General features: G+C 43.2%; 5 protein-coding genes and 1 pseudogene across 5 annotated transcripts; 3 read left to right on the forward strand and 3 right to left on the reverse strand.

The window, feature by feature from the left end:
• Nucleotides 1-23,450: 23,450 nt before the first annotated feature.
• Nucleotides 23,451-48,859, reverse strand: LOC112676207 (olfactory receptor 4F3/4F16/4F29-like). The gene is made up of 4 exons (XM_025473365.3): nucleotides 48,833-48,859; nucleotides 42,092-42,194; nucleotides 35,344-35,503; nucleotides 23,451-25,731 (listed from the first exon to the last, which is right to left on the reverse strand). The coding sequence occupies exons 3-4, from the start codon at nucleotides 35,446-35,448 to the stop codon at nucleotides 24,727-24,729; spliced, it is 1,110 nt and encodes a 369-aa protein (XP_025329150.3). The 5' UTR covers nucleotides 35,449-35,503; nucleotides 42,092-42,194; nucleotides 48,833-48,859; the 3' UTR covers nucleotides 23,451-24,726.
• A 3,192-nt stretch (nucleotides 48,860-52,051) lies between these two features.
• LOC112676205 (olfactory receptor 4F3/4F16/4F29-like) lies at nucleotides 52,052-53,550 on the reverse strand. The gene has a single exon (XM_025473363.3). It carries the CDS (start codon nucleotides 52,991-52,993, stop codon nucleotides 52,052-52,054), a length of 942 nt encoding a protein of 313 aa, XP_025329148.1. The 5' UTR covers nucleotides 52,994-53,550.
• A 43,965-nt stretch (nucleotides 53,551-97,515) lies between these two features.
• On the forward strand, nucleotides 97,516-98,925 carry LOC112675424 (elongation factor 1-gamma-like; annotated as a pseudogene).
• A 2,298-nt stretch (nucleotides 98,926-101,223) lies between these two features.
• Nucleotides 101,224-108,658, forward strand: LPCAT4 (lysophosphatidylcholine acyltransferase 4). Its single transcript, XM_049104343.1, has 14 exons — nucleotides 101,224-101,406; nucleotides 102,520-102,662; nucleotides 102,984-103,204; nucleotides 103,564-103,676; nucleotides 103,785-103,845; nucleotides 104,126-104,184; nucleotides 104,373-104,407; nucleotides 104,992-105,046; nucleotides 105,163-105,245; nucleotides 105,506-105,631; nucleotides 105,948-106,080; nucleotides 107,207-107,305; nucleotides 107,687-107,843; nucleotides 108,078-108,658. The coding sequence occupies exons 1-14, from the start codon at nucleotides 101,302-101,304 to the stop codon at nucleotides 108,230-108,232; spliced, it is 1,545 nt and encodes a 514-aa protein (XP_048960300.1). The 5' UTR covers nucleotides 101,224-101,301; the 3' UTR covers nucleotides 108,233-108,658.
• Nucleotides 108,659-109,229: 571 nt separating this feature from the next.
• On the reverse strand, nucleotides 109,230-120,590 carry NUTM1 (NUT midline carcinoma family member 1). Its single transcript, XM_025473357.3, has 8 exons — nucleotides 120,208-120,590; nucleotides 118,609-118,704; nucleotides 116,289-116,979; nucleotides 114,135-114,263; nucleotides 112,950-113,089; nucleotides 112,183-112,454; nucleotides 111,797-111,913; nucleotides 109,230-111,444 (listed from the first exon to the last, which is right to left on the reverse strand). The coding sequence occupies exons 1-8, from the start codon at nucleotides 120,293-120,295 to the stop codon at nucleotides 109,426-109,428; spliced, it is 3,552 nt and encodes a 1,183-aa protein (XP_025329142.3). The 5' UTR covers nucleotides 120,296-120,590; the 3' UTR covers nucleotides 109,230-109,425.
• Nucleotides 120,591-120,759: 169 nt separating this feature from the next.
• NOP10 (NOP10 ribonucleoprotein) lies at nucleotides 120,760-121,569 on the forward strand. The gene is made up of 2 exons (XM_025473362.3): nucleotides 120,760-120,915; nucleotides 121,194-121,569. The coding sequence occupies exons 1-2, from the start codon at nucleotides 120,862-120,864 to the stop codon at nucleotides 121,332-121,334; spliced, it is 195 nt and encodes a 64-aa protein (XP_025329147.1). The 5' UTR covers nucleotides 120,760-120,861; the 3' UTR covers nucleotides 121,335-121,569.
• The last annotated feature ends 3,715 nt before the right edge of the window (nucleotides 121,570-125,284 follow it).

The raw sequence follows: 125,284 nt of genomic DNA on the forward strand, positions 1-125,284 counted from the left end.
CCCCACCTCCAGGCACTCCAATAATTTTGATGTTGGTTCTTTCATGGCATCGTTAATTTCTTCAAGCCACTCCTCATGGGTTATTAGTTGTTTTTCTCTCTTTTCCTCAGCTTCCTTCCTTTCCATTAACTTGTCTTCTATCTCACTTATTTTTTCTTCTGCCTCATTTACCCTATCTGTAAAGCATCCAATTTATTTTTTTAAAGCATCCAATTTAGACTGCACCCCAATTAGAGTATTTTTAATTTCTGACTGATTAGATCTCATTTCTTTGCTAAGAGATTCTCTACTGTCTTTTATGCATTTTTCAAGCCTAGCTAGTAATGTAATTGTTATCCTGAATTTCATTTCTGACATTTTAATTAAATCTACATCCATTAGATCTGTGGCAGAGAGTACTACCTTTGATTCTCTCTTTTGTTGTGAACTCCTCCTAGTAATTTTATACAGAGAAGAATGGATGGTCAAGTGAACAGAATAAAAAATATCAACCAGAGGGATGCCTGGATGGTTCAGGTGTTGAAATCTGCCTTCAGCTCAGAGCATTATCCTGGAGTCCAGGGATCGAGTACCACATCAGGCTTCCAGCATGGAGCCTGCTTCACCCTCTGCCTGTGTCTCTGCCTCTGTGTGTGTGTGTGTGTCTCTCATGAATAAATAAAAATCTCAAAAAAAAAAAAAAAAACAACTACAACCCAAGCAAACACACACTAGACTAATCTGATTAGGTCATAAAGAGAACAAAAAAGCAATAAATAAATAAATAAATGAATAAATAAATAACAAAAGAAAAAACAAGGGGTGAGAGAGAATATAATCTCATGGGGAGGACAAAATAGGGTAATCCACTTGTTCCTGAGTTTTGGTCTGTGTGTTAAAAGACACTAAATCCCAAAATTGTAAAGAAAGCAGAATATGTATATATAGAGAGAGAGAGAACAGTGAAAGGAAGCCAAAAGTGTAGTATACTTCTAAAAAATGTAAATTGCACCCAAAAAGCATAAGATACCTAAGAATAAACTTAACCAAAGAGGGAAAGGATCTATACCCTAAAAACTACAGAACACTTCTGAAAGAAATTGAGGAAGACACAAAGAGATGGAAAAGTATTCCATGCTCATGGATTGGAAGAATTAATGTGAAAATGTCAACGTCACCCAGGGCAACTTATACATTTAATGCAATCCCTATCAAAATACCATGGACTTTCTTCAGAGAGTTGAAACAAATCATCTTAAGTTTTGTGTGGAATCAGAAAAGACCCCAAATAGCCAGGGGAATATTTAAAAAGAAAACAATAGCTGGGGGCATCATAATGCCAGATTTCAGGTTATACTACAAAGCTGTGGTCATCAAGACACTTTGGTACTGGCACAAAAACAGACACATAGATCAATGGAACAGAATAGAGAATCCAGAAGGGGACCCTCAACATTATGGTCAACTAATATTCGACAAAGCAGGAAAGACTAACCACTGGAAAAAGACACTCTCTTCAATAAATGGTGCTGGGAAAATTGGATATCCACATGCAGAAGATTGAAACTAGACCATTTTCTTACACCATACTCAAAGATAAACTCAAAATGGATGAAAGATCTAAATGTGAGACAAGATTCCATCAAAATCCTAGAGGAGAACACAGGCAAACCCTTTGTGAACTTGGCCACAGTAAATTCTTGCAAGATACATCCATGAAGGCAAGAGAAACAAAACCAAAAATGAGTGGGAAATATCAGAAAGGGAGACAGAACATGAAAGACTCCTAACTCTGGGAAACAAACTAGGGGTGGTGGAAGGGGAGGTCGGTGGGGGGTGGGGGTGACTGAGTGACGGGCACTGAGGTGGACACTTGATGGGATGAGCACTGGGTGTTATGCTATATGTTGGCAAATTGAACACCAATAAAAAATAAATTTATAAAAATAAAAAAATGAACTATTGAGTCTTCATCAAGATAAGAAGCTTTTGGGATCTCTGGGTGGCGCAGCGGTTTGGCGCCTGCCTTTGGCCCGGGGCGCGATCCCGGACACCCGGGATAGAATCCCACATCGGGCTCCCGGTGCATGGAGCCTGCATCTCCCTCTGCCTGTGTCTCTGCCTCTCTCTCTCTCTGTAACTATCATAAATAAATAAATAAAAAAATTTAAAAAAAAGAAGCTTTTGCACAGCAAAAGAAACAGTCAACAAAACTAAAAGACAACCTACAGAATGGGAGAAGATATTTGCAAATGACATATCAGATAAAGGACTAGTATCCAAGATCTAAAAAGAACTTATTAAACTCAACACCCAAGAAACAAACAATCCAGGGATCCCTGGGTGGCGCAGTGGTTTGGCGCCTGCCTTTGGCCCAGGGCGCAATCCTGGAGACCCGGGATCGAATCCCACATCAGGCTCCCGGTGCATGGAGCCTGCTTCTCCCTCTGCCTGTTGTGTCTCTGCCTCTCTCTCTCTCTCTGTATGACTATCATAAATAAATTAAAAAAATGTAAAAAAAAAAAAAGAAACAAACAAACAATCCAATCAAGAAATGGGCAAAAGACATGAACAGAAATCTCTCAGGGAAAGACATAGACATGGCCAACAAGCACATGAGAAAATGTTCCGCATCACTGGCCATCAGGGAAATACAAATAAAAACCACAATGAGTTACCCCCTGCACCAGTGAGAATGAGGAAAATTAACAAGGCAGAAAAGAACAAATGTTGGAGAGGATGTGGAGAAAGGGGAACACTCTTGCACTGTTGGTGGGAATGTGAACTGGTACAGCCACTCTGAAAAACTGTGTGGAGGTTCCTCAAAGAGTTAAAAATAGATTTGCCCTACCACCCAGCAATTGAACTACTGAGGATTTACCCCAAAGATACAGATGCAGTGAATGCTAGGACATCTGCAACTCGATGTTTATAGCAGCAATGTCCACAATAGCCAAACTGGAAGGAGCTTCAGTGTCCATCGAAAGATGAATGGATAAAGAAGATGTGGTTTATGTATACAATGGAATATTACTCAGCCATTAGAAACGAGAAAACCCACCATTCACTTCGACATGGATGGTACTGGAGGGTATTATGCTGAGTGAAATAAGTCAATCGGAGAAGGACAAACATTATATGGTCTCATTCATTTGGGGAATATAAAAAATAGTGAAAGGGAATAAAGGGGAAAGGAGAAAAATGAGTGAGAAATATCAGAAAGGGAGACAGAACATAAGAGACTCCTAACTCTGGGAAATGAACAAGGGGTGGTAGAAAGGGAGGTGGGCAGGGGATGGCGGTGGACTGGGTGACAGGCATTTAGGGGGCACTTGATGGGATGAACACTGGGTGTTATTCTATATGTTGACAAATTGAACACCAATAAAAAATAAAGAAAAAACAAGCAAACAAACAAAAAATATAAAATAAATAAAAAATATAAGATATAAATGTAAAAAATGAAAATTACAATCTAAAAACAAAGAGTTGATAAAATAAGATACTAGTTGAAAAGAGAAAGAAGAAAAAAGAAATGGAAAATTTTAAATTGAAAGATACATGTATCATGAGAAAGAACCTCCACTTCTGTATGCTATTTTCCCTTATCCTGGATTTTTATGGTCTTGTAGGGTCTGTAATTTGTTGTGCACCTGGTCTTCCAGTTTATCTTCTAGGAGAGGGGTCTTCTGTGCTGCTTCTCAAGTATCTTTGCCTTGGTAGAGTCACACTGCCCCTTGCCAGGGGACCAGGCTCACTGTAAGCTGGTCTTGAGTGTGGCTTTTATTTCCTGAAGGCTTTCTGCACTGAATCCAAACAAAAATGACAGAGCTCACATCCCCATCCCCAGAGCTAAAAGATCGCAGTCCCCTGTCTTCAGCAAACTCTCAGGGATACATGGTTCTTACTTTTGCATGTGCCACAGTCCACAGACTCCTGCAGTGCATGCCCACACCAGTCCTCTCTGTGGGAAGTCAGAATGTCCCACCCCATTGCTCTCTGCACGACGCTGACACTGAGAGTGGCCACTGGAATGCCCCCATACCTGCTCCATCCCTCCTAAGGGAAGGTGGAGGGCCTCCTGGTATTGTCTTTTACATGGTCCCTTGCCATGAGAGCTATTGGTCAGTTGCTCCTGGACCTGCTCTGCCCCTCCCATGGGATGGCCAAGGGTCTTTGCATTCCAGTCCTATGCAGATTCCCCAGGTGGAGGGTGGTTACTGAATCCAGTAGGTCTCCAGCTCAGTGTCAATGGTACCAAGTTGAGAGCTCCCTCTTGGGCTCACCAATCCCAACCAGTTTCTCCTTTCCAGTGCCTGGGAATTCCACCAGCTCAGGCACTCCCTTTAATTCTGAGACCCCACTGAGACGCCACTGTCCCACCTAGAATTCTCCCATTTCACCACCTGAGCACCTTTTAGGCAGGGATGTCTCTCGTTGGAGAGATTTCTAAGGGTTCTTCTTTTTGTCCTACAGGGGAATACCACTTTCCAGTAGTCAGTTTACAGAGGCTCCCTGCCCCTGCCATTTATCTTCTGATATCTCCCCTCAGATTCACTTCTCCACACTTCCTACCTTGCAAAAAGTGGTCACTTTTTTATTTGTAGAGTTTGTAGAGCCGAAGGCACCGGGGGACAGAGCCCAAGATCCAGCACTCCCCCCGGGACAGTCTGAGGCCAGGAGAACACAGGGTAGCAAGACACTCCTGCCAGCCGGTGCCCCCGAGCTGTGCAGATCAGCGTCCCCCACCCGCAGAGCATCCAGGTCCCTGCAGACTGGGAGCTGCGGTAGTTACTGCTGGAGCTAACTCCAGGGCTGGAGAGCTGGCCACCTCCACTGTTGTTGTTCCTCCTGGTGTCACCTTGTACCAGGGTTTGAGCCGGCCGCCAGGGAGCAGGCGCCTCACAGGATAAATGGCTCCCACTGAAAGGTGCTCTTGGCATGGGACAGAGCAGCTCCACCAGGTGCAAACACATGAGAATCAAAAGCAGGCCCCTCACCCAGAAGACCAGCTGGAAGGGCAGGGGAAGAGCAAGTTCTTGACCAAGCAGTGCTGGAAAGTTCCCAGGGAAGTCTAGGGACTTACAGTATATAGAATCAGAGGATACCCCTCCGTGTTTATTTGTTTTTTATTTGTTTCACCCCCTTTTTTCTTTTTCTATTTTCTCATTTTTCCAGTACAACTTATTTTCATCCACTCTGCACTGAACAAAATGACTAGAAGGAAGAACTCACCACAAAAGAAATAATCAGAAACAGTCCTCTCACCCATAGAGTGACAGAATTTGGATTACAATTTAGCGTCAGAAAGCTAGTTCAGAAGTACAATTATAAAGCTACTGGTGGCTCTGGAAAAAAAGCATAAAGGATTCAAGAGATTTCATGATTGCAGAATTTAGATCTAATCAGGCCGAAATTAAAAATCAATTAAATGAGATGCAATCCAAACTGGAGGTCCTAACAACATGGGTTAACGAGGTAAAAGAACAAGTGAGTGACATAGAAGACAAGCTGATGGCAAGGAAGGAAGCTGAGGAAAAAAGAGAAAAGCAAAAGATCATGAGGAAAGGTTAAGGGAAATAAATTACAGCCTCAGAATGAAAATTCTACATTTAATTGGGGTTCCCGAGGGCGCCGAAAGGGACAAACGACCAGAAAGTGTATTTGAACAAATCATAGCTGAGAACTTCCCTAACTTGGGAAGAGAAACAGGCATTCAGATCCAGGAGATACAGAAATCCCCCCCTAAAATCAATAAAAACCGCTCAACACCTCAACATTTAATAGTGAAACTTGCAAACACCAAAGATGAAGAGAAGATCCTTAAGCAGCAAGAGACAAGAGATCCTTAAGTTTTATGGGGAGAAGTATTAGGTTAACAGCAGACCTCTCCACAGAGACCTGGCAGGCCAGAAAGGGCTGGCAGGATATATTCATGTTCCTAAATGAGAAGAACATGCAACCAAGAATACTTTATCCAGCAAGGCTCTCATTCAGAACAGAAGGAGCAATAAAGAGCTTCCAAGATAGGCAGGAACTGAAAGGATATGTGACCACCAAACCAGCTCTTCAAGAAATGTTAAGGGGGACTCTGTAAAAGAAAGAGGAAGTCCAAGGAAACAATCCACAAAAACAGGGACTGAAAGGTATTATGATGACACAAATTCGTATCTTTCAATAATAACTCTGAACGTGAATGAGTTTAATGATCCTATCAAAATGTGCAGGGTTTCATACTGGATAAAAAAGCAAGGCCCATCTATTTGCTGTCTATAAGAGACTCATTTAGACAGAAGGACACTTACAGCCTGAAAATAAAATGGAAAAAAATTACCATTCAAATGGTCCTCAAAAGAAAGCAGGGGTAGCCATTCTTATATCAGATAAATTAAAGTTTATCCCAAAGACTGTAGTAAGAGATGAAGAGAGACACTACATCATACTTAAAGGATCTACCCAACAAAAGGACCTAACAATTATGAATATTTATGCCCTGAATGCTGGAGCTGCCAAGTATATCAATCAATTAATAACCAAAGCTAAGATATACTTAGATAATAATAAGCTTACACTTGGAGACTTGAACACGGTGCTTTCTACAATCGATAGATCTTCTAAGCACAACATCTCCAAAGAAACAAGAGCTTTAAATGGTAAACTGGACCAAACATTATATGTTCTCATTCATTTGGGGATATAAATAATAGTGAAAGGGAATATAAGGGAAGAGAGAGGAAATGTGTGGGAAATATCAGAAAGGGAGAGAGAACATAAAGACTCCTAACTCTGGGAAATGAACTAGGGGTGGTGGAAGGGGAGGAGGGCGGGGGTGGGGATGAATGGGTGACAGGCACTGAGGGGGGCACTTGACGGGATGAGCACTGGTTGTTATTCTGTATGTTGGCAAATTGAACACCAATAAAAAATAAATTTATTATAAAAAAAAGAAAAAGAAAAGAAAAAAATAAACTGGACCAGATGGATTTCACAGATATTTACAGAACTTTAGATCCAAGCCCAACTGAAAATACATTCTTCTCAAATGCCCATGGAACTTTCTCCAGAATAGACCACATATTGGGTTACAAATCAGGTCTTAACTGATACCAAAAGATTGGGATTATCCCCTGCATATTTTCAGTCCATAATGCTTTGAAACTAGAACTAAAACACAAGAAGTTACGAAGGATTTCAAACATGTGGAGGTTAAAGACCATCCTGCTGAAAGATGAAAGGGTCAACCAGGAAATTAGAGAAGAATTAAAAAGTTTCATGGAAAATAATGAGAATGAAGATACAATGTTAAAAATCTTTGGGATACAGCAAAAGCAGCCCTGAGGGGGAAATACATCGCATACAAGCATCAATCCAAAAACTAGAAAGAACTCAAATACAAAAGCTAAATTTACAGTTAAAGGAGCTGGGGAAGGAATAGCAAATAAAACCTTCACCCAGCAGAAGAAGAGAATTAATAAATATTTGAGCAGAACTCAATGAAATAGAGACCAGAACTGTGGAACAGATCAACAAAACAAGGAGTTGGTTCTTTGAAAGAATTAATAAGATAGATAAATCATTAGCTAGCCTTATTATAAAGAAGATAAAAAAGACTCATATTAATAAAATCATGAATGTGAAAGGAGAGATCACCACCAATACCAAGGAAATACAAACGATTTTAAAAACTTATTATGAGCAACAATATGCCAATAAATTAGGCAATCTAGAAGAAATGGACACATTTCTGGAAAACCACAAACTACCAAAACTGCAACAAGAAGAAATAGAAAACCTGAACAGGCCAATAACCAGGGAGGAAATTGAAGCAGTCATCAAAAACCTCCCAAGAAACAAAAGTCCAGGGCCAAATGGCTTCCCAGGAGAATTTTATCAAACGTTTAAGGAAGAAACAATACCTATTCTACTAAAGCTGTTTGGAAATATAGAAAGAGATGGATACTTCCAAGCTTGTTCTATGAGGCCAGCATCACCTTAATTCCAAAACTAGACAAAGACCCCACGAAAAAGAAGAATTATAGACCAATATCTCTGTTGAACAGAGATGCAAAAATTCTCAACAAGATACTAGCCAATAGGATCGATCACTACATTAAGAAGATTATTCACCATGACCAAGTAGGATTTATTCCCGGGACACAAGGCTGGTTCAACACTCATAAAGCAATCAACATGGTAGATCATATCAGCAAGAGAAAAAATAAGAACAATATGATCTTCTCAAGAGATGCAGAGAAAGCATTTGATGAAATACAGCATCCATTCCTGATCAAAACTCTTCAGAGTGTTGGAATAGAGGGAACACTCCTCAGCATCTTAAAAGCCATGTATGAAAAGCCCACAGCAAATATCATTCTCAATGAGGAAACACTGGGAGCCTTTCCCCTAAGATCAGGAACATGACAGGGATGTCCACTCTCACCACTGCTATTCAACATAGTACAAGATGTCCTCGCCTTGGCACTCAGGCAACAAAAAGAAATAAAAGGCATTCAAGTTGGCAAAGAAGAACCAAACTCTCCCTCATCGCAGATGACATGATACTGTATGTAGAAAATGCAAGACTCCACCCCAAGATGGCTAGAACTCATACAGCAATTTGGCAGTGCTGTAGGATGCAAAATCAATGCCCAGAAGTCAGTGGCATTTCTATACACTAACAATGAGACTGAAGAAAGAGAAATTAAGGAATCAATCCCACTTACAATTGCACCCAAAAGCATAAGGTACCTAGGAATAAACCTCACCAAAGAGGCAAAGGACCTATACCCTAAAAACTACAGAACACTTCTGAAAGAAATTGAGGAAGACACAAAGAGATGGAAAAATATTCCATGCTCATGGATTGGCAGAATTAATATTGTGAAAATGTCAATGTTACCCAGGGCAATTTGCACATTTAATGTAATCCCTATCAAAATACCATGGACTTTCTTCAAAGTTGAAACAAATCATCTTAAGATTTGTGCGAAATCAGAAAAGACCCCGAATAGCCAGGGGAATATTAAAAAAGAAAACCATAGCCGGGGGCATCACAATGCCAGATTTCAGGTTTTACTACAAAGCTGTGATCATCAAGACGGTGTGGTACTGGCACAAAACAGACACATAGATCAATGGAACAGAATAGAGAATCCAGAAGTGGATCCTCAACTTTTGGTCAACTAATAGTATTCAACAAAGCAGGAAAGATTATCCCCTGGAAAAAGGACAGTCTCTTCATTAAATGGTGCTGGGAAAATTGGACATCCACATGCAGAAGAATGAAACTAGACCACTCTCTTGCACCAGACACAAAGAAAACTCAAAATGGATGAAAGATCTAAATGTGAGACAAGAATCCATCAAAATCCTAGAGGAGAACACAGGCAACACCCTTTTTGAACTTGGCCACAAGTTTCAAGATACATCCATGAAGGCAAGAGAAACAAAGCAAAAAAGAATTATTGGGACTTCATCAAGATAAAAAGCTTCTGCACAGCAAAAGAAAGAGTCAACAAAACTAAAAGACAACCTACAGAATGGGAGAAGATACTTCCAAATGACCTATCAGATAAAGGGCTAGTATCCAAGACCTATAAAGAAATTATTAAACTCAACACCCAAGAAACAAACAATCCAATCATGAAATGGGCAAAAGACATGAAGAGAAATCTCACAGAGGAAGACATAGACATGGCCAACATGCACATGACACAATGCTCTGCATCACTTGCCATCAGGGAAATACAAATCAAAACCACAATGAGATACCACCTCACACCAGTGAGAATGGGGAAAATTAACAAGGCAGGAAACCACAAATGTTGGAGAGGATGCGGAGAAAAGGGAACCCTCTTACACTGTTGGTGGGAATGTGAACTGGTGCAGCCACTCTGGAAAACTCTGTGGAGGTTCCTTGAAGAGTTAAAAATAGACCTGCCCTATGACCCAGCAATTGCACTGCTGGGGATTTACCCCAAAGATTCAGATGCAATGAAACGCCGGGACACCTGCACCCCGATGATTATAGCAGCAATGTCCACAATAGCCAAACTGTGGAAGGAGCCTTGGTGTCCATCGACAGACGAATGGATAAAGAAGATGTGGTTTATGGGAAGAGTAGGGTCTCCAAATCACCTGTCTCCACCAAACCACCTAGAAAACCTTCAAATTATCCTGAAAATCTATGAATTCGGCCTGAGATTTAAAGAGAGACCAGCTGGAATGCTACAGTGAGAAGAGTTCGCGCATCTATCAAGGTAGGAAGACGGGGAAAAAGAAATAAAGGAACAAAGGCCTCCAAGGGGGAGGGGCCCCGCGAGGAGCCGGGCTGAGGCCGGGGCGAGTGTCCCCAGGACAGGAGAGCCCCGTCCCGGAGACGCAGGAGCTGCACCGACCTTCCCGGGCGGAAAGGGGCTCCCAGGGAGGTGGAGCAGGACCCAGGAGGGCGGGGATGCCCTCGGGCTCCCGGGGACAGTAACAGCAACTGCGCGCCCAGGAGAGTGCGCCGAGCTCCCTAAGGGCTGCAGCGCGCACGGCGGGACCCAGAGCAGCTGAAGGGGCTCGGGCGGCGGCTCCGCGGAGGGGGCTGCGCGGCCCCGGGAGCAGCTCGGAGGGGCTGGGGCAGAGGAAGAGGCTCCGTGCGGAGGGGGCTGCGCGGTTCCAGGAGCAGCTCGGAGGGACTTGGGCGGCGGCTCCGCGGAGGGGGCTGCGCGGCCCGGGAGCGCGAATCCAACAGCGCAGGCTCCGGAGCACAGGGCGCCGGGACTCAGCCCAGGATCCGGCCTCCCCCGGGACAGGCAGAGGCCGGGAGGGCCCAGGACAGCAAGGACGCTCCTGCCCCAGCTGAGCACATCAGCGGCCCCGCCCCGGAGCCTCCAGGCCCTGCAGACGGAGTTCCTGCCGGAGCTGAATCCAGGTTTCCAGAGCTGCCCCGCCACTGGGGCTGTTCCTCCTGCGGCCTCACGGGGTAAACAACCCCCACCGAGTCCTGCACCAGGCAGGGGCACAGCAGCTCCCCCAACTGCTAACACCTGAAAATCAGCACAGCAGGCCCCTCCCCCAGAACACCAGCTAGACGGACAACTTCCAGGAGAAGCCAAGGGACTTAAAGTACACAGAATCAGAAGATACTCCCCGGTGGTTCTTTTTTTTGTTTGTTTTTGTTTTTGTTTTTGTTTTGTTTTGCTTTTTGATTTGTTTCCTTCCCCCACCCCCTTTTTTTTCTCCTTTCTTTTTCTTCCTCTTTTTCTTCTTTTTTTTTTTTCGTTTTTTTTTTCTTTTTCTTCCCTTTTTTTTCTCTTTCTCTTTTCTTTCCTTCTTTCTCTCCTCTCTTTTTCTCTTTTTCCCAATACAACTTGCTTTTGGCCACTCTGCACTGAGCAAAATGACTAGAAGGAAAACCTCACCTCAAAAGAAAGAATCAGAAACAGTCCTCTCTCCCACAGAGTTACAAAATCTGGATTACAATTCAATGTCAGAAAGCCAATTCAGAAGCACTATTATACAGCTACTGGTGGCTCTAGAAAAAAGTATAAAGGACTCAAGAGACTTCATGACTGCAGAATTTAGAGCTAATCAGGCAGAAATTAAAAATCAATTGAATGAGATGCAATCCAAACTAGAAGTCCTAACGACGAGGGTTAACGAGGTGGAAGAACGAGTGAGTGACCTAGAAGACAAGTTGATAGCAAAGAGGGAAACTGAGGAAAAAAGAGACAAACAATTAAAAGACCATGAAGATAGATTAAGGGAAATAAACGACAGCCTGAGGAAGAAAAACCTACGTTTAATTGGGGTTCCCGAGGGCGCCGAAAGGGACAGAGGGCCAGAATATGTATTTGAACAAATTCTAGCTGAAAACTTTCCTAATCTGGGAAGGGAAACAGGCATTCAGATCCAGGAAATAGAGAGATCCCCCCCTAAAATCAATAAAAACCGTTCAACACCTCGACATTTAATTGTGAAGCTTGCAAATTCCAAAGATAAGGAGAAGATCCTTAAAGCAGCAAGAGACAAGAAATCCCTGACTTTTATGGGGAGGAGTATTAGGGTAACAGCAGACCTCTCCACAGAGACCTGGCAGGCCAGAAAGGGCTGGCAGGATATATTCAGGGTCCTAAATGAGAAGAACATGCAACCAAGAATACTTTATCCAGCAAGGCTCTCATTCAAAATGGAAGGAGAGATAAAGAGCTTCCAAGACAGGCAGCAACTGAAAGAATATGTGACCTCCAAACCAGCTCTGCAAGAAATTTTAAGGGGGCCTCTTAAAATTCCCCTTTAAGAAGAAGTTCAGTGGAACAGTCCACAAAAACAAAGACTGAATAGATATCATGATGACACTAAACTCATATCTCTCAATAGTAACTCTGAATGTGAACGGGCTTAATGACCCCATCAAAAGGCGCAGGGTTTCAGACTGGATAAAAAAGCAGGACCCATCTATTTGCTGTCTACAAGAGACTCATTTTAGACAGAAGGACACCTACAGCCTGAAAATAAAAGGTTGGAGAACCATTTACCATTCGAATGGTCCTCAAAAGAAAGCAGGGGTAGCCATCCTTATATCAGATAAACTAAAATTTACCCCAAAGACTGTAGTGAGAGATGAAGAGGGACACTATATCATACTTAAAGGATCTATTCAACAAGAGGACTTAACAATCCTCAATATATATGCTCCGAATGTGGGAGCTGCCAAATATATAAATCAATTATTAACCAAAGTGAAGAAATACTTAGATAATAATACACTTATACTTGGTGACTTCAATCTAGCTCTTTCTATACTCGATAGGTCTTCTAAGCAAAACATCTCCAAAGAAACGAGAGCTTTAAATGATACACTGGACCAGATGGATTTCACAGATATCTACAGAACTTTACATCCAAACTCAACTGAATACACATTCTTCTCAAGCGCACATGGAACTTTCTCCAGAATAGACCACATATTGGGTCACAAATCGGGTCTGAACCGATACCAAAAGATTGGGATTGTCCCCTGCATATTCTCGGACCATAATGCCTTGAAATTAGAACTAAATCACAACAAGAAGTTTGGAAGGACCTCAAACACGTGGAGGTTAAGGACCATCCTGCTAAAAGATAAAAGGGTCAACCAGGAAATTAAGGAAGAATTAAAAAGATTCATGGAAACTAATGAGAATGAAGATACAACCGTTCAAAATCTTTGGGATGCAGCAAAAGCAGTCCTAAGGGGGAAATACATCGCAATACAAGCATCCATTCAAAAACTGGAAAGAACTCAAATACAAAAGCTAACCTTACACATAAAGGAGCTAGAGAAAAAACAGCAAATAGATCCTACACCCAAGAGAAGAAGGGAGTTAATAAAGATTCGAGCAGAACTCAACGAAATCGAGACCAGAAGAACTGTGGAACAGATCAACAGAACCAGGAGTTGGTTCTTTGAAAGAATTAATAAGATAGATAAACCATTAGCCAGCCTTATTAAAAAGAAGAGAGAGAAGACTCAAATTAATAAAATCATGAATGAGAAAGGAGAGTTCACTACCAACACCAAGGAAATACAAACGATTTTAAAAACATATTATGAACAGCTATACGCCAATAAATTAGGCAATCTAGAAGAAATGGACGCATTCCTGGAAAGCCACAAACTACCAAAACTGGAACAGGAAGAAATAGAAAACCTGAACAGGCCAATAACCAGGGAGGAAATTGAAGCAGTCATCAAAAACCTCCCAAGACACAAGAGTCCAGGGCCAGATGGCTTCCCAGGAGAATTTTATCAAACGTTTAAAGAAGAAATCATACCTATTCTCCTAAAGCTGTTTGGAAAGATAGAAAGAGATGGAGTACTTCCAAATTCATTCTATGAAGCCAGCATCACCTTAATTCCAAAGCCAGACAAAGACCCCGCCAAAAAGGAGAATTACAGACCAATATCCCTGATGAACATGGATGCAAAAATTCTCAACAAGATACTGGCCAATAGGATCCAACAGTACATTAAGAAAATTATTCACCATGACCAAGTAGGATTTATCCCTGGGACACAAGGCTGGTTCAACACCCGTAAAACAATCAATGTGATTCATCATATCAGCAAGAGAAAAACCAAGAACCATATGATCCTCTCATTGGATGCAGAGAAAGCATTTGACAAAATACAGCATCCATTCCTGATCAAAACTCTTCAGAGTGTAGGGATAGAGGGAACATTCCTCGACATCTTAAAAGCCATCTATGAAAAGCCCACAGCAAATATCATTCTCAATGGGGAAGCACTGGGAGCGTTTCCCCTAAGATCAGGAACAAGACAGGGATGTCCACTCTCACCACTGCTATTCAACATAGTACTGGAAGTCCTAGCCTCAGCAATCAGACAACAAAAAGACATTAAAGGCATTCAAATTGGCAAAGAAGAAGTCAAACTCTCCCTCTTCGCCGATGACATGATACTCTACATAGAAAACCCAAAAGTCTCCACCCCAAGATTGCTAGAACTCATACAGCAATTCGGTAGCGTGGCAGGATACAAAATCAATGCCCAGAAGTCAGTGGCATTTCTATACACTAACAATGAGACTGAAGAAAGAGAAATTAAGGAGTCAATCCCATTTACAATTGCACCCAAAAGCATAAGATACCTAGGAATAAACCTCACCAAAGATGTAAAGGATCTATACCCTCAAAACTATAGAACACTTCTGAAAGAAATTGAGGAAGACACAAAGAGATGGAAAAATATTCCATGCTCATGGATTGGCAGAATTAATATTGTGAAAATGTCAATGTTACCCAGGGCAATATACACGTTTAATGCAATCCCTATCAAAATACCATGGACTTTCTTCAGAGAGTTAGAACAAATTATTTTAAGATTTGTGTGGAATCAGAAAAGACCCCGAATAGCCAGGGGAATTTTAAAAAAGAAAACCATATCTGGGGGCATCACAATGCCAGATTTCAGGTTGTACTACAAAGCTGTGGTCATCAAGACAGTGTGGTACTGGCACAAAAACAGACACATAGATCAGTGGAACAGAATAGAGAATCCAGAAGTGGACCCTGAACTTTATGGGCAACTAATATTCGATAAAGGAGGAAAGACTATCCATTGGAAGAAAGACAGTCTCTTCAATAAATGGTGCTGGGAAAATTGGACATCCACATGCAGAAGAATGAAACTAGACCACTCTCTTTCACCATACACAAAGATAAACTCAAAATGGATGAAAGATCTAAATGTGAGACAAGATTCCATCAAAATCCTAGAGAAGAACACAGGCAACACCCTTTTTGAACTCGGCCATAGTAACTTCTTGCAAGATACATCCACGAAGGCAAAAGAAACAAAAGCAAAAATGAACTATTGGGACTTCATCAAGATAAGAAGCTTTTGCACAGCAAAGGATACAGTCAACAAAACTCAAAGACAACCTACAGAATGGGAGAAGATATTTGCAAATGACATATCAGATAAAGGGCTAGTTTCCAAGATCTATAAAGAACTTATTAAACTCAACACCAAAGAAACAAACAATCCAATCATGAAATGGGCAAAAGACATGAACAGAAATCTCACAGAGGAAGACATAGACATGGCCAACATGCATATGAGAAAATGCTCTGCATCACTTGCCATCAGGGAAATACAAATCAAAACTACAATGAGATACCACCTCACACCAGTGAGAATGGGGAAAATTAACAAGGCAGGAAACAACAAATGTTGGAGAGGATGCGGAGAAAAGGGAACCCTCTTACACTGTTGGTGGGAATGTGAACTGGTGCAGCCACTCTGGAAAACTGTGTGGAGGTTCCTCAAACAGTTAAAAATATACCTGCCCTACGACCCAGCAATTGCACTGTTGGGGATTTACCCCAAAGATACAAATGCAATGAAACGCCGGGACACCTGCACCCCGATGTTTCTAGCAGCAATGGCCACTATAGCCAAACTGTGGAAGGAGCCTCGGTGTCCAACGAAAGATGAATGGATAAAGAAGATGTGGTTTATGTATACAATGGAATATTACTCAGCTATTAGAAATGACAAATACCCACCATTTGCTTCAACGTGGATGGAACTGGAGGGTATTATGCTGAGTGAAGTAAGTCAGTCGGAGAAGGACAAACATTATATGTTCTCATTCATTTGGGGAATATAAATAATAGTGAAAGGGAAAATAAGGGAAGGGAGAAGAAATGGGTGGGAGGTATCAGAAAGGGAGACAGAACGTAAAGACTGCTAACTCTGGGAAACGAACTAGGGGTGGTGGAAGGGGAGGAGGGCGGGGGGTGGGAGTGAATGGGTGACGGGCACTGGGTGTTATTCTGTATGTTAGTAAATTGAACACCAATAAAAAAAAAAAATTAAAAAAAAAAAAAAAAAGAAGATGTGGTTTATGTATACAAGGGAATATTACTCAGCCATTAGAAACGACAAATACCCACCATTTGCTTCGACGTGGATGGAACTGGAGGGTATTATGCTGAGTGAAATAAGTCAATCGGAGAAGGACAAAAAATATATGGTCTCATTCATTTGGGGAATATAAAAAATAGTGAAAGGGAATAAAGGGGAATGGAGAAGAAATGTATGGGAAATATCAGAAAGGGAGACAGAACATGAGAGACTCATAACTCTGGGAAACAAACTAGGGGTGGTAGAAAGGGAGGTGGGCGGGGGGGTGGGGGTGACTGGGTGACAGGCACTGAGGGGGGTACTTGATGTGATGAGTACTGGGTGTTATTCTATATGTTGTGAAATTAACACCAATAAAATAAATAAATAAAAATATATAAATAAATAAAAATAAAAAAATTAGGGTATGCCTGGCTAACTTAAAAAAAAAAGAAAAACCATTTTTGTCTTCATAACAGGTGCAGAAAAATCATTTAACAGATTACATGTTTTCTTGATGAAAATTCAGCCATCCAGGTGCCCTAAATTATAAAGAGGTATAACACTATTAAGCTTGAAACTTATTAAATAAGGAAGTTTTGAATATATATTGATTTGAATGAAAATGAAAACATTTAGATCAGTGTCTAAATCTTTTGTCAAAAATCCTCCCAATTCAAGAAGCAATTCATAATATGAACGAAAAGCCCTAAGTATACAGCTACTCTTTGCCCAGTAATTACATATTACTGGGCAAATTACATATTACTGGGCAACTCTCCCAGCACCATTTATTGAAGACACCAGTAATTACATATTACAGGGCAAAGATTTTATTGGAAGAAAATAATCAAAAAAGTGCACAATAATGATTTATAGCATGATTCCTATTAGCAATATTGATGACTATATATACATCAAAGGAAGCTGGTTAAAAAATATGGTATAAACAAATAAGTTCTGGGGATGTAATGCACAGAATGATGACTATAAATAATACTGTTTTGTATATTTGAAAATTTCTAGAAGAATCAATAGATCTTAAAACTTTCCATTATAAGAAGATAAATGTATTAAATATGTGTAGTGATGGATCTTTTTTTTTTTTTTTTGGTATGTTTTATTATTGGAGCTCAATTTGCCAGCATATACCATAACACCCAGTGCTCAACCCATCAAGTGCCCCCCTCAGTGTCCGTCACCCAGTCACTCCAAATCCCCACTCACCTCCCTTTCTGCCACCCCTTGTTCGTTTCCCAGAGTTAGGTGTCTTTCATGTTCTGTCACCCTCACTGATATTTCCCATTCATTTTCTCTCCTTTCCACTTTATTCCCTTTCACTATTTTTCATATTCTCCAAATGAATGAGACCATATACTGTTTGTCCTTCTCCGATTGACTTACTTCACTCAGCATAATACCCTCCAGTTCCATCCATGTCGAAGAAAATGGTGGGTATTTGTCGTTTCTAATGGCTGAGGAATATTCCCTTGTATACATATACCCCATTTTTTTTATCCATTCATCTTTCGATGGACACCGAGGCTCCTTCCACAGTTTGGCTATTGTGGACACTGTTGCTAGAAACATTGGGGTGCAGGTGTCCCGGCGTTTCACTGCATCTGTATCTTTGGGGTAAATCCCCAGTAGTGCAATTGCTGGGTCGTAGGGCAGGTCTATTTTTAACTCTTTGAGGAACCTCCACACAGTTTTCCAGAGTGGCTGCACCAGTTCACATTCCCACCAACAGTGTAAGAGGGTTCCCTTTTCTCCACATCCTCTCCAACATTTGCTGTTTCCTGCCTTATTAATTTTCCCCATTCTCACTGGTGTGAGGTGGTATCTCATTGTGGTTTTGATTTGTATTTCCCTGATGGCAAGTGATGCAGAGCATTGTTTCATGTGCTTGTTGGCCATGTCTATGTCTTCCTCTGTGAAATTTCTGTCCATGTTTTTGCCCATTTCATGACTGGATTGTTTGTTTCTTGGGTGTTGAGTTTCATAAGTTCTTTATAGATCTTGGATACTAACCTTTGTCCAATATATCATTTGCAAATATCTTCTCCCATTCTGTAGGTTGTCTTTACTTCTGTGACTGTTTCTTTTGCTGTGCAGAAGCTTTTTATCTTGATTAAGTCCCAATAGTTCATTTTTGCTTTTGTTTCTCTTGCCTTCATTGATGTATCTTGCAAGAAATTGCTGTGGCCAAGTTCAAAAAGGGTGTTGCTTGTGTTGTTCCCTAGGATTTTGATGCATTCCTGTCTCACATTTAGATCTTTCATAATTTTGAGTTTATCTTTGTGTCTGGTGTAAGAGGATGGTCGTTTCATTCTTCTGCATGTGGCTGTCCAACTCTCCCAGAACCATTCATTGAAGACTGTCCTTTTCCCAGTGGATAGTCTTTCCTGCTTTGTTAAATATTAGTTGACCATAGAGTTGAGGGTCCACTTCTGGATTCTCTGTTCTGTTCCATTGATCTATGTGTCTGTTTTTGTGCCAGTACCACACTGTCTTGATGATCACAGCTTTGTAGTACAACCTGAAATCTGGCATTGTGATGACCTCGCCTCTGGTTTTCTTTTTTAATACTACCCTGGCTATTTGGGGTCTTTTCTGATTCCACACAAAACTTAAAATGATTTTTCCAACTCTCTGAAGAAAGTCCATGGCATTTTGATAGGGATTGCATTAAATGTGTACATTGCCCTGGGTGACCCTGACATTTTCACAATATTAATTCTGCCAATCCATGAGCATGGAATATTTTTCCATCTCTTTGTGTCTTCCTCAATTTCTTTCAGAAGTGTTCTATAGTTTTTAGGGTATAGATCCTTTACCTCTTTGGTGAGGTTTATTCCTAGGTATCTTATGCTTTTGGGTGCAATTGTAAATGGGATTGACTCCTTAATTTCTCTTTCTTCAGTCTCATTCTTCGTGCATAGAAATACCACTGATTTCTGTGCATTGATTTTGTATCCTGCCACATTTTTGAATTGCTGTATGAGTTCTAGCAATCTTGGGGTGGAGTCTTTTGGGTTTTCTATGTACAGTATCTTGTCATCTGCAAAGAGGGAGAATTGGACTTCTTTACCTATTCGAATGCCTTTTATTTCCTTTTGCTGTCTAATTGCTGAGGCTAGGACTTCTAGTACTATGCTGAATAGCAGTGGTTAGAGTGGACATCCCTGTCGTGTTCTTGATCTTAGGGGAAAGACTCCCAGTGTTTCCCCATTGAGAAGGATATTATCCTGTGGGCTTTTTGTAGATGGCTTTTAAGATGCTGAGGAATGTTCCCTCTGCCCCTACTGAAGAGCTTTCATCAGGAACGGATGCTATATTTTGTCAAATGCTTTCTCTACATCTATTGAAAGGATCATATGATTCTTGTTTTTACTCTCGTTGATATGATCTATCATGTTGATTGTTTTACCAATGTTGAACCAGCCTTGCATCCCATGGATAAATCCCACTTGGTCATGGTGAATAATCTTCTTCATGTATTGTTGGATCCTATTGGCTACTATCTTGGTGAGAATTTTTGCATCCGAGTTCATCAGGGATATTGGTCTATAATTCTTTTTGGTGGGGTTTTTGTCTGGTTTTGGAATTAAGGTGATGCTGGCCTCAAAAATGAGTTCGGAAGTATTTTGTCTCTTTCTATTTTTCGGAACAGCTTTAGTAGAATAGGTATTGTTTCTTCTTTAACAGAATTCTCCTGGGAAGCCATCTGGCCCTGAACTTTTGCATCTTGGGAGGTGTTTGATGACTGCTTCAATCTCCTCCCTGGCTTTTGCCTTGCTCTGGTTTTCTATTTCTTCCTGTTCCAGTTTTGGGTATTTGTGGTTTCTCAGAAATGTGTCCATTTCTTCTAGATTGCCTAATTTATTGATGTATAGCTGCTCATAATACGTTTTTAAAGTCGTTTGTATTTCTTTGGTATTGGTTGTGATCTGTCCTTTTTCATTCGTGATTTTAAAGATTTGAGTCTTTTCTCTTTTGTTTTTAATAAGGCTGGCTAATGACTTATCTATGTTATTAATTCTTTCAAAGAACCAACTCCTGGTTTTGTTGATCTGTTCTACAATTCTTCCGATCTCTATTTCATTGAGTTCTGCATGAATCTTTATTAATACTCTTCTGTTTGGTGTAGGTTTTATTTGCTGTTCTTTTTCCAGTTTCTTTAGGTGCAAGGTTAGCTTGTGTATTTGAGTTTTTCCCAATCTTTTGAGGTATGATTGTATTGAGATGTATTTCCCTTTATGACTGCTTTTGCTGTATCCCAAAGACTTTGAACAGTTGTATTTTCATTCTCATTAGTTTCCATGAAAACTTTTAATTCTTCTCTAATTTCCTGGTTGACTCATCTTTTAGCAGGATGCTCTTTAACCTCCACGTGTTTGAGTTTCTTCCAAATTTATTATTGTAATTGAGTTCAAATTTCAAAGCATTATGGTCTGAAAATATACAGGGCATAATCCCAATCTTTTGGTATCAGTTGAGACCTGATTTGTGACCCAGTATGTGGTCTGTTCTGGAGAAAATTCCATGTGCACTTGAGAAGAATGTGTATTCAGTTATGTTTGGATGTAAAGTTCTGTATATATCTGTGAAATCCATCTGGTCCAATGCATCATTTAAAGCTCTTGTTTCTTTGGAGATGTTGTGCTTAGAAGATATGTCATTTGCAGAAAGCGCCGTGTTGAAGTCTCCCAGTATTAGTGTATTATTATCCAAGTATGTCTTTACTTTGGTTATTAATTGATTGATATACTTGGTAGCTCCCACATTAGGGGCATAAATATTCATGATTGTTAGGTCCTCTTGTTGGATAGATCCTTTAAGTATGATATAGTGTCCCTCTTCATCTCTTACTACAGTCTTTGGGATAAACTTTATCTGGTATGAGGATTGCTACCCCAGCTTTCTTTTGAGTAGCATTTGAATGGTAAATGGTTCTCCAACCTTTTATTTTCAGGCTGGAGGTGTCCTTAGGTCTAAAATGAGTCTCTTGTAGACAGCAAATAGATGGGTCTTGCTTAATTATCCAGTCTGAAACCCTGCATCTTTTGATGGGATCATTAAGCCCATTCATGTTCAGAGTTACTATTGAAAGATATGAATTTAGTATCAGTGTAATACCTATTCAATCCCTGTTTTAGTGGATTATTTCTTTGGGCTTCCTCTTTCTTTTACAGGGTCCCCCTTAATATTTCTTTCAGAGCTGGTTTGGTGGTCACATATTCTTTCAGTTAATGCCTATCTTGGGAGCTCTTTATCTTTCCCTCTATTCTGAATAAGAGCCTTGTTGGATTAAGTATTCTTGGCTGCATATTCTTCTCATTTATTATCCTGAATATATCCTGCCAGCACTTTCTGGCCTGCCAGGTCTCTATGGAGAGGTCTGCTGTTAATCTAATATTTCTCCCCATTATAAGTTAGGGATGTCTTGTCTCTTGCTACTTAATGGTTTTCTCTTTATCTTTGGAATTTGCAAGTTTCACTATTAAATGTCAAGGTGTTGTATAGTTTTTATTCATTTTAGGGGGTATCTATCTCCTGTATCTGAATGCCTGTTTCCCTCCCCAAATTAGGGAAGTTCTCAGCTATAATTCTTTAAATATGCTTTCTGGTCTTCTGTCCCTTTCGGCACCCTCTACAACCCCAATTAAATGTAGATTTTTCCTTCTGAGGTTGTCATTTATTTCCCTTAACCATTCCTCATGGTGTTTTTTCTCTTTTTTCCTCAGCTTCCTTCCTTGCCATCAACTTGTCTTCTATGTCACTCACTCTTTCTTCTACCTCAGTAGCCCTCCTCATTAGGACCTCCAGTTTGGATTGCATCTCATTTAATTGATTTTTAATTTCGGCCTGATAAGATCTAAATTCTGCAGTCATGAAGTCTCTTGAATTCTTTGTGCTTTTTTCCAGAGCCACCAGTAGATTTATAATTGTTCTTCTGAATTGGCTTTCTGACATCGAATCGTAATCCTCCAGCCCTTTACTGAGATCAGCCCGGGGGGTGTGTGGCACGCTCTCTCCCATGGCGCACTTCCTGTGTTAGTGACCCCAGGAGACTGAAGCTTTCCCTGCTGAGCGCCTTTCAGTCCGGGAGGAATCCAGTGTGGATTTTTAACGTGCCTGCTTCTCCGAGGCTGGGCTCTCCTGTTCAGGAGGCTTTCGCCATCCAGCTTTAGCCAAGTTCCTCGCAGGGCCCCTCCCCCACTGGATTCTTTTTATCCCCCCCACCCCCGTCATCCTACCTTGTTAGCAGTGCAAACTTCTCTGTGTAGCGTTCCAGCTGTTCTCTTTAAATCTCAGGTCGAATTCACAGGTTTTCAGAATGATTTGAAAGTTATCTAGGTAAGTTGGTGGGGACAGGTGACTTGGGGACTCTACTCTTCTACCGTCTTGCCCCCCCGCCCGTAGTGATGGACCTGCATTAGACTTGTGGTGATCATTTCACAATATATACAAATATTGAATCTTCATGTTGTATACTGAAACTAATAAAAGTATTATATTCCAATTATAACTCAATTTTTAAAGAATGAAAATTTTGAATACATGAAAGTAGGAACTACAAAAGAAGAGTGCCAATATATCTTTCCTAAGTTTGGGGGGACCTGATCTGTCAGCTGAGGTTCACTGACAAATCTGTGCAGAGGAGAGAGTAAAGATTTGTCAGAAACATTTTTAGCCTTGAATATTATTCTTCCCATACTTCACTAATAATCTATTGCTGCTGATGATCTTTTGTGTGTTCATGAATAGTGGGCCAGTTTCATAATAAGTTGCCTAGCCCACACATGAATAATAATGCCTTCACTCAACACCCACTCCTATTTATTTGGTAACTCAGAAAAAAATAGTGATATAGTTTTTGAATAGTTATTTATACCACTTCTGAAAAGTATATTTGGTTTTAAAATAATTATATATAACATACTTTATCACATGAAAAGTTTAATACATTTCTTTTTTTTTAAGATTTTATTTATTTATTCATGAGAGACACAGAGAGATAGGCAGAGGGAGAAGCAGGCTCCATGTAGGATGCCTGATGTAAGACTCAATCCTGGAATCCAGGATCACACCCTGAGCCAAAGGCATGCTCAACCACTGAGCCACCCAGAAGTCCCTAATGCATTTCTTCATTATAGATGGTTTATTAATATATCTCTTCATTTGTAGACATTTTTGCAACAAATTTTCTTTTGTAATGTCTACACTTTATATTTGCTTTTAGTTATAAATCTGATTCATATTATATAGAAATCTTTTGCATTTTATTTATTTATAAACCAGTGCTACCTAGCCTTAGATCCGAAATATTCAATCCACTGATAAGCTTTTAATATTCAAATAGCTTTCTTTTCCATATAAAAATTGTTTAGGAAATAATTGAGGTAAAATATAATTATGATATACACTGAATGGTGTAGCAATTTATATCTTCTGGTCTCAAACCACTTGATTAAATAATAATATTAAACTTTCCTGAGTTGTTGTTCTATGATTTATCCCAAATTTCACCTTCCAATCTAAAGATTTAGTACTGGAGCACCTGGGTGGCTCAGCCAGTTAAGAGTCCAACTTCTGATTTCAGCTCAGGTTTTAATCTCAGGGTTGTGAGTTCAGGCCCCACATTGGGCTCCACATTTGACATGGAGCCTACTTAGAAAAAAAAATTAAAAATGAGAACCTTAGTATTAACTAAATCTGAGCATGTATAGTAAAATCCGGATGTCAAAAGTCTCAAATTCTGAAAGCTAGGCAATTGTCTTCATTTTGTGTATTCCTCCAAGTATATAGACATGAGAAACTAGAGGGCATGAACATTAATATACATATAGATTGGAAGAGATAGGTCTTTAAGAATCACTACCAAAGAGAAGAGTATCCAACATTTTGTTTTAATGGAAAATGTGCCCGGTATGTGAGATTTCATATTCTTTTATAATAAATAACAAAGACACTACATCCCAAGGCTGAATTCACTTTTCCTCAATACTTCCAGGATCCACAGGGTAAGGGCCCCTATGAAAAATTGACCCGATCAGAACAGAGTCCTTAAGGAGAGTTTTCACAGTAGATATTAAAATTACTAACTAAAATGAAAAGTTTAATTGAAGAGATTAATTTCTCTTTTTTTATTTTTATTTATTTATTTATTCATGACAGACACAGAGAGAGAAAGGCAGAGACACAGGCAGAGGAAGAAGCAGGCTCCATGCAGGGAGCCCACGTGGACCTGATCCTGGGTCTCCAGGACCACACTCCAGGCTGAAGCCCAACGCTAAACCGCTGGGCCACCAGGGCTGCCCAAAGAGATTAATTTCTAAGAATAATCAAGATGAATCTGAATGTCTTTGACTGGTCATGAAAGAACTCTTCCTGAAATTTAAAACCTTACCAAACAGTCTCCTCATTGCCACTTTCATATCCTTATTTCTGAAAGTATAGATAACAGGATTCATGAAAGGAGTGATAAGGGCATCAAAGATGGCTAAAAATTTATCTATGGGTAAGGTAGGGAATGGCCACACATAGACAATAATGCAAGGACCAAAGAAAAAGACCACCACGGTGATGTGAGCAGAGAGAGTGGAGAGGGCCTTGGATGGACCACCTGAAGAATGTTTGCAAACTGTGACCAGGATGAAGATATAAGACACAATCAAGATGAAGAAGGTACCCATAGAGATGAACCCACTGTTGGCAGTGACCAGAAACTCCAGTCTGTATGTGTCTGTACATGCAAGTTTGATGAACCGAGGAAAATCACAATAAAAACTATCCATTGTGTTGGGACCACAAAAGGGCAAGTTTACAACAAAAGCCAGTTGGGCCACAGAATGGATGAGTCCAATGGTCCAAGCAACAGCCAGAAGAGAAATGCACATTCTTAGGCTCATAATGCTCAGGTAGTGGAGGGGCTTACAGATAGCAATGTATCGGTCATAGGCCATGACAATGAGCAGCACCATCTCTGTACCCCCAACAGTGTGAATGAAAAACATCTGAGTAATGCACCCTGTCAAGGAGATGACTTTATGTTTTCTGAAAAGGTCATAAATCATCTTTGGGCTTGCAATGCTAGAAACACCTGTGTCGATGATGGAAAGATTTGCCAGCAAAAAATACATAGGTGAATGTAAGTGATGGTCTGAGATGATAGTGACCACAATGAGAAGGTTTCCTAGCATACTTGCTATGTAAAATATAGTAAAAAACAAAAAAAGAAGAATCTGAATCTCCCAAGAACTGGTGAGTCCCAGTAACAAAAATTCAGACACCACAGAGTGATTTCCTCCATCCATCAACTTCGTGTGCCAGGCCAACTCTGAAGTTACCTAAAGAGCATAAAAGGGAGAAAAACATTATATCCAAGTTAAAAGGGAAACCTGGCTATAGGATTACACAAATGTCAAAAACTGAAGACCACTTAGCTAGTGTACACAGTTAATAGAGATGACATAGTACAAATATCACAGAGAGCCAGGACTAAAATTTTTTCCATGCCTAGATCTTTGTTATTTAATTATGTGCCTCCAATTTAGTTTGGTCTTTAGTGCATAGGGAAGAGGGAGAAATGTAGACAAAGTTACCTAAGAAATTAAGGAGAAATATACCAGGAAATAAACATACTTTCTAATTTCTATACTGAACTATGCCACAGAATGGAAACTGCAAAAAGACACATAGAACTCTTTAGAAACGTGCTCTAATTTATTCTTTTAAATGGCTGCCCAATAATCACAGTGTGGATGGATCATAATTTATTTACTAATTTCCCTATTAATAGGCATTTACCTTGTTTCCAGTTTTTTGACCCATGCGGACAATGCTACAGATAACTATCCTTATACATACACACATCCTTGTGCATCGGTGCTTTCCTCGCTGTGTCACAGATTCCCAGAGGTGAGATCACTGGGTCAACATGCACATATTTTTAAAAATATGTTAGTAGTGTTGCCCAACAGCTTTGGGCAAAAAAGCTGGAACAACACATACTTCTATAAGGATAAATGTTAACACTTTCTTTAATTGTTCCCAGAATAGTGGGTATAAAGTGATAGCTCACTGCTGTTCTGGTTTTCATTTCCCTGACAGCCAATAAATTCGAACGTTCTTCTTTGGTGAAATTTCTGTCTTTTGCCCATTTCATGATTGGATTGTTTGTTTCTTGGGTGTTGAGTTTAAGAAGTTCTTTATAGATCTTGGATACTAACCCTTTATCTAATATGTCATTTGCAAATATCTTCTCCCATTCTGTAGGTTGTCTTTACTTCTGTTGACTGTTTCTTTTGCTGTGCAGAAGCTTTTTATCTTGATGAAGTCCCAATAGTTCATTTTTGCTCTTGTTTCCCTTGCCTTCATGGATGTATCTTGCAAGAAGTTACTGTGGCCGAGTTCAAAAAGGGTGTTGCCTGTGTTCTCCTTTAGGATTTTGATGGATTCTTGTCTCACATTTAGATCTTTCACCCATTTTGAGTTTATCTCTGTGTCTGGTGTAAGAGGATGGTCTAGTTTCATTCTGCACGTGGCTGTCCAATTTTTCCAGCATCATTTATTGAAGAGACTGTCCTTTTTCCAGTGGATAGTCTTTCCTACTGTGTCGAATATTATTTGACCATAGAGTTGAGGGCCCATTTCTGGGTTCTCTATTCTGTTCCATTGATCTAAGTGTCTGTTTTTGTGCCAGTACCATACTGTCTTAATGATCACAGCTTTCAGTACATCTTGAAATCCGGCAATGTGATGAAAGACAAACATTATATGGTCTCATTCATTTGGGGAATATAAAAAATAGTGAAAGGGAATAAAGGGGAAAGGAGAGAAAATGAGTGGGAAATATCAGTGAGGGTGACAGAACATGAGAGACTCCTAACTCTGGGAAATGAACAAGGGGTAGTGGAAAGGAAGGTGGGCAGGGGTATGGGGTGACTTGCCGGGATGAGCACTGCGTGTTACACTATATGTTGGCAAATCGAACTCCAATAAAAAAAATATATACAAAAATAAAAATAATTTAAAAATTTGAACGTTCTTACAGTTTGGATCTTCTCTTCCATGAACTGCCTCTTCATGACTGTTCCTGTTTCCTACTGTGCTTTTGTCTTTTTGTTGTTTTTTTAACCAATTTGTAAGAGCTCTTTTTATATTACAGATATTAAGCATTTGTCATTTGTTTTATCTTTTCTAAATCAATTATCTATTAATTTTGTTTCTGGTTTCTTTTGTCAACACCCAAGTTTAAAAAAAAAAAAAAAAACAGAGGGGGGAGGAGCAAGATGGCGGAAGAGTAGGGTCCCCAAATCACCTGTCTCCACCAAACTACCTAGAAAACCTTCAAATTATCCTGAAAATCTATGAATTCGGCCTGAGATTTAAAGAGAGACCAGCTGGAATGCTACAGTGAGAAGAGTTTGCGCTTCTATCAAGGTAGGAAGACGGGGAAAAAGACATAAAGGAACAAAGGCCTCCAAGGGGGAGGGGCCCCGCGAGGAGCCGGGCTGAGGCCGGGGCGAGTGTCCCCAGGACAGGAGAGCCCCGTCCCGGAGGAGCAGGAGCTGCACCGACCTTCCCGGGGGAAAGGGGCTCGCGGGGAGGTGGAGCAGGACCCGGGAGGGCGGGGATGCCCTCGGGCTCCCGGGGACAGTAACAGCAACTGCGCACCCAGGAGAGTGCGCCGAGCTCCCTAAGGGCTGCAGCGCGCACGGCGGGACCCGGCGGGACCCGGAGCAGCTGAAGGGGCTCGGGCGGCGGCTCCGCGGAGGGGGCTGCGCGGCCCCGGGAGCAGCTCGGAGGGGCTGGGGCAGAGGAAGAGGCTCCGTGCGGAGGGGCCTGCGCGGTTCCAGGAGCAGCTCGGAGGGGCTCGGGCGGCAGCTCCGCGGAGGGGGTTGCGCGGCCCCGGGAGCGCGAATCCACCAGCGCAGGCTCCGGAGCACAGGGCGCCGGGACACAGCCCAGGATCCCGCCTCCCCCGGGACAGGCAGAGGCCGGGAGGGCCCAGGACAGCGAGGACGCTCCTGCCCCAGCTGAGCAGATCAGCGGCCCCGCCCCGGAGCCTCCAGGCCCTGCAGACGGAGTTCCTGCCGGAGCTGAATCCAGGGCTCCAGAGCTGCCCCGCCACTGGGGCTGTTCCTCCTGCGGCCTCACGGGGTAAACAACCCCCACCGAGCCCTGCACCAGGCAGGGGCACAGCAGCTCCCCCAACTGCTAACACCTGAAAATCAGCACAGCAGGCCCCTCCCCCAGAACACCAGCTAGACGGACAACTTCCAGGAGAAGCCAAGGGACTTAAAGTACACAGAATCAGAAGATACTCCCCGGTGGTTCTTTTTTTGTTTGTTTGTTTTTGTTTTTGTTTTTGTTTTTGTTTTGTTTTGCTTTTTGATTTGTTTCCTTCCCCCACCCCCTTTTTTTCCTCCTTTCTTTTTCTTTCTCTTTTTCTTCTTTTTTTTTTTTTTTTCGTTTTTTTTTTTTCTTTTTCTTCCCTTTTTTTTTCTCTTTCTCTTTTCTTTCCTTCTTTCTCTCCTCTCTTTTTCTCTTTTTCCCAATACAACTTGCTTTTGGCCACTCTGCACTGAGCAAAATGACTAGAAGGAAAACCTCACCTCAAAAGAAAGAATCAGAAACAGTCCTCTCTCCCACAGAGTTACAAAATCTGGATTACAATTCAATGTCAGAAAGCCAATTCAGAAGCACTATTATACAGCTACTGGTGGCTCTAGAAAAAAGTATAAAGGACTCAAGAGACTTCATGACTGCAGAATTCAGAGCTAATCAGGCAGAAATTAAGAATCAATTGAATGAGATGCAATCCAAACTAGAAGTCCTAACGACGAGGGTTAACGAGGTGGAAGAACGAGTGAGTGACCTAGAAGACAAGTTGATAGCAAAGAGGGAAACTGAGGAAAAAAGAGACAAACAATTAAAAGACCATGAAGATAGATTAAGGGAAATAAACGACAGCCTGAGGAAGAAAAACCTACGTTTAATTGGGGTTCCCGAGGGCGCCGAAACGGACAAAGGGCCAGAATATGTATTTGAACAAATTCTAGCTGAAAACTTTCCTAATCTGGGAAGGGAAACAGGCATTCAGATCCAGGAAATAGAGAGATCCCCCCCTAAAATCAATAAAAACCGTTCAACACCTCGACATTTAATTGTGAAGCTTGCAAATTCCAAAGATAAGGAGAAGATCCTTAAAGCAGCAAGAGACAAGAAATCCCTGACTTTTATGGGGAGGAGTATTAGGGTAACAGCAGACCTCTCCACAGAGACCTGGCAGGCCAGAAAGGGCTGGCAGGATATATTCAGGGTCCTAAATGAGAAGAACATGCAACCAAGAATACTTTATCCAGCAAGGCTCTCATTCAAAATGGAAGGAGAGATAAAGAGCTTCCAAGACAGGCAGCAACTAAAAGAATATGTGACCTCCAAACCAGCTCTGCAAGAAATTTTAAGGGGGCCTCTTAAAATTCCCCTTTAAGAAGAAGTTCAGTGGAACAGTCCACAAAAACAAAGACTGAATAGATATCATGATGACACTAAACTCATATCTCTCAATAGTAACTCTGAATGTGAACGGGCTTAATGACCCCATCAAAAGGCGCAGGGTTTCAGACTGGATAAAAAAGCAGGACCCATCTATTTGCTGTCTACAAGAGACTCATTTTAGACAGAAGGACACCTACAGCCTGAAAATAAAAGGTTGGAGAACCATTTACCATTCGAATGGTCCTCAAAAGAAAGCAGGGGTAGCCATCCTTATATCAGATAAACTAAAATTTACCCCAAAGACTGTAGTGAGAGATGAAGAGGGACACTATATCATACTTAAAGGATCTATTCAACAAGAGGACTTAACAATCCTCAATATATATGCTCCGAATGTGGGAGCTGCCAAATATATAAATCAATTATTAACCAAAGTGAAGAAATACTTAGATAATAATACACTTATACTTGGTGACTTCAATCTAGCTCTTTCTATACTCGATAGGTCTTCTAAGCAAAACATCTCCAAAGAAACGAGAGCTTTAAATGATACACTGGACCAGATGGATTTCACAGATATCTACAGAACTTTACATCCAAACTCAACTGAATACACATTCTTCTCAAGCGCACATGGAACTTTCTCCAGAATAGACCACATATTGGGTCACAAATCGGGTCTGAACCGATACCAAAAGATTGGGATTGTCCCCTGCATATTCTCGGACCATAATGCCTTGAAATTAGAACTAAATCACAACAAGAAGTTTGGAAGGACCTCAAACACATGGAGGTTAAGGACCATCCTGCTAAAAGATAAAAGGGTCAACCAGGAAATTAAGGAAGAATTAAAAAGATTCATGGAAACTAATGAGAATGAAGATACAACCGTTCAAAATCTTTGGGATGCAGCAAAAGCAGTCCTGAGGGGGAAATACATCGCAATACAAGCATCCATTCAAAAACTGGAAAGAACTCAAATACAAAAGCTAACCTTACACATAAAGGAGCTAGAGAAAAAACAGCAAATAGATCCTACACCCAAGAGAAGAAGGGAGTTAATAAAGATTCGAGCAGAACTCAACGAAATCGAGACCAGAAGAACTGTGGAACAGATCAACAGAACCAGGAGTTGGTTCTTTGAAAGAATTAATAAGATAGATAAACCATTAGCCAGCCTTATTAAAAAGAAGAGAGAGAAGACTCAAATTAATAAAATCATGAATGAGAAAGGAGAGATCACTACCAACACCAAGGAAATACAAACGATTTTAAAAACATATTATGAACAGCTATACGCCAATAAATTAGGCAATCTAGAAGAAATGGACGCATTCCTGGAAAGCCACAAACTACCAAAACTGGAACAGGAAGAAATAGAAAACCTGAACAGGCCAATAACCAGGGAGGAAATTGAAGCAGTCATCAAAAACCTCCCAAGACACAAGAGTCCAGGGCCAGATGGCTTCCCAGGAGAATTTTATCAAACGTTTAAAGAAGAAATCATACCTATTCTCCTAAAGCTGTTTGGAAAGATAGAAAGAGATGGAGTACTTCCAAATTCGTTCTATGAAGCCAGCATCACCTTAATTCCAAAGCCAGACAAAGACCCCGCCAAAAAGGAGAATTACAGACCAATATCCCTGATGAACATGGATGCAAAAATTCTCAACAAGATACTGGCCAATAGGATCCAACAGTACATTAAGAAAATTATTCACCGTGACCAAGTAGGATTTATCCCTGGGACACAAGGCTGGTTCAACACCCGTAAAACAATCAATGTGATTCATCATATCAGCAAGAGAAAAACCAAGAACCATATGATCCTCTCATTGGATGCAGAGAAAGCATTTGACAAAATACAGCATCCATTCCTGATTAAAACTCTTCAGAGTGTAGGGATAGAGGGAACATTCCTCGACATCTTAAAAGCCATCTATGAAAAGCCCACAGCAAATATCATTCTCAATGGGGAAGCACTGGGAGCCTTTCCCCTAAGATCAGGAACAAGACAGGGATGTCCACTCTCACCACTGCTATTCAACATAGTACTGGAAGTCCTAGCCTCAGCAATCAGACAACAAAAAGACATTAAAGGCATTCAAATTGGCAAAGAAGAAGTCAAACTCTCCCTCTTCGCCGATGACATGATACTCTACATAGAAAACCCAAAAGTCTCCACCCCAAGATTGCTAGAACTCATACAGCAATTCGGTAGCGTGGCAGGATACAAAATCAATGCCCAGAAGTCAGTGGCATTTCTATACACTAACAATGAGACTGAAGAAAGAGAAATTAAGGAGTCAATCCCATTTACAATTGCACCCAAAAGCATAAGATACCTAGGAATAAACCTCACCAAAGATGTAAAGGATCTATACCCTCAAAACTATAGAACACTTCTGAAAGAAATTGAGGAAGACACAAAGAGATGGAAAAATATTCCATGCTCATGGATTGGCAGAATTAATATTGTGAAAATGTCAATGTTACCCAGGGCAATATACACGTTTAATGCAATCCCTATCAAAATACCATGGACTTTCTTCAGAGAGTTAGAACAAATTATTTTAAGATTTGTGTGGAATCAGAAAAGACCCCGAATAGCCAGGGGAATTTTAAAAAAGAAAACCATATCTGGGGGCATCACAATGCCAGATTTCAGGTTGTACTACAAAGCTGTGGTCATCAAGACAGTGTGGTACTGGCACAAAAACAGACACATAGATCAGTGGAACAGAATAGAGAATCCAGAAGTGGACCCTGAACTTTATGGGCAACTAATATTCGATAAAGGAGGAAAGACTATCCATTGGAAGAAAGACAGTCTCTTCAATAAATGGTGCTGGGAAAATTGGACATCCACATGCAGAAGAATGAAACTAGACCACTCTCTTTCACCATACACAAAGATAAACTCAAAATGGATGAAAGATCTAAATGTGAGACAAGATTCCATCAAAATCCTAGAGAAGAACACAGGCAACACCCTTTTTGAACTCGGCCATAGTAACTTCTTGCAAGATACATCCACAAAGGCAAAAGAAACAAAAGCAAAAATGAACTATTGGGACTTCATCAAGATAAGAAGCTTTTGCACAGCAAAGGATACAGTCAACAAAACTCAAAGACAACCTACAGAATGGGAGAAGATATTTGCAAATGACATATCAGATAAAGGGCTAGTTTCCAAGATCTATAAAGAACTTATTAAACTCAACACCAAAGAAACAAACAATCCAATCATGAAATGGGCAAAAGACATGAACAGAAATCTCACAGAGGAAGACATAGACATGGCCAACATGCATATGAGAAAATGCTCTGCATCACTTGCCATCAGGGAAATACAAATCAAAACTACAATGAGATACCACCTCACACCAGTGAGAATGGGGAAAATTAACAAGGCAGGAAACAACAAATGTTGGAGAGGATGCGGAGAAAAGGGAACCCTCTTACACTGTTGGTGGGAATGTGAACTGGTGCAGCCACTCTGGAAAACTGCGTGGAGGTTCCTCAAACAGTTAAAAATATACCTGCCCTACGACCCAGCAATTGCACTGTTGGGGATTTACCCCAAAGATACAAATGCAATGAAACGCCGGGACACCTGCACCCCGATGTTTCTAGCAGCAATGGCCACGATAGCCAAACTGTGGAAGGAGCCTCGGTGTCCAACGAAAGATGAATGGATAAAGAAGATGTGGTTTATGTATACAATGGAATATTACTCAGCTATTAGAAATGACAAATACCCACCATTTGCTTCAACGTGGATGGAACTGGAGGGTATTATGCTGAGTGAAGTAAGTCAGTCGGAGAAGGACAAACATTATATGTTCTCATTCATTTGGGGAATATAAATAATAGTGAAAGGGAAAATAAGGGAAGGGAGAAGAAATGTGTGGGAAATATCAGAAAGGGAGACAGAACGTAAAGACTGCTAACTCTGGGAAATGAACTAGGGGTGGTAGAAGGGGAGGAGGGCGGGGGGTGGGAGTGAATGGGTGACGGGCACTGGGTATTATTCTGTATGTTAGTAAATTGAACACCAATAAAATAAATAAATAAAAATAAAAAATAAAAAAAAATAAAAAAAACACCCAAGTTTTTAACTGTTAAATGATTAATTATAGCCATCACTTTTTTGTACCTACAGCTTTTAAGATCTCCTTGCCTCCTGAATTATACATGTACACCCTTAGATTTTCTTTCAATATTTTGTTTTGTTTTGCTTTCTGTTTAGGACTATGCTTTATTATTTTTGTCTATGCCTTAAGATATAAGTCCACTTTTAATTTCTTCCAGGTGAATAGAGTAGTAATGGCGCTGTGCATTAAATGACCCATTCTTTCCTCTTTGAATTTAACTACTATTTTTGCATTATGCTAAATTCTCAAGTATTTTGGGATCTGTTTCTGAATCCTTTATTCTGATTTCACTGATACACATGTCTTTTTCTGTAGAAACATCAGGGTAATACTATGTCACTATATCTGATAAAACAAGTCCCTCCCTCACTGTCCTTATTTTTCATACTTCATAAGCATGTATTTATAGCATATAAATTTTAAATTCATTTTATCCAACCCCTCTCAAAATCCCATTGAACTTCTGATCTGAATTGTGGTAAATTCGTATATTAACTTTGAATGAAGTAGCACAGTTATGGTGGTATCCTCCCATTCAAGAAGATAATAGAATTTGTTCAAACCTTGTTTCATGTCTTTCATTATGATTTTGCCATTTTTAATATATATTCTATTTTCTCTCTATTAAAATTATTCCTATGTACATTATAGCTTTTTCTCTTGGCATTATAAATGAAATATCTCTTCTCACTTCCATTTCTAGGTTCTTTTAGCTAGAATGAAGAAAAATAATTTTTATCTGTTTTGTGTACTCACCTTACTACATTAGGTTATTGGGTGAATAGTTTTTACTGAAATATCTTGGGTTTTCTAGATTTACAATAATGTCATCAGCAAAAAGAGACAACGTTTTCATATTTAATTTTTTGCTGGTTTGGTTAAGATAGCATTCATTTTATCAACCCCTTGTTAACATGAAAGTCCTACTATGCTTTCCTATTTTTTTCATGTTTATTGTCCTTTTTCCAGTGATACATTTCTCTATTCTTATTTTAAAATAAGATGCCAATTGGGCGCCTGAATGGCTCAGGTGGGTAGGCAACCAACTCCTAACTTTGACTTGGGTGGTGATCTTGGGGTCGTGAAATAAAACCCCTCATCAGGCTCCACACTGGGCATGGAGCTTACTTGGGATTCTCTCTCTCCCTTTCCCTCTGCCCCTTCTCCTCCCCATCCAAAAAAATAAAAATAAATAATAACAAATAAATTAAATAAGATGACAACTATTTTCCCTACCAATATGTTCTATTTTCTTCCTGCCTTCCCCCAACAGCAATTAAGATAAGACCTTTAAAATACCTTTCTCGGGATCCCTGGGTGGCGCAGCGGTTTGGCGCCTGCCTTTGGCCCAGGGCGTGATCCTGGAGACCCGGGATCGAATCCCACGTCGGGCTCCCGGTGCATGGAGCCTGCTTCTCCCTCTGCCTGTGTCTCTGCCTCTCTCTCTCCCACTGTGTGCCTATCATAAATAAATAAAAAACTTAAAAAAAAATTAAAATACCTTTCTCCCCATCTTCTTATCTCCTCCTTACATTCAAATTAAATCAGTTCTTTTTTATCTTTCTGGATTTTCTAATTATTTTATATATTATGCCTTAGTCTATACCCCTCCCTATTTGGTTTCCTTCATGATTTCTAACCCATTGTCTTTATCCTACATGCTTTAAGATATCATTGCACCTAACATTCTAGCCTCAAATATAAATTTCAAGAATAATCATCCTTTGTTTAAATTCATCACAACTGTTCAGTTCCAAAGGGTCTTGTTTATATTGCTCATGAATCCCTTTACATGCTAGTATTTCTTTTTATTGAAATTAGCTTCTACTTCTTCCAACAGCCTTGTGTCCAATATCAGATTAATATCACATATATTTAGAACATGCTTTATACATATAAATTCCAATATCTGAGATGAAATTTCAGAAGTCATCTATATAATCTGTCTGATTTCAAGATTTATTCAATATATCCAGTCCAGTCTGGTACTGTTTTTGCTTCTCTAAACTCTCAGGGATATAAATACCACCTAATCCAAAGTGTTAGACTCCTTGTTAGGTGTTGTTGGAATAATAATAGAAAATTGCCTAAAAACCTGTGAAGTAAGTAAACATCGTGTCAATAGGGTTTGAAGTAAACTATGACTCTCAATTACAATATTTTTATGTATTGCTTTACGTTAAAGTGATTAAAGCTGACTTGAGGATTTGATTTTGTTTTGAGAGTTTGCTTTTTTTTAAGGCTCCAAACTAAGAATTAATCTCATCCAAATATTTTCTGTCACAGTGGAGGTTGATCTTGAAGACAAGTGAAATTTTTCCTCACGATAACAAAGAACTAGAATTTAAAATAAAAATCCAATCCTGTTATCTTCTATATATACAAATTTGGGTATTGCATAGTTTATTTAAGTTGGTTCATTTATTTTTCTTCCTATGTTTCTTGTTCTGGAGAGACAGATGTAAAATATTGGTTAAAAGTGAAGAATCACAAACCAGACCACTGGGTTTAAACTTGCCTTAACCACTTGCCCTTCCACTAACCCTTGGAAGAGGATTTCAACTCTCTCCATGTTGACCTCAGTCTGTACTTTCTGATTAAGTCCTCTTTCCAGCTTATGTCTTAGTTTAGATAACATACCCCCGCAGGCAAAGCTTCCTCTGATGGGAACCAAAACTACCCCCTTTAAGCAATAGGGCCTGCCCAGACACCAGCATGACCCCATGTGATTGACCTAAAGACAATGAGCCACCTGACCTCTACTGCCCACTTGCAGATACCCTCTGACCTTTGTCCCACATTTTCCTTACATAAACCTAGAAGTTTTTTCAGCACTTTGGAGACAATCTTTGAGATGTTAGTATGCACTCATCCTTCTGCCTTTGGGTTTTGCCAATAGTGAGTGGCCAAACCCGGTCTAAATGGTACCCCCCATATCCAAGTGCTCTTGCTCCCCTGAGGCCCAGTTACACCCTGACCTCAGATAACTTACTTAATCTTATTGTGTCTAAGTTTACTAACCTGTTCAATTGGAGTAATAATAGTCTAATCTCAAAAAATGCTATGAGTAAAGAACTTAGAACAGTATTGGACACATAGCAAAAATTAAGTAACTGTTAACTGTAATAATGTTATTATAAACATCCTCAGTTCACTGAACTCTCAGACTTGTCTTTTTGTCATTCCCTCGTTTTCACCTTTGTTCACTGTATACATTTATCTTGCCTTGTTCTACTCCTAATGGATTTCTTTTATATTCTAATTATGCCCTCCCCAAAAGCTTGACCACTATGTCAAAGGCAGTGGATATGAAAAGGCTTAATACTTTCATTAGCATACCAATGCTAGTTGAATCTAAGTAGGTAGGTGTATCACTCATTCAATTCTATCCTAAACAGTAGTCATATTTCCCATAGTCTACTAAACACTGTCACCTAAATGCTTATATGTCAATCTTGTATATGTGGAATTTCACATGACTACCACAAAGCCAGTAATCATCTCTCCCTTCCCCAGGCAGGCAGCTTTTCTTTCAAATCTAGTATGGTATTATAAGCATCTTATCCACTCGGCTCTTCTCAGATCCTCCACTTACTTTTTTACTAGTAATTACCAAAACTCTCCTATACAGGACAATTGATATCTCCCAATCTAACCTGAATATGGCCATCAGATGACTCTTCCTAAATAGCACTTTGGTATTGTAACTACCACCACCGAAATATGTTCAGTAGTTTTCATTGCTTCTGAAAGTACAAAATCCTAATTTAGAGTGTGCGGCTACAATTTGGCTCTATACCATCTTTCCAGGATGCTTCTATGTTCAAGAAATATTTATTCCTCCTTAATACTATCTACTCTAGGGGTGCCTGGGTGGCTCAGTCCATTTTAAGCATCTGCCTTAGGGTCCTGGAATTGGGTCCAGGGGTGGAGCCCTGCAGTGGCCTCCCTGCTCAGTGGAGAGTCTGCTTCTCTCTCTGCCCCTCCTTCATGCTCTGCTCTCTATCTTGCTCTTTCTCTCTCTCTCTCTCTCTCTCTCTCTCTCAAGTAAATAAGTAAAATATTTTTTAAAAAATACTATCTGCTCTATCACCTCACCTATAGGTGACTTTCTCTTTAGCTCCCTGCATTCTGACAGCTATCCCCTCAACCTTTATACTGGTCTCATTGATGTGGGGCCACTGATTATATACTTTTTAGTTAGTGAGACCTAGGGATAATGTAAGTCTCTAAGGAATCTATATATACTGAAAGCAGGGTCTCCAAGACTTTGGAGGGCTATTTATTGTCAAGATAAGGTTATTCTTTATTGCTTTAGTAAAGCATTAGTCATGAGACCCTTTAGATATGTGTTAGTGGGTCACATGTTGCAAGATGATTGTTATATCTGGAGGTTTGCAGTTATCAGAATGAAATTACATTAAGCAAAGCAAAGCTACATTGGTCGAACATTAAGGTTGTAGGAGTGTTATGCCCTGTATGTGTCAAGCATTTATCAGTGGGCTACACATTGTAAGGAGACTTCATTTTAGCTACAATTCTCTGCTTGCCTTTGTTCCCCTCATCATCATGAAGATCATTAAATATCTTGAGGTAGCTAAATCTTCATCCTTATGATCTCTCTGCATCATTTCATACTGTTCACCATTTCCTACATTCTGGAAAATATGATACATAGTGGGGTGTTCAGAGACTTTGTCATTTTTCTCCCTATTGGTAATGTCTAGTCTATAGGCTGGACCTAATAAAATAATCTCACAAATTAGAATTTTAACTAGAATCATCAACATAAGGAAGGACTTAAATCTTTATGGATTTACATTCTCATTATGTCGTACACCTGAAACCAATATACTATTATATATCAATTAAACTTCAGTTTTTGAAAAGACAAAAAAAAGTTTAGCCAAAAGAGGAATATTTAAAGGGCAGAGAAGAACTAGAAGTAGAAGATGACGGTCAGTGCAAACATTACTGGAAGCTTGAGTTGTCACTCCACAGGGAAAAAAAAATGGGTTAATTTTTTTTTTCTATCTGGTTTACAGTTGAAGAGAAAGATCAAAAGTTATTCCCGGTACAGGGGCCAGAGACATTCTGTTCATTGAACATACAGAAAGATTCATAAGGAAAAAGTAGATAGTAGAATCTCTGATATTAATATAATATTATTTTAAAAGATCCACTTCCAATAGTTAGGAAGATCATTTTACTTAATTTCCCTCTTCCCTGAGAATTCTTATGTGGATACAATTGGGGGAAAAAAATTCTAACTAGAGTCATTAACAAATGAAAGGATTTCAATGTCATAGCTTAAGGCAGAATGTGCCTAAATACACGGTGCATAACTTAACTTTAAGTATATGCAAACGTGTAAATTCTAAAGCCTACTTTGGGCATCCTTTTGGGGTTTTTTCTTGTTGCTTTTGTTGTTTTGTTTTGTTTTTTGTTTTTGTTTTCGTTTTTGTTTTGGGCATCCTTTTGAGTGTTTCCTAAATGATATTCTTCACTCCTCTCCAAACCTCAGATATAATTTACTTAGGATAATTATTTGGGAGTAATTACTTTTGCTGTAACTTCCATATAGATGGAAACTATTATCATCTACCATATAGTGATCCTTTGACACATGTGAAAAATGCTGAAGGGACCATAAAACTACTGATCAATCAACTAAATCTACTGATCAGCCATATAATTTTTTTAAACTCTTACACATCTTCTTCTTAATCTTATGATACCCAGAATAAATACTTCAAATTTTTTAATTTGAGTATAGTTGGCATACATTGTTATATTAGTTTCACAAATACTTTTTACTAATGGTGTCTTTTTTTTCTCAACTCTCTTTAACATATTAGCAGTTCTCTGATTCTCTTCGCTGTCTACACATCATTTCTATTTCCTTAATGTTCTAATGAATCTTGGCTGTAAAACATTGGTATGAGTCTCTCTAATTATAAATATAATACAATTATTTCCTAAATGTTACAAGTCAGACTTCTGTTAATTCTGGCCTCATATTGGTTTTAGGTTATATTTATATTAGTATTATATATAATACCTGTACTACATCCTCTGGAAATAAAGATGCTATATGTTAGAATATCATTAGTCCTTATGATTAGCCATATGAGTTATAAAGTCATCTGAATTAAGAATGTTTCAATTCTCTCACATAATTATAACTAAGACAATTTTCTTCTGTCCTACCATGAACGCTGCTATTTTTTATCTTGTTTCATTAATCATTTTCTACAGGATATGAGTACCAAAATTTATACCATCAGTTGCTTTTTTCTAAAAGTTTATGGCCTCTAAAAACCTTTCACATCTTTTGTTGTACAATACACAGGGGAAAGTACAGGAAAGAAAATATGATCCATATTTTACAAATTAGAAAATAAGAACTCAAAGAGATTAAACGAATTGCATAATTTTGCATAGCTAAGTGTCAAATTTAAGTCCAATTCTTGGAATTGTTGTAAAGATGCAAGTGAATAAAAGAAGTATGTGAAGAAAATGACAAAATTTTAACACTTGCTATCTTCCTATGAAGGGACTGTGGGTGATTTTTTTCCCTTCCTTATACTTTCATAAATTTTCTACTTTGCACATCTATTTCTCTTTTTAAAAAATATTAATTGAAAAAAAAACAAGTTGAGGGCTTCTGGGTGGCTCAGTCAGCTAAGCTTTGGCTCAGGTCACACACGTTCTTAGGGTCCTGGTACCTCAATGGCTCCCTGCTCACCTGCTTAGCAGGGAGTATGCTTCTCCCTTCCCCTCTGCTTCACCATCCTCACCCCAGCTCACGCGCTCACACTCTCTCTCTCTCAAAAATAAATAAAATCTTTAATTAAAAAAAAAAAAAAGCAAGTTGACTCCAGAGTTCAGCCTCTTCACTAAACTGCTCAGTGAGTCGCTGACAACCTACTGTCAAAAATAACTTCAAGGGGGATCACCCTGGGTGGCTCAGTGGTTTAGTGCCTGCCTTCCAACCAGGGCATGATTCTGTAGACTCAGGATTGAGTCCCATGTCAGGCTCCTTGCATGGAGCCTGCTTCTCCCTCTGCCTGTGTCTCTGCCTCTCTCTCTCTCTCTCTCTGGGAGTCTCTCATGAATAAATAAATAAAATCTTTTTTAAAAAAAACCTTCAAGGGCATGAGAAAGTAGCTTCTACTACCAAGGTACTTGAAAGAAGTTCATAGAAGAAGGTCTTAGTGTCTACCTCCTCTTCTCCAGCTCTTCTACCATCTACTATCATACTGCCTTCTATGACTTCTCAGTTATCTACTACCCACATGCTGTTTCTGGCTGTCTAAGACCTTCACTATGTCATTCTCACCCAGATCTAATGTCTTTTTTTTTTTGTAAGATTTTATTTATTCATGAGAGATGCAGACACACACACACACACACACACACACACACACACACACAGGCAGAGGGAGAAGCAAGCTTCCCGCGGGGAGCCTGATGCAGGACTGGATCCCAGGACCCAGGGATCATGACCTGAGCCAAAGCCAGATGCTCAACCACTGAGCCACCCAGGCACCCCCAGATTTAGTTTCTAAGTTCCTAGCCTCCAGTGTTATCCTTTCAAGGACCTTTCAATTAAACTATGTACATGCTAAGCCATATCCAGATAAGGTGTTAAAAAGAAATCAATGGTTACTTGGATTTGTATAAATTTAACTCATAAAATTTTCATTTTAGTTATATATGTCCATAACTGTGCCATGCTTCCTGACTATTCTAGGCTACTCCAACTCTTCCACTCTCAATCTGCCCTCTTTGCACAGAAGGAGACATTAACAACTTGGCACTCAACTTCTGAAATGTTACCTATACCTAATCTTAGCTCCCTATGGTGAAATTTTCACATGAAAATTGTAGTTTACTGCATTCCACTTACTGTTTCATCTATATTGCACCAAAAAACAAAACAGATGAATCTTCTCTGAGCCCTATAAATGGCTTACACTAAATGCTGAAAATGTCATTAATCTTATTTGCAAAGAAAGGCAGTGGGAACCAGACTCTTTCTTACCTGAGTTAGATCAAAGAATCTAATCTTCCAATTGGTAGTAAATCAATTCCTTCCAAATTTTGTGACAAGATAGGGAGCTTCCATTATGTAAAAACTATAATTTCTAAAAGAGAAAAATAAGAATTCGTTTAATGGATACTGAGGGCCATATGACAGAAATTGGGAGTGCATAAAACTTAGAACTGAAAATATCATTAGGCATTTGCCACAAAAACTAAAAGAAAATACAGAATAGGGGAACAGAAAAGAATAAGAAATAGAAAAGATGAAATACGCTGTTTCTTCCTCCTGGAACATCCTCTTCTAGTCAAAATCTCACCTTTGATTCACAATCCAGTTTATTTAATCCTCCAAATACCCTCAGCAATAACTTCACCAGTGACCTTAGCAAGAGCTGGAGTTGGTTCATCTTGATACTCCTGCCCAGAATAAATATAATCACAAATATGTGGAATAACAATTAATAACAAACTGTGTATTCAGTTAGGAGAGGAAATAATTACTGAGCAATCATTGGAGAAAGACCCAAGAGTAGGTTGGATTAATGTTCAGTCTGCTAAACTGAATGTTCAGTCTGCTAAAACATTTGTTTTGCATGCATTTTACATGATAGTATTTGAAGTTGGAGCATTTTTCTAGGTTGAGGGAGGACAATTTCACAATTTTGACTGGGATTGTAACCTTTTCCAAAACAAAGAGCTTAATATTGTTTTCCTCAAGTAAAACAGATTCTAATCAGCAACCTTGAATACTAATGACCAAATGATGGTGTGAGTCTTGGGAATAGCCAACCTTTTCTTGATTATATTTGCTTGGGAATTATTCCTGGGATTCCACATTGATTTTCCCCATGGGGAATTAAAAAGGGTAATAGTGTCTCAGATAGTTGTACAGAAATATTTTTGCTTTAAAATGAATCAGTAAAGGGGTGCCTGACTGGCTCAGTCAAAAGAGTGTGTAACTCTTAATCTCAGGGTCATAAATTACACTGTCACATTGAGTGTAGAGATTATTTACATAAATACATACAAACATAGATACATACATAAACATTTTTTAAAATAATAAGAAACAAAATTAATCCATAGAAGTACCTAAGAAATCCAACACATTAGAATGCTTGAGAAGCAGCTAGAAAGGGAAAGAGTACTACTGTACTTTAGTACTAACTAGAGATTTCATGGCAACAACACTCATCAATGAGAACAAGGAGGTAAAAGCAAATGAAAAATCACAGGACAAAAAGCTATATCTTACTTTAGCAATCTGGGCTTTCTAGATGATTTTCAGTCCCACAAAATTCAAAATCCAAGACCTTAGACTACATAAATCCATCAGGGTGTTATCAAGTGACAAAGTGGTAACTACCGGGGTATAAAAGGAATTATGTCAGAAAATCTTGAAATAAATACACCATTTCCAGAAAAGCCTTCTTGACCACATTTAACAAAAGAGATTCTTATACTTTGCTTTCACTGTCTTCTGCTTCTATTATCAACATCTTTGGGTATTATTGTTCAGATATTATTGCCTCATATTAACTCTTGCAAAGAACTACAACTGATTGGCTCCAACACCACCACCACACTCTGCCATAATCTGACTAGTAAACAAGCAGAGGTACACACAGTGCAAAACACATAGTCAATATTTAATAAATATTAATTTTAAAAATATTTGACTAATTTTTTTCTAATGTAGTTTAGAATAATTTTTACAATTGATCAATAATAGGCTCAAAATATATAAATAAAAAATTCATTAAGAAAATTCTTTTGTGCATAATAGAAAACTTCAATACATCTCTTACACATCTATACGTCAAGTAGACAAAAAAACAGCAATGCTATGGTTTTGAACACTACTAACAATTGAATAATCATGATCTAGTTAAAATATGTGGAACTCGGGGATCCCTGGGTGGCGCAGAAGTCTAGTGCCTGCCTTTGGTCCAGGGCACGATCCTGGAGACCCGGGATTGAATCCCACGTCGGGCTCCCGGTGCATGGAGCCTGCTTCTCCCTCTGCCTGTGTCTCTGCCTCTCTCTCTCTCTCTCTCTCTCTCTGTGACTATCATAAAAAATAAAATAAAATAAAATATGTGGAACTCTGTACCCAACAATTTAAAAATACACTTTTTTTCAAATATACATGGAATAATTACAAAAACTGACCAAGCAAGAGGACGTAAGGTTTTTTTTAAGATTTTATTTATTTATTCATGAAAGATACAGAGAGAGAGGCAGAGACATAGGCAAAGGGAGAAGCATGCTCCCAAGTTAGAAAATGAATAGAATAAACTAAAAAAAAGTAGAATATATAAGAGCAGAAATCAAAGATCATGAAAATAAATATAAAACAAAGAAGAAAAGGCCAGAAGTTGGTTCTTTCAAAAGATTTGTAACTAGACAATACTCTTGTTAACTTGATTGAGCAAGAGAAAATTATATATTTGTATATCTTCTTTGGAGAAATATCTGTTCAAGTTCTTTGCCCATTTTTTTCAGAAGCCCATATGACTTTTATTGTCTATAAATGTAACTTCTTTATTGAACATCATAAAAGAACTTTTACATTAAATGTCATTCATTATTAATTTCCATATATTGGATGCTATATGCATAATGTTACAGAGTATATACTTAAAAATATTTGTATAATTGTTCTAAATTTAAAGTATTATTTGTCATGTAAGTGATATATGAATCTTAATAGGTTGTTTTAAAAGGTATAATTTAACAGTGCCAATGATATGATAATAATATGTCTAAGTTAAATTTAAATAGGTCGGCAGCCCCGGTGGCGCAGCGGTTTAGCACCGCCTGCAGCCCAGGGAGTGATCCTGGAGACCCAGGATCGAGTCCCACGTTGGGCTCCTTGCATGGAGCCTGCTTCTTCCTCTGCCTGTGTCTTTGCCTCTCTCTCCAGCTGAGTCTCTATGAATAAATAAATAAAATCTTTAAAATACATAAATAAATAAAAAATAAATTTAAATAGGTGAAACAGAAAACTATGGGCACAAAGTCTAGCCTTTCCTCTTAGAAATTTGGGACTTCTTAAAACTATTTTATTTATTTATTTGAAAGAGAGAGCAAGTGAGAGACAGAGTACAAGCAGGGTGAGGAATAGAGGGAGAAGCAGACTCCCTGGCGAGCAGGGAGCCCAATGTGGGCTTGATCCCAGGACCCTGGGATCATTACCCAAGCCAAAGGCAGATGTTTTACCAGCTGAGCCAACCAGGTGCCCCAGAAATTTGGAGCTTTTTAAAAAATTGTCTGAATGATTTAATCTTTTTTATGCTCATGAAGAAGGGAAAACTCAAAATCATCTGTGAGAGATCTTCTTGTAGTTGAAATTTTTCTGCATCCCACTATTTACAACAATGGTTTCTTCTACAAAATCTCCCAAGAAATATATTCTCTTAGGTCTTTACCCATTTTTTAATCTAGTATTGGGGTTTTTGCTGTTGAGTTGAGGCCCTTCTTTATTTTATAAATTTACCCCTTATGAGATATGTGGTTTACAAATATTTTCTCCCATTCCACAGGTTGTCTTTTGACTCTGTTGATTACTGCCTTTGCTGTACAGAGACTTTCCAGTTGGAAGTAGTCCCACTTGTTTATTTTTGTTTTTTGTTTCTTGTGTACTATTGATGTTCTAGCCAATAAATTATTGCCAAAACCAATGTCAAGAAGCTTTTCCCCTAATGTCTTTTCCTAGAAGTTTTATAGTTGCAGATAGATGGACATTTAAACTTTTAACTATCATCAATTGATTTTTGTGTGTGGTATAAGTTAGGGATCCATTTTTGTTGTTGTTAACCTTCAAAATAAAGCTGCCAGTTATTTTACCAGCAAAAAGATGGGCTTATTTAGGAATAGCAAAGAAAATTTGGGAGAAGCACTCTATAGCAAAGCCATAGGCAAGTCTAGAGAACAAAGGAGAGGAATAATTTTTTTCTCAGAAGAAAGGGTGGGGAGGGGAAGTTGGGAAGGACTGTTATAAACAAAAAGTCCACTGGACTAAACTGGGACTTCAAAGTATAGTGGCTTCTAAATGGCTGAGTTTTGACAGTCCTTTATAAGCTGGGCTGTGGCTGGAGGAGGGGAAAACCTACCTACCCTCTGCTGGGATAGTAAAGTACCATCCAGTGCAAGGTCCTTCTCTTCCTCTTGTATTTGCAATTGGAAACAAGTGGTAGGACATGAGAGCTCCACCTATTGGCCTTCCCACTCCACTTTAGTGAGGTATCCTTACATTAATTTTCGTGTTTTGCATATGAATATTCAGGTTTCCCAACATCATTTGTTAAAAATATCATCCTTATCTCATTGTGTATTCTTGGCACTCTTAAAGATTGTTTGACATTCACACACATGGGTTTATATCTTGGCTCTATGCTCTGTTCATTGGTCTATATGCCTGTGTTTATATCAATACCATACTGTTATAATTATTGTAGCCTTGTAGTATTTGAAATGATTAATTTGAAATCAAAAAGTGTGATGCCTCCAATTTCTTCTTCTTTCAAGATCATATAAATGGTAAGTAGGCATCTGAAAATATGCTCAACATCATTAATTATTGAGGAAATGTGAATCAAAACTATATTGAGAAATGATCTCACACCTAATAAAAAGACTATCATCAAAAAAAAAAAAAGATAAGTGTTGATGAGGATGTAGACAAATTGGAACACCAGCACTCCTGCTGGGAATGTAAATAGTGCATTCCGTATGCAAAAAAGTGGTTCTTCAAAAACAGCAGTTCTTCAAATAATTAAGAATAGAATTACCACATCAGTATCTCAAAAAGATAACTGCACCCCCACATTTATGGCAACATAATTCACAGTAGCCACGATATAGAAACTGCCAAGTATCCACCAACGAATGAGTGGGTGAGGAAAATCTGATATTCATATTCAGTGGGATGGTATTTAGCTTTGGAAAGGAAGGAAATCCTGCCATTTGTGACAACATGAATAAAACTGAAGGACATTATGCTCAGTGAAATAGCCATTCACGGGACCAATACAAGATTTGCCATATATGAGGGATCTAACATAGTCAAACTTACAGAAGCATAGAATACAATAGTGATCGCTAGAGTCTGGGAAACAGACAGTTGTTTTCCACTGGGTACAAAATTTCAGCTATTTTAGATGAATGAGTCCTAGATACCCACTTACAGCACAGTGTCTGTGATTAACAATATGGTGTTGTACCTTCAAAATTTGCTAAAAGGGTAGACATGGTAAGTGTTGTACCTCACACACGCAAAAAAGTAAAGTAAAACTAAAGGACACACAAGGAAACTTGGGGAGGTGTTTCATATCATCTATTACTTTAATTGTAGTGATGGCAGCATGGATGTTTCCATTGATGTTATCCAACTCATAAAATTGTACACATTAAATATGTGCAATTATTTGCATATTAAAGTACACCTCAGTGATACACAGAATACACAGAGAAAAGAACAAATGAAGACATGAGACAGAAACAGAGAAGGAAAATCGACTAGGAATATATCTCAACATGGTATAGATATATCATTTTTTAAAAAGTAATGAAACTACTGTAAAAAACTTGATACCAATGAATTTTAAAATGGTAAGGATGAAATAGACAAATTCCTTAAAAATATATTCCTAATTCTCTCTTCAGTGAGTCCTAATAAGTATATATATATCTTTAAAGAAGAATGTATGTAAGCTTTAAAAATGAGCAAAAATTAAACAACATTGTAGATTATATACTTCTTTAGAACAATTGTGTTTCAAACAAACAAAAGAAGCATAAACCAAAAAAATCCAGGCTAGTGATTGTTTTGGGTGAAAAAGCAAGGGATAGGGGTTGGAAGAGCAGATCCAACAAGAGATAGGCTCACACATATTTATTTTATTATGCTTTCTAGCTCAAATATATGTTACAGATTTTGTAAATATGTAATATTTCATTTAGAAAGTAGAAAAAATCAATGAGATCAGTAGGTAGTATTTTTTATCTTTTGCATTTGCAGAGATTCAAGTTAATCACATATCCACTGTTTGCAAACATGGGGGAAACTCATGAGTAATTCACTTCTGGTGATGGAATTTCAAATCAACTCAATCACCTTAGAGGGCAGTTTTGCCAAATTTAATCAAGCCTTACGAATACTTTTTGGCACAGCAATTTCATTTCTATCAAGTGATTATGAGGAAGTAATCAAAGCTATGTGTATATAAAATGGTACATCAATATCTTTCATAGCAGAGTTGTTGAAAACTAAAAATTAGAAATAACTAAAAATTAGAAGAATTGACTAAAGCAATATGGCTACATCCATCCACTGGATTACCACACAGTGACCAAGAACTACATGCTAGAGGTAGAATTATCAGCATAAGAGATTTACACATCATATCGTTAAATGACTCACATATCATATTGTTAAATGAATTTTAGAACAACGTGGTCCTATTTTGTATGATTTTTCAAATGCATAAAGGAAAATCCTAAAAGAAATATAACAAAATTTTGACAATTACATGTGAGTGAAATGATTTTCAGTTATTCTTTTCTCTTCCTTGTGCTTATCTTTATGTAACCTACAAATGTACTTTAGATTCCACAAGTTTGTTATTATGAATAAGTTCAACATTTGTGCTAAATCTATGAGATTTTTCCTATTTCATTCCATTCCTTGTGATTCAGAATGAAAGAGTTGTTTCTTTCCCTCTCCGCTTTTATTTACCATTTGTTCCCCAGACAAAAACAAGTAATCATTGACTTCCCACTGTAGGTCAGGCATCCATCTGGGTACAAAGATCAAAAAATCTTGTTTTTTGCTTTATGGACCTTCTTTCCCTGTGGACAGAAACAAAAAATAGTTAATAAAACAGCGCAATCATTCAAATGGAGATGCTCAAACATAGCATATGATAGAAACTGACTGGAGAACAAAGGCAAGAGGGCACTTCTCTAGATAGGAAGTCTTTTCTTGGAGTTGACACTCGGGTTGAACTTGAATGATGAGAAAGAGCCAACCCTGCCTTTACCCAGGCAAAAGTCTTTGCAAGTGAATGGAAATACAGTGTACAGGTCTCAGGCCATGAGAGTATTGGTGTTTTCCAACAACAGGAAGTCCAAAATGGCTAAGAAGAGCAATAAAGGGTCAATGAAGTTGGTAGAGCCAGATCTCGTCAGCTTTAACCAATCCGGGTCAGACAGTGAGGTAGATAGAGTAGGTATGCATCCCCCATCTTGCTGTGCTGTCAACCTGCCCAAAGCTTCCAGAGCTCCCCATGAGCTTCCCTTCTTCCTAGGGCATGCACACACCCAGCACAGACTGGTCAGCATGGGGTCTAACCACTTCCATGACATTCACAAATTCATGAATTCCCTCTACTAAACCCTGTTGTTGAGTCTGCCCACCCTGTCACACCCCTTACTTTCATGAAGTGCTTTTCTTTTTTTTATGAAGTGCTTTTTGTAGCCTCAGAGATGGATCATCCTTTCGTACAATTCAGTTGTATACGTCCTTATTTTTTAAGACGCCATTTCTTTGAGAGAGACAGAGAGCACACATGCAAGCATAGGGAGAGCGGCAGAGGGAGACAAACTCAAGCCGACTCCCTGCTGTATGTGGACACTCGGTAAATCCCGGGACCTATGAGAACATGATCTGAGTCAAAATCAGGCATGGAGCACTTAACCAACTAAGCCACCCAGGCACCCCAAGTTATATCCTTCTCACACAATTTTCTACAGTTCCTAGCATAGGATTTAGAACATAGTAAATATTCAATACCTTTTTTGGTTAATTGAATTTCTATTTATTTAATTTTTTTTATACCCTAGTCAGCTTGTTAACTTCTTCCAGCATATTAGAGAAAAAAAAGAACACCAGAGATAACCAAGACAGGCTTCTTAGAACTATTGCACAGAGCTTTAGGATGCAATTTGAATATGAAAGGAAGTGTATAAAGTAAATCAAATTGTGGCATTTTGAAGTCTGTATTCAACGACTTTTATGTTTAAAATCCTTCAGTCCTGGGCCACCTGGTGGCTCAGTCAGCTAAGCATCTGCCTTTGGCTCAGGTCATGATCTCAGAGTCCAGAGATGGAGCCCAGCATCAGGTTCCCTGATCAGAAAGGAGCCTGCTTCTCCCTCTCCTGCTTCTTCCCCTGATGGTTGCTCTCTCTTTCTCTCTCTCTGATGCTCCTTCCCTCTCTCAAATAATAAAGTATGTTTAAAACTAAATAAACAAATAAATAAAATAGAATACTTTAGTCCTGTAGGAAAAGTGTGTTTCTCCATCAAGTTCTGATAAATGGATTTTTTTATATATATTTTTTATTTATCTATGAGAGACACACACACTCAAACAGAGGCAGAGACACAGGCAGAGGGAGGAGCAGGTTCTATGCAGGGAGCCCGATGTGGGACTTGACCCCAGGTCTCCAGGATCACGCCCTAGGTGGAAGGCAGTGTTAAACCACTGAGACACCCGGGCTGCCCTGATAAATGGATCTAGAAAGGAAAGGAAATAATTTGTAGAAAGCATGGAAGAATGTCATCAAAACTGAGAAGTGGTTTTAATGTTTTATTTCATTTCATTGCACAGGCACTTATATAACACTCTAGATCAAGGATTTTGTAAGCACTTGACAACTACTAGCTTGGTGAAGCCTTATAAACTTATGAGGAAGGTATCTACCATAAAGGAACTGCCTTTTCAGTAAGTCAAAAACAAAGATCAGAAATTTCAGGGATCCCTGGATGGCTCAGCAGTTTAGTGCCTGCCTTTGGCCCAGGTCTTGGGGTTCCGAGATTGGGGTTCCGAGATTGAGTCCCGCATTGGGCTTCCTGCATGGAGCCTGCTTCTCCCTCTGCCTGTGTCTCTCCCTCTCTCTGTCTCTCTGTGTGTCTCTCATGAATAAATAAATAAAATCTTAAAAAAAGAAAAATTCAGATGGTTCAACTTACCTCTATTTTACAGATGACAAAATTTAGGCATAAGGAAGTTAAGCAATCTATGTGTTAGTCAAAACACAAAGCTAAGATTTAAAGTCAGGCAGTCTGGCCCAAGAGAGTGTGCTCTTAACCATGTCACTATAAAAGAAGACAGGTTACCTACTTCTGAGGAATCATTGCTGATTTCATTATAATTAGGGTAAGGATTAGCACTACCTGGGACAAAATTAATAAACAGGTCCTTGTCTTTGCTCATTACCAGGTCCCCATTATTTAACTCCCTGACAGTACAGGAATACAGCTTTTGAAAGTACTGGAGTAATTATAAAGGTTAATGCATAATTGTTACTGCATTGGTTGAAAAGTTTAAGAAGCCATAAACCAGTGGTCCAATGTCAGGCTGATGTTGTGATAAATACACACACAAACACACACACACTTCAAAATAACTTTAGTTCTTTGCTTTCATTTACTAAAGGACAATATATATTGAAAGGTAAGAGACAGACAACAATATCTCTTTAAAATCCTGTTTTTGTCTTTAATTTCTTCACACACTATAGCTACTCTCACACGTCTCACTATACAAACTCAAAAGAAAAAAACACTATCCCTAAAACTGCAATTTTCTAATATTTCTAAAGCACTTTTCTTCAGATGCTGCATTACAAACCACAAAATCATTCTGACAAGGAAAGATACTCCTGGGAACACAGAGTAGGAAAAGATAAAGAAGAAGCCAGTCCAAAATCCTCCTTATCAAGGAGAGGCAAGAAAATGTACAAACAATTGTATATTAATACTTTTTATTCTGTCATATTTCATAAGGAATCAAACTATATCCTCCTTGGTTATGGACAGAAAACACAGTAAGAAAATCCTGGAATCAATAATTAAACTAGTCAGTAGACCACCCATGGTGCTGTGTTTCCTTGGATTCATGTCTGCAGCAACGGCAGGGAATATCAGAGATGCCTGTCTTCCTTGATATCAAAGTCACTTAAACAGCTTCTGGAAGCTCAACACCTGACTGAATATTCTCCTCATGGCCACTTTCATCTCTTTATTCCTAAAAGTGTAGATGGCAGGGTTCAGAAATGGAGTAATAATTACATCAAAAATGGCAAGGAACTTATCCACTGGCACTGTGGGAAATGGCCATGAGTACACAAAAATACATGGACCAAAAAATAAGACCACCACTGTTATGTGAGCTGACAGTGTAGAGAGGGCCTTGGACAAGCCACCTGAGGAACGTTGCCAAACGATGACCAAGATGAAGATATAGGAAATAACCAAAATGGAAAAAGTTCCCAGAGAGATGAAGCCACTATTGGCAGTGACCATGAGCTCTAATCTGTAGGTGTCTGTGCAGGCAAGCCTAATAAATCGAGGAAGATCACAGTAAAAGCTGTCCACCTCATTGGGGCCACAAAATGGCAGGTTTACAACAAACACCAGTTGGATCAATGAGTGGATGATCCCAATGGCCCAGGCCACCACCAGGAGTGAAATGCAAGTTCTGAAGTTCATGATGGCTAGATAGTGGAGAGGCCTGCATATAGCAACATAACGGTCAAGGGCCATGAAAATGAGCAGAACCATCTCAGTTCCTCCAATAACATGAATGAAGAACATCTGAGCAATGCAGCCTTGGAAAGAGATTACTTTTCTCTCCTTGAAAAAATCAGAGATCATCTTGGGAGCTGCAATGGAGGAAACCCATATGTCAATAAAGGAGAGGTTGGCCAGCAGGAGGTACATGGGGGAATGTAAATGTGAGTCAGAAATCACTGTGAGCACAATGAGGAGGTTTCCTAAAATACCTGTTACATAGAACACAGAGAAAACTAGAAATAGGACAAGCTGCATCTCCAAAGAACTGGTGAGTCCCACCAACACAATCTCAGACACTACCGAATTATTTCCTCCCCCCATAGTTGCAGTCACTTTGGGCTCCAAATTGGCCTGAAAGAACAGGAAAACACAAGAAATTGGGGTTAGTGACCATATCAGTCAAGGTTCCATTAGAGAAGCAGAACCACTAGGAGATGATATACTAAGTGATGTGTTAGTGTTTTGACCTTATATGACCATGGAAGCTGGTTCAGCAGTCTCTGTAAGTCTGTTGTCTTTGCACCGGCTACCATAGCTTGAAGTCCACAGGACAGGCAGCCAGCAAGAGAAGATGGATGCACAGTGGAGGAAGGCGAGAATTAACTAGACCCCACAAGCAAAAGCTAAAGTCTCTGAGGTCAGACAAAAGTTAGTGCCAGTGCTCGTCGCCTCTAACCCCGATGGTGCAGATGTACTGCAGAAGCCAGGGCGCTCCACCACAGAGCTGAACGCACAGCTGGCCCACAAGTCAGACGAGCTCAAGAAGCCTCCCGAGGGAGGTGTGGCAGCTGCAGTTCTGGCCACTGCCTCACACCAATGAGACAAGCCAGCAGAGAAATGACAAAGTGTGTGAACTACAAGTAGGACAGCTGTTTCACTTTAACCTAGAAATATTGCAAAAGCATCTCCCTTACAATGTATTCTAGTTGGAAACATACAGAAAAAGGAATTTGAGAGTATGTAGTTCAATCTAGCTAAGCTGACACAACACAAGACCACCATACTATCTATTTAAGAGAATATAGGGTCGCCTGAGAGGCTCAGTCACTTAAGGGTCAGGCTCTTGGTGTCAGCTCAGGTCATGACCTCAGGGGCACGAGATTGAGCCCTGTATCCAGCCTGGCACTCATCAGGGAGTCTGCTTCCCCTCACTCTCTCTCTCTCTCTCCCCCTCTGCTCACCCTCAGACCCTTTCTCTCAAATAAATATATAAATCTTTTAAACAATATATTTCTAAAACAATGTACTTTTTAAAAAATTTTTTATTGGAGTTCAATTTGCCAACATTTAGCATAACACCCAGTCCTCATCCCGCCAAGTGCCCCCCTCAAGTGCCCATCACCCATTCACCCCCAACCCCCCTGTGGCTCCCTTTTCACTACCCCTTGTTCATTTCCCAGAGTTAGGTGTCTCTCGTGCTTTGTCACCCTCACTGATATTTCCCACTCATTTTCTCTCCTTTCCCCTTTATTCCCTTTCACTAATTTTTATATTCTGAAAATTAACTATCACTTCTTTCGCTGAGCAATTAGGACAAACCAACAAAATATCTCAGTCAGTATAATGAAGGTTTAAAAACATGATTAATCAAATTGAATTGTAGAGATCCCTGTCCCCAATATATGCAGAATACTCGAGCATTCAGAGAACACTACAAAACTTTACCATAGGCTGTATTAGAGAGTAAATCTTAACAAATTTCAAAAGATTGCTACCACACAAACCATATTCCAGCCCCAAAACATTTAAGGTAGTACCACTGACCAAAATATAACTAGAAAATCTTCCTGTGTTTGGAAATTAGGAAACACACTCGTAACTCCTGGGTCAAAGATGAAATCACAATGGAAATTGGAAAACATTTTAAACTGAGTCACAAAATATTTTTTTAAGATTTTATTTATTTATTAATGAGAGACACAGAGAGAGAGGCAGAGACACAGGCAGAGGGAGAAGCAAGCTCCACACAGGAAGCCCGATGCGGGCTCAATCCTCCGGGACCAAAGGCAGGCGCTAAACCGCTGAGCCACCCAAAGATCCCCACAAAATATCTTTATACCAAATACTGTAGGATGCAGCTACAGCAATGTTTAGAGGGAGATATATAGTCAAACTGCTCATATTAGGCATTCTGGGGATTTAAGTTAAGGAACGTGATACACGTAGTGTTTTGGTTTTTTTTAAGGAGCTAAGTCTAGAGAGGTCACTTAGAAATCATCTACATAGATATGATCATTGAAGCTCCAAGAAATATATGTATCTAGAGGAAAGGTCAAATATGCTATAAGAAAAGCCCAAGATTTAAAGTCTGGGAAAGGGACACCTGGGTAGCTCAGGGATTGAGCATCTGCCTTCAACTCAGGGTGTGATCCCGGATCCTGGGATGGAGTTCCACATCAAGTTCCCTGCAGGGAGCCTGCTCCTCCCTCAGCCTGTGTCTCCTGCTTCTCTCTCTGTGTCTCTCATGAATAAATGAATTAAGTCTGGGAAAAAGAAACAAAAAACAAGGAAAGAAAACTTTCCTGAGAACCAGAGAGTTCAGGGCTCTAGAAGTCAGGAAATGAAATTATTTCAGAAGATAAATAGTGTTGCAGTGAAATCAAGAAAAATAAGGATCAATTCAGTGTTTCTGGGATCAATAATAAGAAAAATTGGTATTTGAAGGCAAGGCATTCTAGGAATTCTTCACTAATGTATTCTCAGTGCCTAGAATGTAACATGAGATGTGCCCCATAAATATTTATGGAATGAACAGTAGAGGAACAAACTCAAATTGCCCGGGGTTAAAGTTAAACATAGGTTGTTAGGAAAGTTAGTCTATTGAGCGTATACGATTTAAAAATAAAAGAGGAGAAGGATACTTGGAGAGAGCCCAAAATAAAAGGACTTTTTAATGAATAAACAGGAGAAGTGAACAGGAACAGTAGAGGAGAATATGAAGGTGCACAATAGCTGGAGGTAATTGGTCTGTGGAAAAGCAGACCAATTGTGGCTGTGGAAAAGCAGAAATGAATGAAATCAAAAATAAAAATCAAGAAGGCTTAGCCTTGCAAAATACAAGGGTCATGTATTGTTCAGTCAGGAAGGGAAAAGGAAAAGAATTTGTGAAGACACAAAGAAATATTATAATATTATTATTTGTGAAGACAAAGAAATATTATATTACATTTAATATAATATACTATAATATTATATTATATTATAATATAATATTTAAATATTATAATAAGGTTATTAAAACACAACCCCAAGATTCTAGGGCCTCTGTGTTTGGACCCCAGCACTAACTTACCCTATGGTCGCCAAATCAAACCCTTCCCCATCTCTGAATCTCTTTCCTTCCTTTTCTTCAAACTCTCTCTTCCAAATAAAAAATGTTGTTCTATCTATCATGAAATTTTTTTTTTCACAGCTCCATTGAAGTACCACCCATTTCATGAAACCTCCCCATTTATCCTAGCAGGGAAAAAAATCTTGTTCCCTCTCTTTCCTGTATCACTTCATACTTAGCACAGCATCTTTGGCCCTGCAGTATAGTTACATGTGCATGATTTGGTTTCTGTGTTTCCAAGCACTACAGGAGAGCACACCTGCATTATTCATTTCTGTCTTCATCCTAGGAGAGTTTCAGAGGGCAGAATTGTCAGTTTTAGGAAGTCAGTGTTTGCTAAATTAATTTGAATTAATTCCTTTGCAATTTCAACTTAAGTGTTTAAAATAAGATATTTTAGAAGATGAAGATAAAGAAAACATATAAAGAGAGAAGAATTATGGTGAGGAGTGGAGAGAAAAAATAATTTAATGATAAAACAGAAATTAAGCAAAGGGGTAAGTAATAGAGCAAGAGCAATAAAAAGAATCATGTAGAAGAGAAAGAGAAAAGGAAACAGAATGAAATTTCCCTCAAATTCTGAAACCAGAGACAAATATGCCCAAAAATACAGGAAAGGAATTAAAAACTAGCTTATATATTAAAAAGTCCAAACACTTCTAGCCACACCCCGTAAAAGTCCTTTAGAAAGATAAGCTAAAAAAAGAAAGAAAGAAAGAAAGAAAGAAAGAAAGAAAGAAAGAAAGAAAGAGAGAGAGAAAGAAAGAAAGAAAGAAAGAAAGAAAGAACGAACGAACGAACGAAAGAAAGAAAGAAAGAAAGAAAGAAAGAAAGAAAGAAAGAGGCTAAACTCATAAAGACAAGGACCTGAATTTTCCTTCTCAGAAAATATTTGACAGAAAGCCTCATTCATCTACCATGGAGAATGACAGATCCTTAACTTGAAACCAAAGTTTTCCCCATTCTTTCCACTTCTTTTTTAATGAGACATTTCCCAAAATAATATTCTTCCCTTACTTACCTTTCCACCTCTCAGCTGTCCCTTCTCCAGGTGCAATGATGCAATGTAACTTCCAGTTTCTATCTCTTACTCCCAGTGAGTCTAGCTCATAGGAGGAAGAAATTCTGTATTTTTCTCTGTATTCCCGGAACTCTGGCTAATGTTCAAACTATAACAGATGCTGAAGAAGTATTTTTTGTTGAATGAATCAATGGATATACAAATAACCCAGATATCAAGGTTTTCTGAATTCTTCTGATAAGACCAGGGTCCAATTAAATAAATTAGAATATTTGACCTCAGCAATTACTTCAGATTTTTTTTCTCCTCAGTCATTTATTATAGTAACTAATTAAATGGTCAGTGTAGGAGGAGAGAACATCAATTCCCGCTTCTTTGGCAAACACTGACTAAATTGGATAATTCTTTTTGCTTGGTCCACATAGAAGTTGTGATCCACAACCAAAGTCAGATACTATTACCAGCTCTGGTGTGGATGTTCACTGCCAAACTAATCTGAGCTAACTCTGTATATTCCATGTGCATTATGATGTCATTTACACTCCTGTGTGCCTCCTAGATTGTACCTGACTGTTCTACGTCATGGTTCTTACCCTTAAATACATGACACTGAGTACCTCTTTATCCCTGCCTAGAGACCAACATAAGTTCCCTGCAGAATATTTTTCAAACCCTACCCATTGACTCAACTACTCTTCTCAACTCCTTGTCTTCTTGAGTGCCCTCCTCTCCTGGATCACAACTAAATCACAGTTTGAAATCTCCAGTGGTGATTTCAAGCTCTGATTTAGTTACCAGAAAACATCCTAGTCAACAAAACACAACAATCTGATTGCATTTGTTCTGCCTATCTTTCTCACCAACCTGTTATTTATAGCAGACCTAAGATAGCATCCTCAGAAAACTCACATCGGCATATGGATCTATTTGAAATTCCCCCAGAATGGAAAAGAGAGAGCTAATTAGCAATACAGAAGGTAGTTCAAAATGGCACCAAATAGCACAGGGAAGACTAATATGATTTCAGTCTGTGCTGGGCATCATCTCAGAAGAAGACTGATTTTCCCAGAGCAACGTAAGAGGAGAAAGTTAATGAGTCACCTAGGGGAAGAGCTCCCTCATGAATAAGTAGGTTTCATGGTTTTGGTTTGTTTGGTATTTTTTTACCTCAGGGCTTGAGGTAAAGATGAAATCCTCATGAAAGACTCATGTAAATATATTTTGATTACTATTTGTTAATGTAGGCTCTATGCCCATTGTGGAGCCCACCGCAGAGCTTGAACCCACAACCCCAAGACCAAGACCTGAGTTGAGGGATGCCTGGATGGCTCAGTGGTTGGGCATCTGCCCTCGGCTCAGGGCATGATCCTGGAGTCCCGGGTCAAGTTCCACACCAGGCTCCCTGCATGGAACCTGCTTCTCCCTCTGCCTATGTCTCTACCTCTCTCTCTCTGTGACTCTCATGAATAAATGAATAAAATCTTAAAAAAAAAAAAAAAGACCTGAGCTGAGATCAAGAGTCAGATGCTTAACCAAACTAAGCTACCTAGGCAACCCTTTTTTAATTGCCTTTTACTGAAAATCATCTTTACTGTTCTCCCATATGTATACATACAAGACAGATGCAAACACACACAACTGAGTATTTGTTTTCTAGATGTATGCATTTGAACAGGTTAAAAAAAGAAAAACCAATATATTCTGGGTTTAGAAAATACAACAATCCAAGAAAAAGAGCCACCAAGAACGTAAAGACTCCTTGTTTTTTGACACTATCCTGAATTACCTATTCATCTATCTAAGGGTCGCATCAATATTTTAACCTCTAAATGTCAATTACTCTGCCAAATAAATATTTATAAGATTTTTATGATATGGATATATCTTCTGCTTCACTCAAGGCTTTTCTGATGTCTAAATAGTGGGCTGACAAAACATTTTTCTTTACACGTTCAAAGACCACTGATCAGGATGATAGAGAAAAGGGTGAAAATTTCAAGGAGTTCACATTATTTCTAAAAACTCTATTTGAGATTCTAATATACCAAGTCCTGTTACAAATGATAATTATACAGGAGGAGGAGCAGGATAGGAGACATGGAATCTCCCTCAAAGAATTCACAGCCCTTGAATGAGAGAAATGTGAATATTTAAATACAGTATAAATGTAGTATTAAAAGCTCCACACCGGAGCACCGGGGTGGCTCAGTTGGTTAAGCATCTGCCTTCAACTCAGGTCATGGTCTGAGGGCCCTGGGATCGGGTCCCCAAGTGGGGCTCTCTGCTCAGTGGGGAGCCTGCTTCTCCCTCTCCCTCTGCCTTCTGCTCTGCCTACCTGTGCATTCTCTCTCACTCTCTCTCTGTCAAATAAATAAATAAAAATCTTTTAAAAATACAAAAATAAAAGCTCCACATAGAAGATAAGTAATAAGATATAAGTGGAAAGTATGAAAAGGCTTCATCAAAAAGGTAACAGTTGGGTGATAGTGTGACTTTGAGCAGTGATAGAAGGAGCAGCTCATATAAATATATGAAAATCTGAAACAGCACAGCACTTATAGAGCCTTCCCAGCAGTTTGCTCTTGGAAGGCTGTTGTTTGTGAAGAGAACTGAGGACTCTTAGAAGTAACTGTGGGTGCCTTGGGTTAATGAGGGAATATATGACCAAAGATCACAGATCAACTTCCTGTCAAGGAGCACAGAGGGTGGATACAGGAGGGAGATTGGCCATTTGACAATACATAGCAAAATGAGATTGTGATTCCCATTGTGGGTTGTTTTTTAAGAAAAACAAAAATAAACATTTTTAATTGAAGTATAATAAACATACAATGTGGCATTAATTTCAGGTACACAACATATTTTTTTATTTTTTTAATTTTTATTATTTTTCATTTTTTAATTTTTATTATTTTTTATTTTTTTATTTTTTTATTTTTTTTATTTTTTATTTATTTATTTTTATTTATTTATTTTTTATTTTTTATTTTTTTAAATTTTTTAAAGGTACACAACATATTGATTCAACCATTCTGTAAATTACTCAGAGCTCACCAAGATCAGTCTAGTCACCATCTGTCACCAAACAACAGTGACAGTCTTGCTGATGTTATTCCCTAAGCTGTACTTTTCATCTCTGTGACTTATTTATTTTATAAATGGAAGTTTGTACTTCTTAATCCCCTTTATGTATTTCATCCCTCCCCCTCTGGCAACAACCAGTTGTTCTATGTATTTAAGAGTCTGGTTTTTTGTTTGTTTCTTGTCTGTTCTTTTTTTTTTTTTTTTTTTTAGATTTCACATGTAAGTGAAATTATATGGGGTTTGTCTTTCTCTGTCTGACTTATTTTACTTAGTATGATATCTTTAGATCAATCCATGTTGTCACAAATGGGAGGATATCTTCCTTTCTTGTGGCTGAATAATATTCCACTGTGTATTTATACCACATCTTCTTTATCTATTAATCTATTAATAGACACTTAGGTTATTTCCATATCTTGGTTATTATAAATAATGCTGAAATAAACATAGGGGTGCATGTATCTTTTTGAATTAGTGTTTTCATTTTCTTTGGGTAAATACCCAGTATTTTACCCAATTACTAGCTTGTATGGGATTCCTATTTTTAATTTTCTGAGGAACCCCCAAACTGTTTTCCACAGTGGCTGCACCAATATACATTCCCACCAACAGAGCACAAAGATTCCTTTTTCTCCACCTCCTCACCAACACTTGTTATTTCTTGCCTTTTTGATACCAGGCATTCTGACAGGTGTAATGCGATATGTCTCATTGTGGCTTTGATTTTCATTTCCCTGATGATTAATGACGTTGAGCATCTTTTTATGCATCTTTTGGTCATCTGTATGTCTTCTCTGGAAAAACGTCAGATCTTCTGCCCATTTTTAAAAGTTATTTATTTAAGTAATCTCTGTACCCAATGTGGGGATCCAACTTATGACCCTGAGATCAAGAGTTACATGCTCTTCCAACTGAGCCAGTCAGGTACCCATTTTTAATCAGATTACTTGTGATTTTGGTGTTGAGTTCTCTAAGTTCTTTATATATTTTTTTAATTTTTTAATTTTTTTATTGGAGTCAATTTGCCAACATATAGCATAACACCCACTGCTCATCCCACCAAGTGCCCCCCGTCAGTGCCCATCACCCAGTCACCCCAACCCCCCACCCACCTCCCCTTCCACTACCCCTTGTTCATTTCCCAGAGTTAGGTGTCTCTCATGTTTCGTCACTCGCACTGATACTTTCATTCATTTTCTCTCCTTTCCCTTTCATCCTTTTCACTAATTTTTATATTCCCCAAATGAATGAGACCATATAATGTTTGTCCTTTTCTGATTGACTTATTTCACTCAGCATAATACTCTCCAGGTCCCTTCACATCGAAGCAAATGGTGGGTATTTGTCGTTTCAAATGGTAGAGTAATATTCCATTGTATACATATACCACATCTTCTTTATCCATTCATCTATTGATGGACACCGAGGCTCCTTCCACAGCTGGGCAAAAAATCATGAATGAGAAAGGAGAGATCACCACCAATACCAAGGAAATACAAACGATTTAAAAAACTTATTATGAGCAGGTATATGCCAATAAATTAGGCAATCTAGAAGAAATGGACATATTTCTGGAAAACCACAAACTACCAAAACTGGAACAGGAAGAAATAGAAAGCCTGAGCAGGCAAATAACCAGGGAGGAAATTGAAGCAGTCATCAAAAACCTCTCAAGACACAAAAGTCCAGGGCCAGATGACTTCCCAGGGGAATTCTATCAAATGTTTAAAGAAGAAACCGTACCTATTCTACTAAAGCTGTTCGGAAAGATAGAAGGAGATGGAGTACTTCCAAACTTGTTCTATGAGACCAGCATCACCTTAATTCCAAAACCAAAGACCCCACCAAAAAGGAGAATTATAGACCAATATCTCTGATGAACACAGATGCAAAAATTTTCAACAAGATACTAGCCAATAAGATCCAACAATACATTAAGAAGATTATTCAGCTTGACCAAGTGGGATTTATCCCCGGGATGCGAGGCTGGTTCAACACTAGTAAAGCAATCAATGTGATTGATCATATCAGCAAGAGAAAAACAAGAACCATATGATCCTCTCAAGAGATGCAGAGAAAGCATTTGACAAAATACAGCATCCATTCTTGATCAAAACTCTTCAGAGTATAGGGATAGAGGGAACATTCCTCAGCATCTTAAAAGCCATCTACAAAAAGCTCACAACAAATATCCTTCTCAATGGGGAAGCACTGGGAGCCTTTCCCCTAAGATCAGGAACACGACATGGATGTCCACTCTCACCACTGCTATTCAACATAGTACTGGAAGTCCTAGCCTCAGCAATCAGGCAATAAAAAGAAATAAAAGGCATTCAAATTGGCAAAGAAGAAGTCAAACTCTCCCTTTTCACAGATGACATGATGCTGTACGTAGAAAACCCAAAAGACTCCACCCCAAGATTGCTAGAACTCCTACAGCAATTCGGCAGTGTGGCAGGATACAAAATCAATGCCCAGAAATCAGTGGCATTTCTATACACTAACAATGAGACTGAAGAAAGAGAAATTAAGGAGTCAATCCCATGTACAATTGCTTCTTTATGTATTTTGGATATTAACCCCTTATCAGATACATCATTTGCAAATATTTTCTCTCATTCATTAGGTTGCCTTTTTGTTTTGTTGATGACTTCCTTCGTTGTACAAAAGCTTTTATTTCGGTGTAGTCCTAATAGTTTAATTTTCATTCTGTTTCTTTTGCCTGGGGAGACATCTAGAAAAATGTTGCTAAAGCCAATGTGAAAGAGATTACTACCTATGTTTTCCACTAAGAGTTTTAGGTCTTACATTTAGGTCTTTAATCCTTTTTAAGCTTATTTTTGTGAATGATGAAAGAAACTGATCCAGTTTCATTCTTTTGCATGTAGGCTGTCCAGTTTTCCCAGCACAATTTGCTGATGACACTGCCTTTTCCCCATTGTATATTCTTGCCTCCTTTGTCATAGATTAATTAACTATATAAGTATGGGTTTCTTTATAGGCTTTCTAATCTGTTCTATTAATCTATGTGCCTATTTTGGTGCTGGTAGCATACTATTCTGATTCCTACAGCTTTGTTGTATATCTTGAAATCTGGGATGGTGTGATATCTTCTGTTTTGTTCTTTCTCAAGATTGCTTTGGCTATGCAAGCATGGTTTAACATCTGCAAATCAATCAGTGTGATACACTACATTAGCAAAAGAAAGGACAAGAACCATATGATCCTCTCAATAGATGCAGAAAAAGCATTTGACAAAGTACAGCATCTCTTCTTGATTAAAACCCTTCAATGTAGGGATACAGGAAACATACCTCAATATTATAAGAACCATAAAAGAAAAGCCCACAGCTAATATCATTCTCAATGGGGAAAATCTGAGCTTTTCCCCTAAGTCAGGAACATGACAGGGATGTCCACTCTCACCATTGCTATTCAACATAGTACTAGAAGTCCTAGCCTCAGCAATCAGACAAGAAGAAGAAATAAAAGGCATCAAATCAGCAAAGAAGTCAAATTCTCACTCTTTGCAGATGACATGATGCTCTATTTGGAAGAAACAAAATATTCCACTCCAAAATTACTAAAACTCATATAGGAATTCAGCAACTGGTAGGATATTAAATCAATGTAAAGAAATCAGTTGCATTTCTATACAATAACAATGAGAGAGAAGAAAGAAAAATTAAGGAGTCAATCCAACTTACAACTGCACACAAAACCATAAGATACCTAGGAATAAACATAACCAAAGAGGCAAAGGATCTATACTCAGAAAACTATAGAACTCTCATGAAAGAAACTGAGGAAGACACAAATGGAAAAATGTTCCATGCTTATGGATTGGAGGAACATATATTGTTAATATGTCTATGCTACCTAGAGCAATCTATACATTCAGTGCAATCCCTATCAAAATACCATCAACTTATTTTCAGAGAGTTGGAATAAATAATCCAAAAATTTGTATGGAACCCGAAAAGACCTGGAATAGCCAAAGGAATTTTGAAAAAGAAAACCAGAGCTAGGGGCATCACAATGCCGGATTTCAAGCTGTACTACAAAGCTGTGATCATCAAGCCAGTGTGGTACTGGCACAAAAACAGACACATAGATCAATGGAACAGAATAGAGAACCCAGAAATGGGCCCTCAACTCTATGGCCAACTAATCTTTGACAAAGGAGGAAAGAATATCCACTGAAAATATGACAGTCTCTTCAATAAATGGTGCTGGAAAAATTGGACAGCAACATACAGAAGAATGAAACTAGACCATTTCCTCACACCATACACAAAAATACTCATAATTGATGAAAGACCTAAATGTGAGGCAGGCATCCATCCAAATCCTAGAGAACACAGCAGCAAGCTCTTGGACCTCAGCCACAGCAACTTCTTACTAGATACAAACAAAGGCAAAAATGAACTATTGGGACTTTACCAAGACAAAAAGCTTCTGCACAGCAAAGGAAACAAGTGAAAAAATCAAGACAAGAGGCAGCCCTGGTGGCGCAGCGGTTTAGCACCGCCTGCAGCCCAGGGTGTGATCCTGGGGACCCTGGATCAAGTCCCTCATCAGGCTCCCTGCATGGGACTTCCTCTGCCTGTGTCTCTGCCCCCTCTCTCTGTGTCTCTATGAATAAATAAATAAAATCTTTTAAAAAATCAAGACAACCAACAAAATGGGAAAAGATATTTGCAAATATATATTAGATAAAGGGCTAGTATCCCAGATCTATAAAGAACTTATCAAACTCAACACTGAAAGAACAAATAATCCAATCAAGAAATGGGCAGAAGACATGAACAGACATTTCTTTAAATAAGACATACACATGGCCAACAGACACATGAAAAAAGGTTTAGCACCACGCAGCATCAAGGAAATATGAATCAAAACCACAATGAGATACCACCTCACACCAATCAGAATGGCTAAAATTAACAAGTCAGGAAATGACAGATGTTGGCTAGGGTGTGCAGAAAGTGGAACCCTCTTACATCATTGATGGGAATGCAAACTGGTGCAGCTACTTTGGAAAACAGTATGGAGGTTCCTCAAGAAGTTGAAAATAGAGCTACCCTATGATCCAGTAATCTCACTACAGCGTATTTACCCCAAAGGATATAAACATAGTGATCTGAAGGGGCACCTCCACCCCAATGCTTATAGCAGCAATATCCACAATAGCCAAGATATGGAAAGAGCCCACAGATGCCCATCAACAGATGAATGGATAAAGAAGATGTGGCATAAATATATAATGGAATACTACTCAGCCATCAAAAAAATTAAATCTTGCCATTTGCAACATGGATAAAACTAGAGTAAGTATTATGCTAAGTGAAATTAGTCATTCAAAGAAAGACAATTATCATATGATCGCACTCATATGTGGAATTTCAGAAATAAAACAGGATCATAGGAGAAGAGAGGAAAAAATAAAACAAGATGAAATCAGAGAGGGAGACAAATCATAAGAGACTCTTAACCATAGGAAACAAACTGAAGGTCCCTGGAGAGGAGGAAGATGTGGGGATGTGGTAAGTGGGTGATGGACATTAAGGAGGGCACGTGATGGGATGAGCACTGAGTCTTATACTGATGAATCACTGAATCTACATCTGAAACCACTAATACATTATTGTTAATAACTTGAATTTAAATAAAAAAAGAAACAACAATAACAACAAAAAGATTTCTTTAGCTATTCAGGGTCTTTTGTGGTATCATACAAATTTTAGGAACATTTGTTCTAATTCTGTGAGAGATGTTATTGGTATTTCAATAGGGATTGCACTGGTAGATTATTTAGATTCTTAAGCCATTTGTGGGGCACCTGGATGGTGCAGTCCACTAAGAGTGTGACTCTTGGTTTTGGCTCAGGTAGTGATCTCAGGGTCATGAGATCAGCCCCATGAAGGGCTCCCAACTCAGTGCAAAATCTACTTAAGACTCTATCTCCCTCTTCCCCAGCCCCTGCCTTCTATATGTTCTCTCTCTCTCTCTCTCTTTCTCTGTCTCTCTCTCTCTCAAACAATTTAAAAAATAAATCTTTAAAAAAAAACAAGAAGTCATTTGCTCTCATTCTATATGCAATGAATCTTTTTTATCTAGCTGCCTTCAAAGTTTTCTCATTATTAGTTTTCAACAATTTGTTATATGCCTTGATGAGTTTTTCACATCCTTTTTTTTTTTAGGTATTTATTTATTTATTTATTTATTTATTTATTTATTTATTTATTCGTGAGAGACACAAAGAGAGAGGCAGTGACATAGGCAGAGGGAGAAACAGGCTCCCTGCAGAGAGCCTGATGCGGGACTTGATCCAAGGACCCTGGGATCATGACCTGAACCAAAAGCAGACGCTCAACCACTGAGCCACCCCAGTGCCCCTCACATCCTTTTCTGATTATTGCCATTATTTATGTCATTCCTAAATTCCTTTTCTATTGATTTATTTTTCTCCTGGATGTCATATTATTATGCTTCATTCTACACCTGAGAATATTTTTTTATGCACAGTGTAGCTTTAATGAGTTAAGCACCGGACTATTCCAACATGCTTTCTTTCATACATATGTTTAGAAATCCTTATATCTTCCTTTAATGAGCCTAGGTGGCTCATCGGTTAAGCAGCCAACTCTTGGTTCTGGCTTGGGTCATGATCTCAGGGTCCTGCAATCAAGCCCCAAGTCAGGTCCTATGCTCAGTGGGGAGTCTGATAGAGGATTCTCTCTTTCCTCTGCATCTCCCCATGCTCCCATGCCCACCCTATCTCTCTGTAAAATAAATAAATTATTTTTTTTTAAAAAAGACATAACTTCCAGGCACATACCCCAACCTCTAACCACTCTAACCTAAACCTGAACCCTAACGTTAACCCTAATCCAAACAGTAACCCAGACCCACTGCTAACCCTAAACCCAACAGTAACCCAAACCCAAAAACTAACCCTAACTTTAACCCCAAACTTCAAACCCTAATGCTCTGGAGATGTCTCTGAATGGCAAAATACCAGGCACATACCCTAAACTTGAAAAAAAAAAAAAAAAACCCTAAACCTAACTCTAACCCTAGCCCTTATGGTAATCCCAGCAGAGATTTTGGTTTTATTCTCTGGTGATGCCCCTGATCTGCAAAATACCAGGTACATAACCTAACATAACCATTAACCCCAACCCCTCTGCCTAACCACTAACCCCAAATCTTAACACCTAAAATTGACCCTGAGCATAACCCTAACACCTAACTTAACCCTAACCTTCTGGAGTCATCTCTGAACTGTAAAATTCCAGGCATATACCATAACTTCAACCCTAGCCCAAACACTAACCCTAAATCTAACCCTAATCCCTAACTTTAACCCTAACCCTTAACCATCAACTCCTATAACTAATCATTTATTTAATTATTTTTTCTTATTTATTTCTTAAGTTAATTTTTATTTTTATTCAAATCCAGTTAACATACATGTAATATTAGTTTCAGGTGTATAACATAGTGATTCAACACTTCCATACGACACCCAGTGTTCATCACAAGTGCCCTCCTTAATCGCCATCACCTATTTATCCCATCTCTGCTCTGGTGACCATGTTTGTTCTCTATAGTTAAGAGTCTTTCCCTTGGTTTGTGTCTCTGTTTTCTCCCCTATGTTCATTTGTTTTGTTTCTTAAATTCCACAGATGAGTGAAATTATACAATATTTGTCTTTCTTTGACTGATTTATTTCACTTAGCATAACACACTCTAGCTCCATCCACATCATTGCAAATTGTGCCTGAGAATTTTTGATTGGATGCTAGTCGTTGTGATTTTTACATTGTTGATTATTGCGTTTTATTGTATTCCTTTAAATAGTGTTAGATTTTGTCCTAGAGTTTAGGTCATTAGAATCTTCTGCCCTGCTTTCTAAACATCTGTTATAAAATTTGGTGAGGAGTTCTCTAAAGATTGATTACATAGCATAACCAAAGTAGAAGGAAAATCAAATTTCCTTTGTTGATTCAGTCCAACTTAGAACTAATATTTTGTAAGAATACAGAAAACTAAAATGACTTTTGGATGTTCTTAGATTACTTGAAGAACTTCATCTTTGTTCACTACTTTCTTTAAGTGAATGATTGATTCTATTTCTTGAAATACACAGGAGCTATTAAAGGTTAAAATAATAAACATAATGTTTTTTTCTTGTTTTAGAATTGTGTTCTGCAGAGGCCCCCTCAAAATCTATTTCAGCCGTGGTTACTAACAAAACAAGAGATGAAATCTACAACATTTCAAGGGTTGCCTTATGACCCTTCAAGGATCACATAACCAGCCTTTTCATTCCAGAAAAGTCAGTTCTGAAAATATTAAATTTAAGTAGCTATGATTTTAAAAACAAATCATATCAAGAATGTGTCTATGTAAAAAAAAAAAAAAAGAATGTGTCTATTTATACCATATAAATGGCTCTCCTTTGTTTTGGTTTATTTTTTATTGGAGCTCAATTTGCCAACATATACTATAACACCCAGGGCTCTTCCCAGCAAGTGCCCCCCATAATGCCCATCACCCAGTCACCCCATACCCCCACCCACCTCCCTTACCACCACCCCTTGTTCATTTCCCAGAGATAGGAGTCTCCCGTAATCTGTTACCCTCTCTGATTTTCCCACTCATTTTCTCTCCTTCCCCTTTAATCCCTTTCACTATTTTTTATATTCACCAAATGAATGAAACCATATAATGTTTGTCCTTCTCTGATTGACTTACTTCACTCAGCATAAACCCTCCATTTCCATCCATGTTGAAGAAAATGGTGGGTATTTGTCATTTCTACTGCCCAAGTGTTACTCCAATGTGTATATATATATATATATATAATCACATCTTTATCCAGTCGTCTTTTGATGGACACTGAGGCTCCTTCCACAATTTGGCTATTGTGGTCATCGGGCCTGTGAACATTGGGGTGCAGGTGTCTTGGTCTTTCACTGCATCTGTATCTTTGGGGTAAATCCCCAGTAGTGCAATTGCTGGGTCATAAGACAGATCTATTTTTAACTCTTTGAGGAACCTCCACACAGTTTTCCAGAGTGGCTGTACCAGTTCACATTCCAACCAACAGTGCAAGAGGGTTCCCCTTTCTCCACATCCTCTCCAACATTTGTGGTTTCCTGCCATGTTAATTTTCCCCATTCTCACTGGTGTGAGGTGGTATCTCACTGTGGTTTTGATTTGTATTTCCCTGATGGCCAGTGATGCAGAGCATTTTCTCATGTGCATGTTGGCCATGTCTATGTCTTCCTCTGTGAGATTTCTGTTCATGTCTTTTGCCCATTTCTTTTTTTTTAATAATAAATTTATTTTTTATTGGTGTGTTATTTGCCAACTACAGAAAACACCCAGTGCTCATCCCGTCAAGTGCCCCCCTCAGTGCCCATCACCCATTCACCCCCAGCCCCACCCTCCTCCCCTTCCACCACCCCTAGTTCATTTCCCAGAGTTAAGAGTCTTCATGTTCTGTCTCCCTTTCTGATATTTCCTACCCATTTCTTCTCCCTTCCCTTCTATTCCCTTTCTTTTTTTTTTCTATTCCCTTTCACTATTATTTATATTCCCCAAATGAATGAGACCATAGAATGTTTGTCCTTCTCCGATTGACTTATTTCACTCTTGTCCATTTCATGATTGGATTGTTTGTTTCTTTGCTGTTGAGTTTAATAAGTTCTTTATAGATCTGGGAATCTAGCCCTTTATCTGATACGTCATTTGCAAATATCTTCTCCCATTCTGTAGGTTGTCTTTTAGTTTTGTTGACTGTATCCTTTGCTGTGCAAAAGCTTCTTATCTTGATGAAGTCCCAATAGTTCATTTTTGCTTTTGTTTCTTTTGCCTTCGTGCATGTATCTTGCAAGAAGTTACTGTGGCCGAGTTCAAAAAGGGTGTTGCCTGTGTTCTCCTCTAGGATTTCGATGGAATCTTGTCTCACATTTAGATCTTTCATCCATTTTGAGTTTATCTTTGTGTATGGTGCAAGAGAGTGGTCTAGTTTCATTCTTCTGAATGTGGATGTCCAATTTCTGGAAAACCACAAACTACCAAAACTGGAAGAAATAGAAAACCTGAACAGGCAAATAACAAGGGAGGAAACTGAAGTAGTCATCAAAACCTCCCAAGACATGAAAGTCCAGGGTCAGATGACTTCCCTGGGGAATTCTATCAAACGTTTAAAGAAGAAACTGTACCTACTCTACTAAAGATGTTTGGAAAGATAGAAAGAGATGGAATACTTCAAAACTCGTTCTATGAGGCCAGCATCACCTTAATTCCAAAACCCCACCAAAAAAGAGAATTATAAACCAATATCCCTGATGAACATGAATGCAAAAATTCTCAACCAGATACTAGCCAATAGGATCCAACAGTACATTAAGAAGATTATTCACCATGACCAAGTAGGATTTATCCCCAGGATGCAAGGCTGGCTCAACACTGTAAAACAATCAGTGTGATTCATCACATCAGCAAGAGAAAAACCAAGAACCATATGATCCTTTCAATAGATGCAGAGAAAGCATTTGACAAAATACAGCATCCATTCCTGATCAAAACTCTTCAGAGTGTAGGGATAGAGGGAACATTCCTCAACATTTTAAAAGCCAACTACGAAAAGCCCACAGCAAATATCATTCTCAATGGGGAAGCACTGGGAGCCTTTCCCCTAAGATCAGGAACACGACAGGGATGTCCACTCTCACCACTGCTGTTCAACATAGTACTGGAAGTCCTAGCCTCAGCAATCAGACAACAAAAAGACATTAAAGGCATTCAAATTGGCAAAGAAGAAGCTAATGGTTAATCCATCTTATTAATTCTTTCAAAGAACCAACTCCTGGTTTTGTTGCTCTCTTCTACAGTTCTTCTGATCTCTATTCCATTGAGTTCTGCTTGATTCTTTATTAACTCACTTCTTCTGATTGGTGTAGGTTTTATTTGCTGCTTTCTCCAGTTCCTTTAGGTGCAAGGTTAGCTGTGTATTTGAGTTTTTCCAATTTCTTGAGGGATGCTTGATTGGGATGTGTTTCCCTCTTAGGACTACTTTTGCTATATCCCAAAGATTTTGAACAGTTGTATCTTCATTCCCATTAGTTTCCATGAATCTTTTAAATTCTTCTCCAATTTCCTATTTGACCCATTCATCTTTCAGCAGGATGCTCTTTCACCTCCACTTGTTTGAGCTTCTTCCAAGTTTCTTCTTGTGATTAAGTTCTACTTTCAAAGCATTGTGGTCTGAAAATATGCCGGGGACAATCCCAATCATTTGGTATTGGTTGAGACCTGATTTGTGACCCAGTATGTGGTCTATTCTGGAGAAAGTTCCATGTGCACTTGAGAAGAATGTGTATTCATTTGCATTCAGATGCAAAGTTCTGTAAATATCTGTGAAATCCATCTGGTCCAGTGTATCATTGAAAGCTCTTGTTTCTTTGGTGATGTGCTTAGAAGATATGTCATTTGCAGAAATTGCCATGTTGAAGTCTCCTACTATTATTGTATTATTATCTAAATATGTCTTTACTTTCATTATTAATTGTTTAGTATATTTGGCAGCTCCCACCTTAGAGGCATAAATATTCATGATTGTTGGGTTTTCTTGTTGGATAGACCATTTAAGTATGATATAGTGTCCCTCTTCATCTCTTACTACAGTCTTTGAGATAAACTTTAATTTATCTGATATGAGGATTGCTACCTCGGCTTTCTTTTGAGGGTCATTTGAATGGTAAATGGTTCTCCAAGCTTTCATTTTCAGGCTGGAGGTGTCCTTGGGTCTAAAATGAGTCTCTTGTAGACAGCAAATAGATGGGTCCTGCTTTTTTATCCAGTCTGAAACCCTGCGCCTTTTGATGGGATCATTTAGCCTATTCATGTTCAGAGTTACTATTGAGAGATATGAATTTAGTGTCATTGTAATACCTATTCATTCCCTGTTTTAGTGGGTTATTTATTTGGGCTTCCTCGTTCTATCACAGGGTTGCCCTTAATATTTCTTGTAGAGCTGGCTTAGTGGTCACATATTCTTTCAGTTTCTGCCTATCTTGGAAGCTCTTTATCTCTCCTTCCATTTTGAATGAGAGCCTTGCTGGATAAAGTATTCTTGGTTGCATGTTCTTCTCATTTAGGACCCTGAATATATCCTGCCAGCCCTTTCTGGCCTGCCAGGTCTCTGTTGAGAGGTCTGATGTTAATCTAATATTTCTCCACATACAAGTTAGGAATCTCTTGTCTCTCGTTGCTTAAAGGATTTTCTCTTTGGAACTTCCAAGTTTCACTATTAAATGTCGAGGTGTTGAATGGTTTTTATTGATTTGGGGTGGGGGGTAAACCTCTCTATCACCTGTATCTGAATGCCTGTTTCTGTCCTTAAATTAGGGAAGTTCTCAGCTATGATTTGTTCAAATATGCTTTCTGGTCCTCTGTTCCTCTCGGCACTCTCTGGAACCCCAATTATATGTAGATTTTTCCTTTTGAGGCTGCCATTTATTTCCCTTAACCTTTCCTCATGGTCTTTTAATTGTTTTTTTTTTTTTTTTTCTGTTTTTTCCTCGGCTCCCTTCCTTGCCATCAACTTGTCTTCTATGTCTCTCACTCTTTCTTCTACCTCATAACCCTTGTCGTTAGGACCTCCAGTTTGTATTGCATCTCATTTAATTGATTTTTAATTTCAGCCTGATTAGATCTAAATTCTGCAGTCGTGAAGTCTCTTGAATCCTTTATGCTCTTTTCCAGAGCCACCAGTAGCTTTATAACTGTGCTCCTGAATTGGCTCTCTGACATTGAATTTAGTCCATATTCTGTAAATCTGTGGCAGAGAGTACTGTTTCTGATTCTTTCTTTTGTGGTGAGTTGTTTCTTCTAGTCATTTTGCTTAGTGCACAATGGCTGTATGAGTGGGCTGCATCAAGAATATTAAGCACGACCTAAGTATATTTCACCCTAGATGATTCTGACGAGGTCAGAGACCAGAAATTGAAAACAAAGATCAGAACGAAATAAAACAAAGGGACCACTAAAATGAAAAACAAATTTTAAAACAAAGTAGTAAAGAATCCCAAAGAAGAAGAGGGGGAAAAAAGAAAAGAGAAAAACAGAAGAGAAAAAAGCAAAAGTAAAGAGGGGAAAAAAAAGAAAAAAGAAAAGGAGGGCTGTGAGATGGTGGTGGTGATGAAGTTGTAGTGGAAGGAGATTGTAATCTACCTGTGGGGTCCTAGAGGGTTATCTTCTTGGTTCTGAGTATATTAAGTTCTGTATGTTAGAATATACTCAGTCCCAAATTGATATAAACCAGCGATACGTGTAGAAGGCCCCAACATTGACCATCAAAACATAAATGAGATAAAAAAAAAAGGGGGGGAGGCAGAATGGGAATGAAGAGAGAATATAATCTCACAGAATGAACCAGCACAGTATTCCACTTGGTTCTGGGTGCATGTGGGTCATGTTTTAGAAGGTATTAACTTCTGCCATTGTAGAACAAAATGAGGCAGAGAAACAAAAAACACAAAACAAAAAAACATATCTTGTATATCTCCCAAAACTAAGTTGCGTATGTTGCGGGGAATCTAGAAGTGGAAAATATATCTAGAACCTGTAATTGTAGAAATATGAAAGTCAAAAAGGAAGAAACTTAAAAATGAAGAAGTGGTAAAAAGTGGGAAGAGAGAAAAAATTGATAATTTGCAGTCTGTAATAAAAACGAGTTGTACTGGCAAAAGGAAGAAAAAAAATCGGAGGGGTATCCTCTGGCTCTATATACTGTAAATCCCTTGACTTCCCCTGGAGCTTTCCAGCACTGCTTGGTCCAGAACTTGCTCTTCCCCTGTCCTTCCAGCTGGTTCTGGGGGAGGGTCCTGCTGTGCTGATTTCCAGGTGTGCACCTGGGGAGATGCCCCGCCCCCCGCTGGTTGCCGGGCTCAGTGGGAGCTGTTGACCCCTGAGGCCTCTGTTCCCTGGGGCCCCGCCCCTCCCAGGGACATGGTGACACTAAGAAGAACACACCACTGGCGGTGGCCAGGTCTCCAGCTCTGGGGTCAGCTCCCCACACTAATCACCTGCAGCGCCCAGTCCGCACTGGCCTAGATGCTCCCGGAGGCATCAGGGGGCACTGACCTGCACAGCTTGGGGGTGCCTGGTGGCAGGAGAGTCCTCGCTGTCTTGGGCACCCCCCACCCTGCCTCCTCCAGGGACCCTGTGGCAGGTGATCCTCACTGTTCTATGCCTTCCCCACATCCCCCGGGAGTCCAGTGGCAGGTGATCCTGGCTGTCCTGGGCCCTCTCCACCTCCCCCTGGGATGCCCCAGACAGGAGAGACCTCCCTGTCCTGTGCCCTCCCCACCTCCACCTGTCCCGGAGGGGACGGCAGGATCCCCGCTGTGTCTCCCAGCACCCTGGGATCCGGAGCCTGCACTGCTGGAATCGCACCCCCAGGGCCATGGCTCCTGGGAAGGCAGCAGGGCACAGACATCTCCATCTGGAGCCCCGCCTGACCCACCAGCTTCTCCCCGAGGCCCCGCTGGCTCCAGCCCTTTACTAAGATCGCCGGGTGGTGTGGGCGCTCTCCCTCTGCTGCACTTCCTCTATTAGAGACTCCGGGAGGCTAGAGGCTCCACTGCCCCTCTTGCAGTTCTGCCCGATTTCCCTTCTGAGCGCCTTTCCTTTGGGAAGAATCGGTGCAGAGTTAAAGTTCCCAGCATCTCCGGGGCTAGGCTCTCCTGTCCCAGAGGCTCCTGGCCGCCCCCCATAGCCCAGCTCCTCTTGGGGCCCCTCCCCCACTTGATTCTTTTTTATTTTATTTTTTTCCACCTTCCTACCTTGCTAGAAGCGAAAACTCTTCTATCTGTAGCGTTCCAGGTATTCTCTTTAAATCTCAGGTCGAATTCATAGGTTTTCAGGATGGTTTGACAGTTATCCAGGTGAATTGGTGGGGCCAGGTGAGTTGAGGACCCCTGCTCCTCCCCTTCTGCCAATTATATCAATAGCTTTCCATTTATGTAACAAACTTATTGTCTCACTTGTGTTAGGTGTGTGTTGAGAACAGCTGATCAAAGCTCTGTTTAAATATTTCTTTTTGTTTGTTTGTTTAAATATTTCTTGATTTACTCTTTAGCTTTAACTCTTCCATCTGAATAATCAAAACATTTTTTTTAAGATTCTATTTATTTACATGACAGAGAGCGAGAGCATGAGCATGAGGAGGGGGGAGAGGGACAAGCAGACTCTCCACTGAGCAGGGAGCACGATGTGGGGCTCCATCCCAGGACCCCGGGATCATAACCTGAGCTGACAGCAGACACTCAACTGGCTGAGCCACCCAGGCACCGCAATCAAAAACCTTTTAAAACCTGTTTTCATCTTTTTCATTATTGCACTGCTCTTCTCTACTAACTCTCCATATCTTTCTAAACCACATTCTTTTTGTAAACCACATTCTTTTCATAAGGATTTTATTTGGGCAGCCTGGGTGGCCCAGTGAAGATGCCGTCTTCAGCCCAGGGCATGATCCTGAAGACCCGGAATCGAGTCCCACATCAGCCTCCCTGCATGGAGCCTGCTTCTCCTTATGCCTATGTCTCTGCCTCTTTCTCTGTATCTCTCATGAATAAATAAATAAAATCTTTTAAAAAAAATTTTATTTGAGAAACAGAGAGCACAAGTGAGAGAGGTACAGAGAGAGAGAGAGAATGAGAAGTAGACTCCCTGCTGAGCACAGAGCCCCCACTATGGCTCGATCCCACCATCCGAGATCATGGTCCAAGATCACAATCTGAGCAGAAGTCACATGCTTAACCAGGGCACCTGGGTGGCTCAGTGGTTGAACATCTTCCTTCGGCTCAGTTCATGACCCCAGGGTCCTCGGAACCAGTCCCACACCGGGCTCCCTGCCTGCTTCTCCCTCTGCCTGTGTCTCTGCCTCTCTTTCTGTGTCTCTCATGAATAAATAAATAAAATCTTAAAGAAAAAAAAGCCAGATGCTTAACCGACTGAGCCATCCTAGAGCCCCTTAACCACCGTTTTTTTTTATTTAAATTCAATTAGCCAACATATAGTACATCCTTAGTTTCAGATGTAGAGTTCAATAATTCATTAGTTGTGTATAACAGCCAGTGCTCATCACATCACGTGCCCTCCTTAATGCCCGTCACCCAGTGACCCCATCGCCCCCCCTCCCCTTTAGCAACCCTCAGTTTGTTTCCTATGGTTAAGAGTCTCTCATGGTTTGTCTCCATCTGATGACTTCCCATTCAGTTTCCCTCCCTTCCCCTATGATCCTCTGCATCATTTCTTATATTCTACATATGAGTGAAAGTATATAATTCTTTCTCTGATTGACTTATTTCATTCAGCATAATACCCTCCAGCTCCATACACATCCATGTAAATGATAAGAATTCATCCTTTTTGGTGGCTGAGTAATATATATATATATATATATATATATATATATATATATATCCCGCATCTTCAGAATGGCTAAAATTAACAAGTCAGGAAACAACAAGTGTTGGAGAGGATGTGGAGAAGGGGAAGCCCTCTTACACTGTGGGTGGGAATGCAAGCTAGTACAGCCACTCTGGAAAACAGTGTAGAGGGTCCTCAAGAAGTTAAAAATAGAGCTACCCTATGACCCAGCAATTGCACTGCTGGGTGTTTACCCCAAAGATACAGATGCAGTGAAATGCTGGGACACCTGCACCCCAATGTTAATAGCAGCAGTGTCCACAATAGCCAAACTATGAAAAGAACTGAGGTGTCCATTAACAGATGATGAGTGGATAACCACATTCTGTTAAAAAAGATACAAAGCAGCAGTCTATTAATGCAAAAACTAAGGCTGAATAAAAAGTCATTTCCCCTGGTTCTTGCAAGTGATGTACTATTAAGACATCACAACCTCATACAAGCCCTCTCTCCTAACCCCTCATTCCCATAGGAGAATAAGGAGAGCTCCTGTAATAGCACCCTTGGCTACTGAGCTAATATCCTCTCTGGAATACCTATGATCCTACTACCTCTCGTGATTCTTTCTGCTTAGGACGGCTTTTGCAAATCCCTATTTCCTTGTCTGGGTGAAGCATTTTTCTCTAAGAAAATTGTATTGTTTTAGGAAGGCTCACGTATTGTTAAGGGAAGAGAAGACTAGTTAACTACTAGCCAGAACAGCCTCAGAGATCTATGGGATTATGAATTCCATATCAGATCAGTCTAGCATCCCAGGTACTACCCTTATCCTGCCTTTCCCTCCTTCCCATCATAACAGTGTGACTCAAAGAAAAGTCACACCATCAAGGCTGTGCTGTCTTTATGTGTTCCTGGCCCTTTAATGATAAATGATGAAAAAAACTTTATCCCTTAGCTATTTCCTATACTTCAAAAATATTTCTAAACCATCCCCAAATGTAAAATATTAAAAATAATAATAATAATAAGATAGATAAATACATACATACATACATACATAAATACATAAATAAATACATAAATAAATAAATAAAGTCCCCGTATGATGCTTTGAAAGCTTAAAGATATTTGGACTAAACTAAATATAAGAGAAGCATTCCCTTCATCTCGGACAGTTTCTCCTTACTTATTAGATGCTTGGATTGACAAAAACAGGAGGAAGGAAGGGGAACCAATGTAACAGAGGGAAGAAGACTTAGACTGAGGGTTGTAGCTCTGGCACCTGTGTTTGTTGTGACCATGTGGAAGTCACTTCACCTACCTGAGCTTCAGATCTCCTATTTAAAATTAAGGGGAGGGATCCCTGGGTGGCGCAGCGGTTTAGCGCCTGCCTTTGGCCCAGGGCACGATCCTGGAGACCCGGGATCGGGTCCCACGTCGGGCTCCCGGTGCATGGAGCCTGCTTCTCCCTCTCCCTATGTCTCTGCCTCTCTCTCTGTGTGTGTGACTATCATAAATAAATAAATAATTTTAAAAAAAAAAACAGCTTAAAAAAATTAAGGGGAAAGGGCAGAGAATTGGACTGGATAAGCTTTGACAGTCTCTTCCAGATAAGCTTTAATATTCTGTATTGTACATAAATATACTTGGGGTAACTGATGAAATAGAGAACAAATAAAAACAACAACAACAAAAAGCCAAGTGTTTTGTTTTGTTTTAACCTTAATAAAGGGAACAATTAACTGTTGAGACCTACTACATGTGCCAGCCCTGGGAATTTAGCAATGACAGAAACAGATATGCCTCTGCCCTCATCCACTCTAATGACAGAGAGGAGGACAAACATTAAAAATATAAACGTGATTCCATTCACACCATAATTAATGAGTAAACGGATTGTATGAGCTATGAATACTTTGACTAGAGCTTTCTAATCTAATCTGGGCATTAGAAAAGGTTTCCCTGAGGAAAGGAGAAAAAAAAAATGAGTGGGAAATATCAGAAAGGGAGACAGAACATGAAAGACTCCTAACTCTGGGAAACGAACTAACGGTGGTGGAAGGGAAGGTGGGCGAGGGGTGGGTGACTGGGTGACGGGCACTGAGGTGGGCACTTGACGGGATGAGCACTGGGTGTTATGCTATATGTTGGCAAATTGAACACCAATAAAAAATAAATTTATAATAAAAAAAATGAAAGAAAAGGTTTCCCTGAGAAACTCTTTAGCTGAGACCTGGCCCAAGGAGATTTTCCAAACATGAGGCATTTTTAAATAAGAAAAGTGGGGGAAAGAGGAGAGAGGAAGAGAGAGAGAAATTACAGTGAAAAGAACCCTAAGAGGGCAGCCCGGGTGGCTCAGCGGTTTACTACCAAGTTCAGCCCAGGGCCTGATCCTGGAGACCCGAGATCAAGTCCCACATTAGGCTCCCTGCATGGAGCCTGCTTCTCCCTCTGCTTCTCCCTCTGCTTCTCCCTCTGCCTCTCTCTCTCTCTCTTTCTCTCTCTCTTTCTTTCTCTCCTCTCTGTGTATTCTCATGAAGAAATAAATAAAATCTTTAAAAAAAAAAGAAAGAAAGAACCCTAAGAAAGTTGAAAAGGAGAGAAAAACTAAAACGATATCAGGGGTGGCCAAGATTTTCATAATATCTACTTTGGTATTAGAAATCCCCAAATTTAACCAAAATTATCCTGGACACTAATTACTGCATAGGCTTCTATTCTGGTAGGTAAGATTGCTAATTAACAGTCCTGGATATAAATAATAATATATTGCATGGAGACCACATTATGTCATGTCATTGCCCTAGGTTTTTATTTACTTGGTAATAAATAAATACCTTCTGTGTCTGAACTGGGATAGGACTCTGGCCATCAGGAAAGGGACAAGTTACAGCATGTCTGCTTGGAATGATAGAGACTGGATTGAGAATCCCTTGCAACCACCAACAGTCATGTCAATCTCATATATACTCACAGAAAATAAATTCTCTAGGAGAGAAAACCCCCAACACCCTCCGTGTGACAACAGTAAATTTACCCCCTTCCAGCCTGTGGTTACAGCTGTCCTCTCCTGCTTTTCTGGTTTGGGGCTCCCAAGAGACTGTGGGTCTCCATTAACATCAAGCCTCCCCTTTGTTTCAAGAGGTCTTCAAAAAGAACAAGTATCTTGATTAGGAACTTGAGTCTTACACAGAACTATGCATTTAGGAACTTCCACTGGACTCTACATTTACCTGCAAACAAACCAACAACTAGAAATAAGTATCAAACCAGAGGAAAATCAGAAAGTTTTAGAGTCTATAGCAAGTGGAATATTTGTGTCAATGGAAGCAATTTCACTTTGTGGCAAAATAGCATATGGTTGGTGTGATTTTTCTAGCCTGGATTGGGAAACAGAACAATTTAGATGTTTAGTATGTGACCTTTCAGGAGATTCTCTTCTAGTAAAGATAAACATAGGTATAAAAATGGTCTTTATTTTGCTCGTTGCATGGAAATCCATAGACAGAAATATGGCTCTTGCTGTTTATGTGATAAAGGATAATCATTCCGTAATACCAATGAAGCCATAATTTGACTACAAGAGTTGATGGGCAGACCCAGCATCTAAGTACTAAGTTGGGACAGTTAGTAAGACAGTAAGAAAGTTTAACTTATTTCTTGAACTATCTGGAATAGCAGTTGAGCCTGAGAAAATAATAAATTAACCATACGAACCAAATGAATAAATGAATGAGCTGTTTCCTCCTACTGCCACAGATCACCCATGCCTTCCACTTCTAACAAGCACAAGTTCCAGTGACTTTTATCTCCTTCCCAGTCTCTAGTATCTTTTAACTCTCTGTTTGTCTATTCTCTTCTTTTTCTATGCATCCAGGCCATAAACTATATTCAGTGGAAGTGATACTCTATCAAAATCAAAAAAGACTTATTGACATCAAAATTTGTATTTCTATCCTGCAAAAAATATCTGAACCAAGGAAGTTCTTAAGGGCCTGGCTATGCACTCCAACTGGAGAAGTAGAAATAAATATATGGCAAAATGCAAATTAATACTTCCAAAAATTATCCTGCCGCACATCAAAAACTCAGTTCAATGGCTTTTCTTATTTGAAAGACTTGGCTCTCAAACACTTCTGACTCTTTCAAAAAATAAAATCTACTAACAATTAACTCCTTCAACATGCTTTACAAACATTCAAAAGGCTGCTAACTTCGAGATAAGAACCAATGGGATCTGTTGGAAAATTGAATTTAAATTTTAAAAAAGTGGGGAGAGGGAAAGAACCAAAGAGATCCATGCTTAAATAGCCTAAACTAGATGCTTTGCCAAATGACTGATTATTTGTGTCCCCCTCAAAATCTGTATGTTGAAACCCTAATCTCAATGTGATGCTATTTGGAGGTGGGTTCTCTGGGGGGTGGTAGGTCATGAGGGTAGAGTCCTCATAAGTTGGATTCAGGTCCTTAAAGAAAGCCAGAGTACTCTCATTCTCATTCCACCATGTGAGGGTGCAGTGAACAGTCAGCACCCAGAAAAGGGTCCTCACCAGACTTTAACCATGTCGGTACCCCAATCTTGGACTTCCAGCCTCTTGAACTGTGAGAAATAAATTTCTGTCATTTAAAAGCCATTCCTAACTCTGGGAAACGAACTAGGGGTGGTGGAAGGGGAGGAGGACGGGGGGTGGGGGTGAATGGGTGACGGGCACTAAGGGGGGCACTTGACGGGATGAGCACTGGGTGTTATTGAACAAATTGAACACCAATAAAAAATGTATGTTGGCAAATTGAACACCAATAAAAAATAAATTTATTATTAAAAAAAAATTCTTGAAAACAATAAATAAATAAATAAATAAATAAATAAATAAATAAATAAATAATAAAAGCCAGCCAGTCTGTGGCACTCTGTTATGGAAGCTTAAATGAAGACGGTGTGATTTCTAATGGGGCATTGCAAAAACTGGGTAGTTCCTCCATAGGATGGCTGTGGATGGAGGTTAGAGTGTGTCTGCCACCTACTGTAATTTTTGTGAATGACCAACCAACCAGATGCTCCTACCTGAGAAAAACTTAGAATAAAACCCCATTAACATTGTTTCTAAGAACTAAGAGAAGTGCTACCAAAAATATTGCTAAAGTTTGAGATGACCCCAGAATTATAACCCCTCCCTCCTTATCACCAGTAAGGATAGAGGCAATAAATAAGATAGTTGGAAGTCAAATGACACTTTTGGTAGTGATAAAGCTGATGGCCAAGTATATCATATACAAGTATGATAGCTACACAAGCTTCCAATGCTGGACCCCAAATTATTTTTTCAAGATTTTATTTATTTATTCATGAAAGACACAGAGAGAGGCAGAGACACAGGCAGAGGGAGAAGCAGGCTCCATGCAGAGAGCCCGATGTGGGACTTGATCCCGGGTCTCTGGGGTCACAATGTGAGCCAAAGGCAGATGCTCAACCACTAAGCCACCCAGGTGCTCTGAACCCCAAATTAAACTCACCCAAGTCAATCAGTGCTGAGCCCCCACAGCCCTACCCAAGTGAAGGGGATTAAGTAACTTAGTGCCTAGAGGAACAGAGAGAACCAAGCACTGTCCAAGGGCAGAGAAGACAGAGAGGCATGTCCACTTCCACCTTCCAAGGTCACCCACCAGATATGGTACCACATCCTCCACCTCCACAGTGTTGGGCGGGTGGATGTCCATCTAGAAAGAAGGAAATGTCAGGAGGGAAGAAAAAATGACCCTTCCACCTCCCATCTTACCACACTCCCTGCTTTAAAATAGCCAGGAAGGGGTACCTGGGCGGCTCAGTGGTTAAGTGTCTGCCTTTGGCCCAGGGCGTGATCCTGGGGTCCTGGGAGATCTAGTCCCTCACTGAGCTCCCTGCAAGGAGCCTGTTTCTCCCTCTGCCTCTCTCTCTGTCTCTCTCATGAATAAAGAAATAAAATCTTTTAAAAAATAAATTAAAATAAAATACTCATTTCTGACAAATAGTTGCAAAATAAAAAAATAACAAAAAATTATGAGTAGCTCTAAAGATTATGTACAATTTTCAAGAAAATGTAAGTTTTAATAGTGGAATTTTTATTTTCTTCCTTTGACCCAAAATTTCTACTACTACATTTCCCTGCTGTATTAAAGAATAATAAGGGAGGAAATGGGGATGGGGCAACTGGGTGATGGCCACTGAGGAGGGCACTAGATGGGATAAGCACTGCGTGTTATACTGTACGTTGGCAAATTGAACTTAAAGAAAGAAGGAACAATAATTCATCCCAGTGATTTTTATTAAGTGCCACTAGGTGTTCCATTCTAGAGCAGCAATAATAAAAGAGACAAAGGTCCTGCCTTCATGGAGCAGATGCCAGGGAAATAGGGAAGTGGTAGACAAAAAGGTAAGCATGTACTTTAAAGAGTAATTACCGCTGTGAACTAAAAATAAAACAAGTTGCTGAGATGGAAGCCAACAGGAGCAGAATGAGAAGGAAGGAAGGGTGCTATTGTGTATCTGGAGTTCAGAACAGCCTCTCTGAGGGGACAGCAGTTAAATAGAGACTTAGTGAAGGAAGGAAGGAAGCCAAAGCAAAGTAAGTGCCTTGAGTCAGAAACAGGCTTGTGGGCCTTAGGAGGTATAGCAGTCGGCTGAGACAAAGATTCAAATTCAGCTGATTTATTAAGAAAATGCCCCTTGAGAAAAGGGAACCCTCTTGCACTGTTGGTGGGAATGTGAACTGGTGCAGCCACTCTGGAAAACTGTGTGGAGGTTCCTCAAAGAGTTAAAAATAGAGCTGCCCTATGACCCAGCAATTGCACTGCTGGGGATTTACCCCAAAGATGCAGTGAAAAGCCGAGACACTTGCACCCCAATGTTCACAAGCAGCAAGCAATGCCCACAAGCCAAACTGTGGAAGGAGCCTCGGTATCAATCGACAGATGAATGGGTAAAGAAGGTGTGGTCTATATATACAATGGAATATTACTCAGCCATCAGAAATGACAAATACCCACCATTTGCTTTGATGTGGATGGAACTGGAGGGTATTATGCTGAGTGAAGTAAGTCAGCCAGAGAAGGAGGATCAGCACATGGTTTCATTCATATAGGGAATATAAGAAATAGTAAAAGGGATTATAGGGGAAAGGAGGGGAACTGAATGGGAAAAATTAGAGAGGGTGACAAACCATGAGAGACTCCTGACTCTGGGAAACAAACAAGGAGTAGTGGAAAGGGAGGTGTGGGGGAGACGGGGTGACTGGGTGATGGGCACTGAGGAGGGCATGTGACATCATGAGCACTGGGTGTTATCCACAGCTGATGAATTACTAAACTCAACATTTGAAACTAAGGTTGTACTATATGTTGGCTAATCGAATTTGAATTTTTTTAAAAATTCTTTATCCAGAAAGAAAAAAGAAAGTGCTCCCCAAGTGTTGATGAGGATATAAAAGGAACCATTGTGCACTGCTGGTAGGAACATAAATTCGTGCAATCACAATAGAAAACAGTGAAAAAAAAATAAAATAAAAAAATCAAAAAAATCAAAAAAAAAATAGAAAACAGTGGAGTTCCTCAAGAGATTAAAAATAGAATATCACGGGGAACCTGGGTGGTGCAGTTGGTTGAGTGTCAGACTCTTAGTTTCGGCTCAGATTTGATCTCAGGGTCATGGGATAGAGCCCCATGTCAGGCATTGTGCTCAGTGAGGAGTCTGCTTAAATACTCTCTCCCTCTCCTGCTGCCCCCCCCCTTTCGCTCTCTGTCTCAAATAAATAAATCTTTTTAAAAATAGAATTATCATATGATCCAGCAATTCCACTTCTAGGTATTTAACTGAAGGAAAAAAAAATCACTATCTGATAAAGATATCCGCACCTCATGTTCATTGCAGCATTACTTATATCCAAACCAGCATTACTTATATCCAGTATTACTAATATCCAAACCATGGAAATAACCTGTGTCCACTGATGATGAATGGATAAAGAAAATGTAACATATGTAGATACACACACACACAATAGGATATTATTCAGCTATTAAAAAGAAGGAAATCTTGCCACTTGTGATGACATGGATGGACCTCAAGGGCATCATTCTAAGTGAAATAAGTCAGAAAGAGAAAAATAAATACTGTATGATCTTATCTATATGCGGAATCTAAAAAAAAAAATAGGACTCATTGATACAGAGAACATATAACTGGTTGCTAGAGGTGAGGGGGGTGGGAAAATGGGTGAGGGTGGTCCAAAGGTACAAAATTCTAGTTACAAGCTAAATATGTCCTGGGTATGTAGTGACCAACAGTGACTGTAGTTTACAGTACCTTAGCATATGTTTGCATGTTGCTTAAAGAATAGATCTTAAAAGTAGACTTGAAGGGCACCTGGGTGGCTCAGTTGGTTAAGCATCCAATTATTAACTTCAGCTCAGGTCTTCATCTCCATCTCCTGAGTTCAAGCCCCACATTGGACTCCATGTTGGGGTTAGAGCCTACTTAAAAATTAATGAATGAATAAATAAATAAATTAGACTTCAAGGTACAATTTACTATATAATATTGTATATTCAAATCTTGCTAAGAGAGTAGATCTTAAAAGAGATGTTTTTTTAAAAGTTGATCTCCAGGAGTGCCTGCGTAGCTCAGCTGGGTAAGCTGCAGACTCTTGATCTTGGCTCAGGTCCTGTTTTCAGGGTCAGGGCATCAAGCCCTCTGTGGGACTCCATCCTTAGCTTGGATTCTGCTTAAAATTTTCCTCTCCCTCCCTCCCTCCTCTCTCTCTCTCATTGTCTCTCAGCACCTGGGTGCCCCAGTTGGTTGAGCATCTGCCTTCAGCTCAGGTCATGATCCTGGGGTCCTGGGATGGAGCTCCGCATTGGGGTCCCTGCTCAGTAGAGAGCTTGCTTCTCCCTCACCCTCTGTCCCTCCCTCTGCTCATGATCTCTTTCTCTCTAGCTCTCTATCTCAAATAAATAAAAACCTTTCTTTAAAAAAATTCCCTCTCTTCCTCTGCTCCTCCCCCTGCTCACACACACTCTCTCTCTCTAAATAAATAAATAATTTTATTTATTTATTTATTTATTTATTTATTTATTTATTTATTTATTTTTAATAATTTTTTTTTTAAGTAGGCTTCTGGGTGCCTGGGTGGCTCAGACAGTTGAGCATCCCACCTTTGTTTTCAGCTCAGGTCATGATCCCAGGGTCGTGAGAGTGAGCCCTGCACTGGGCTCTGTGCTCAGGGGGGAGCCTGCCCTTCCCCCTTCGTTGGCATGCAGGCTCTCTCTTGAATAAATAAATAAATCTTTTAAAAAAGAAAAAAAAAGTAGATCTCATCCCAAGAAGAAAAACATGTAACTATGTGCATTGATGAATGTCAACTAAGCTTATTGCGGTGATCATTTCACAACATATACAAATGTCAAGTCATTATGCTGTACACCTGAAGCTAATATAATGTTATATGTCAATTATGCCTCAGTTGTTTAAAAATACAATTAAATAATAACTATGTTGTACATCTAGAACCAATCCAATGTTATACATCAATTTCTCAATTAAAAAGTTAATTTTTTTAAATGAGTCACTGGAGCAGTATTTCCTGAGTTTCTGCAAAAAAAGAAAGAAAATGCTCCCAAGAGAAACTAGTAAGGGAGTTGGGGAAACTGAACAGGGAGGAGAGAGAGCCAAGAATGGGGGCAATTGCATGTGAAGTACAGCTCAGAGTTTAAAGTTTATCCCAAGTAGAGCCAAGGGAGTTGAGCGCTCATACTTCTGCAGTGGCTAAGGACTGGAGCGCAGGCCTGAAGGAATGTCAATGCCTGAGCATTCCCTTGGCCTTTGCCTGAGTGAAGCAGCTCCAGTGCTGGTGGCATTTCCTTTGACTGTGTATCCAAAGTCAGACTAAGTGAGACAAGCCAGATACAGAAAGGCAGATGCTGTATAACTTCACTTACGTATGAAATCTAAAAAAAGGTGAATTCAGAGAACCAGAAAATAGAGCAGCGGCTGCTAGGGTTTGGGGGCCGGCGCGGGGTGGAGCATGGGAAGATGTTGGTCAAAGGGTATGATTTTAATTTATAAGATGAGTAAGTTCCGGATATAAGATGTAATAGTTAATTGTATACTTGAAATTCGCTAACAAAGTAGATCTTAAGTGTTCTTACAACCAAAAAAAAAAAAAAAAAAAAGCAAGGGGTATCTGGCTGGTTCAGCAGGTAGAGCATGCGGCTTTTGATCTTGAAGCCCCACGTGGGGTGTAGAGATCACTCAAAAATGAAATTTTTTTTAAACTAACTTTGTGAGATAGTGGATATGTTGATTAATTTAATCGTGGTAATCAGGTAGTCATGTCACAGTGTATCCATATATCAAATCATCACACTGTACACCCTCAATAGAGGGGGTTTCTATTTGTCAGTTGTACTTGAAAATGGCTAGAGGAAGGGGTTGTAATAACCCACAGACAGTCCTCCTAAGACACTTGAAGGTGCTGGCCACTAAAAAGTATTAAGAAATGTTTTACTAAGAGTTCCAAGGGGATGTAGGCAGAACATCAACAGGGTCCACCGCAATGTGTTCAGGTGCCAAACGGTTGGGAAGAGACTGAGGGGATGGTCAGGAACAGGATTGTGATAGGTTTCCAGTATTCCTGGACGCTGTTCCATTTTTTTCCCATTAAACAAAAATTCCTTGAGTACCTACATTGCACCAAATGCTACGCCAGCCCTGAAGATGCGGTGATGGACAACGGAGACACAGTCGCTCTGTCCTCTTGGTACTTACAGCCTAAAATGCGTAGAGACATTCAATTCATTTCGAGCACTACAGGACACGAAGCAGGACCATAAGGCAGCCTGCAAGTCGGAGAAGGGCTCCCCGAGGAGGCAGTGGGTGAGTACAGGGGCTGAGCTGAGGATGAACAAGACATAGTTAGACCTAGGCCAGGCTAGGGCAAGGACAGATGAGGCCCAGCATTCAGGAGATGGAACTAGCATCCCTCCAGCATCCAGGAGGCACGACAAATGCAGTGAGTTCAAGGAACTGAAAGACATCTGGCATAACTGAGGCAGAAAGAGTGAGTGGCAGGAGGTGAACATGGGGATGATGAGAGTGAGCAGGTCCAACCAATTGTGAGTGAGTGGTCAGGAACCAATTCAGGGCGACATACTGTGATCGAAGGACAGTCACAAGATTTAAGTGTGACTTGGCTGGTTAGATGTGAAAGTGGTGGTCATGCTGGATCTACATTACCTATGTCTTTTTTTAAAAGATTTAATGTATTTATCTATGAAGGCAAGGGAAACGAGCAAAAATTAACTATAGGGACGTAATCAAGATAAAAAGCTTCTGCACAGCAAAGGATACAGTCAACAAAACTAAAAGACAACCTACAGAATGGGAGAAGATATCTGCAAGTGACACATCAGATAAAGGGCTAGTATCCAAGATCTATAAAGAACTTATTAAACTCAACAGCAAAGAAACAAACAATCCAATCATGAAATGGGCAAAAGACATGAACAGAAATTTCACAGAGGAAGACACAGACATGGCCAAACAAGCACATGAGAAAATGCTCTGCATCACTTGCTACCAGGGAAATGTAAAACAAAACCACAATGAGATACCACCTCACACCAGTGAGAACGGTGACAATTAACAAGACAACGGTGACAATTAACAAGATAGGAAACAACAAATGCTGGAGAGGATGTGGAGAAAGGGGAACCCTCTTGCACTGTTGGTGGGAATGTGAACTGGTGCAGCCACTCTGGAAAACTGTGTGGAGGTTCCTTAAAGAGTTAAAAATAGACCTGCCCTACGACCCAGCAATTGCACTGCTGGGGATTTACCCCAAAGATACAGATGCAGTGAAAGACCAAGACACCTGCACCCCAATGTTCACAGCAGCAATGTCCACAATAGCCAAACTGTGGAAGGAGCCTCAGTGTCCATCGAAAGATGAATGGATAAAGAAGATGTGGTCTACACATACAATGGAATATTATTCAGCCATTAGAAACAACAAATACCCACCATTTTCTTCGATGTGGATGGAACTGTAGGGTATCATGCTGAGTGAAGTAAGTCAATCAGAGAAGGACAAACATTACATGGTTTCATTCATTCAGGGAATATAAAAAATAGTGAAAGGGATTATAGGGGAAGGGAGAGAAAATGAGTGGGAAATATCAGAGAAGGTGACAGAACATGAGAAACTCCTAACTCTGGGAAACGTACAAGGGGTGGTGGAAAGGGAGGTGAGCAGGGGGATGGGTGACTGGGTGATGGGTGCTGAGGGGGGCACTTGACAGGATGAGCATTGGGTGTTATACTATATGTTGGCAAATCGAACTCCAATAAAAAATAAATAAATAAATAAATAAATAAATAAAATTTAATAAAGATTTTAAGTATTTATTCACGAGAGACACACAGAGAGAGGCAGAGACACAGGCAGAGGGAGAAGCAGGCTTCCTGTGAGGAGCCCGATGTGGGACTCGATCCCAGGATCCTCGGGATCACACCCTGAGCTGAAGGCAGACGCTCAACCACTGAGCCACCTAGGTGTTCCTAAATAGTAGTCTTTTTCTAGTGTAAGATATTTTCTCTGATATTTCAAAGATACCTGAAATCTGAATGTGCTATAAGGGAAGATCTCGTTTTTGTTGCATACATGTATTGCATGTATGTTTATGTATTTGAGACAATCCGTACAAAATTGTAATAATCGGTCCCTCTAGAAAGTAGACTGCACATCTTTTATTCCGATTTTTCATGATTCTGTGTGTGTGTTGTAGTTACTCTTTTAAAATCTTTTTACTTGAGTATAGTGGACACGATGTCACATTAGTTTTGGGTGTACAACAGAGTGATTTGGCAAAGTTTACACATTATGCTGTGGCCACCACCTCTTACAAAACAATGCTATTAATGTCATTGACTGTACTCCTTATGCTGTGCTCTGTATTCCCATAACCTATCCATTGCATCACCTGTATCTCCCACTCTCCTCCACCTGTTTTTACCATCCCCCCAAACCTTCCCCTCTAGCAACCACCAGCATGTTCTCTGTATTTAAGAGTGTGGGATTTGGAGGGTTTTGTTAATTTTTTTGTTTCTTGTTCATTTCTTTTGTTTTGTTTTGTTTTTAGATTTCACATGTAGGTGAAATCACATGGTATTTGTCTTTCTCAGTCTGATTTTACTTAGCATAATGCTCTCTAGGTCCATCATGTCACAAAAGGCACAATCTAATCGCATTACTATGGCTGTATAATATTCCAGTGTGGTGTTGGTGTGTGTGTGTGCGTGTGTGTGTATACATATATATATATATATATATATATATATACACAATATTTTGTTTATTCATTCATTTGTCAATGGACACTTAGGTTATTTCCATATTTGGCTATTGTAAATAATGCTGCAGTAAACATATACCTTTTCCATTATTGTTTTCATTTTCTTTGGGTAAATACCCAGTAGTGGAATTACTAGATTGTATGGGATTCCTATTTTTAGTTTTTTGAGGAAACTCCATACTGTTTTCCACAGTGGCTGCACCAATATACATTCCCACCAACAGGCAACAAGGGTTCCTTTTTCTCCACATCCCTACCAACACTTGTTATTTCTTGTCTCTTTGATGCCAGGCATTTTGACAGGTGTGAGGTGATAGCTCATTGTGATTGCAATTTGCATTTCCCTGATGTTAATGATGCTGAACACCTCTTCATGTGTCTTCTTGGAAATTGTTTTTTTGATGTTGAGGAAGGCTCCTTTTACAGATGAATGATACCTAGAAAATATAAGAAAATGGTTGAATTAAGAAATCACCCTTTATGTAGCACTGTATCTCAACTATACTTCAATAAAAAGAGAGAGAGAGAGAAGAAAAAGAAGTTACCCTTTTGTCACCACAATGTCAAACTGACTCAAGTGGGAACCATCAATGGATGCCAAAATCATCAGGAGAGACTGGTAGGAAACATGGTGCCTATTATGCCAAATTGTGAAGAATGGTCTCAATTCTTCTCCCCTCTCTAGCCATGCTCCTTGTAATGTGACTTTGTAGCTCCCCTACCAAGGGATGGAGCTACCCCATGAATCTTGACTGGCCTAGTGATTTGTTTTGACCTATGCAACATGGAAGACATGACAGTGTCAGTTCCTAATCTAGACCTTACTCACCTCCTCTTAGTCTCTTGGAACCCTACCATTGTCATGAGAATAAGCCCATGTTAGCCTGCAAGGAGATTCGAGGTGTCACGAGCAGCAGTGAGCCAACATCCAGGAACAAAGCCACCTAGCCAATCCACGGCTGACCCTAGATGTTTAGACCATGACCTCTGTACTCAACTTAAGGGGCACCTAGGTAGCTCAGTTTGGTTTAGCATCTGCCTTTGGCTCAGGTCCTGATCCCAGGGTCCTGGGATCGAGCCCTATGTTGGGCTCCCAGCTGGGCAGGAAGCCTGCTTCTCCCTCTCCCTCTGCTCGCCTCCCCTTGTGTACTAGCTTGTGTGCACTCTCTCTCTCTCTCTCTCTCTCTCTCTCTCTCTCTCTCATGAATAAATAAAATCTTTAAAATAAATAAACTCAAATTGCCAACCCTCAGGCAACCCTAAACAAATCATTATTCGAGGCCACTTGGTTTTGAGATGGTTTGTTATACAGCAATAGCTAAATAACCTAAAGCCACAGATTAGTTAGTAATCACTAAAGGTGAAAACATGTACCATTTGGTGCAGTCATCTGGTGTTCACCACCTTAACCCTCACTAGTGGTAGAACAACCGGGCATTATTGTCCCCTTAGACAATGCAGGAGCAAATACACAGCATTAAGTATGATACATTCTCACCAAAGTTGTTTCAACTAAATCTAATCAAGTTTCTAAACCTCCAGTGATGGGTGGGGGGTGGGGGTGACTGGGTGACAGGCACTGAGGGGGGCACTTGACGGGATGAGCACTGGGTGTTATTCTGTATGATGGTAAATTGAACACCAATAAAAAATAAATTTATTATAAAAAAAAAGATTACAAAGTTCAGAAATGACAAAACCAGGAGTTAAAATCTCTATTGGTTTGAATCTAGGGCCTAACTCCTGAGTACACATCACAAAGCTTCTGAGTAAGGCTAATTGGTGCCCCAAGATATAAAATAAACTCTAAAATCCAGTTATAGGAGCACCTGGCTGGCTCAGTCGCTCAAGGATGCGACTCCTGGTCTTGGGGTTGAGTTCAAGCCTGGCACTGGATGTGGAGATTACTTAAAAATAAAATCTTAAGAGGCTCAGTTAAGCCTCTGCTTTGGCTCAGATCATGATCCCAGGGTCCTGGGATCCAGCCCTGAGTCAAGCTCCCTGCTCAAGGGGGGATCTGCTTCTCCCTCTCCCCTCCCCTCACTTTTTGCACATGCAGGTGTGCGAGCATTCTCTCTCTGTCTCTCTCAAATAAATAAAATCTTTAAAAATAATAATCATAATAAAATTTTTTTATTTTTTTAAAAGATTTTATTTATTTATTGAGAGAGAGCACAAGCATGGGGAGAGGCAGAGGGAGAGGGAGAAGCAGACTCTCTGCTGAGCAGGGAGCCAGACATGGGGCTCAATCCCAGGACCCCAGGATCACGACCTGAGCCAAAGGCAGACGCTCAACCAACTGAGCTACTCAGGTGCCCCATAATAAAATCTTTAAATAAATAAATCCAACTAGAGTAAAAAATTTCTAGAGATGAGGTATTCATAATGTGAATTAACAACTTTACTGTAACATTTTTGTCACCTGTAGGCAATGTCTCTAAACACCGGGTTTCTATTCAAAAAATACTTTGTCATAAACAGGCTTATTAGTGTTCACCCCAGGCAATGCTAGCGCACAGGCGCACACAGAGATTTTACAAAAGGTAAGTACCCTCCCACAGAGAGTAAGGGGAGAAAGGATATTAATTAGGACTCAAGGCTGGACGCTAATGTGTGGTCTCAGTCGGTATCATGGTTAAGAGGGAGAAGTATGTGAAGAAGGATTAAAAACCTATGACCAAAAAAAGATGTTCAGCATCACCAGCCATAATAGGAATGCAAATTAAGACCAACATGAGATACAATCACACACCTATTAAAACGGCTAAAATTTTTTAAAGTAGTAACAGCACCAAATGCTATTGAGAACGTGGGCATCTGGATCTCTGGCAGGCCACTGGGACCATAGGAAGGGGATGCAGCAGTCTGGCAGTTTCTTATAGGGCTGAATGTGCAATTACCATCAAATTCCTAAGCATTGATCCCAGAGAAATGAAAATTGACTTTTGCACCAAAACCTGTGCATTCAGCGGTTGAGCATCTGCCTTTGGCTGGGGCTGTGATCCCGGGGTCCTGGGGTCGAGCCCCGCATGGGGCTCCCTGCTCAGTGGGGGCCTGCTGCTCCCTCTCCCTGTCTGCTGTTCCCCCTGCTGGTGTGCTCGTTCACTCTCTCTCTCTCTGCTGGTGTGGTTGCTCACTCTCGCTCTCTCTCTGTGATAAATGAATAAAATCTCTAAAAAAAAAATTTTAAAAAAAGGTGAGAGGGCAGCCTGGGTAGCTCAGCGGTTTAGCGCCACTTTTGGCCCAAGGCATGATCCTGGAGACCAGGGATGGAGTCCCACATTGGGCTCCCTGCATGGAACCTGCTTCTCCCTCTGCCTGTCTCTCTCTCTGTCTCTGTTTCTCATGAATAAATACATAAAATCTTAAAAAAAAAAAAAAAAAGGTGAGAAAAAATTAGTGTAAAATAGACCTCGATAAAGTCCATTTTAAAACTAACGAGAGGAAATGAATATAGTATCTTGTTTATTCTCACGTATCTTTTCCCTGATCTTAATTCTTTGGTCTTGTTTATACCATCTTGTGTGTTCTGATTCTGAACCCAACAAGAGAATTTGTGAAACACGGCATGAAAAAGCACTATAGGTCACTTGCACTTAGCCAACAAGGATAAGGCACTTACTTTCGGGCAGGCCCTGTGCTGGGCCCCAGGAACACACTGATCCCCAGCTCTGCTCTGCATGGCCTTTCTGCACACCCCACCCACTCCTCCCCACCTTCACGCAATCCCTGACCTAGCTCTCTCCCACACTTCATGGCTTGTTCTTGGATCTTTCATCAAACCTTAAATGATATTTCTAAGGGGAAAGGAAAAAGGAAGGAAGCAGAACCCTTTGGAAGGAACGGCTGTGGAATAGCCAACATTAGAGGGGGTAAGTGGGCATGGTGGGTGGCTGTGGGCCCCAAACAAAGTCCCATGAACTCTGCTGCTGTGCGAGTTCAAGGCTGTTTACTTTATTCTGTACTGACCTCAATCTGACAACTCAAATTCATACCATTATTCCCAGGAAAGAGTAGTGCAAATCTAATGCCAACGCTGGAAGAAATAACTCAGACAATAGTGGTATCTTCATAAATACAGAGGACATTCTTTTGCTTACGAGCCTAGTATTCTATAAAGACCACAGGGAACGCAGACCTTGGAGCAGTGACTCGGGTACAGTGATGAAGAGCCCTTATTCCAGGTCCCTGGACTTGAGGACCTCGCAGAGGAACAGGGGACATCTGAGATTCACATCCTCTATTGTGGTGGTGCTGTTGTTTCAGTTTTCGTTTTTTGTGTTTTTTGTAAATCCGAGACTCAAATGTCAGAAAACGTTGCACTCAGCACTATAGTACACTCAGGGACACAGAGATGGAATTGTTTCTCTTTCCTTGCTCATGTGTCCCCTTAAGCAGTAAACTCCCCTTTTAAAACCTTTTTTTTCAATCTCAAATCTATCTTGAATATTTTTGAATATATTGAAGTTTAACTGTGATTTTTTTACCCCCTTATCTCTAATTCCCCCAAGGACATCCTTGGTGAATCTAGAATAAAGGCATAAAAACTATGCTATCCCTACCAAGGAGAAGTCCAGTTTCTTAGCTCCCAAAACAAGAATCTGGCTTAGTATAGAATGAGCTTCTTGCTGATTGAGATTTTGTAAAATGGTCCAACATAAATCCTGGCTCAAGAATAAGATGGAATGAAGAAGCTGAAATTCAAGTTCCAGGACCACAACAGAGACTGTGTCCAACTCACCTTGCATATGCACATATTCCCAGCACTTAGTGTGGTGTCTGGTACATAGGGGTTGCTCAATAAACATCATTTCATTAAACTGGAAACAGACAAGATTCATGAATTCCCTCCTGCTTTAAGATACCTCTGAAACAAACAAATGCATTTGATCTCAAAAGCATGTGGGAAATACACTCCTAATTTTGATTTCCCTACCACATGCACAGACTTCTCCAAAATATTTATCTCCATCGTCAAGCTCCAGATCCACGTTCTTTTTTTTTTTTTTTAAGATTTTATTTATTTATTCATAAGAGATGCAGAGAGAGAAGCAGAGACACAGGCAGAGGGAGAAGCAGGCTCCTTGCGGGGAAGCCTGATGCAAGACTCGATCCCAGAACTCTGGGATCACGCCCTGGGCCAAAGGCAGGTGCTCAACCCCTGAGCCACCCAGGTGTCCCCAGATCCACATTCTGAAAGGCCTACTAGACAATGAATGACCTGGATCTGGCCGGTGCCTCCCAATGAATGTGTGTAAAACACGTCAGCCCAAAATCTTCCCAGCCTCCCAAGCTAGACCAGTGGTTTCCAACCTATGAAACAAGAACCTAAGAGATCATGGAGTCAGCAGGGTCCCACGGCCAGGTTGATGAAGAGGTCAGCCCCAGGTGCAAGGCAATAAAAGTGTGTGTTGTCCATAGAAAACATAAAAGCAATAATTAAATGGGCTAGAAATCAGCATTTTATTATCACTATGCATCAGCAATTCTGAACAATGTCAATGATCAAATACTCCTCCAAAAAAAAATATCCTATGAATCCAAGTTTTAAACAATTGCTGTGGTTAGTTTTGAGTTTTAATATTTGTCTAAGCTTCAAGTTCAACACTTTTATTGCTTGTACTTTAATAAACATTGCAATCTGCATGGAATTTAACTCAAAGGCCTCTCACTTGTGCAACTGCCCCCAGACACAAGGAGATTCAGGAGCAATTCCCATTCATTTAGAAAGTTTGCAAAGGTCCAGAATCATTCCAGACTACTTCGGGAATCCTTTGTGTCTCCAGCCTCCGTAGAACTCCGTATTCCTACATTTAAAACAGCTTTGACATAAACAATGATGGCGTAGTGATAGTGTCTCAGCTGACAAAATACCATGGGTGGCTGGAGAAACAGAAATTTATTTTCTCACAGCTTTGGAGGTTGGAAGTCTGAGATCACAGTCTGTTTATAGTAAGGGCTTTCTTCCTGGCTTGCAGATGTCAGCCTTCGCACGTGCCCCGACATTTCAGAGAGAGAACACAAGCTCTTTGGCATGAGGTCCCCACCTCAGGGTCAAATATGCTAAGTATACTACTGCATGGAGCAATTCCAAGGGGCCTAGAAATCAATATAAATGCCAAATATTATCTGCAAGCTGGATAAATGATAGAATTCACATTATATATGTAGCCGTATTAGTAGTAGTAGTCCCTAATTAGTTGACTTTGAGTTAATCAAACGTGATATCCTGGGTGGGTCTGACCTAATCAGGTGAGCCCTTTAAGAGAGGCTGGAGTTTAGACTCTCTGGTGCTGGCAGTAAAATCAAGCTATCATAAATTCTCCAGCCTCAAGGAAATGAACTCTGCCGACAACAACGAAGAGGCTTGGAAACAGATCCTTCCCTAGTCAAGCCTCCAAAAGAGAAAATATGGCCCTGGCAACTCCTTAACTTCAGCCTTGTGAGACCCCAAGCAGAGGACCTAGCTAAGCTGGACCTCTGACCTGGAGAAACAGTGATAATAAATAGAGGCTGTTATAAGCTGCTAGTATTTTTTCAAATTTTATTTATTTACTTGAGAAAGAGAATGAGTGAGAGAGAAAGAACCTGAGCAGAGACAGGCAGAGGGAGAAGCAGACTCTCCGCTAAGCAGGGAGCCTGAAGTGGGGCTCAATCCCAGGACCCGGGTATCACGACCTAAGCTGAAGGCAGACCCTTAACCAGCTGAGCCACCCAGGCCCCGTAAGCTGCTAATTTTAAGGCAAGTGTTATACGGCAACAGAAAACCAAAGTGGTTTTTTTGCATGTAGCAGAACCTCTGACTTAAATTAGGCTAATGAACAAAGAAATTTATTTTGTCCAGAAGTACTTCAGACTTCAATTAGGTTTGCTCAGAGGCTCAATTCTGTCATCAAGGATTCGGATTCTTTGCCTCTCACCACTCTGCGATCCAATGTGATGCTTGATCTTCAGATAGTTCCAAGATAGCTCCAATAGTCAAAGGTGTCACATCTAGAAATATCCAGAGGATAAAAAGAGAGTGTTAATTTGTAAGGCATTTTTCAGGAAAAGTATGGAAACTTCCCAGAAGCTCCTCAGATATTCATTCATGTCTCACTGTCCAGAGTCGCACACCCTTTCCAAACCAACCACTGACCAAGAGAAAAGGATGACCTCAGATAGATTTCACCCAAACTGACTGCCCCTGAGTTCAACAGGCATGTGAGGCAGCTAGGTACTTGAACTGAATCAGGGTTCTGTTAAGGAGAAACAGGGAGAAAGGACCAACTTGTCCACTACAAATCCCAGAGTGGGCAGCCCCGGTGGTGCAGTGGTTTGGTGCTGCCTGCAGCCTGGGGTGTGATCCTGGGGACCCGGGATCGAGTCCCACATTGGGCTCCCTGCATGGAGCCTGCTTCTCCCTCTGCCTGTGTCTCTGCCTCTGTGTGTGTGTGTGTCTATGAATAAATAAATAAAACCTAAAAAAAAAAATACAAATCCCAAAGAGTTTATAAAAAAGACAAAGTATGAATGAACCTCTATCCCATCAGTCCAGCACTGGCAGTACCAGCACATCCAAGTTAGAAAAAGATGGAGAGCTTTCTCTGCGGAATCACCACGGCGGCCGGGCCCCTGTACACATATCCTGAAAACTGGAGGGCCTTCAAGGCTCTCATTGCTGCTCAGTACAGCGGGGCTCAGGTCCGCGTGCTCTCCGCACCACCCCACTTCCACTTTGGCCAAACCAACCGCACCCCTGAATTTCTCCGTAAATTTCCTGCTGGCAAGGTTCCAGCATTTGAGGGTGACGATGGATTCTGTGTGTTTGAGAGCAATGCCATTGCCTACTATGTGAGCAATGAGGAGCTGCGGGGAAATACTCCAGAGGCAGCAGCCCAGGTGGTGCAGTGGGTGAGCTTTGCTGATAGCGACATAGTGCCCCCAGCCAGTACCTGGGTGCTTCCTACCTTGGGCATCATGCACCACAACAAGCAGGCCACAGAGAATGCAAAGGAGGAAGTGAGGCGAATTCTGGGGCTCCTGGATACTCATTTGAAGACGAGGACTTTTCTGGTGGGCGAACGTGTGACACTGGCTGACATCACAGTTGTCTGCACCCTGTTGTGGCTCTATAAACAGGTCCTGGAGCCTTCTTTCCGCCAGGCCTTCCCCAATACCAACCGCTGGTTCCTTACCTGCATTAACCAGCCCCAGTTCTGGGCTGTCTTGGGGGAAGTGAAACTCTGTGAGAAGATGGTCCAGTTTGATGCTAAAAAGTTTGCAGAGAGCCAACCTAAAAAAGACACGGAAAGAGAAGGGTTCTCGGGAAGAGAAGCAGAAGCCCCAGGCTGAGCGGAAAGAGGAGAAGAAGGCTGCTGCCCCTGCTCCTGAGGAGGAAATGGATGCATGTGAGCAGGCACTGGCTGCTGAGCCAAAGGCCAAAGACCCCTTTGCTCACCCGCCCAAGAGTACCTTTGTGTTGGACGAATTTAAGCGCAAGTACTCCAATGAGGACACTCTCACTGTGGCACTGCCGTATTTCTGGGAGCACTTCGATAAGGATGGCTGGTCCCTGTGGTATGCTGAGTACCGCTTCCCTGAGGAGCTCACTCAGACCTTTATGAGTTGTAACCTCATCACTGGAATGTTCCAACAGTTGGACAAGCTGAGGAAGAATGCCTTTGCCAGTGTCATCCTCTTTGGAACCAACAACAGCAGCTCCATTTCTGGAGTCTGGGTCTTCCGAGGCCAGGAGCTTGCCTTTCCGCTGAGTCCAGATTGGCAGGTGGACTACGAGTCCTATACGTGGCGGAAACTGGATCCTGGCAGTGAGGAGAACCAGACGCTGGTTCGAGAGTACTTTTCCTGGGAGGGGGCCTTCCAGCATGTGGGCAAAACCTTCAATCAGGGCAAGATCTTCAAGTAAACATCTCTTGTCATCATCGCCTAGCTGCCTGTACCTGCCCTTCAGGGAGATGGGGGTCATTAAAGGAAACTGAACATTGAAAAAAAAAAAAAAAAAAGAAAAAAAGAAAAAGATGGAGAGCAGAGGTGCAAAGACAAAGAAACTACCCAGGCAATGAGCAGCTAATAGCATGCACATTTGCAGGACATGTTTGCAAAAAGTTAATGAAGGTTTATTTAAAGTGTTAAAAACTGTCACAGACACTGAGTTGGGTCTGCAACCAGTGACAAGAAACCTGAAACAAGGAAGTGACATCACATCAGAAAGTGTCAAGGAGCAAGAACATTGCAAAAGACATAGAAGGTGAAGAAGACAATGATAAAAGAGCAGATACCTGCACCAGATGCATTGCCTAAGGATTTTCATCAATGCCATAGAATCAGAAATTAGTATCAGAACTTTCTTTGTACATCATTGATCATATGTGGTCATGCTTCATTTAATTACATAGCAATTTACATATAATTATTATTACTCTATGGGTTTGAGTCCTATGCTTAATAACTCTTCCTGGTACGGTTATAGATAATTCATGTTAAAATATTAAATGCAGGGGATCCCTGGGTGGCGCAGCGGTTTAGCGCCTGCCTTTGGCCCAGGGCACGATCCTGGAGATCCGGGATCGAATCCCACGTCAGGCTCCCAGTGCGTGGAGCCTGCTTCTCCCTCTGCCTGTGTCTCTGCCTCTCTCTCCCTCTCTCTGTGACTATCATAAATAAATAAAAATTTTAAAAAAGTAAATAAATAAAATATTAAATGCATAAAAAGCAAATCATGTGTAACCCTGCATTTAACGACTTGCCTTAATTGAAGAAAAAAATCATAAAAATATTTTAACTACCTGGGGAAACCCAAGATTTATAGAAACCTGCTCTCCCTTAGAAAGGAGATAGAAGGTATACACGTACCTAATCATCATATTGGACACCTTCAACTTACACGTAATGTCAGTAATTTCTCAATAAAGCTGGAAATGATTTTTAAGTTTTTTTTTTAATTTTTATTTATTTATGATAGTCACAGAGAGAGAGAGAGAGAGGCAGAGACATAGGCAGAGGGAGAAGCAGGCTCCATGCACCGGGAGCCCGACGTGGGATTCGATCCCGGGTCTCCAGGATCGCGCCCTGGGCCAAAGGCAGGCGCCAAACCGCTGCGCCACCCAGGGATCCCGATTTTTAAGTTTTTTAATAGGTAAGTGAGCCCCTGAATCTTTTCTAAGAGTTTAAGAAATACATAAATTCTGACTAGGATATCCCGCTCTTTCCCTGAGAATGCGGATGCTGTCAGGAACACGGGTCGGAACGCAGCGCGCGCACGAGGAGGCCGGGGGGGAGGGGACCTGGGGTAGCCGAAGGAGACCAGCCTCGGCCGGGAGGCTGCTGCTGTGCCGCCGCGCGAGCGCCCCCGCCCCCGCCCCCGCCCCCGAGGCCCGCCCCCGCCCCCGCCCCCGCCGCCCCCCGCCGGGGAGCCCGAGAGCAGCGGGCGAACCCCGGGCTTCCTCCACCCGCCGCGGCCTTCTCGTGCGGCCGGGCGCGGCGTCATCTTCGGGACTGGGCTCCCCGCTCCGGCTTCTCGGATCCCCGCACCGCCTGGCGCCCGGCGCTGGCGCTTCACGAGTGTCCCGACACGGTTCGGAGCTGGAGCCGGAGGAGGAGGCCGGAGACATCCAAGGGCGCCCGCCGAGAAGACACTAGGCTGGAAAGAAGCCGCCTCCGGGTCACGCAGCCTCCCGGCCCCACGGCCCCGTCGCGGGCTGCCAGGCGTCGCGGGTTCGGGGAAGCCCCCGGCGGGGGCGGGGAGGGCGGGGGTTGGGGCCGAGGTGAGCCCCCGCGGCCGCCAGAGGGCACGAGCGCCCCGAGGCCTCCCGCCACGGCGACGCCGCGACCGGTGGAGGTGGCGGGCCGCGGGGAGGGGTGGCCGGAGCCCGCGGGGGGCGGCGGGGGTGGAGCGAGGGCAGCGGGCGGAACCGGGACAGCGGGCCCCGCTCGCCCCCCAGCCGAGCCCCGGCGCGGCGCCAGCCCCGGCCCGCGCCCCGCACTCCGCGGCGACCTCGACGCCCGGGCGGGGTCGAGGGACGCTCCCAGCTCCGCGCCCGCCTCGCGCCCCCTTCCCGAGGGCACCGCCCGGGGACGCGGGCCGGGGCGAGCGCGCCTCGGAGGCCGGCCGCCGCCGAACAATGGCCGGAGAGGCGGCGGCGGGCGCGGAGGGGCCGGGGCGCCCGGGCGCTGGAAGCCCCGCCCCTCGGCGGCGCCCTGGCAACGCGGGCCGGGCCGCGCCGCCTGCTCCCCGCCCCCCGGCGCCCGGCACCAGGCGGGGCCCCGGCCGGAGCGCTGCAGCCGCCGCCGCTGCTCTGCAGAGCGGGGCCCGGGGTCGGGGCTGGGGCGCCCTCCCCGCCACCTCGTCGCGCCGCTATGAGCCAGGGAAGCCCGGGGGCCCGCGACGCCCCCCGCGAGCCCGCGGCCCCCCCCAACCCCTTCGTGCATGAGCTCCGTCTCTCCCGTCTCCAGAGGGTGAAGGTAACGTGTGAGCGGGGGGCGCCGGGGGGACGCGCGGGCCGGCACAGGGGCCGTGTAGGGCGCAGGCGGCGACGGGGACGCGAATCGGGAGAAGATGGGCGAGAGGCCTGCGGGGCGGGAGCCCGGAGCAGCGCACGTGGGAGGGGCGGGGGTGGGCGACGGGCAGCTCGAGGGCGTGGGAGGACGGAGGACGTGGGGACTGCGCTTCCCGGGCTGCGGAGGCCGACGAGCTGGACCGAGGTGGAGGCTACGGGGAGCCGGGGGTGGGGGCGCGGGCCTGCCGAGGGCGTCTCCGGGGCCCTAATTAGAGGGAAGAGGTTTGCAGCCCCGGAGCCCGAGACACCCCCTCCTCCCGCTCCCGCTCCGGCTCCGGCTCCCGCTCCGGCTCCCGCTCCCCGCACTGCAGCACCTCCTGGTGGGGGGCGGGGCGGCCGAGCGGGGGCCCGGCTGCAGGAAGTGGGGACGGGCGTGGGAAGGGAGTGTCCAAGGTCTGCTCCCTCACCGCCCGAGGCGGGCTCCTGGGGCTCGGAGTGTTTACCCGCACTCTCCCCGGGGCGGCCCCGGAGCCACTCCGGCTCCTGGCAACCCTGACTCTGCGCTGCGGAGCCAGGAGCTCGTCTCCCCCCTCCCCCGGTCCCCGGGGAGTGCCGTGGAGTGGAACTAGGTCGGCCTGGGCCAGGACAGTGGACCCCTGTGTGTTCCAAGCCTCCGCCACCTCCCAGGGCCGAGGTAGCAGAACCGCGCACCTGGCTGCTGTTGGACGTGGGAGCTATTTGCGGAATGCGCCGTGGGGAGGGCACCTGTCTCCAGGCCCCTCCCTGTCAAGCCCCGCGCCGGGCGCCTCCGCACGGATCATGAAATGCTCTGAACAGCCTCACCCAGGGCTGGAGGCGTCCTATGATTAAAAAAATTCTGTCGGATCCCATGAATCCTTTATCCTGTCGCCGTTATTGGTGTCTCCATCTCACCTTGGGTCCCCGCCGGTGCCCACACCACCGCCACTGGCTCCCGATCTACAGGGGGTTGGCCCTCTGCCCCATTGCTGGCGGAGAAGGAAGCAGTGGAGACAGGGTCTTCCAGTCCTGAAGGGGCGTTTTCTCCCACCCTCCGCAGTTCTGCCTCCTGGGGGCACTATTGGCCCCCATCCGAGTGCTCCTGGCCTTTATTGTCCTCTTTCTCCTCTGGCCCTTCGCCTGGCTGCAAGTAGCTGGTCTTACGGAGGAGCAGCTGCAGGAGCCAATTACTGGATGGAGGAAGTAAGTGGGGCTCAGCCCCCAGAGACCCTACTTCTCTGCTTCTGTTACCCTTTCTTCTCCCTCCTTGAGAAGAAAGGGAGGAAGGGTTCTGAGGTGCTGCTCCTCAGCCTGGACAGGTAGCATGGGTCAGCCCAGCTCAGACCCAGTACCCAGGGCCTCAGCTCTCAGTGGTGCACCCTGACTGTCCCAAGTAGGCCGGCTCCAGCCCCTTGGCAGGGGAATGGAGGACTAGGCAAGGGCACCTGTGTTTTGGGGTGCCTAAGCCTGGACGTGATGAGGGACAGGACCACGTCTCTGCTGATGCCTGGCCTTGCCCTGCAGGACTGTGTGCCACAATGGGGTGCTGGGCCTCAGCCGCCTGCTCTTTTTCCTGCTGGGCTTCCTTCGAATTCGTGTCCGGGGCCAGCGGGCCTCTCGCCTTCAGGCCCCTGTCCTTGTTGCTGCTCCCCACTCCACTTTCTTTGACCCCATCGTTCTGCTGCCCTGTGACCTGCCCAAGGTTGTGTCCCGAGCCGAGAACCTTTCCGTGCCTGTAATTGGAGGTGAGAGAGCACTAGAGGGGTGGAGGGAAGAGATGACAACTCTGAGCCAGAAAGGGCAGGAATCCGAGATGCTCTGGAGAGAAGAATGGGCCTCCAGGGAAGGGAGAGGTCAGGAGGGAAATCGCCTGTGGCTGGCGAGTAAGATGCAAATGGATACCCCTTAGTACCCAAGGGCTGGTGCACACAGGTGTTGGGAGGTCCTCAGATTACTTGCCTCAAGGAAATGCACGGTGAAAGGAGGGTCTCCAGGGCAAAGAGGTCACTGAGAAGCGAGTGCCTCCTACTGTGGAGCGGAGAGATTGCGGATTTGAATGCCCCTGGGTAGGAATCCAGTGACTCGTCTTCTCTCTGGACCCCAGCCCTTCTTCGCTTCAACCAAGCCATCCTCGTGTCCCGGCATGACCCGGCGTCTCGGCGCAGAGTGGTGGAGGAGGTCCGAAGACGGGCTACCTCCGGAGGCAAGTGGCCCCAGGTGGGTAAGCCTGTCAAAGTCTCCCCTGTATGTGCTCCCAGACAGGCTTTTCTCCCCTCTCTCCCGTTCAGGCCATCCCAGCTCACTCCAGGGGTTTTCTCCCCCCAGGTACTATTCTTTCCTGAGGGTACCTGTTCCAACAAGAAGGCTTTGCTCAAGTTCAAGCCAGGTGAATAAAATGATGGGGGTGGGTGGGCTGTGGGAAAAAGGAGCCCCAGATTTGGAGGGCACTCTGGAATGGCCCAGGAAGTGGCACAGCGACAGTAAGGAAGAGAGAGAACTTCCTGGCCAACCCTGAGACGTCTCTGGGAGTCAGAAAGAAAACTATAATGAAGTGGAGCCAGACCAGACGTCATTTCAGAACCATCCCAGAACCTGACACTCTTGCTTTCTAGCTGCCTCCATGAACTAACCTCTGTCTGGGGCTGGGGGGTGGGACTGGGATTCAGGAGCCTTCATCGCCGGGGTTCCTGTACAGCCCGTCCTCATCCAATACCCCAACAGTCTGGTGAGTCTGAGTCCAAGGGAGGATGCGGGAACACGCATCCGCCCTTAATCAGTGGCAGCGTTGCCTGTGGCGGTGGGATGGGTTTGCGAGGTGGGAACGGGAACCTGGGGAGGGGGGAGCTTTCCCCGAGGAGGCTCAGCCGGGATGAAAAGTGACACATGTGTCCCCTGGCCTCTGCTTCTCCTCAGGATACCACCAGCTGGGCATGGAGGGGCCCTGGAGTGTGAGTCTCAGGGTCCCTGGGGTGAGGGTGGGAGCAGGGCCCCCAGAGAAGTCCTGGCCCGTCTTCCAGTCTCCAGACGAGGCAGACAGACCTTCGTCACTGTCACATTGAGAGACCTCTACTCTAGAGGAGGGGGTGCCTGCTTCCCGGTTTGTTCTCACCTCCAAACGATCCTGAAGTGCCTGCAGCCACCCCCCTGCAACTCTTCTGCCGTGTTCAAGCTCCTCTGACTCCCCGGCCATGTTCTAAGTGGTCTCCCCGCTGCGGCCCTGCTTGGGAACCAGCAGGCCTGCCTCACCTCTTCTGCTGTTGCTCACACCTTGTCCCTGGCAGGTCATCCCCAGCCCGTCCCTGCCAGCCTCTCTCTTGCCCTCCCGCCTTCTGTGTCCTGGCTGCACACCTGCCCAGCCCACCGGGTGGTTAGGGGCCCCTGCCCTGTGTGTCCCGGCTACACACCTGCCCAGCCCACCAGATGGTTAGGGGGCCACTTTACATGAGTGGGTGGAACTTTCCCACCCCCCTCCTTAGGGTGGGAGGCCCCCTGATTAGAGACTGCTGAGCATCTGAGGTCTCTCTTCTCTTAGACTGAAGGTCTTGTGGCTCACAGCCTCTCAGCCCTGCAGCATAGTGGACGTGGAGGTAGGATACCTCCCCACATTTCCCATACTGCCAGGCTGAACCCCTGGAGGGAGAAGAGGGGGGGTGGTCCCCCACAGCTTTGAGGTCATGATGAGAGAGAGCCATGCGTGTTTCAGTTCCTGCCTGTATACCACCCCAGCCCAGAGGAGAGCGGGAACCCCACCCTGTATGCCAACAACGTCCAGAGGGTGATGGCACAGTGAGTATCCCATGGACTATTTCCTATAGCACGGATGTGGCATCGGAAGGCCAGGGCAGGTGAAGGACTGAGGTTCCAAGCAGGGTGGGGGCGTGGGCTGGGGGATGGGCTCTGAACAGCTGAGCTCAGGGTGGTTCAGAGGCCTGGTCTCCTCCGTGTTCAGCAGCCCAGACCCAGTAATGTCTCTCGTACCTTGTTCCCCTTCCCACCCCCACCCCCACCCCTACCCCACCCCCGTTCCATTGCCCTCCACCGCATAGGGCCCTGGGCATTCCAGCCACCGAGTGTGAGTTTGTAGGCAGCTTGCCCGTGATTGTGGTGGGCCGGCTGAAGGTGGCACTGGAGCCACAGCTCTGGGAACTGGGAAAGGTGCTTCGGAAGGCCGGGTAAGTGACCTTGAACGGAGGGTTCGGCACAGTCATCTGGAGGGAGAAAAGAAAGAAGAGAGAAATGGGAAGAAGGAAGGCAAGTTGTAAAAAAGCAAGTGGGAAGGTAGAGGAATTTGTCTCAAGGATAACAGAATACAGGAAGGAGGTGAAAAGAGAGTGAAAGCTATGGAATAAGCGCAGTGAGGAAGGAGGCCTGGCTCTCAGAGGCCGGGAGTCAGAGTCCTTATCAGGAGAACACAGGTACACCGTGCTGGGTGGCTGCGGACCCGGGCAGCGTGTTCAGGAAGCTGCTGAGTACACTGCTCCATTGCAGGCTGTCCCCTGGCCGTGTGGATGCCGGGGCAGAGCCAGGCCGCAGCCGGAGAATCAACCGGGAGGAGTTTGCCAAGCAGCTCCAGCTCTCTGACCCGCAGACAGCGGCTGGGGCCTTCAGCTACTTCCAGCAGGTAAAGGAGCTGGGACATGGGCCAGAGCCCAGGCCCTGCCCTGCGGCTGACACTTGCAGGCTGGAAGGACGCTGTCCAACTGGCCGCAGAGGTGGCCAGCTTGGAAGCTGCACGGGGTGTTCTCACAGCAGCTGTTGGGGGCTCCTCCCCTGAGCTCCACCGGGAGACTCGTTTTTTATGGAGTAACCTGGTGCATTGACGAGCAATGTCTTAATCGCTGTGGCAGGAACAATGGAGAAATAATTGGTCAGTGAGGACCCTAAGTTTCTGAAACCACTTTAGAGATTGGCAGAGACGGGGGACCGTACAACGTTGTGGGCACCTCCGGGTCGCAGGGAGGAGTTGGCTGGGAAGGTAACCTCTGGAGGGGAAAACATGGGACAGTTAGACGGCGATGGGTGTGAGACTCCAGTCTTTACGATGCTTGTTAAAAGTAACCCACAGCTTCTCAGAGGGATTCCTGAGCTATCCCAAGAATGTGGGCACTCCATAGATTTCCTGGGACTTAACCATATGTTCCTGTTGCATTATAATAATCCTAGGAGATTCTTAACATTTGCCAATGACTACCACTGGCCTCTGAGAGCTCCCTTTGGTTCGAGATGCACACCATGGTTCTCAGCATCCTCAGAGTGAGCCAGGGGCGCTGATTCCTTGGCTCAGGGCAGACTGTCAGGGAGAGCTTCTCCACCTAGCCTATAGAGAGCGGAGCCAAAACTGGAGTGGCGTGGTTTCACCATGGCAGGTGTCCTTGGGTTTTTTGGTAGGGAATTACACCAGTGGCCCCCTTTTAGTCTGCTAGACCAGTTCTCCAGCGGGTAGGCTGAGTCAGCGGAGAACCAGTTTTTCCAGTGCCAGGTACGTCAGACACTTGATGCTAACAACTTCACTCCTGAGGGATTCCCTCACATTTACGGGAGATCCCTCTGGAAAGCTTTGTCACCAGGTGGCGTGGGGATGAGTGAACCCATGAGGAATCCTGGAGAGTTTAGAGCTCACAGATCTGGGGGGAAGCAGGCACCAGGTCATCTCCGTGCTTGCTGAGGAGAAGAGGGAGGAGCCAAAATCCAGGGCAAGAGGGAGAACACAGGGTTGGTCCTCATGCTGCCCGGGTTTCTCCCTCCAGGATGCCGAGGGTTTGGTGGACTTTCGAGACGTGGCTTTGGCACTGGCAGCTCTGGATGGGGGCAGGAGCCTGGAGGAGCTGATGCGCCTGGCCTTTGAGGTCTCAGGAGGGTCAGGGGAGGGATTGGGGTGGGAGACATGCGGTGGCCCTGCCGATCCACCCAAGAGGCCTATGTGGGGTACTGTTCCCAGTAGCTTCTGGATACCGAGCACTCAGCATCCACCCGAGTGCCACCCTGTCTAGGCTACATAACTCCAGTCGTCGTTGAGGCCTGGCTGAGAACAGGGCAAGAGCATCAGCTCTGCAGTTTCTAGTTCTGCACAAAGGGCCCAGGGCAGAAGGGGCAGGGGAGACAGGGGGCCCTTCTTCTGCCCTCTCAAGTAGGGAGAGGGGAGGAGCCTGTGAGGCCAACCTGCGGGGCGCTGTGGGGCTGAGGCTGGGGCATGAGGACCCGGCTTGACTTGGTCCCTTGTGTGCCAGCTCTTTGCCGAGGAGCAAGTGGAGGAGGCGGGCCGGCTGCTGTACAAAGACGGCTTCAGCACCATCCTGCACCTGCTGCTGGGGTCACCCCGCCCCGCCGCTGCGACTTTGCATGCCGAGCTGTGCCAGGCGGGACCCCGCCAAGGCCTTTCTCTCTGTGAGTCACAGCCTTCTCTGCCACCACCAGCCCCTGGGAGGGGTGGGGAAACACTAGAGCCCGTGGCCTGAGGGGGCGTTCCCCATCGGGAGGTGGAGGACGGAAGCTTGGACTTGAGAAGTGAAGCAGAGGTTGAGAAGGACAGGGCACCCCGACTCCCAAAGACTAAGGCTGCCTTCTCCCCCACCTTCCTGGATCGTTTTACTTTTCTCCTTATCTCACTGATGTGTCCAGGTCAGTTCCAGGACTTCTCCCTCCATGACCCACTCCACGGGACACTCCTCCACACCTACCTGCGCCCGTCCTGGAAGCCACATGCCTCTTTCCCCAGCAGCCCCGCTGCTCTGGCCAATGGGACTGTGCCAGTGCCCAAGCCAAAGGGTGACTGAGCACCTCCGCCTCCCAGCTCACCTTGGCCTGCTCTGGGCCTCAAGCCCACTTCTGCTCCTGCTTGATTTTTTTGTTATTGTTGTTTAAGTTGATTTTTTCTGTTTGTTTTTTTTTTTTTTTGTAAGAAACTATTTTATATATAAATATAAATATATATCTATATCTATTTAAGAAAAAATGAGGCTGTTACATTGATAGTACCAGCTGGGAACAAAAGGGATTAATAATTGCCTGCTCCGGTGGGAAGAGCCTGAGGTTCCCCAGGGCAGTCCTCCCTGCAGAGGTCATTCTGCTCTTGGAGCCCCCCTTCTGTTGTCGTCCTACGTGTGCCTGCTGTGTTATATATATACATGCACGTTTTAACAGACTTCCTCAGGAACCTCTTTTCGGCCTATTCCCTCTTGTTCTGTCCTTGTTAGAGATTACTACCATTTTATATTTAATAATCCTACTGAGAATGCAGCCGTCTTCCCCCGCCCCCCCGGGAGCAGAGAGCAATGTCCGGAGCTACGGGATCCGCCCTGCAGCTCAGAGCAGCTTCAGGACCGTGTTTGCCCAGGGTATGGGTGCGTTGAGACATTTAAGCCCCTTCCGTCCAGCCTATTCAAGGAAGGGGGAAGAAAACAAGACTTCCCCCAAAGAAAGGTGCTATCTAGATAGAGTCATGGAAAATTAATTCGATTTAGGAAATTAGATCTCTAACCCAGAGTTCTGATAGGTTTTTTTAAAAAAAGGCGTCTTTCCATCCTACAGACTTTTCAAGGGAGCCCAACAGCAGTGGCCTGTCATGGAGGCCGTGCCCCGCGTCCAGTCTAGGCTCTTGGGTGTGGAGGGGGAGAGCCAAGGGGACGTCCCAGGGCCGGAGCTTGCCAGGGAGTGAGCTGGCCTGCAGGCTGGAGAGGCGCCTACGGCTGGGGCCTGGGACCACCCGCAGCTCCTTCCGCTCCTCCCAGTCCGACCGCTGAGACCCGACCGCGGAAGCGCACGGGGCAGGCGTTTTCCAACAACCAGAACAGTCTTTATTTTTCTTCCCCACACGACTCCCTCCGAGGGCAGAGGGTAGCCTCCCTCCCTCCTCGGAGCCGGGGCGCCCAGCCCGTGAGTCCCGCCGCGCAGCAGCAGAGGAGCCGGCTGACCCCCAGGGCCTGGGCGCGAACCAGCCGGGGCGAGCGGGCGGGTCCGGGGCCGCGTCCTACTGACTACGGCGGCGCTTCTTCCTTCGGCCGCTGACAAAAGTGTCCCGCCGCCGCTTGCGGGGCTGTGGGGCCCGCGCGGGGGGCTTGTCCCCGCAGACGCCGCGCCCCCCCGCAGCCGCAGCCCGGGCCGGGCCTCCCGCGCCCGCCGTCCCCCCCCCAGGCGTGGCAGCGGCGCGCGGGGACGGGGCGAGGCCGCCCACCTCCGGGGGCCGGCAGGGGCGCGCTCCGTGGGGCCCCCGAGGCCCCCCCATCGAGGCCGCGCCCGGGGCCGGCTGAGGGCCCAAGGCAGGGTCCCGCGGCGACAGGCTGAGCTTGGACGCCAGGAGGTGGGCGAAGCCGGAGAGCCCCTCGTCCTCCCCCGCGTCCTCCCCCTCGTCCTCCCCCTCGTCCTCCCCCTCGCCCCCCTCCTTCCCTCTGGCCCCGGCTGCGGAGCTGCGGGTTTCACGGAGAGGGGAGGCCCCGGTCACAACCAGGGCGGCCCTGGCGCCCCAGCGAGCGCACGGGCGCCCCAGGCCCCGGCAGGGGTACGCGGCTGCGGGCGGCCCCCGTGCCTGAGCCTCCCGATTCCCGGGGAAGGACTCCAAGCCCTGAGGCTGCCGGAGGCCAGCGCCCTCCCCAACCCGGCCCCGGGCGGCAGAGGAAGTAAACTTCGGGGGGCTGGTGTCCTCACGGCCTCCAGGGCCCCCGAGCTGGAGGCCGCAGACATCTCCGATACCCAGTAGGTGGACGTGTTGTTCTGTGGTTTCCAACACAGGAGACCGGGACCGGCCTCCGCTCCCCGCCCCCAGGGCGGCCTGGGGAAAGGAGGGGACACCCTGGGCCCCCAGCACCAGGACGTTGCCGGGACACGCGGGCTGCAGGGTTTCTCTGGGAGGTCCCAGGGTGGGGGCACTGAGCCTACCTTCCGGCAAAGGGGGGCACCCTTCCACCCACAGACCACTGGGATCCCCGGCAGCCTCAGGGCCCTGTTCTGAGTTTACGTTAGGCCTCAAGGATGGGCTGCTGGCCCCCAGGGGGCCCGGCAGGCTGCAGTCGTTTCTCTTCTGCAGGGCAGACGTGCCAGTTGTGCCTCCGCAGGAAACTGCACTGCCCCCCTCGTCTCCAGGTGCCACGGTTTCTCCAGGACCCTGGGAACTGCTGCTGCTGGAGCCCCCTGCCCGGCAGCCTCCCTGATGCTCGGTGACACTCTCCCTGCTGTGGAAGTTCTCTATGACCTCCTCCATTTGTAAGGGCAACTCCAAGCCCACGGCGGCCAGCTCACTGCTCAGCCAAAGTCCCCGACTGAGGGAGACTACATCCCCATCCCTGTCACCAGCCGCTCTGGGGGAGGGGTTCTCATTGTAACTGGAAACCCCCGGAGGACCTCTGTCATCCCCCCACATGGCTCCTGAAGAGCCTTTCTGGGGCACTGCACACGGCTCCATCTCTTGAGGAAGCACTGCAGGCCCCCCTAGCCCCTGTCCTGTCTGCAGCCCCAGGACCTGCTCTTCTGACCCTTGTCCTTGCAGAGGAGCCAGCTCTACAAGTCGCACGCCCAAACCGGAACCCAGGTCAGGTGGGGGGCTTCCCTGCCAACAAAGGGGCAGAGTCTCGGCAATTCTGTCAACCACCAGGGGCTGCCCCAGTGACATGACACCTCCTAGAGGGTCAACCCCATGTGGGGACATCTGATTTGTCACCTTCCTGGCCCCTCTCTTCTCCATGTTTCTGGACCCTCGAGGCCCCTGTGGAGCTGGAAGGTCCAGCTGCAGGTCCCAGCTGCTGGGGGGTGGCACGGCATTCCCATCTCTCTGCACCTCCTGTAGGCCATCGACAGCCCGCTCCCCTGGAGAAGCAGCCTTTCCCAAGTGAACAGCACCCCCAGCAACCCGAGGCCCAGGGGAGGGCCGAAGCCGCCCACCCCCATCTTCATCCTCGTCCGAACCAGAGTGACTAGAGTCCGACGGAGCTCCACTGCAACTAGGAGGGGCCTCCGCATCCTCCTCCTCCAAGGCCAGGAGCCTCTTCTGGACCAGCTAGAAGGAGATCAGGGAGACATGGTCCCCCAGGCGGCCGGGAGAAGGGCTCTCTTAGGGGCAGTGAGGAGACAGTACTGTGTGGGGCAGGGATGCCAGCAAGTGGTACAGGTCCCAGCACTAAAACCAGATGCCACCGCTCCTGTTGCGCCTATGGGCTGCATCCCCATGCTCTGATCCTGCACACCTGCTCCCCATCCCTGAGTGTCTACAATGTCTTGCCTGCTTGGCCTGAACCTGAACCCCAACCCCGGGGCCGTCCATCTCCAGGAGTTCCACCATCCAGGACAGAGTAGGGCTAGACATAGTCACACAAGCTTCCTACTGTGACACTTCTACCTCCCAGGTGTACCTGGGCAAGGCTGAGTCCTTCTTCCTGCTCCAGCTCCTCCATTAAGGCCAACGGGTCCCTCTGCTGCTCTGGGGACAGCAGGTCGGCCAGGAATCGAGGATGAATGACGGCCTCCACCTGGGGAAACACAGGAAAAATAATGGGAGTCCTGATGGGAAGCAACCTGCGAAGCGAGAGGCTCAAGAGGAGCCACGTGTCCCTGACCCCACCACCACCCCACCCAGGGCTGTCATTAACCCTGACCACTGCCAGTGGCACACGGTCACGGCCACCTCTCAGCAGGAAGACTGCCTAGTTCCTCACTGCCTCAGGCCAAACCCGGGGTCTTCAGCTCCCTGGTTTCCACCCCAGGCTCCACCAGAAACCAGACTGCAGACTCAGTTCACCTTGGAGACAAAGACCTCCTGAGAACAAAGCTCGTCGATGTAGCTGAGAAGGCCTGGGTCGGGACACATCCTTTCCTCGTCCTGCTGCTGCTCTTCTTCGTCGTCCTGTTTCCAGTCTGACGCCCCCAGCAGCCCTTCCACGATGTCAGTGTACTCCCTCACAGCCTCCAGCGGGACCTCCTTGGGCGCCTCAGGGACCACAGGCCTCTGGGGTTTGCGCTGCCGCCGGCGGGGGGCGCGTGCCCTGGGAGCCACCTTTTTGGGAATGTACACTAGAGGGGTGGGAGAGGGATGGGGAGAGGCAGAGGGGCCATGGCCTCTGCCTCCCACCCTGGGTCAGTTGGGGCAGCCATCCGGGTTCGCCGTGATGGTCATGGGCTAGGCCCGGCCTGAAGCAGGACCGGCCCGGGAGAGGACCAGAGGCTCTCAGAGAAGCACTGTTTGAGGCATCTGGAAAGCCCTGAGATTCCAAGACGTCCTCTGACCCAGCCCCCACTTCCCAGGCAGATGAGCTATTATGCAGTCATGTACGTCTCACTTAGAGAGCCATGGGTTCACTGGGCCAAGGTCAAAGTTTGGGACGAAGGAAAAGAAAAAAAAAAAAAGTTTGGGACGAAGGGACCCAGAGACCCAGCCTGCTGTGCACGTGTGTCCTGTGTGGAACCTCAGAGCAGAAGGGCGCCGCCTCCCCTAATGCACGCCTGCTCTGTGCACACCCCACTCTGAGCCTTTGGTCCATGGCCCTTGTTGGAGGTGGGGAGCCTCACCTGGCTGCTGGCTAAGCTCAGGGGCCACAAGCCCCGGAGGGTCGAGTTTCAGAGGGGCTGCAGGAGGCAGGCCCTGGGGCCCACTTGTCAGCTGCGTGTTCTGAATCTGCATCTCCTCCTCAGCCTCAAACTCCAGGAACCTGCAGAGGGTGAGGAAGGCCTGGACAGTGCCGAGGAGGCCAGACACCGGGAGGGTGCTGCTCACAGAGACCCCAATAACCATTCTGGGCAAACCTCACAACATCCCTGACCAGCAGCCACCACTTAGGAAACTTGTTGAGATAAATGAACGGTCTAGAGCTTGTCAAGCTTCTCCAGGACACAGCCACGGCTTTCACTTCTATGTCATCCCTGATCTCACCCAGCATCATGGAGTGTATCCAGCGGCAATTAATACAGCCTTAATATAGCCTCCGGCCAAGGCCCAACAGGGTCCCTACTGCCAGCCCGGCTAGGCGGCTAGGCTCCGTTTGCCTCCACCTACAGCCACAAAGGATGCCTGAAATCCTAAAGCAATGCCCGGGGGGCTGCAATTCAAGGCATTTCCCACCAGGAGGCAGTGCTGAGACCCAAGTCCTGAGGCCGGGCCTGGGGGCCAGGAACACTAATTCTAAGAGGTCTACAAGGGAAGAAATGGAAACCAAGCTTCAGAAGAAAGGGTTAACTTTCCTCAGAATTGCTTCTTTAACCAAGGAGACCATCATGGAGAACCAGAAGACCACTGCGGGCATCCAGGACCTTGGCCTGACCAAGCTCTACACGCACCAGGCTCTCCCTGGGATAATGGGGATTTCTGTGGCAGTTTTTCCAGAGGAGGAGTGGTCTCAAGGTCTGCATCAGCAGCCACTAGCTAGCTGGTCAGTGAGACAGGAGAGAACCTGCCTCGGAGGGCTCACCTCCCCATGGGTAGGTCCCTTTGGCAAGGCATTTTTACACCAATTAGACCCCAACCCCATTCTTGGAGCTTCAGTATCAAGGACCTGTATGATTCAGGATCTGAAGGAGGGGGAGCTCCCAAGGGAGGACAGGAAAACCCGAGGGTCAAGGTGGTGGAAGCCGTGAAAATCCAGGAGGCCCCACCTTAGTCTACACCAGTCCTCCTGGCACCCCTTTTAATAATCACCCATGCCCCTGTCCCTCAGCCTCCCAGCACCCCTCAGGAGAATGGGGGTTGCTCAGACTCACTTTTCTGCCATCTCATAAAAGATCATCCGGTCAAAGTTGCTGGTGTGCTCCCACTCCTGCACAGCCCTTGGCAGTCCCTCCTCCAGGGTCATAGAAGGCTTCAGCCGGGCCAGGGAGCGAAGCACAGGGCTAAAACCCCCATCAGGTCAGTCACGTTCCACAGTGGACCCCCAATCCACCCGTCCTCACAAACACCTCAACATACCCCACTGTCCCTCAGTAGATCTAAGTTGCCTCCCGATCCTTGTCACGCTCCACGGCTTGTTGGACCTCCAGACCCCCAACCTCCCATCCATCCATCGACCACACTGGACTTTCTTCCTGCTGAAATCTTCAAATCTCACTCAAGATCAGATGACTGAGTCTGCCCACGCCACCCCCAAAGTTTGAAATCAAGCACCCCAGTCCTCACAGTGCCACTCTTGACTAAACATTAGGAAGAATGCACTTGTTAAAGCACTTATTATAATAATATAATATAATAATATAATAAGCGTTAAAGCACTTATTAAAGCAGTGGATTCACGGTAAAGTAGGCTTAACCCTGCCCAAAGGCTCTTACTTTCAAAAAAAAAAAAAAAAAAAAAGGCACTCCCTGACCCAAATGAATGTCTAATGAAAGGATGAAAGGCTGTGTGGTGTTTTTATTTATTGGTGTTTAAGTGTCTTCTTGCCTCTGGGATGCCCTTCACACACAGTCCACTGTCAATACTCCTCAAGCTCTTCGTGATTCATCTTTGCCCTTCTGACCTGCCTGCATCCTCAAGCACATGCCTGGAATCACCTGCTGGAGCATGTTTTAATTAGGAATTCCAGGGCCCCAGGATCTCTGCACGGCGAATTCAACCAGCTTCCCAGGCGACTGTTGCCAAGAATCTGGATCGTACTCTGGAGGAGACCCTACCTGGGGCCCCTGAGTACGGAGGGCATGGAGAGGCCAGGAGGGAGAAATGCAGCCTGCCGGGCTCCACGAGAACCCAGAACCCATCTGGAGAAAGCAGGGAGTGGAAGGTGGTCTACACCCAAGACTCTGGGGGAGCCTTTAGAGGTATTCACTGCAGAGTTGGGGGAGGGGGAGACTCCTCTAGGAGCCCAGAGGCTGAGGAACAGTACACCTGTCTCTCCAGCCCAGTAAAACCTGGTATGTGTTACACAGTGGTCGACATAGGATGCCGGGAGCACCGTGCAGGTGGGGGAGGCAGCAGGTCTGGGTGGGAAGAAGAGAAGCTTCCCCAGACAGCTGGCTAGTTACTCGGCCTTATGAACAACACAGGCAGCCCCTGACCCCGAGGTCCCTTGCTAGGCATCCACTCACAGGCAGCCCTGCCATTTGGGAATTCTTCCCCTTGTCTACATTGCCCGTTTATAACAACAGTACTGATGATAGTAGCTGCCACTCCACGAGGCCCTGTCTGTGCCAGGCGCGCTGCTACAAGTGTCACAGATACTGACTCATTCCATCATCTCAGCAACCCTCTGAGGTAGGTACAACCAGCCCCTTTCCATATGAGAAAACTGGGCTCAGGCCTCAGTGTGGGGCGCTCAGGATCAGCAGTCCCACAAGCAGCGGAGGCTAGGCCAGGGTCCCTAGGCTCCTCTACCACCTGCCTGGAATACCAACTGGAATTCTGAATAAGCTAGGGGGACAGTGGGGGCCAGGGGCAGCACGCCCTGTGCCCAGCCCCACAGCAGCCTCCACTCTCCAGGAAGGGTCAGGGCCCAACACCCATCCTGCTGGTTTGGATGGCTCAGTGTGAGGTCAGACAGTAATAAAATAGATGGGAAGGCCCCCAGATGAGGTGCCAGAGACCTGAGCTCCACTTACGGTTCCTCAGCTTAAAGATAGGAAACCTCTGAGCTCCAGTTTTCTCCTCTACAAATGAGGATTATGTTAAAACGCTTGCCCGCCTGAACTCAGGGCTGTGAGGCTCACTGGAGAGAAGACACCTGCAAGCTTATATAGCCTGGGAAGTGGGTAAACAGGCGCAGCAGCAGCAGCAGCAGCAGCACCTTTATGCTTTCCTGCTCACAGAGTATCTCTAGCACCCTCCTGACCTGCCCTCAAGGACCCCTAAATCACACAATCCCTGCTCCACCCCAAAGCACTCCTTGTTGGGAGTGCTAGCACAATTAACCTCAAATCTCCCCACTTACATAAGAAAGCAGGAAAGGGCTTCTGCATCAGGTCTGTGAGATAGGTGCCTCCGCACCAAGGCTTTGTAGCGCTGCCAGCGACGGAAGTTCTCATAAACACCTTTGGAGGTATAGGAGAGGTCACCCAGTGACGGCTTGGCTTGGGCGGCCGAAGGACCTCCTTCTCTGGTTGCCCCGTGTGGTCCTGGCCAAGCCTGTTCTGGGCGCACGACGGAGGCCAGTTGGGCAGCTGGTGTTGGAGCCTGAGCAGGAAGGCCTGGGAGGCCCTCCGGGCTCACCCCAATGGTTTTGGTGGGCAGAAGGGTCTTCACGTTAGGGGCTGTCACGAATTGACAGGAAGGACCCTCAGGGGGGGCCATCTCAGCGATCCAACTGAGGGCTGGCTGAGTGAGGATGAAACTCTGAGTTTGAGAGGGCTCCACCGGCCCCCCTTCCGTCTTGACTTTGACAACGACTCCAGCCCCAGTGGGCCCAGGGCCCCCATCCCCTGTCACCAACAATGGGCTAGGGAGAGCAGAGAGCACCAGAGGGTTCCCTGCAGAGAATGCTGGAGGCAGGGGGGGCTGTGGAGGCGGCTCCCAGGGGGACTGGTCTGGTGGGCCAGGAGCAGACTGGGGGAAGGGGAGTGCACTGAAAGAACACAGGGCAGCACCGGGTTTCAGGGTCACATCCTGTCCCGGCAGTGGAGGTGCTGTTGAGATGAGAAGAAAAAGAGGGAATGGAGGAGGAGCAGAGGATGCCAGAGGGTGGGTCGTTGGAATCCCACTTAGTCCCTGCACTCAGAGCGCCCGCCCCCAACAGGTGAGGGAAGGGTGTGCTGGGGGACCCTGCAGCGTTGGCAACAGTCCTCTGAAAGGGATGTTGACGTCCCTTACTCCTGGGTGAGAGTGCTTGCCCTAGAGAAGTTGTGCGACCCTTGGGCGCTTGGGCTCACACTCCCTACACACGGCACCCAGCACACAAGTGCTGGGACCCGTCCCGCCCACTCCAAACACGTTCAAACCACCTTAGCCCCGCGCCTGACGGCTCTGAGGTCCCCGCCACGGCTCACACAGGCACTGTTTCCTGGACAGAGTGGGTGGATTAGATGTTTGGTTTCCAGAAATTTTGTCACACAACAGCCAGGAATGACTAGAGATAAGGACCAGGAAACAAGCGCTGTGAGGGCGGTCTAGGAAGGGAGGTTTCCAGAGCTCTAAGCAGCTGCAGGACATGTTACAGTCTGGTGATGCAGGCTGTCTGCAGTCCTTCTGCTCGGACGCCTAAGAGCAGAAATTTAGGGTCCACTGTGAAGGAGGGACAGTGAAGTCCTAACCACAGTGTGTGCTGGGGACCCACGTGGACTCTGGCCTAAGAACCCAAGGGCACATACATAAGATGTGTACGTGATTCCTCAGGACATGAATCTTGAGATTTTTCACCATGTTACAAGTGATTTGCCCAATTTCATACAAGTGTTCTGCCCCTCTACTAAAGAACATTCCCCGGACAAACTAACCACACTGAGCATCCACTCCCTGACCATGAAGGGGACAACTCATCACCCTGATCACAGAGCAGAAGCCTGGGAGTTCTCCACAATGCAAAACAGGACTAAAGGCCTGAAAAGCCAAGAGCATCTCAGGGAAGCCCCAGCTCTCACTGTGGTTGGAGATATCTAGGTCTCCAGGCCTGGGAGGGCAAGGGAAGCTGCCCCACAACTGCAAGAGAGCCATCACCAGGGTGAAAAGGAGCCACGAGACTCTGAGCAGAGGCCCATCTGGTACCTTCCAGTCTCACTTTTGGGAGGACATTGCTCTACAGATGAGGCAACAGATGACCCGGGGAACAGTTTTGCAGCTAACATCTCCACCCACCCCACTCGACAAGATCGAGACTGGCTCCAGCCCAGTGCTCTCAGGGCATCATTCTAGAGCAGGCTCCAGTTGCCCAAAGAAATGGGGATTTGGACCTTCCCCTTGAACCCTCCCTGCAGTACTTGTGCCGCACACGGCCCTGCCCCTGCCACACAAACACACGTTGGAGAGATTCCTCTTCCAAGAAACAAGTTTCTAACTGCCATTCCTTTCCTACACTCTAGCACCTTCCTCTGAGGGGCTTCGATCTGCCTCCAGGGAGGCCCTCTTCATCCCCTAATCTCCATGGTAATGGCACAGTCTCCTTCCCCAGCCTCCCCAAGACAGAGGGCTTTGCAGGGCTCTAGCGCTCTTACATCCCTCGAGGTCAGCCCCAAAAGCTGGTCCCTGGGTAAAGTGTCAAATCTGAATCCCCAAGGACATGAGCAGATCGTCAGGACCTTCCCCACTGCTGGCAGACTTACCTCCATCCGAAGCCATCCTCTCAGGTGTGGACACTAACTGTGGCTGTCCGGAAGCCTCCAGAATGAGACAGTCGGGTCCAGGACCCAGAGGGCAACCTGACCCCAGTAGATACAGGGATCCAAGGAAGGGAAGATAAAGACCAGATCAGAATGGAATTAGAATCTAGGACTCAAGGCATTCTGCAGTGGGGGAGGGGAGGGGGGCACAGGTAGAGAGGTTCCAAAGGGCTCTGGGACGCAGGTGGTAACCAGGAGTGCCCCCCAAGCCAGACTAGAGCAACTTGATTGTTCATTGTGTTTTTTTTGGGCAATTTATAAATTCTTTTTGATTCCCAACAATACAGCTTTACATCTGGATTACCTATACGTTTCTTCACCAATATATACAGTTTTGTGCCTTTCAATCCTACCCAGTTCTGTACCCGACTTCCTATGAATAGGTTGTGGCAGACCCTTAACTAAATTCAACATTGCCTATATTTTCTTTCTTTTTTTTTTTTTGCCTATATTTTCTAAACCAAATTCAGAGCATATCGTCTGTGTATCTAAGGATCAAATAAATGGAATGTTTGAAACTAGGATTATCTCAGAAACCCTGGGCAGGGATCCCTGGGTGGTGCAGTGGTTTGGCGCCTGCCTTTGGCCCAGGGCGTGATCCTGGAGACCCGGGATCGAATCCCACGTTGGGCTTCCGGTGCATGGAGCCTGCATCTCCCTCTGCCTGTGTCTCTGCCTCTCTCTCTCTCTCTCTCTCTCTCTGTGTGACTCTCATAAATAAATAAGAATTAAAAAAAGAAAAAAAAGAAACCCTGGGCATCTGGCTGTGGCACATGTCCTTACAAAGCTGTCCTGCAGTCCCTGACAGTCCACGACCATCAGCCCTGCAGTCCACAGAAGGTTCAGCTTACCCTTGGCTGAAAAGCACCACTCTATCCAAAACTGCCATTCAGCCTGAAATTCCAAAACCAAAAAGTCTTTTTTTGTTAAATTATTTTGTTGTTTAAAAGTTCTGTTAAATGATTTTAGTTTTTGAAATGGGAAATAAATCAGCATGGTTCTAAAGTCAAACTATGCAAAATGGAATATACAGCAAGTGTCCTTCCCACTTCTTTCCTCTGGAACTGATTTCTCTCTATCTCTCTCTCTCCTTCTCTCTCTCCCTCCCTCTTTCTTTTTGGAACCAAGTTCTTTATTCCAGAGAAAACCAATAATATGTTTCCTGTGAATCCTTACAGAGATATTTTATGCAACTACAAATAAATACAGACTATATTCTAAAAAAAGAAAAAGAAAAGAAAAGAAAAGAAAAGAAGGAAGGAAGGAAGGAAGGAAGGAAGAAAGAAAGAAAAGAAAAACCCTTTCAGGCTTTTCTCGGTTATAAAATTAATCGAGAAAATCAAAATTAACAAAATTAAAATTAACAAATGTTCCAATGCTTTTACCATTGTAAATAACACTGCAACAACAATCTTTGTAATGATAACTGGGCTCCCATTGTCATAAAGAAATCAGAGTCCTATAAAGAGAATTTCTACGTTCTTTTAAAAATTCGAAATAACCCTAGGAGGTGCATCGTATTATGCTATTATTGTTACTCACCACTATAAGAAAGAGCGCTGGATTTGTGGCAAAGAGACCTGAGTTTAAATCTCGGTTCGACCACTGAAATATACTTCACCAGTTTCATAAAATAACTTCACGCCCTCTTCGCTGTGCCTAATATTGAATACCCATCATGCACTCTTTACCGCCAATACTTTAAAATAGGACGGGGGAACCGGATGGAAAAGAGGGGAGGGAAGAAAACTTTCTTCTTTCTACCCTAAGATAAAGGGGCTCGGAATCCCGGAGCCTTTGTTTCTACAGGCCCCAGAAACCCACCGCCTGTGAAATGGGTGCGCATCGCGAGTAGAGGCAGGACTCTGTGCATCGATGTTCAAGCCATATTCATTCCTACCCCCCTCTAGCTCCTAGCAGCGTCTTGCACACAGCGGGCACACTCCACGTGTCTCAGAGCGCCCGCAAAATTGCAACTGGAAGCCGACGCCTGCAAGGTTGCAACTGGGTTGCAACTGGGCCAAATCCCGCACTCATTCGCCCCCTCCTGGTCAGCGGGAGAAAGGCCGGAATGGACTACACTTCCCGGCATGCCTCGAGAGAGACTACCGGCCTTACCGGAAGGACTTTGACGAACACGTGACACCCTCTCCGCGGGAGCCGGACGGCGGTGGGAGTCGCGTGTGCCGCGTGGTCATGTTTCTCCAGTATTACCTCAACGAGCAGGGAGACCGGGTCTATACGCTTAAGGTGAGACGAGAAAGCAGGTGGTAAATAGTCCTGTGGACCAGCAGGCTGGAGGAGCGGCGAGACGCCCCCGGTTGCCGGGGGTGAGGGGCCTGGGAAGCCCGAAACCTCGAGCGCTGGAAGGAGGGTGCGGCTGTCGGTGTGGGCGCCCGGCCCCTGCCTCTGGTTCACCCGTCTCTGCGCAGCTTCCTCCCTGTCCCCTACCTCCGCCTCCCTGTCGACGCTCTCGGGCGGGTTTTCCCGCCATTCCTGTACTGAAATTTTCTTTTTTCTTCGGGCAGAAGCTTGACCCTATGGGACAGCAGACCTGTTCAGCGCATCCCGCTCGCTTCTCCCCAGATGACAAGTACTCCCGTCACCGAATCACCGTCAAGAAACGCTTCAAGGTGCTGATGACCCAGCAGCCGCGCCCCGTGCTCTGAGGCCCCTTAGCTCTCGTGTCCCTCCTGCTACCCCTCAGGGACTTTCCGAAACCAGCCTCTTCAAACTGTGAGCCGTGAAGGCTCCTCGGCACCCTTGCGCTTGGGAATCCGGTGTCCTCGTTGCCTTCGAGCCTGCTCCTGTGAAGCAATCATGGTAGCATCCCTCTTAAGGGAACTAATCAGAATCGTTTCACATCTTGGATCAGATCGAGGTTATTAAAATGATTTGAACGAGTTTTTGTTTTGTATGTTGTGGGGGGAAAGGTAGGGGCTTAAAAACAAAAACAAACAAACAAAAAAAAGAAGATGAGAGGGAAGAGGACCCAAGGGGTACAAGAAGACCACTTGGGAGAAAAACTCGAGTCGCTGCTGTAGCAGTAGTGCTGTGTGCAACAGGGTGTTGGGAATGGGATGGATGGTTGAGACTCCTGCAAGTGTAAGCATTCCCTGAAAAATATCCCTGTGTCACTTAAGTAATTTCTTGCCCCTTGAAATGACATTTGACTCAACTGGAGGAGTTGCTTGAAAAATAATAGCAGCTATACTGTAGAGGGAATGCAGTGAAGTCAGGAGACCAGCATTTTCCCCTTTGCATAATTTTAAGAAAGTCGTTTACCCAGTTTTTTTTTTTTTTTTTTTTTTTTTTATTTATTTATGATAGTCACATAGAGAGAGAGAGAGGCAGAGACACAGGCAGAGGGAGAAGCAGGCTCCATGCACCGGGAGCCCGACGTGGGATTCGATCCCGGGTCTCCAGGATCGCGCCCTGGGCCAAAGGCAGGCGCCAAACCGCTGCGCCACCCAGGGATCCCCGTTTACCCAGTTTGGTCTCATTTTTCTCGTTTCTAAGCCCTCTTCCAGCTTGAAATCTGATAGGGATTAGTGGTGGATATCCGTGTATGTATGCTGAGTTACGAGTAGAACTGTTGTGAATACAAAGGCCCTTATACTTGTTTACTGACTCTGAAAATATTCCCAGGCTTTTAGTTCCCTCCATCAAGGAACTGTCTCCTCACATACACCTAGCTTTTTTCTTTCCTTTCCCTTTCCCTTTCCCTTCCTTTCCTTTCCTTTCCTTTTTCCTTTTTCCTTTTTCCTTTTTCCTTTTTCCTTTTTTTTTTTTTAAGATTTTATTTACTGGGGCACCTGGGTGGCTCAGCAGTTGAGCATCTGCTTTGGCTCAGAGCCTGATCCCGGATTACCGGGATCCAGTCTCATATTGGGCTCCTGGGAGGGAGCCTGCTTCTCCCTCTGCCTCTCTCCCTCTGTGTCTCTCATGAATAAATAAATAAAATCTTAAAAAAAAAATTTATTTTCTTTACAGAGCACAAGAGAGAGTGTGTGGGCACAAGTGGCTGGGGGGTGGGGGAGGGCGGCGGGTGTGGAGGCAGAGGGAGAAGCAGACTCCTCACTGAGCAGGGAGCCAGATACCGGGCTCCATCCCAGGACCCTGAGATCATGAACTGAACTGAAGGAAGATGCTGAACTGACTGAGCCCCCCAGGTGCCCCTTCAGAGATAACTCGATATCCTCCTTGGCAGCCAGCTGCTTTGTGGAACTCTACATGGATCTTAATTTCAGAGGTGAGGTATGAAAGATTCAAGCAGGATTTTGGTGTTTTTTAAGTTACTGTTGGGGTTAATTTAAAAAACAAACCCTGGGAGATTTCGTAAGACTTAGGACAATTCATAGTAGAGGGACAATGAGGCAAAATGTATAAGCTTTGAAGAAATGCTAGCTTGCATCTTCCTCTCTGCCAAATTAACTCATTATTTTCCAATCTTCCCATTTGTGGCTTTCGACATTGTGGATTTGAGTATTTGCTTAGTGCTGCCGATTTAACAGTTGATTTATGGAGATTGTGTTCTAATGATAACAGTCTTTTTCTACTGCATCAAGATTCTTGACTCTAGAAGCAGCTGTAACTTAAGTCAGCATAAATTTGATTTATCAAGACTGCTCCTGGAAAGTGATAGATATGTTTCTGTTAGACTGTGATAATCTATCTCAACAGAGAAGTTGAGGATAGTTGTTGACCTACTGAGAAAAAAAAAATTATTTCCTGTCAAGCAATTTTAAATCTTAGCCTGTTCATTTCCAGGGTTCTTAGCACTGAATCTGAAGAATTTTAAAGTGTTACCCTGTCCTATTAAGGGGATAATGATGTAAGAAATGTTAATTCTGCAAATAACTAGAAAAAGGATCTGCGTGGAAGCTTTTTAAGCACTAAAGCCAGTAAATGAACTCTGCTACCAATGTTTTGTAATGTTGACTGTAATTTTGTCTTTATTAGTAACCCACTACCTGCCCCTGCTCCCCAAAAAAAGGATTATTATTGTTCTGTGCTACCTGCTGTGTAAATTGAAATGAAAAGACTTTGATCTGGAAATATTCCTAATTGTAATAGAGGAGAAAAGGCAGACTGGTTTAAATATATCGATGAGTTTTTCCTTGAGGTTCTCTGGATATTAACATCTTCTGAGATCTGCTCAGAAACGGAAGTTTTAAGTGGTATAGTATGTTAGTATTAGTGTATGTAAGTGAATGAAAATACACTGTGGTATGAAGCAAAATTGGATGTTGCAGAAACTTATCATTTCTTTTTAAATATGAGAAAGTCTAGGAGAGCAACAGCCCAGCAGGGTTAGCTGTGGAGAGTGCAGGAGCCTTCGCTGCCACCCGGAGCTGGCCTGGCCCCTGTGTGGCCTCTAGTAAGGTGGTTCTGCTCTACTTCATCATCTCCTAAAGATGCATCCTGGCTTATCTCCACACTTGCACACTGAAGAATGCAATGTCTTGATAAACTTGCTTAAGGAATCTCATAAACACCTCAGCATTCTGAGATTTTTTTGGTCATTGTAATGACCTCAATTGGGAGGTAAGAAAATGCTTGAATGAGTACTTGGAAAAGAGGACCAAGAACAGGGAGCATGGTAATACTATGTGAAAAAGACTTCAATCTTGCAGAGGAATCTGAATAATAAATTACAGGCATACCTCATTTAAAAAAGAGAGAAAGTCAGATTTGAATGAGTAGTGGGACAGGCTGAGAAAACATTAATACCTCAGGAAGGAAGAATTCACAGGAAAGCTGTGAGCCTGAGTTATTAATCACAGGCTTCAAAGAGAATTAAACTTTAAGGAGGTTTACATTTTATTTATTTTTTTAAAGATTTTATTTATTTAATCATGATAGATCCACAGACAGAGAGGGAGAGAGGAACAGGCACAGGCAGAGAGAGAAGCAGGCTCCATGCAGGGAGCCTGACACGGGACTGGATCCTGGATCTCCAGGATCTGGCCCTAGGCTGAAGGCGGCGCTAAACCACTGAGCCACCGGGCTGCCCTTACTATTTATTTTTATTATTTTTTAAGATTTTGTTTATTTGACAGAGCACAAGCAGAAGGAGTAGCGGGCAGAGGTAGAGGGAGAAGCAGGCTCCCCAAGAAGCAGGGAGCCAGATGGAAGACTCAATCCAAGGACCCCAGGATCCTGACCTAAGCTGAAGGCAGATGCTTAACTGACTGAGCCACCTAGGCACACAAGGAGGTTTACATTTTAAATGAAAATTTATTTCTCATGTTGTTACCTGGATCTTTTTTGGATTTTTGCTTTGTTTCTGTTTTCTAAACATTTCAGTATTTACGAACTGTATATCTCAAAAAAGTTGTTCTTACATTTTGATTACTGGATCTTTTTAACCAGACTTTTTTTTTTAATTTTTAAAAGATTTTATTTATTTATTTATTTATTTATTTATTTATTTATTTATTTATTTATGACAGAGAGAGAGAGAGAGAGAGAGAGAGAGACAGGCAGGCAGAGGGAGAAGCAGGCTCTGTGCAGGGAGCCGGATGTGGGACTCAGTCCCAGGTCTCCAGGATCACACCCCCGGCAGCAGGCGGCGCCAAACCACTGGGCCACCAGGGCTACCTTTAACCAGACTTTT

Source organism: Canis lupus, chromosome 30, assembly GCF_003254725.2.
Source record: "Canis lupus dingo isolate Sandy chromosome 30, ASM325472v2, whole genome shotgun sequence".
Lineage (NCBI taxonomy): Eukaryota > Metazoa > Chordata > Mammalia > Carnivora > Canidae > Canis > Canis lupus.

What these genes read in the sequence shown, in the direction of transcription:
- LOC112676205 (XM_025473363.3), bottom strand. Translation starts at nt 52,993, where the DNA reads ATGGGGGGAGGAAATAATTCGGTAGTGTCTGAGATTGTGTTGGTGGGA.
- LOC112676207 (XM_025473365.3), bottom strand. Translation starts at nt 35,448, where the DNA reads ATGCACCGGGAGCCCGACGTGGGATTCGATCCCGGGTCTCCAGGATCA. An exon ending in ACCCAGGGATCCCGAGAAAG is followed by an intron (nt 25,732 to 35,343) that starts GTATTTTAAAGG and finishes TATGCTCTTTAG; the next exon opens with GTAACTTCAGAGTTGGCCTG.
- NOP10 (XM_025473362.3), top strand. Translation starts at nt 120,862, where the DNA reads ATGTTTCTCCAGTATTACCTCAACGAGCAGGGAGACCGGGTCTATACG. An exon ending in ACCGGGTCTATACGCTTAAG is followed by an intron (nt 120,916 to 121,193) that starts GTGAGACGAGAA and finishes TTCTTCGGGCAG; the next exon opens with AAGCTTGACCCTATGGGACA.
- NUTM1 (XM_025473357.3), bottom strand. Translation starts at nt 120,295, where the DNA reads ATGAAACTGGTGAAGTATATTTCAGTGGTCGAACCGAGATTTAAACTC. An exon ending in GAGGATGGCTTCGGATGGAG is followed by an intron (nt 116,980 to 118,608) that starts GTAAGTCTGCCA and finishes TCATCTCAACAG; the next exon opens with CACCTCCACTGCCGGGACAG. An exon ending in TTTTATGAGATGGCAGAAAA is followed by an intron (nt 113,090 to 114,134) that starts GTGAGTCTGAGC and finishes CACCCTCTGCAG; the next exon opens with GTTCCTGGAGTTTGAGGCTG.
- LPCAT4 (XM_049104343.1), top strand. Translation starts at nt 101,302, where the DNA reads ATGAGCCAGGGAAGCCCGGGGGCCCGCGACGCCCCCCGCGAGCCCGCG. An exon ending in GCATGGAGGGGCCCTGGAGT is followed by an intron (nt 104,408 to 104,991) that starts GTGAGTCTCAGG and finishes CTCTTCTCTTAG; the next exon opens with ACTGAAGGTCTTGTGGCTCA. An exon ending in TGATGCGCCTGGCCTTTGAG is followed by an intron (nt 107,306 to 107,686) that starts GTCTCAGGAGGG and finishes CTTGTGTGCCAG; the next exon opens with CTCTTTGCCGAGGAGCAAGT.